The sequence below is a fragment of the Amblyraja radiata genome, chromosome 24, assembly GCF_010909765.2.
Source record: "Amblyraja radiata isolate CabotCenter1 chromosome 24, sAmbRad1.1.pri, whole genome shotgun sequence".
NCBI lineage: Eukaryota > Metazoa > Chordata > Chondrichthyes > Rajiformes > Rajidae > Amblyraja > Amblyraja radiata.
The window spans coordinates 26,965,641-27,084,619 of NC_045979.1; the positions used below are offsets into that span (position 1 = coordinate 26,965,641).

At 44.8% G+C, this 118,979-nt stretch overlaps 6 protein-coding genes across 13 annotated transcripts; 5 read left to right on the forward strand and 1 right to left on the reverse strand.

Moving 5' to 3' along the window:
- Positions 1–6,853: 6,853 nt before the first annotated feature.
- On the reverse strand, positions 6,854–43,844 carry LOC116986919 (transcription factor ETV7-like). 7 transcript variants are annotated; one of them, XM_033042724.1, is made up of 9 exons: positions 43,741–43,844; positions 28,155–28,278; positions 23,836–24,000; positions 21,851–21,988; positions 14,753–14,917; positions 12,951–13,178; positions 8,105–8,247; positions 7,394–7,494; positions 6,854–7,254 (listed from the first exon to the last, which is right to left on the reverse strand). In XM_033042724.1, exons 2-9 carry the CDS (start codon positions 28,261–28,263, stop codon positions 7,140–7,142), a joined length of 1,164 nt encoding a protein of 387 aa, XP_032898615.1. In that variant the 5' UTR covers positions 28,264–28,278; positions 43,741–43,844; the 3' UTR covers positions 6,854–7,139. The 7 variants fall into 7 exon arrangements, with proteins under 7 accessions (XP_032898615.1, XP_032898616.1, XP_032898617.1 ...); XM_033042725.1 differs by lacking the exon at positions 43,741–43,844 and adding an exon at positions 42,614–42,999; XM_033042726.1 differs by lacking the exon at positions 43,741–43,844 and adding an exon at positions 42,614–42,999 and having other exon boundaries at positions 28,155–28,281.
- On the forward strand, positions 43,647–50,012 carry LOC116986921 (arsenite methyltransferase-like). Its single transcript, XM_033042729.1, has 2 exons — positions 43,647–44,237; positions 47,773–50,012. The coding sequence occupies exons 1-2, from the start codon at positions 43,805–43,807 to the stop codon at positions 47,970–47,972; spliced, it is 633 nt and encodes a 210-aa protein (XP_032898620.1). The 5' UTR covers positions 43,647–43,804; the 3' UTR covers positions 47,973–50,012.
- A 342-nt stretch (positions 50,013–50,354) lies between these two features.
- On the forward strand, positions 50,355–53,472 carry LOC116986920 (arsenite methyltransferase-like). The gene is made up of 2 exons (XM_033042728.1): positions 50,355–50,848; positions 53,207–53,472. The coding sequence occupies exons 1-2, from the start codon at positions 50,413–50,415 to the stop codon at positions 53,404–53,406; spliced, it is 636 nt and encodes a 211-aa protein (XP_032898619.1). The 5' UTR covers positions 50,355–50,412; the 3' UTR covers positions 53,407–53,472.
- A 17,343-nt stretch (positions 53,473–70,815) lies between these two features.
- On the forward strand, positions 70,816–85,276 carry LOC116986607 (methyltransferase-like protein 27). The gene is made up of 6 exons (XM_033042191.1): positions 70,816–70,921; positions 75,873–75,993; positions 77,572–77,683; positions 80,354–80,491; positions 83,678–83,770; positions 85,015–85,276. Exons 4-6 carry the CDS (start codon positions 80,404–80,406, stop codon positions 85,230–85,232), a joined length of 399 nt encoding a protein of 132 aa, XP_032898082.1. The 5' UTR covers positions 70,816–70,921; positions 75,873–75,993; positions 77,572–77,683; positions 80,354–80,403; the 3' UTR covers positions 85,233–85,276.
- A 5,265-nt stretch (positions 85,277–90,541) lies between these two features.
- Positions 90,542–99,506, forward strand: mrpl16 (mitochondrial ribosomal protein L16). Its single transcript, XM_033042730.1, has 4 exons — positions 90,542–90,680; positions 93,856–93,927; positions 96,212–96,360; positions 98,982–99,506. Exons 1-4 carry the CDS (start codon positions 90,617–90,619, stop codon positions 99,465–99,467), a joined length of 771 nt encoding a protein of 256 aa, XP_032898621.1. The 5' UTR covers positions 90,542–90,616; the 3' UTR covers positions 99,468–99,506.
- Positions 99,507–100,801: 1,295 nt separating this feature from the next.
- On the forward strand, positions 100,802–117,705 carry adipor1 (adiponectin receptor 1). 2 transcript variants are annotated; one of them, XR_004415596.1, is made up of 9 exons: positions 100,802–100,979; positions 105,717–105,883; positions 107,715–107,840; positions 109,033–109,204; positions 110,242–110,428; positions 111,650–111,837; positions 113,423–113,616; positions 115,749–117,139; positions 117,292–117,705. XR_004415596.1 is itself a non-coding variant. In XM_033042731.1 (8 exons), exons 1-8 carry the CDS (start codon positions 100,955–100,957, stop codon positions 115,875–115,877), a joined length of 1,188 nt encoding a protein of 395 aa, XP_032898622.1. In that variant the 5' UTR covers positions 100,802–100,954; the 3' UTR covers positions 115,878–117,705. The 2 variants fall into 2 exon arrangements, 1 of the variants encoding a protein (XP_032898622.1); XM_033042731.1 differs by having other exon boundaries at positions 115,749–117,705.
- Positions 117,706–118,979: the final 1,274 nt, after the last annotated feature.

Genomic DNA, 118,979 nt, shown 5'->3' on the forward strand with positions numbered 1-118,979 from the left:
ACCATTCTCTAGTTGGTGATTGGGTGGTTCAATTGCTTGCAGTCACAGAGTCACTGAGTGATACAGTGTGGAAACAGGCTCTTTGGCCCAACTTGCCCACACCAGCCAACAATATCCCAGCTACACTAGTCCCACATGCCTGTGCTTGGTCCACATCTCTCCAAACCTGTCCTATCCATGTACCTGTCTAACTGTTTCTTAAACAATGTGATAGTCCCAGCCTCAACTACCTCCTCTGGCAGCTTGTTCCATACAACCACCACCCTTTGTGTGAAAAAGTTACCCCTCGGATTCCTATTAAATCTTTTCCCCTTCACCTTGAACCTATGTCCTCTGGACCTCGATTCCCTTACTCTGGGCAGGAGACTCTTTGCATCTACCCGATCTATTCCTCTAATGATTTTGTACAGCTCTATAAGATCACCCCTCATCCTCCTGCACTCCAAGGAATAGAGACCCAGCCTACTCAAACTCTCCCTATAGCTCACACCCTCTAGTCCTGGTAACATCCTCGTAAATCTTTTCTGGACCCTTTCAAGCTTGACAATATCTTTCCTATAACAATGTGCCCAGTTACAATATTCTAAATGCGGTCTTACCAACATCTTATACAACTGCAACATGACCTCCCAACTTCTATACTCAATACTCTGACTGATGAAGGCCATTGTGTCCATCTGGCCAATCGATCCCCATCCTGCTGCAATCTTTCACAACCATCTTCATTATCTGCAAAACGACTCACTTTTGTATCACCAGCAAACTTGCTAATCTATGTTCTCATCCAAATCATTGATGTAGATGACAAACAGCAACGGGCCCAGTACCAAACCCTGAGCCACACCAATAGTCACAGGCCTCCAGTCCGAGAAGCAACATTCCACCATCACCCTCTGCTTTCTTCCATGGAGCCAATTTGTTATCCACCTGACCATGACAATCCATGATAAAAGCTGGGAAGAAACTGTGCCTGAATCTGGAGGTGTGCGTTTTCACACTTCTGTACCTCTTGCCTGATAGGAGAGGGGAGAAGAGGGATTGTCCGGGGTGCGACTCATCCTCCAGCCTCCTATGCTCCAGGGAGAACAGTCCCGGTCTAGTCAAAAAGATGGACACAAAAGGCTGGAGTAACTCAGCGGGACAGGCAGCATCTCTGGAGAGAAGGAATGGGTGATGTTTCAGGTGGAGACCCTTCTTCTTCAGTCACCCATTCCTTCTCTCCAGAGATGCTGCCTACCCCGCTGAGTTACTCCAGCATTTTGAGTGTATCTTCAGTATAAACCAGCATCTGTCGTTCCCTCCTACACACCCAATCTATTCAATCTCTCCTTATGCACAAGCCCTCCAGTCTCAGTTACATGTTGGTGACTCTTTTCAGCCCCTTGCCAGCTTAATGACATCCTTCTCATAGCAGCTTGACCAGAACTGCCAGGAATACTCCAAATGTGACCTATCTAGCAGCCCGTACATTTCTGTGACTTTATACCGCATGTTACAGAGAGTGTTCTGCTAAATGAATAGACTCCTCCAGTAACCTGTGCCAAGAACCATGTGTGTGTGTAATTTTATCTACCTGGGAAAGCAAGTTATTAGGTGAATGTTTGCTACTACTTAAGCATAGCATTACTAGTGGCTGAAAATGTTTAAACCACGTGGAGGGTACTGCCGAATTTGCCTGCAAACCTAACCAGTCTGTGAGGTTTAACCTTTACGCTATCAGAAGGTTCTAGGCAATGACTGTTTCCAGGGCTACAGCTCTTTAATTTTTTACTGTCAGAGTGAAGCTACAAGCAAACTGGAGGAACAGCGCATCCTATTTTGCTTGTCAGCTTACAACCCAGCCATATGAACGTTGAGCTTTCTAATTTCCAAATAACCCCTGCATTCCTTCTCCCACCCCCCTCTCACTCCCAAGCTGTCTGACTAGTTCCACTGTTTGCATCCTTGTGTCCCTTCACCTCTACCCCAGCCAACAATGGGCCATTGTGGGCTCCACCCTTCCTTGGTCATCTGTTGCCAGCTCTGATTTGTTCTGACCTCCAGTTCCCCCCCCCCCCCCCCCCTCTCAGCCCCCCCACTACTTTCAGTCTGAAACATCACCTGTTCCTTCTCTCCAGAGATGCAGCCTGGCCCACTGAGTGTCTACTGGCCCACTAGTTACCTACAACATGTGCAGGAAGAAATGAGCAGCTGTAGTTCCTTCCAGCACATACCTGTCCATAATTTTTCAGTTTAATGTTGTGACTTTAGATAAATTCTAACATTGCAGTCATAAAGGTGGTTGATAAATAACTGTAACATGTACCGAACTGTAAATACAAGTTTAAAATACAAGTTTTTGGGGATGATCAGCCATGATCACATTGAATGGTGGTGCTGGCTCGAAGGGCCGAACGGCCTACTGCTGCACCTATTGTCTATTGTCTAAAAAACAAGTATCAGAACTGTTTTCCCTGGGTGTGAATGACATAGAGGACATAGCCTTAAAGTGGGAGGGGCAATGATTAAGAGAGATGAGTGGGACAAGTTTATTTGGTTGGTGCCTGGAACACGTTGCCAGGGGTGGCGGTGGAGACACATTTGATGCAGATACTGTGGGCCAAAGGCACTGTTTATGTGCTGTTCTGTTCCATGTAATTGTCTATTACTGCCTGCTCTTATTTTTACGCGTAACTGCAGATTTCCAACTTTCTGTTGACATTCTTGATCTAGTTAACAAGAAAACAGTAATTGCTGACAATCTGAAGTTGGCCTAAATCGAGGCATTGTTTTGTCCTTCACATGGTAGATGGCCAATGATAAAGGCCAGCATGAGCAGCGTCTTTTAAACCTTGGGTGGTCATTGCTCGTTGAGATAGCTTTCACACAATCATGGAATTGTTAGGGCAAAGGAACGGGCCACTCTGTCCATTAACTTCGTACTAGGTGTTAGTAGAGCAATTCTATCACTCACATGCCCCTACGATCTTCGCCCATTTTATTATTGCAAATTATTACCCAATGTTAACCATTCAAATCCAGAATTTAAAATGTCACAGAAATAAACATATCATCTGCCGATCAAATGTGTAAATGTATAAAATCATGAGAGGAATGTGTGTATTCCACTGCACATCAATGCTTCTAGGGGTCCTGCCGTTTACTGTACACTTTCCCCTTTCATTTTACCTCCCAAAATACACTATCTCAGGCTTGGTCAGTGAAACACCACCTGCCATTTTAGTTTAGTTTAGAGATATAACGTGCAGTCAGGCCCTTTGGCCCACCAAGTCCACGACGACCCCTGCACTAGTTCTAAGATTCACACTAGGTACAATTTACTGAGTATTTAATAATAATAATAATAAATTTTATTTATGGGCGCCTTTCAAGAGTCTCAAGGACACCTTACAAATATTTAGCAGGTAGAGGAAAAACATGTAAGGGGAATGAAATAAATAGTAGAGACATGACTAGTACACAAAGTAAAGACAGAATTCAATACAAAACACAATATGAGGCAATTAATGCACAGATGAAAAGGGAGGGGGACGTGGGGCTAAGGATAGGCAGAGGTGAAGAGATGGGTCTTGAGGCGGGACTGGAAGATGGTGAGGGACACGGAATTGCGGACCAGTGATTTTAGGAAGGAGCTACAGATAGACACAAAATGCTGGAATAACTCAGCAGGTCAGACTGCATCTCTGGAGCAGGAATAGGTGACACTTCGGGATGAGACCCTTCTTCCTGTTTTTGAACCCTTTTTGGAAGAACGACCTGAAACGTCACCTAATCCTTTTCTCCAAAGATGCTGCCTGACCCGCTGAGTTACTCCAGGATTTAGTGTCTATCACCAACTTACGGAGGCCAATTAACCTACAAACCTGCACATCTATGGAATGTGGGAGGAAACCGGAGAATCCGGAGAAAACTCATGCGGTCACAGGGAGAACGTGCAAACTCCGTACAGACAGCAATTATCTCTGTGCTCCGGCCATTTCTCAGCCCGATCTTCAATCTGATCAATATCCTGCTCAATCCTTTGCCAACCATCCCCTTTATCCATAACTCCACCAATCTTTGAGTAGTCTGCAAATGTATTCCTGAAATACTACCTTGATTTAAAAAATATTTGAATCAGTTTCAACCATTCTTTCAGACAATGCATTAATAATTCATTGTCATAGAGTCACAGGGTCATTGAGTCATACAGTATGGAAACAAGTCCTTCTTGCCCACAACTTACCCACACCGACTACCTACACTAGACTCAGCTACCTGCATCTGGCCCGTACTCTGGCAGTTGGGACTAGTGTTTTAAAAAATATTCTCCTCTCTCTGGTTTAGTTTAGTTTAGAGATACAGTGAGGAAACAGGCCCTTCGGCCCACCGGGACCGCACCGACCAGCAATCCCCGCACATTAACACTATCCTACATCCACTAGGAAGATTTATTTTGCATTTACCAAGCCAATTAACCTACAAACCTGTACGCCTTTGGAGTGTGGGAGGACACCGAAAACCCACGCAGGTCACGCAGGGGAGAACGTACAAACTCCGTACAGACAGCACCCCATAGTCGGGATCAAACCCGGGTCTCTGGCGCTGCATTCGCTGCCCCTGTCCCACTTAGGAAACCTGAACGGAAACCTCTGGAGACTTTGTGCCCCACCCAAGGTTTCCGTGCGGTTCCCGGAGGTTTTTGTCAGTCTCCCTACCTGCTTCCACTACCTGCAACCTCCGGCAACCACCTGCAACCTCCGGGAACCGCACAGAAACCGTGTGTGGTGCGCAAAGTCTCCAGAGGTTTCCGTTCAGGTTTCCCAAGTGGGACAGGGGTCAGGCAGCAACTCTACCGCTGCGCCACTGTGACCGCCATTCCTAGTTCTTGTGCTGCTCAGCTTAAGTCTACATTCTCTAGTAAATGACCCCGCTGCCTCTCACCACACAACTGAAAGATTGACTAAAACGCTGCTTCCCTTCCAGCTCCTCTTTCCTGTCACTGCCAGTTGCAAAATCACTGTCAATTGTGGAAGCAGAATTTGCTCCCAATGACTTCTGCAAACCTATTACTGGAAGTGACAAAGGCTTGGTGTTCTTTGTGACATTAACCCAGTGGTGGACCCACCCTCTCAAAAGCCAGCTGCAGCATGGAAGGCAGAAGCCACAATCACTTAGGCCTGTGTTTAGTTTAGTTTAGTTTAGAGATTCCGCACCGACCAGCGATCTCCGCGCACTAACACTATCCTACACGCACAAGGGACAATTTACAATTATACCAAGCCATTTAGCCAACAAACCTGTAGATCTTTGGAGTGTGGGAGGAAACCGGAGCTCCCAGAGAAAACTCACGCAGGTCATGGGGAGAACGTACAAGCTACGTACAGACAAGGACCCATAGTCAGGATCAAACCTGGGTCTCTGGTGCTGTAAGGGAACAACTCTACCGCTGCGACACCATGCCGCCCTGTGGCTGCTCCTCAGAGTGAGGGGTGTATGGGTGGAACCAGGTGTTGGTGACTGGGAACACGGTGAAATGTGGTGCAGTGGACCACACGTTGTCGTGGTGGTAGAGTTGTTGCCTTATAGCGGCAGAGATCCTGGTTCAATCCTGACTGCGGGTGCAGTCTGTACGGAGTTTGCACGTTCTTCACGTGACCGCGTGGGTTTTCCCCGGGTGCTCTGGTTTTTTCCCAGAATCCAAAGACGTTCAGGTCTGTAGGCTAATTTGGCTTTGGTGAAATTGTAAAATTGTCCCCATTATGTAGGTTAGTGAATGGGGTGATCGCTGGTCGGTGCGGACTTGGTGGGCTGAAGAGCCTGTTTCCACACTGTATCTCTAAAAGTCTATAAAAGTCAAACTGTGCAGCCAAAGCGAGTAATTGTGAGTGCAGTTCAGTACACGTCTAGAACTAGACACATACATGGTTAGATGTGTGATGGAAGCAGGAATTTGAGGCAGAACCTGGGGCTGGTGACTGGAGTTTACATGTAACATAGAACAGTAGAGTATAAGAACAAGGCCCTTCGGTCTACAATGTCTGTGCCAAACATGATGCCAAGACCATCACATATCTACTTGCACATAACCAATATCCCTCCTTTCCCTGCATATCCATATGCCTATCCAAAAGCCTTTTAAATGTCACTAACATATCTGCTTCAACCACCACCCCAGGCAGCACATTCCAGGCTCTGGTGAATCGTGTGACTGCTGGTGCCTGTAGCTGCAACATTGATCAACCAACCACCTGCGTGTCTTCCTTTACGTTTCTGTATCTGGTTGCGTTTCCTATCGGACTCACTCTTCCTGTTGCCCTTCCTCCCACCAGTGGGCGGGTAACCAGCGACATGCCCGATCAACATGCGAGTCTCACCGCTGACATTCTCACTGAAAGAGGAAGCTTCGCCTTCAAGATCCCCTTTTGAGGAGGGAAGTCCACCACCAAGATCCGCTATTGAAAAGGGAAGTCTCATCTTTGAAATACCCGTTAAACAGGGAGTCAGATAAGGACTCATGGAGTCATAAGTGTGGGAACAGACCCTTCAGCCCAACTTGCCCACACCGACCAACATGTCCCATCTGCCTGCGTTTTTGGCCCGTATCCCTCTAAACCTATCCTCGTCACCCAGTGTCAAGGGTTATGGGGAGAAGGCAGGAAAATGGGATTAGGAGGCAGAGATCAGCCATGATTGAATGGCGGAGTGGACTCGATGGGCCGAATGGCCTAATTCTACTCCTGTAACATGTGAACTATCCAAGTACCTGTCTAAATGTAAACCAGCATCCTTCCTACATTTTCTCTTTGAGAGCCCTCAGTTCCAATGATTATGGCTGTTGCTATAAACACTGGGTTGTCTGGCAGAATCAAGATAGATACAAAGTATTAACATTTTATTCGCCATTTCCCTTCAGAAATGTTACAGCAAATTTCTCAATTTAATTTATATTATGCCAGTGCGTAGACCGATGTAGTGCTAATATTTACAAACAAAAATCACAATCCCTCAATGCAGGGAAAACTTCACATTAGTACCATTGGAGAGAAAAAAAGAGTTTGTTTTGAGCTGGTGTAGCCATGATTAAGAGATTTCAATCAGCGGGGGCGGGAACTGGTCTTGTGTCCCGGGTTCTGCAAAGAGTCGCCCACGTTTCATTGTCATGGTGACAGTTCAAATGTGTCCTCTTTGAAGTCTATTCCATCCTGCTCCTGCATCTCCAGTTGCTCCAACCTGTCGGGTTTATGGATGATTTCCTCTGGAGACTTCAGGAACCTGTTTAAAGATACAACAGCCAGATCTGGTTAGGACCATCGGTGGGGCGTTTCAAAAAGTGGCCACAGCTACTATAGGAATAAAAAGGTGCAAGCCCTCGATCGAGATGGCCTGAGATGGAGCACAGAAGCCCACCCACCTGAACAGCAGCTTCTGGCCAGGTTCCTTCTTGATGATGTTGAGTTTGTAGTAGTGGCGCAAAGCTCTTGACATCTTCTCGTAGGTCATGTTTGCTCGATTCTGCGTGGAACGGAAAATAAAATCTTTAAAAAGAGAGACTGTAACTCCCTGATCATAATCACTGTCTCACCGTCATATTTTTCACGGTTTTGAGTACTGAGGATGATGTCAAGAGCCATTTAGCCGAGTATAAAGAAAAGGCACAGTGGTGCAGATGGTAGAGTTACTGCCTCACAGCTCCGGAGACCCAGGTTCGATCCTGACCACCGGCGCTGTATGTGCGGAGTTTGCACATTCTCCCTGAGGTGCAGATCAGCAATGATCAGCGTCTTACTGCCATACACCATGGACACAGGCCCTTCAGCCCTACTTGCCCATGCCTCGCTCATGATATAGACGATCAGGTCCCAGGATATACATGAAATGGCATAGTCATGTTCCCAGGTCACATAGGCTGACTGTGCCATACTGCTATTGACACATTTCTATTAGACATCTTTAACTAATTAAATGCCTGAAACAAATGGCTCATCGGGGAAGGTTGGAGAGGTATGGTTTAATATTTAAAAGTTGTCATTTTACATTAAAACCCGGTCATAATCCGCTTTAATAAGGAAGCCACAATCCTCTTGGAGATGGGATTGTTCACCAGAAAGTTCAATCTGCTCACCTTGTGATTCCCCCAGAGACTTGCCAGTCCATTGGGATCCACCACCCGAAAAATCCTGGATTCCTTATCTTCCCACCTGATGTACTTTTGGTATCGATCGTCGGAGAGTAGCTGATAAACATAATCCCAGAGTAGCCTGCAGTCTGCACAAGAATCAGTATCATTAGGAACTGGCACCAGCTCCAGACAATCTTCCCAAAGTTTCCCCTGCTACCCAAAGTTATTTCAGCTCATTATGATGGAGGATCTGAAAACAGGAACTTCCTACTTTCATCAGTTTCGAAAATTCAAGGGCTACTTTATCAAGTAAAAAATCAAGCCTCCTTTATTCTTACACTTACTTACACACACACACACTGAGTTAACATTAAGTCAAATCTGCCTCCCTATCACACAGGTACACACACAAACTTACGCACACACATGCACAGCGTGAACTCAGATGATAATGTCTTCCACACTCTTCATGTAATGCCATGAGTCATTCACATCAACACAAACCCAAGCAGGATTCACATCATATACATCGCACATGCGGTGGGGCATAGCAAATTTTCCAAGATCTGTTAAGGACTGGTTGGCCTGAGCTTGTGCTGCATTTCCCAGGGGATAGGTGGGTGGTGATGACCACACATCTGCACCTGTGGGATTGTCTGGATGTTATGAGGGGTTTTACCTGTTCATCGATGTTCTGAAACATAATAGTTTGAGTAGTATTTGCATTTATATAGCACCTGTGAGGCAGAAAAATATCCCGAGACATTCCAGAGGATTGTTATGAAACAAGATTTGACACCGAGCCACAGGAGGAGATATGAGGGCAGTTGGGTAAAGTTTGGTCAACGAGTTATGTTTGTCCAGATGCTTCCAAGATGACGCTCAACCCTGGCGACCATTTGCGTGCTCACCACAGAAGCAGATCTATAATCACATCGTACAATTGCTCCACACTTTTAAATCTCTGCACTCAATTATAATCGTTCCGCTGACTGGTTAGCACCCATCAAAAGCTTTTCGCTCTGTACCTCGGTACATATGACAATAAACTAAACTGGACTGATGAATGTAGTTGCACAGGTTACAGAGTCAGAAGATCATCTCGGGGTAATCCCTTCCATCGAGGGGATTTATCGCAGTCGCTGCCTCAAAAAGGCTGGCAGTATCATCAAAGACCCACACCATCCTGGCCACACACTCATCTCCCTGCTACCTTCAGGAAGAAGGTACAGGAGCCTGAAGACTGCAACAACCAGGTTCAGGAATAGCTACTTCCCCACAGCCATCAGGCTATTAAACCTGGCTCGGACAAAACTCTGATTATTAATAACCCATTTTCTGTTATTTGCACTTTATCAGTTTATTTATTCATGTGTGTATATATTTATATCATGGTATATGGACACACTTATCTGTTTTGTAGTAAATGCCTACTATGTTCTGTGTGCTGAAGCAAAGCAAGAATTTAATTGTCCTATACAGGGACACATGGCAATAAACTCACTTGAACTTGAACTTTAAGAAAGCAGCAAGAGTGTGAACAATTTACTTCAGCCTCAAGCAGTTGCCAAGGAGAGGCTTACAGTTAGAGGTAGGAGCGCACAATGATGGCATTTGTCTTTGCCATTTCGCTGTCGTCACAGCTGAGTGCACCAGTACATATCAGCGTTCCCTGGGATAGAAGATGTGTGTGTGTGTGTTCTCATTGTGCGAGACTGAAAACATAAATTTGGATGTAAAAGACAGGGAGGGAATGAGAGAAGGAAGATGAGGAAATGAAAATGAGTTTCAGTAACATAAAGAAAACAAGAATTTCGTCTGCTACAACTCCTGGTTTTGATGCTCCTATAAGAACAACCTTGCGTTATACGTTGAGTAAAGGACACAGTGCTGGAGGAACTCAGCGGGTCAGGCAGTATCTCTCGACGGAATGAACAGGCAACGTTTCAGGTCGTGACCTTTCATCAGACTTAAGCCTGGGTCTTCAGACTCAAGAAGGGTCCTGACCTGAAGCATCGCCTGTCATGGTCCTCTGTTGATGCTGCCTGACCCGCTGAGTTACTCTAGCACTTTGTCATTTGCTTAAGGTTCGTCGTGTCTTGCATTAAATGTTGCTGTTTGTGACTTCGGGATGTCCCAAGGTTTGTCTCATCAATGAAAGATACCAAAGTGATTTCTGAAATGTGAGAAATATGCCAATCAATTTAGACCCAACACATTGTCACAGGCAGTAATGTTTGTGTCGAACATGATGCCAAGTTCAACTGATCTTCTCTGCCTGCACATGATCCATATCCCTCTATTCATTGCACGTGCATGCGCATATCCAAAAGGCTCTTAAACGCCACTACTGCATCTGCCTCCACCACCCCTGGCAGTGCATACCAGGCCCCTACCCCTCTGTAAAAATACTTGCCCTGCACAGTTCCATTAAACTCTCACCTTATATCTATGCCCTCTACTGTTGGACATTTCCACCTTGGGAGAAAGGTTCTGTGTCTACCCTATCTATGCCACTTATAATTTTTGTATACTTCTATTAAGTCTCCCCTCAACCTCTGACGTTCCACATAATTCTTGGACTTCATTCACTGAGGTGAGATGTGAGATTGGCTGATCATCCAAAATCAGTACCCCCTTTCAGCATTTTCCCCATATTCCTTGATTCCTTTAGCCCTAAGAGCTAAATCTAACTTTCTCTTGATAACATCCAGTGAATAGGCCTCCACTGCCTTCTGTGGCAGAGAATTCCACAGATTCACAACTCATTGCTGACTAATGACCCCCCAGTTATTGTACGAGCAAGAGGTTGAACAAACACACCTCATCACTTGAGTAGATTTCTGCCAGGGCTGCGGTTTCCTTGGATAACCAATGATAAAACGGAATCCAATTGCCAGCTTCATACTGTCACGCTGACTAAGCAGGGGAGAAATCAAACCTGGGACTTTCCTGCAATTAATGGGCTGGTTTTCAGGTTATTTTCTGAAACTGGAAAGCACAACCTCACACTTTTGTAAATGAGATAAAAAATATGGGCAGAAGCATAGATACAAAGTGTTTAGTTTAAGTTTGGTTTAAAGATACAGCATGGAGACAGGCACTTAGGCCCATCAAATCCGTGCCGACCATCGATCTCCGTACACTTGCGCTTTCCTACAAACATAGAAACATAGACATAGAAAATAAGTGCCATTTGGCTCTTCAAGCCAGCACCGCCATTCAATATGATCATGGCTGATCATCCAAAATCAGTACCCCCTTCCAGCTTTTTCCCCATATCCCTTGATTCCTTTAGCCCTAAGAGCTAAATCTAACTCTCTCTTGAAAACATCAAGTCAATAGACCTCCACTGCCTTCTGTGGCAGAAAATTCCACAGATTCACAACTCTCTGGGTGAAAAAGTTTTTCCTCATCTCAGTCCTAAATGGCCTACCTCTTATTCTTAAACTGTGACCCCTGTTTCTAGACTCCCCTAACATCGGGAACATTTTTCCTGCATCTACCCTGTCCAATCCTCTAAGAATTTTACATGTTTCTATAAGATACCCTCTCATCCTTCTAAATTTCAGCGAATACAAGCCCAGTCGACCCATTCTTTCATCATATGTCAGTCCCGCCATCCCGGGAATTAACCTGGTGAACCTACGCTGCACTCCCTCAATAGCAATAATGTCCTTCCTCAAATTTGTAGACCAAAATTGAACACAATACTCCAGGTGCATTGTCATCAGAGCCCTGTACAATTGCAGTAGGACCTCCTTGCTCCTAAACTCAAATCCTCTCGCAATGAAGGCCAACATGCCATTGGCTTTATTCACTGCCTGCTGTACCTGCATATTTACTTTCAGTGACTGATGTACAAGCACACCCAGGTCTCGTTGCACCTCCCCTTCTCCTAATCTGACACAATTCAGATAATAACCTGCCTTCCTATTCATGCCACCAAAGTGGATAACCTCACATTTATCCACACTATAATGCATCTGTCATGCTTCTGTCCACTCACCCAAACTATCCAAGTCACCCTGCAGCCTCATAGCAGCCTCATAGCATCCTCCTCGCAGATTACACTGCCACCCAGCTTTGTGTCATCCGCAAACTTAGAGATGTTACATTTAATTCCCTTGTCTAAATCGTTAATATATTGTAAACAACTGGGGTGCCAGCACCAAACCTTGATGCACCACACTAGTCACTGCCTACCATTCTGAAAGGGGCCCGTTAATTCCTACTCTTTGCTTCCTGTCTGCCAACCAGTTCTCTATCCATGTCAACACCCTACCCCCAATACGACTATGTGCTCTAATTTTGCACACTAATCCCTTGTGTGGGACCTTGTCAAAGGCTTTTTGAAAGTCCAGATACACCACATCCACTGGCTCTTCCTTATCCATTCTACGTGTTACATCCTCAAAAAATTCCACAAGATTAGTCAAGCAAGCTAGGGCCAATTTACAATCTTTACCAAACCCAATTCATCTGCAAACCTGTACGTCCTTGGAGTGTAGCAGGAAACTGGAGCACCCGGGGTGAACCCAAGCGTCATGGGAAGAACATGGCGCTGCAAGGCAGCAACTCTACCACTGCGCCACCGCACTGGAGTAACTCAGCGGGTCGGGCAGCATCTCTGGAGAAAATTGATAGTTGTCGTTTCGGGTCGGGAACCTGCTTTAGACTTCATTTTCTCCAGAGATGCTACCTGACCCGCTGAGTTACTCCAGCATTTTGTGTCTACCTTTGGTATAAACCAGCATCTGCAGTTCCTTTACTATTACATTAATAGAAGCATGTTAGCCACCAATTTTGCCGCCTCTACGTTGCCCCTCCTTGTGGTTCAAGCCCTCACCTGCGATCCTCCCATTGGCGGGGGCTTGCAGCGCGGGAGGTAACGAACGAGCCGCGGAGTTCCTCGTGACCTCTGACCTGCTTGAGAGGTTTAGTGGTTCTTCCCAGTGGTTGCTTCTGCCCGGGTCGCTGATGCTCAGCTTGCTGGCGGAGACCTGCATCGGTGCGTACGTGGTACCCAGGGGGCTTCTACTCCCCACAGCGCTCACTATTCGAGGCACTCTCCAGTCTAGTAGGAGAAGGAGGAGGAGAATTAATGTAAGTTCCTTAAAGAGGTGGGGACTGTACTTGTCCCACAATCCTTTTGCTCCATACTTCAGGCAGGAGATGCTTCTTTTCACTTCAGGTCAAATGAGTTCAATGTTGTCCCTTATGGATGGGTAGTGCACTGGCTAGATAATCCAGACCATATCACCCCATCAGGACACAAGTACACATCTCCTGTCCACTCCCAGCAAGTGTTACCACCAGAGATAGACACAAAAAGCTGGAGTAACTCAGCGGGACAGGCGGTGTTACCACCAATTAAATCAGTGAGGCAGTGGTGGTAAAGTTTAGTTTAGTTTATTAATGTCACATATAAAGTAAAAAGTCAATGAGTTCTAGGAGCAGAATTAGGCCATCAAGTCTACTCCGCCATTCAATCATGGCTGATCTATCTTTCTCTCGCAATCCCATTCTCCTGCCATAAACTCTGACTCCTTTACTAATCAAATATCTGTCAATTTGCACCTTAAAAATATCCATTGACTTAGCCAAAGCTTTTTTGTTGCATGCTATCCAGTCAGTTAAAAGACTATACATGATTACAATCAAGCCCTTCACAGTGTACGGATACAGGATGTAGGGAATGATTTACTGCGAGATTAAATCCAGTAAGGACCGATTAAAAATAGTCCGAAGGCCTCCAATGAGGCAGATGGCAGGTCAGGACTGCTCCCTAGTTGGCGATAACATGGTCTGGTTGCCTGATAACAGTTGTGAATAAATTGTCCCTGAATGTGGAGGCACTTTTGTACCTCTTGCCTGATGGGAGAGGGGAAAAGAGGGTGTGACCGGGGTGAGAATCTTCCTTGATTAAGCTGGTGGCCTTGCTGAGGCAGGGAGATTGGTTTGCGTAATGGACTCACCAACAGCCTTTTAAACTAATATATCATAGAAATATATTTAATAAAAACTAGAGCAAGTGCAGACCTGCGGTGGGGGGGAGGGGAGGCTGCGGCTTCACACACACACTAACCACCTGCATATGGAATTAGCAGATTTTGTATTTATAAATATAGAAAAATATAGAAATGTATGCAAATGCATAATGGAATCCCTTTTTCTACAAAATCAGATTTATTATATAAAGTCTTGTACCTGTATTTGGTTCTATGACCCGAGGAATAAGACTAACTCAAAGATCCTAACATAAGTGAGGTTAAAACAGCCACACGTAAATATTTGGACAGTTCCTGAAGTAGCTATATATTAATTAGTAATAATGGATTTGACATTTGGATAATATTTTGAAATTTGTATTTAGCTTAATTTCATTACATTTAATCCAGGGTAAAACAATACCAATTACTACAACAAAAATATAAATAAACAGCAGCCCACTAATTCCAGTATTTTGTTTTTGAAGTGGCAATTTGAGGAGAGGTTTTAGCAGTTGACATTCTGCCTTGGGACAGCCCACCTGGGACTACTCTGGGATTACACCAGCATTTTTGTATCTATGTACAGTAACTATAAGTTTTTTACAGCATGAATCACAGTTGTCTCAGTATTTAAGCGACTGTCTCCTTTAAAACGTACCTGTGTGGAACTGGAACCTCTGACTTGGCACAGTGTTATTCTTTTCTCTTTCGTCCCAACAGATCCCAACTGGAGAATGAACGGATGAGGAGGGACAGTGGAATACAGTGGGGCTGCTGGATACATATCTGGATGATGGGATCATTGGCGTAAGTTCTTGGATACCTAAAATAACAAGCACAGAGAATGGGAGATCTTTGCAAATCACAACAGAAAGGAAGTTGTGCTTATTTATGAGATTTGACTCTGCTAACATTCGTCTTCCCATTGAAGGGTTAAAATTAACTCCAAGAACAATCAGTCATTTCATGCTCGAACCAAAACAACGTTTAAAGCATGCACTAAGGATCACCGAACTAAACTGAGGGGGCCAATTAAATTAGCAAAGCAAACAGGGTGGCACAGTGGCGCAGCGGTAGAGTTGCTGCCTTACGGTGCCAGAGACTCAGGTTCGATCCTGACTACGGGTGCTGTCTGTACGGGGTTTGTATACTTTCCCTGTATAAACCCCCATGGGTTTTGTCTGGGTGCTCTGGTTTCCTCCCACCCTACAAAGACCTACAGGTTTGTAGGTTAGTTGGCTTTGGTGAAAATTGTAAAATTGTCCCTAGTGTGTAGGATAGTGTTAGTGTACTGGGATTGCTGGTCGGCACGGACTCAGTGGGCCGAAGGGCCTATTTCCGTGCTGTATCTCTAAACTCTATAGAAAAGTAGGATCAGACATAAACAGGCCCATTCTAAATCTACCAGGTGGAGTTCTAACTGCTCCAAAACACTTCCTGCCACCTTTTCAAGGCACAAAGGGATACAGGATGCATACATTAATCATGTCAAAGCCATTCACATTATAAGAGAACACAATTTATAAGCACATTCTTAATAAATAAATTTATGGGTTATTAGATATTTAGGACCATGACAGTCATCCAAAACTCATCACTTTTAGTTTAGTTTAGGTCATTATTGTCACGTGTACCGAGGTACAGTGAAAAGCTGTAGTTTGCATGCTATCCAGACAAAGAAAGACTATACATGAATACAAGCAAACTGTCCACAGTGCACAGATATAGGATAAAGGTACAACATTTAGTTGAAGATATAACATTGAAGTCCAATAAAGTCCAATTAAACATAAGGTATCTAATGAGGTAGATGGGAGGTCAGAACTGCAGATCATTGTTAGCTGGGAGATAACAAAGCAGTCACCTTCTCCCAGCTAACAATCATCTATTCTACATGTTCCTTGATCTCCATCCCCTTTGTTCTGTTTTCACACCTTACACTTCCTTATCTATGTATCTCCCTCTCCCCTGACATCAGTCTGAAGAAGGGTCTCGACCCGAAACGTCTCGAGAGAGATGCTGCTTTTCCCGCTGAGTTACTCCAGCATTTTGTGTCTATCTTCAGTTTAAAGCAGCATCTGCAGTTCCTTCCTACTCATTAGGGTAATTATTCCTTTTCTAAATTCTATTTACTCAGACTGAGCAATGGTATTCCAGGAGTGTGAGCAGCCTGAGTGCGGAGCTCTCTAGACTGTAATATGGAATGGCTGTTCCTTCAATATCTGACTCTACCATATGCCCAGTACCCAGTGTGTCGACTCCACAAATTTGCCCATTTGCGTCTGAGCCGTTTGGGAAATAACATTTCTATTGTCTATTACTTTCTTCAGAGATTTACACCCCCAGTTTATATGGCCCACTCTCTGACAATTACAATGCAGGGCCATCTTTAACCTGCACCCTGCGCTTGATACAACACCCAGAGCAATCCTCTTGCATTAAGCACTGGTCCAGACCCACTGGTATCATGCCAAGCCCACGTAGATGGATGCAGCCAAGCCACAGGCAAGAGCCCGTCCCATCCCATCATTGCTATCTCCGCTTGCAGCTCAGATCCCTGACATTTTTAAGCATCACCTTCACACTGGTGGCCTCAGAATCAGAGGACTTACGTTTGAACAGAGATGAAGAGGAATTTCTTTAGCCAGTGTGCATGTCTATAGGCAAGACTCCAGAATTCTTTAGTTTAGTATAGTTTAGAGATACAGCACGGAAGCAGGCCCTTTGGCCCACCTGGTCCGTGCCGACCAGCGATGCCCACACATTAACACTATCCTACACCCACGAGGGACAATGTTTACATTTAGCCAGCCAATTAACCTACAAACCCTTTGGAATGTGGGAGGAAACCAAAGTTCTCGGAGAAAACCCACACAGGTCACGGGGAGAACGTACAAACTCCGTACAGACAGCACCTGTAATCGGGATCGAAACCGGGTCTCCGGTGCTGCATCGCTGTCAGGCAACAACTCTCCCGCTGCGCCAACGTGACTTCCCTCAAGAATGGTGGAGATCAGATCATTAGATATAGTTAAATGGAAATAGATAAATATATCCTCTGAAGAAGGGTGTCGACCCGAAACGCTGCCTTCTCATGTTCCCCTGTAATGCTGCCTGATCTGCTGGGTTACTCCAGCATTTTGTGTCAATCCTTGGTAAACCAGTATCTGCACTTCCTTGTTTCTAGATAACTATTCGAAAGATTGTGGGATCGAGGATTATGGTGGAACTGGCAGAGGAGATGAGTTGAGGCCTGCCATGAACATATTGAATGGCGGAACAGGGTCAAGGGGCCGAGTGGCCTGCTCCTGCCCCTAGTTTCTTGTAAATAAGGAGGTAAAACGTGCACTTTGGCCTCCCTCTGAGATCTGTCAGTCAACGACCGTGCAAGCTTAGAACAGTTCTGCAAAAGGATAGGTCAAAATCTCATTCTCTTCCCGTACCTTTGTTTACTGAATGAGTCACCTTGACAACAATCTCAACTTCCTGGTAAGGGTGGAACTGACAAATGTAGGGATGGGCAGAACTGGTTGGGTCAGGGGTGGGGATTTTGAATGGGGTGAGAGAAGTTTCCAGCAGAGAAATCCACCAGCACTTAGAGAGAAGCAACATGATGTTTAGCTTATAGTTTAGTTCAGAGATACAGCACGGAAACAGGCCCTTCGGCCCACCGAGTCCGCGCCGACCAGCGATCCACGTACACTAACACAATCCTACACACTAAGGACAATTTACAATTTTACTGAAGCCAATTAACCTACAAACCTGAATGTCTTTGGAGTGCGGGAGGAAACCGGAGCAGCCGGAGAAAACCCACACGGGTCACGGGGAGAACGTACAAACTCCGCACAGACAGCACCTGTAGTCATGATCAAACCTGGGTCTCTGGCGCTGCAAGGCAGCAACTCTACCGCTGCTCCACCACGATGTCTGGTGGCTCATTTACTTTCAGCAGCAAGCACTGGTTAAAGGGTCTGACAACTACACAGGACCGGTTCAGAAGCCATTGTCAAATTGCAGCATTTGCTTCTCAAAAGTCCCTGCAAATTTTTCTGATGGATTACTGAGCTTGTGGTTTTTTGCCAAACATGATAAGCAGGTCTGTATTTCGTCCAGGCCTGACTGTTCACAATCCAATGTGCCAGAATGTAGATAGACGCCTTTGCCAGCCAGTATGGGGTGTGTTCTCTCAACCACCCTAGGTGTTTGCCAGGGTTAGAGTCCGTTTAGTCTAATGACACAGGAATCTTTCTAAAACTCCCTGATATCAAACAGCACCAGCCACACATCAGAACTGCATTCCAAGTGCTACGCACTGCACATTTCCACACTTGCTCTGCTGAAGGTGGAAGGTGGAAGGTGGAAGGTGAAGCTGCTCCTGGAAGCCCTGGCACAATGCCTCCAGATACACACGTGGGGAGGAACTGCAGATGCCGGATTACACTGAAGATAGACACGAAGTGCAGGAGTAACTCAATGGGTCAGGCAGCATCTCTGGAGAAAACGGTTAGTTGATGTTTCGGGTCGAAACCCATCTTCAGTCTGAAGAAGGGTTTCGACCCAAAAAATCACCTATTCCTTTCCTCCAGAGATGTTGCCTGACCCTCTGGGTTACTCCAGCATTTTGTGTCTAACCTCTAGATTCATGCTGTCTATTACACATAGACAAGTAACTTACCCCAGGAACATAACTCAGCTTTATATGAAAAGCATTTTGGAATTTGCATCATAGAGTCATGCAGCACAGAAACAGGCCCTTCGGCCCTACTTCCCCATGCAGACCAAGGTGCCCCATCTACTCGAGTCCACGTTTGGCCCCATATCTGTCTAACCCGTTCCTATCCATGTACCTGTCCAAATGTTGTTATAGTTTCTGCCTCATCTATCTTCTCCGGCAGCCCATTCCACACACCCTCTGTGTGAAAATGTTGCCCCTCAGATTCCTATTAAATCTTTCCCCTCTATAGTCATAGAATCAAACTGTAAGGAACCAGGTTGAAGAAGGGTCCCGGCTTGAAACATCTCCAGAGATGCTGCCTATGTCTATCTGTTTGCGTTTGTGTCTATCTTTGGAATAAACCAGCATCTGCAGTTCCTTCTTATGACAAAGAACCATGCCATTTGGCCCACTGCATGTGATGTGCACGTGACAAATAAAATTTACGTTGACTTTGACCATGTCTATGCCAACCAGTTGGCATCCATCCGTATTAACCCCATCTTCCAGCACTTGCCCCCTCACCTTCTAAGCCAGATGGTTTAAGTGCAGATCTAGATACTTCTTAAATGCTCCAGCTGGTAACACATGGTAGCAGGACCTTTCTTAAATTCTTTGGTAGGCAAATAAGCTTGGTTGGAATTTCCAACCATTTATGCATTTTAAATATACAGAACGGTGGCGCAGCGGTAGAGTTGCTGCCTTACAGTGCCAGAGACCTGGGTTTGATTCTGACTACTGCCGCTTGTCTGAATGGAGTTTTGTATCTTCTCCCCGTGACCACTTGGGTTTTCTCTGAGATCTTCGGTTTGCAGGTTAATTGGCTTTCGTAAAAGTGTAAATTGTACCTAGTGTGTGTGTGGGATAGTGTTAGCTGGTCTACGCAGACTCAGAGGGCTGAAGGGCCTGTTTCCGCACTGTATCTCTAAACTAAACTAAAATGCAAACATTTTTTTGTTGAGCAATTAGATGATCTTCCAGAACAGCATCATATTTCACATACCCTTATCATATAGGAGGCCATTTGGCCCGTCAAGATTATGGATAGGATATTTCCAGTGACGGGAGAGTCTAGAACCAGAGAGCACAGCCTCAGAATACAAGAACGTACCTTTAGAATGGAGAAGGAATTTTGTTAGCCAGAGGCTGGTGAATCTGTGAAATTCATTGCCACAGACGGCTGTGGAGGTCAAGTCATTGGGTATTTTTAAAGCAGAGATTGATGGGTTCTTGATTAGTACGAGCGTCAAAGGTTACGAGCAGAAGGCAGGAGACTGGGGTTGAGAGAGATAGATCGGTTGTGATCGAATGGCAGAGTAGGCTCAATGGACCAAATGGTCTAATTCTGCTCCTGTGTTTCATGGTCAACTTGGATTATGTACTGAAGATAGACACAAAATGCTGAAGTAACTCAGCGGGACAGGCAGCATTTCTGGAGAGAAGGAGTGGGTGATGTTTCGGGTCGAGATCCTTCTTCAGTATTACTCTTGGGAGTGGAGCCTTAATGAGTTTCTGATTCAGAAGTGAGAGGCTGAAGACAATAGACAATAGATGCAGGAGTGGGCCATTCGGCCCTTCGAGCCAGCACCACCATTCAATGTGATAATCGCTGATCATCCCCAATCAGTACCCCCCCCCCCCCCCCTTCCTGCCTTCTCCCCATATCCCCTGACTCTGCTATCTTTAAAAGCCCTATATAGCTCTCTCTTGAAAGTATCCAGAGAACCGGCCTCCACCGCCCTCTGAGGCAGAGAATTCCACAGACTCACAACTCTCTGTGAGAAAAAGTGTTTCCTCGTCTCCATTCTAAATGGCTTACCCCTTATTCTTAAACTGTGGCCCCTGGTTCTGGACTCCCCTAACATCGGGAACAAGACATTGATAAGAATGTGTAGGAAGGAACTGCAGATGCTAGTTTACACCGAAGATAGACTAAATGCCGGAGTAACTCAGCGGGTCAGGCAGCATCTCTGGAGAAAAGGAATATGTGACGCTTTAGGTCGAGAAGAAGGGTCTTGATAAGAATAATACATATGGGGTCAATTTCTCATCTTCCTGTGAGCAGCAACAAAACATCCTTTTAAAGAGAAAGCCACACTCCTTCAGTTCCCTGTGTGGGTGGGGACACAAAGTTATCCACATGAGATTATCTGGGTTGGGACTTTGACATCAAAAGTGAAAGTCTCATCTTTGTTTATGTTTTCAAAAGCCCCCAATTAAGTAATTTAATTAACATCAACGGTGAGGAAATGCATGAAGGAAATGCTATCGGAGAACTTGGAAATCATAATAGCACTGGACTCTAGTCAACTTGGACTCTAGTTCAATTTAGAGACTCAGCATGGAAACAGGTCCTTTGGCCCACCGAGTCCACGTCAACCAGCGATCCCCGCACACTAACACGATCCTACCTATCCTGGGAACAATTTTTTAAACATTATACCATGCCAAGCCAATTAGCCTATAAACCTGTACTTCTTTGGAGTGTGGAAGGAAACCGGATCTTCCCGGAGAAAACCCACGCAGGTCACGTGTACTAACTTTGTACAGACGACACCCGTAGCAACCATGCCGTCCTAGACTTATGTGAAGGAAATCTTGTTTGAAAAACCTGTTGAATGCTTTGATGTAGCAACCTGCACAATAGATAAGAAGGAAAGAGTTGGTGTGGTGTATTTAGTGTGTAGGTGAGCCGAAGGGGCCTTTTCAACGCTGTATCTCTAAACTAAAAACTAACGTAATAAACCATTACCATAATGAATAGATGCCTGTTTTCCCAGCAGCAATAGGATGGGTGAACCATGGCTAATACAGATATAAAAGATAGACAGCAAATGCTGAAGAAGGATCTCGACCCGAAACATCACCATTCTTAATCTCCAGAGATGCTGCCTGTCCCGTTGATTTACTCCAGCAATTTGTTTCTATCTTTGGTGTAAATCAGCATCTGCTGTTCCTTCCCACACAAATGTAAAAGATGCTGTGCATCTACGTTTTTTCCCACTGCGGTGATATTTGCTGCTCTGGCAGTGATCTTACCTTCAAAGATGCTGTGTAGAGATGCAGATGCACGAGGGGTACGCATCGCCTGTCCTGCAGGTGGGGTCATGAAGGGATTCCTCTGTGCAAAGCTCCTGCTGTGATTAAACCGCTGCAGTATTTCATATAGCACATCTCCTGAAAGAGGATGGAAGCCAAACCATTTGAAACAGCAATTTATGGATTATTCTAATTTTGTCAACCGTAAATTACATTCGTTTTTGGCAGATCTTTGGAGAAAATAATTTTAGAAAACTATTTAACTATTTAAACTGTCCATTCGTGTGAACCTACAAATTAAAAGTTGGGCCGGAAGTAGAGGGTGCACATTGGGGATTTATCACAGTGGCGCAGCAGTAGAGTAGCTGCTCACAGCGCCAGAGACCCGGGTTTGGTCCTGGCTACAAGCGCTGTCGGTACCAAGTTTGTACGTTATCCCTGTGACCACGTGGGTTTTCTCCGGGTTCTCTGTTTTCCTCCCACATTCCAAAGACGTGCAGCTTTGTAGGTTATTTGGCTTCTGTAAATTGTCCCTCGTGTGTAGGATAGAATTAGTGTATGTGTGATCGCTGGTCGCCGTGGATTTGGTGAGCCGAAGGGCCTGTTCCCACACTGTATCTCTAATGCTAAAACTAAAAACAATATATCACCTTCACTTGCTTTCTGACCTGGCACTGCCTATTGGCACATAAGTCTCAAAAGACATTTACCCGATCTATTCCTCTCAAGGTTTTATACACCTCTATAAGATCACCTGCTCGCATCCTCCTGCCCTCCAAGGAATACAATCCCAGCCTACTCAACCTCTCCCTACAGCTTAGGCCCTCGAGTCCTGGCTAACATCCTGGTATATCTTCTCTGCACTCTTTCCAGCTTGACAACATCCCAGGGAAATCCATGGGGTCACTGGAAGAACATGTGAACTCCACACAGGCAGCACCCAAGGTAAGGATTGGTTTTATTTCAGCTTGTCCGTGTCCACAGAGATTGCTTGTGCACCACAGAGCGGTTATTCCCACATTCCCGAGAAATCGAAGACTAGCAATGCACAGCTGCTTACTCACTTCCAGGTTTTATCCAAGGCCTATTTACATAGAAACATAGAAAATAGGTGCAGGAGTAGGCCATTCGGCCCTTCGAACCTGCACCGCCATTCAATATGATCATGGCTGATCATCCAACTCAGTATCCCGTACCTGCCTTCTCTCCAAACCCCCTGATCCCCTTAGCCACAAGGGCCACATCTAACACCCTCTTAAATATAGCCAATGAACTGGCCTCAACTACCTTCTGTGGCAGAGAATTCCAGAGATTCACCACTCTCTGTGTGAAAAATGTTTTTCTCATCTCGGTCCTAAAAGATTTCCCCCTTATCCTTAAACTGTGACCCCTCGTTCTGGACTTCCCCAACATCGGGAACAATCTTCCTGTATCTAGCCTGTCCAACCCCTTAAGAATCTTGTAAGTTTCCTTAAGATACCCCCCTCAATCTTCTAAATTCTAGCGAGTACAGCGAGTATTTAGAGTTTAGTTTAAAGATACAGCGTGGAAACAAGCCCTTCGGCACAGCAAGTCCACGTCGACCAGTGACCACCCCACCCACTAGTTCTATCATACACACTGGTGACAAATTACAGAAGCCATTTAACATACAAACCTGCACGATGGGAGGAAAACGGACCAACCAGAGAAAGCCCACGTGGTCATAGGGAGATGTCCGAACTCTGTACAGACAGCACCCGTAGTCAGGATTGAACCAGGTTCACTGGCGCTGTGAGGCAGCAGTTCTATTGTTGCGCCACTGGGCCGCCCTTTTGTTAAGATCCTTTAAAATCAGGGGAGCCGAATCAATTCCAGCCTACAACTCGTTGACCAGGAAAAGATTTCTGGAGTAACTCAGCGGGTCAGGCAGCATGTGCCGGCCTGTAGCTGCCATCCATTTGTGTTGTAGCTACCGTTCCAGTGAAATGCTGTGTTATTCATACCTGCACCGGGAGAACGGTATCGGAAGTCATCCTTGGTGAGTAGACAAAGTGCCTTTCCGTTCATTTCGAACTTGTTTTCTTCAATGAAATGCAGTGAATACTCTCTCTCTGCCCACTTCAGCCACTGTGCCACGTCGGTCTTGCTCCAGAGTGAAGGCTGGGACTCTGTCACGGACCAACAGCACAATCAACGTTAAACAATCCAGTGACTGGCTCAAATCCATTTGCAAACACCCGTGTAAATGTAGGACCCAGGTCACAAAAGGAACCATGGAGTCATGCAGCATGGAAACAGGCCATTCAGCCCAACTCATCCATGCCGACCAAGATGCCCCATCTAAGCCAGTCCCATTTGCCTGCATTTGGCCCATATCCCTCTCAACCACCTCCTAACCAGGTACCTTCCCCTGCAACCGCTGGAGATACAACACCCGTCGCTATACCTCCTCCATTGACTCTGTCCAGGAACCCCGACAGTCCTTTCAGATTAGGCAGAGGTTCACATCACCTCCTCCAACCTCATCCACTGTATCCGTTGTTCAAGGGTGTGGACTCTTATACATCGGTGAGACCAAACGTAGACTGGACGATCATTTCGTTCAGATCCTTCGCTCAGTCCGCGTGGACCTACCTGATCTCCTGGTTGCCAAACCCTTTAATTCCCCATCCCATTCCCACATTGACCTCTAAGTCCTAGGCCTCCTCCATTGTCAGAGTGAGGCCAAAAGCGAATTGGAGGAACAGCACATCATATTTCACTTGGGCAACTTACAACCCAGTGGCATGAATATTTGCATATCTTTCATTGATTTGTTCTATATCTCTTTACACCACCGTCTATAGTCCTCGTTTCCCTTCTCCCTGACTCTCAGTCTGATTAAGGGTCTCGACCCGAATCGTCACCTGTTCCTTTTCTCCAGAGATGCTGTCTGACCCGCTGAGTTACTCCAGCCTTTTGTGTCTATCTTCGGTTTAAAACAGCATCTGTAGTTCCTTCCTACATATAGATAAGAGATGGTCTTGGCATCTTGTTTGGCACGGACATTGTGGGCTGTATGGCCTGTACTTGTGCTGTATTGTTCTATTTTCTATGTAAACTAAACTAAACTAGACTAGTGCTGAATCCATTTCACTTGCCCTTCCACCTGCTAGCATTTCACATTTAAGCCACTCATGGTGTCCTGGTCTTGGCTCTGATTGCACTCCCTCCAAGGAACCACCCCTTATCCCACATGTGAAGTTGGATACCGAGCCGAGATGTGGCCGCCCCCTGCCTGATCCTTCCAATTCATCTAGTGATCATCGCCCCTTCTTTGCCTCTGATCCTTTAAGCTGTAGTGTATCCTCTTTTAGTTTTAGTTTTGGAGTTGCAGCGTGGAGACAGGCCCTTCGGCCCATTGCGGTCTAACCCTACAGATTAGAGACAACGTACAGAGGCCAATTTTCCACAAACCTGCATGTCTTTCGAGTGTGGGGGGAAACCGGAGCACCCGGAGAAAACCCAGGTGGTCACAGGGAGAATGTACAAGCTTCATATAGACAGCACCTGTAGTGAGGATCGAACCCGGGTCTCTGGTGCTGTAAGGCAGCAACTCTACTACTGGACCACTGTGCCGCTCTGCTGCCCCACTCCTCTCGAAATGTGTCCCCCACGTAATTCCCCAACCTCACGCAGATGATACCCAAGCTCCAAAACATGAACCCCTCCAGCTGATGATATTTTCCTCATGTTCGTTGCGCAGCACATGAGGAGTAACCACGTTCGGATAATCAAACTTTAACATGCCCTATGGCAAAACATTTGCATACAATAACATGCACACAAAGTACAGGTTTGATTATGCAGTGGGAAGTGCACTCTAGTTTACACAGCATGACACACAGCAACTAGAACCTGCTCGACTACCTTCAACATGGTAAAGTGCCCTAAAGCACTTCCAAGGAGCTTTGTCAAACAAAATTCCACTCAGAGCCAGATAAGGAAATAGGGGACTGGTGTCCAGAACATTATGTAGGTGTTTAAGAAGGAACTGCAGATGCTGGAAAATCGAAGGTAGACAAAAATGCTGGAGAAGCTCAGCGGGTGAGGCAGCATCTATGGAGCGAAGGAAATAGGCAACATTTCGGGCCGAAACCCTCCTTCAGACTGAAGTAGGTAATTATGTAGCTATTGGCTTTAAGATGCTTTCTTAAAGGAAACAGAGATAGGCAGTGAGAGAGGCACAGACGTTTAGGTAGGAATTTGTTTTTGTGGTTTCTCTCTCTCTCTCTCTCTCTCTCTCTCTTTCTCTCTCTCTCTGTGCCCTATCTTCTACCTGCTTCTTTTGCCTCGTCCACCCATAGTAGTTTCCGTTTCTGTTCCACTCATTCCTCCCCCAAATGGAGGAATTTAACTTATCTTCTCTCTTAAGACAGACACAAAAAGCTGGAGTAACTCAGCAGGGCAAACAGCATCTCTGGAGAAAAGGAATAGGTGACGTTTCAGGTCGAGACCCTTCTTCAGACCAAAAGGTCACCCATTCCTTCCCTCCAGAGAAGCTGCCTGTCCCACTGAGTTACTTCTGCTTTTTATGTCTATCTTTGCTTTAAACCAGCAACTGCAGTTCCTTCCTACACTTATTTTCTCTCTCCCCCAGTTGTGCAGTAGGGTCTTCAACCTAGAATGTTGATTCTCTAGATGCTGATTCTCACAGACGCTGCCTGCCCTGCTGACAATTTTCGGCATTTTTAATCTTTTTTTCCAGATTTCCAGCATCTGAAGATTTTTTTTATTTTCACTTCCAGAGACCAACGTTTTCATCTGCTACCAGTGGTGGAGGAGTTAGATGTGGGGCTGAGCAACAGGCCAGAGCTGGGGAGCAGCATACTCATCATGTGAACACAGCAGACACGAGGAACTGCAGATGCTGGTTTACAAAAAAGTAACAACGCAAAGTGCTGGAGTAACTCAGCGGGTCGAGCAGGGTGTGGGGAAGGCTGTGTCTCACCCCCACCTTCACTTCCAGCTTCCTGCACCACAAGGAAAGGCAGCAACTGCATAGCAATTGCAACTCGGCAACAGTAGGCTCCACTCTGGGATACACATCGCACCGACCTCCTACGTCCTTGCTGAGTCTAAATCTCAGAACTCTCCAACCAAAAGCAATAGACAATAGACAATAGGTGCAGGAGTAGGCCATTTGGCCCTTTGAGCCAGCACCGCCATTCAATGTGATCATGGCTGATCATCCCCAATCAGTACCCCGTTCTTGCCTTCTCCCCATATCCCCTGACTCCGCTATTTTTAAGAGCCTTATCTAGCTCTCTCTTGAAAGCATCTGGAGAACCTGCCTCCAAAGCATCCAAAAGCACCATGCAAGTATCTCCACACATGGACTGCAGCAGTTCAAGAAGGCAACTCACCTCTACCTACTTCAGGTCTATTAGCAATGGGCAATAAACTTTTGGTGTGGCTAGTGGCACTCGCATCCTATATGTGAATATAAAATGTACTATACATATAATAAGAGACAGAGGATACTTGATCTTTATTTCTGAATTTGCCATAATGTTTTTGGCATTTTTTAGACTGGAGCAATTGTTACAGGTATTAGTACAGTACTGACAGAGATATATGGTTTCATCAGTCTGACAAAAGGTCCCAACCCGAAACATCACCTATCCATGTTCTCCAGAGTTGCTGCCTGACCTGCTGTGTTACTCCAGCACTTTGCATTCTATATGGTTTCAGGAATGGTTGCACTAAGGACTTTAAGCTTTTTGCACTGGTATTGGGGTTCTTAAGTTGTTGAATTTCCATTATCTATGTTTATTCCGTTATCTATGAGCACTGTGTTGATAGGCCCATTAAGACCAGTAAGGTCCTTACTTACTTCTGCAAGCAAGAATTTAATTGTTGTGTTGTCAGTAGATTCTTAAGTTATAAGAGCAGAATCAGGCCATTCAATGATGACTGATCTATCATTCCCTCAACCCCATTCTCCCCATAACCTCTGACCTTCAGCCCATTGAGTCTAACCTCTGACACCCATATATAATCAAGAATCTGTCAATCTGCACCTTAAAAATATCCATTGACTCGGCCTCCACAGCCTTCCGTGGCAATGAATTCCACAGAAACACCACCCTCTGATTCAAGAAATTCCTCCTCATCTGCTTTCTAAAGGTGTGCCTTTTATTCTGAGGCTATGGCCTCTGATCCTAGCCTCTCCCACTAGTGGAAACATCCTCTCCATCCATGCCTTTCACCATTTGATAATAGATATAACAATTAAACACTCTTGATTCTTCTACCGCAAACCCTACACGATGGTACTCACTCAGTTTCCGGGGCAAATGGCTGAGGAAGTCCCGAGGACTGCTGTACACAGCAGTGGCGGGTCTGGTCTGAAATGGAGGGGATAGTTCGGTTGAGCTGCGGGGAGACATGGTACAACCTGGCTCCTGCTGGCAAAAACAAAAATCCAAATCTGAAGAAAACATCTGCAGCTCAATAAAACAAATCAAATGCAATTTTAAGGAACCTGTCATTACGACACTAGTATCACACAATGGTACAGCTAGTAGAGCAGCTGCCTCTCAACACCGGATCAATCCTGACCTCGGGTGCTGTCTGTGTGGAGTTTGCATGCTTTCTCTGTAACCTTTTTTGTTTCCTCCGAGTGCAACATTTTCCTCCCACATCCCAAAGACGTGCTGGTTGGTAAGTTAGTTAGCCATGCACATTGCCCTGATATGTAGATGAGTGGTAGATACTGGGGCGAGTTTATGAGAAAGTGGGAGACCGAAGGAAATGGGATTAAAGTAAATTGCTGACATCAGGATACTTGAAAACTCTGAATTCCTGCAATGCAAACTTCAATGTGATAACATTCTACAAACATATTTCATGATACGTGTATGATACAAACAGAGCAATGTAAATGTGGCTTTGTAGAGGTCCTATCATATTCCCTACACTGCCCTAACCCGTACAGTGCCAACAAACCTATTTCAAAGTGTTATCCCTGAATTAACATGAGTACAGAGAAAGATTGCCTTTTGTGGGAATTTATTGTATGTAAATTGTCCGTCGTGCTTTCCACATGGAACGGAGGGCTGAGGTGAAGAGCTTTATCCTGTGAGGTGATTAAACAGTTAAGACACAAAATGCTGGAGTAACTCAGCGGGTCAGGCAGCATCTCTGGAGAAAAGTGATAAGTGACAGATTGAAACCCTTCCTCAGACTCCAAGAGTCTTCTGAAGAAAGGTCTCAACATTAAAGGTCACCTGTTCCTTTTCTCCAGAGATGCTGCCTGTCCCGCTGAGTTACTCCAGTATTTTGTGTCTATCTTCGGTGTAAACCAGCATCTGCAGTTCCTTCCTACACAGTTAATTAAACAGGTTGGTCTCGTACTTGCTGAGTTTACAAAGATGAGGTGAGATCTTGCTTAGATAGAAATTCTCCTTATGGGACTTGAACTGCAGATGCTGGTTTACAAAGAAAGACACAAAGTGTTGGAGTAACTCAGTGGGTCAGGCAGCATCTCTGGAAAACATGGATAGGTGACATTTCAGGTTGGCACCTTTTTTCAGTCTAAAGAAGTCCCAAAATTACCTATCCATGATCTCCAGAGATGCTGCCTGACCCGCTGAGTTAAGCCAACATTTTAGGGGTTTTTTTAATGATTTTCTCTTAGTTGCTATGTTCTGAATTGGGAATCACAGTCTTAAAATAAATTGCTCATTACTCTGGACAGAGATAACAAAATATTTCTTCACTTGGAATGTAGTAAATCTTCAGTACTCTCAACACAAGATCTGTGAAGGCTTCGTCACTGAGTATATTCCATTTTATGGCATATTTTATTTTCCCCTCTTGACATTAGGAGGCCATTCGGCCCATCAAATTTAAGGCAGCTCTTAGAGTGCTCCCAGCAACTTCCACATTTCCCTGTAGGCAATTTTCTCTCACCTGCCCATTTAACTCAATGTCACAGCTGGTAGATCTGCTGCCTCACAGTGCATGAGAACCGGGTTGAACATTAACCTTGGATGCTGTCTGTGTGGAGTTTGCACATTCTCCCTCTGACAGGAGGGAGTGGATGAGAAAATAGGATAACATAGAGCTAGTCCGAATGGGTGATCGAGGGGGGCCAAAGAGCCTGTTTACATGCTGTATCTCCAAACTAAATTCCAACGTGGTTCTTTTACCATCCACTCAAAGCCAATAAAACAAGGAACCAGCACATCTATAGGATGCAGGAGGAATCCAGTGCACCTGGAGAAAACCCACACAGGTCACGAGGAGAATATACAAACTCCACAGAGACAGCACCCGTAATCAGGATCAAATTTGGGCCTCTGGCGCTGTGAAGCTGCAGTTCTAGTAGCTGTGCCACTGTGCCACCCCTGTGCATTCTCATTGTGCAGGAGGCAGCACCAATACAGCAGACAAAGAGTAGGTGAGGGTGCCAGAGAAAATTTGGAACAAGGACTGTTCCAAACAGCCAAAGTCAAGTACTCCACAGTTAAGGCCCATACAAGTGTCCATAACTACATCGTTGATATGTACAAAGTGGGAGGAATAGAAAGAGAAATTGTTGAGCAAAGGTCTAGGAGAGTTTACAGGGCAGGTCCACTGATAGATCTCGTTCAGTTTGCTCTCACCTCCTGCAAAATCGGAGAACCTCCAAAGTGACTCCAATGCACAGAATGGGCCAAAATGTTTGGAGCGAATATGATGCCTGGTTAAACTAATTTCATCTGCCTGTACATGATCCATATCCCTCTATCTCCAGCATTCCCTTGAGCCCATCTTAAATACGCAAACATCACTTTCATATCTGCCTCCATCACCACCCCAACACAGTGTAAAAAAACTTACCTTGCACATCTCTGTTAAACCTTCCACCTCTCACCTTATACCTACGCCCTCTAGTGTTGGACATTTCCACCCTGGGGAAAAGGTTCTGTCCAAAGGTCTTCGAGAGGAGATCTTTGGTTCTGTCTACCCTATCCATGCCTTTCACAATTTTATATACCTCTATCAAGTCTCACCTCAACCTCTGACATTCCAGAGAAAACAAACCAAGTCTATCCAACCTTTCCCTGTAGCTGAAACCCTCTGGTCAAAGAAGTATTCTGCTAAACCCCCCAAATTCAGGGACAGTTTTTTCCCAGCTGTTATTATCCTATCAAATATTAGAGAGCGGTCCTGAGCCATTATCTACTTAATTGGAGATCAAGTGGACTTTACTGGCCTTTATCTTAGACTAAATGTTATTCCCTTTATTGTGTATGTGTATGCTGTGAATGGTTCGATTGTAATCACCTATAGTCTTTCCGCTGACTGGTTAGCACATGACAAAAAGCTTTTTGCTGTACCTTGGTACACATGACAATAAACTAAACAGCACCTTCTCCAAAGCCTCCACATCATTCCTGTAATGGGGCGACCAGAACTAGGCGCAATATTCCAAAGGCAACTTAACAAAAGTTCTATGGAGTTGCGTCATGACTTCCTGACTCTGCTATTCAATGCCTCTGTCAATGAAGGCAATCATAACATATACCATAGGTACACAAAATTGCTGGGGAAACTCAGCGGGTGCAGCAGCATCTATGGAGCGAAGGAAATAGGCAACGTTTCGGGCCGAAACCCTGATAACATATACCATGTTGTGGTTATATAGTATTTCCAGCATCCCCTGGTAGGTGGGTGAATGGAAGATCAGGTTTCAGGCAGACCAAGTCGCCTGACACTCCGAGATGAGGGAGTTTGGGGTGGGGAGAAGGGGGGTGGGGGGGGGTGGTGGCGTGGAAGTGGGGTTGGGGGATGTTGGGTGGGGGTTGAGGAAGTTAGAGGTGGTTGGGCGGGGAGAGGGGGGTTGAGAGGAGGTTGCCAGTTGTTGGAAGGGGGAGTTGGGAGGGAGGTGGAGAGGTCAAGGGACTTGGGGTGGTTGGGTGGGGAGTGGGGGCATTGGAAGGGGTGGAGGGATGGTGAGGTTAAGGGTGTTGGGAGGGGAGGTTGAGGGAGTTAGGGTGGTTAGGAGCGGTTGGGGTTGGGGGTGTTGGAAGGGGGATGGAGATTGAAGGGGATTGGGACGGGAGGTTGTGGGGGTTTTGGAAGGAAGGGGGGGTTGAAGATTGGGGGGTGAAGGAGGTTTGGGGATGGGTGGGGAGGGTTTGAGGGTGATGGTGGTGGCAAGATAGTGTGGAGGGAGATTGTGCGGGGATATTTGTGGGTGGGATTGGGAGACTGGGTGGGGGTCATGAGGGTTAGCTTCCCCACAGGAAATCCTCGCCAAGGGACATATAGAAGTTGGGAGGTCATGTTGCAGTTGTATATGACGTTGGCGAGACCGCATCTAGAATATTGTGTTCAGTTCTGGGCAGTTAGAGGAAAGAAGGTACACACAAATGCTGGAGAAACTCAGCGGGTGCAGCAGCATCTATGGAGCGAAGGAAATAGGCAACGTTTCAGGCCGAAACCCTCTGAAGGTCTGAAGAAGGGTTTTGGCCCGAAACGTTGCCTATTTCCTTCGCTCCATAGATGCTGCTGCACCCACTGAGTTTCTCCAGCATTTGTGTGTACCTTCGATTTTCCAGCATCTGCAGTTCCTTCTTAAACACAGTTATAGGAAAGATATTGTCAAGCTTGAAAGGGTTCAGAAATGATTTACGAGGATGTTGCCAGAACTAGAGGATGTGAGCTATCGGGAGAGGTTGAGTAGGCTGGGTCTCTATTCCATGGAGAGCAGGAGGATGAGGGTGATCTTATAGTGTACAAAATCATGAGAGGAATAGATCAGGTAGATGCACAGAGTCTCTTGCCCAGAGTAGGGGTATCGAGGACCAGAGGACATACATTCAAGGTGAAGGGAAAAAGATTTAATAGGAATCCGAGGGGTAACTTTTTCACACAAAGGGTGATGGGTGTATGGAACAAGCTGCCAGACGAGGTAGTTGAGGGTGGGGCTATCCCAACGTTTAAGAAACAGTTTGACATGTACATGGATAGGACAGGTTTAGAGGGATTTGGACCAAACGCAGGCAAGTGGGACTAGTGTAGCTGGGACATTGTTGGCCGGTGTGGGCAAGTTGGGCCGAAGGGTCTGTTTCCACACTGTATCACTCTCTGACTCTGACAGAGGGAGCATTGAGGAGGGAGGGGCCAAATGGCCTCCTCCTGTACCTATCTTCTAATATCTTAAATCAGACAGTGTGGTCCCAGTGGATCAGAGGGGGGGAGAATGAAATCAGTCGGGGGTGTCCCCAATGGGAAGGGGGGAGGATCAAATGGCGGTGGGGGGAGGGGAGTAGGAAGCAGACGAGGGTGTCCCCCAAGAGGTGGGGTAATAATATGGGGGCATCTGAAAATGTGGTTCTAAGGAAGGAGGTAGGACGATATCAGACGAGGGCGAGTCCGAGGAAGGGAGTAAGATGGGGGGTGAGGGGTAGGGCAAGTGGTCCGTGGAGGGGGGGTAATGACCAAACAAGGGGGCACAGGGCAAGTGGTTAGCAGGCTTTGTGGGGGGGGGGGGGTCAGATAAGCGGTCCGTGGGGGGGGGGGGGGATGTCTCAGCAAAGAGAATTTAAGGAAGGGGTGGAATTCGATAATGTTGTCGGGTGGGGGTCAGACTGGGGGGGGGTCAGACTGGGCGACGGGACAGAATAGGGTTAGAGGGGGGGGGGTGATCAGATTGGGGGACGGGACGGAATGGGGCTTAGACTGGGGGGGGGGGGGGGTTGTGGGCTGCCCGGGGGAGTGGGTAGAAATCCCGGGTGAAAGGGTTAGAGGACCCTGGGGCGCGGGGTGAGTGGGGGCTGCAGGTCCCGGGCGGATCGAGGCGGGGTTGGTGCCGCGGGGGGGGGGTTACCTCTTACCTTGAGCCGGGGAACTGACTCACAGTCTGTCATGGTCCTTCCACAACTTCCAGCAGCGAGCAAAAATAAATGAAGTTATCGGGGGCTCCCCGATCGGCTCCGTAGCCCCCCCTCTCGAATAACCCGGGGCAGCGACCAGGGCAGAGTGGGCAGTTAGGAGGGAGAAGGTGCGAAGCCCCGGCTCTGGATAGTCACATCGCCCGCAGCCCAATTCTTCCGGGAAACAAAATCGAAAGCACCGGATCTGGAGAAGAGGCGTGTGAGAGAGCGACACTTCCTTGGGGAACGACACTGAACCATTCAACAGGTAGAGCAGGTCACCCAGAGCTGAACAAGGCGAGCGCCAATCCCCAGCCTCGGCGAGCTAAGTTTGCAACTTGTTACCTAAGCCTGGACTGAGAAAAATACTGCCTCTTCGAACAGGTAACGCGGCGTAAGTAGTGCATTTTATACACACACATATTATAGATACATACATGCACACATGGGTACACATACACATCGACACACACACACACACATATTAAACCCATATACACACATATATATAAATATCAAATGTGTGTGTCTAAAATATATATGTGTCTATACATTTATATTTGTGTGTGTACATATGTGTGTGTTTGTCTTTAAAATGAATTACTTTTAGTTCAAGCGGCCAGCTCGTTACCCGTTCTCTCTATTTATCTATAAATAATACACATATATATATACTAAATATATATTATTGACACACACGCTTATGTATAATGTAGATATAATATATATTAGATTAGATAGATAGATAGATAGATAGATAGATAGATAGATAGATAGATAGATAGATAGATAGATAGATAAATAGACAGACAGATAAATAGATAGAATGATCTTAGTGTTTAACTAACACTACGTGGGTATTTTCACCATGTGTGATGTTTTCAGAAATAGAAGTTTAACTGTAAGAACATTACTGGTGGGGAACTGGGACGGGATATGGAAGTAACAAAGCTCCACTCATTTTTGAAGTGAAACCAGAAGTTGCTGACAAAGGAGAGTTGAGTGTGTGATTTTTTTCACAGATGCGAGAGACCCGCAGCCTCTCAATTCCAGGGACCCGGGTTCGATCCCGGCCTTGCTCCTTGCCTCCATCTCTTCCCCCCCCCCCCCCCCTTCCCCTTCCCCCCCCCCCCCCCCCCCCCCCCCGGCGTGAATTTCACCTTAATTGGTACATGTGACAATAAACTGACCTTGAAACCTTGAAGGCGCGTGTTTCTGCGCTGTATGAACTGGAGAATGTTAGTGATAAAAAGACACAAAGTGTTGGAGTAACTCAGCGGGCCAGACAGTGTCAATGGAGAAAATGAATAGGTGACGTTTCGGGTCGAGAGCCTCCTTCAGACCCGAAAGGCCGAAACGTCGCATATTCCTTTTCTCCAGAGATGCTGCCTGACCCGCTGAGTTACTCCAGCATTTTGTATCCGTCTTCGGTTTAAACCAGCATCTGAAGTTCTTCCCTACACAAAAAGGAAGTGGAGATGGCTGGGGATACCTACCGATAGTAAATAATAAAAGGCATGTCGGGGAGATGTGCAGATAAAAGCAAGGGAATTAAATTCATCCCTTTGATGGTTACCAGCAGCAAGCAAAATGGCCCCTTTGTGGATTACAGGAGACATTATTAAATATCAAGAGATCTTTGGACAAGTACATGTAAAGGAAAGGTTGAGATGGATATGGGCCAAATGCAGACAAGTGGGACTAGCTCAGTAGGCAGCTGGGTTGGCCTGGACCAGGTGAACTGAAGAACCTGCCTCTGTTTGAGGCTGTTTGACTAAAGTAGCCAGGAACAAAAACTTCCTGATAGTCATTCAGTGTGGAAACAGGCTCTTTGGCCCAACTTGCCCACACTGACCAACATGCCCCATTGCACTAGTCCCATCTGCTTGCGTTTCGCCCATATCCCTTTAAACCTGTCCTATCCATGTACCTATCTAATTGCTTCTTAAATGTTGCGATAGTACCTGCCTCATCTCCTCCTCTGGCAGCTCGTTCCATACACCCACTGCCCTTTGTGTGAAGAAGTTACCCCTTAGATTCCTATTAAATCTTTCCCCTTTCACATTAAACCTATGTCCTCTGGTACTCGATTCCCCTACTCTGGGCAAGAGACACTGTGTGTATATCCGATCTATTCCTCTCATGATTTTATACACCTGTATAAGATCACCCCTCATCCTCCTGCGCACCAAGGAATAGAGCCCTAGTCTGCGCAACCTCTCCCTGTAGCTCAGACCCTTCAGTCCGGACAACATCCTCGTAAATCCTCTCTGTACCCTTTCCAATTTAACAAAATCTTTCCTGTATCATGGTGCCCCAGAACTGAACACAATACTCTAAATGCGACCTCACCAACATCTTACAGCATGTACTTCCAACCTCTTTATGATGATGAGATGTGTTTCAGAATACTTTGAAGGACAACCAAAAAATTGATGAATAAAGGCAAATAGGAATAGAGCCCACCACAATGTTTTGAGAATACGGCACTGTCTAACTTTGATTGTGCCAGACTAATAGATTTTCTGAGCGACTGGACGCTGCTCCTGCTAATACCCAAACACACTATTATTTTACTTTTTTATGTTACACAATGGTTGAATGAATGTTCTCGTATCTCTGCTGAGTTTAAAGGGAGCTGCAAGTAATAATAATAATAATGGATGGGATTTATATAGCGCCTTTCTAATACTCAAGGCGCTTTACATCGCATTATTCATTCACTCCTCAGTCACACTCGGTGGTGGTAAGCTACTTCTGTAGCCACAGCTGCCCTGGGGCAGACTGACGGAAGCGTGGCTGCCATTCTGCGCCTACGGCCCCTCCGACCACCACCAATCACTCACACACATTCACACACAGGCAAAGGTGGGTGAAGTGTCTTGCCCAAGGACACAACGACAGTATGCACTCCAAGCGGGATTCGAACCGGCTACCTTCCGGTTGCCAGCCGAACACTTAGCCCATTGTGCCACCTGTCGTCCCTAAGTAAACAAAGCTCTCTGGACCCTGGCTCTGACCATTAACCTACATGTGTTCCTGGAGACACTAGAAACTGCAGATGCTGGTTTGTCAAAAAAAACCCCCACTTGTGCTGGAGTAACTCCAGCGGGTCAGACAGTATCTCTGGAGGACATCTCTCCCCCGACTAGTGTCAGTCTGAACATCTGCCAATTAACCCTCCCTCACCTGTATACGGCTATCACTTGCCTGGCTTTGTCCCAACCCCAAAAGGTCACAAAGTATTGGAGTAACTCAGCAGGCCAGGCAGCAACCTTGGAGAACATGGATAGGCAACGTTTTAGGTCGAAACCATCCCACCCCCATCATTTTTCCAGCTTTCTCTCCTCTACCACAAACAGTCTGAAGAAGGATCTCGACCCGACCCGAAACGTCGCCTATCCAGGTCCTCCAGAGATGCTGCCTGATCTGCTGAGTTGGTCCAATATTTTGTTTTGTTCTTAAGCTGTGTTCCTGATCCCTGGCCTGTCTTTAACTCTGGATTTGGCTGCCCATCCAATCCACGTTTCAGATCCTTGCCACGGCCACAGTCTTGAACTTCCGACCCTCATTCTAGACTAATGCGTAAGCCAAATGCCAAACCATTGGATTTTACCACCAGTCAGGTGGTGGATTGCTGGAGTTCTACTGTAATGATAAACAGAAAAACAAATCACAGAGCTTCTGAAAGTGAAAATGAAAGGACTAGTGACGGGGAATGTGGGTCTCTTACAGTTATAGACAGAAGAATGTTCAAAGGTTCGTAGGTTCAAAGGTATTTTATTGTCCCGTGTACCAATTAAGGTACAGTGAAACTCGATTTATCATACAGTCATACTGGTGAATAAGGAATTAAACAACTATTTTGAGTCCGTTTTCATTAAAATATATGAAATATGAAAAATATGAATTCTGAGCAAATAAAATAAATTAATAGCAGTAAAGGAATACTACTGAAGCCTGAGACTAATAAACCCCAAGGATCTGGCCATCTACACCCTAGACTGTGGGAGGAGATGGAGATGGAGGCAGTGAATGGTCTGGTTATCATGTTCCAACATTCTACGGATTCTGGAGTGGTTCTTGAGACTGAAGGGAAGCAAATGTGATCCCACAATTTAAGAAAGAAAGTAGAAGGAAACAGGGAGCTACTGATATGTTGGTCTGACATCAGAGGGGCGGGGAGTCAGTGTCAGAGGATTTAAAGGATATGATGTCATGACACATCAAAACAATTATATGATGGATTTATGAAAGGAAAATCAAGTTTGATTAAGAATCAGGAGTCTCTTGAGTAGAACTTCTGGATATGGTGTATTTAGAGTTTCAGAAGATTTTCAGTAACGTCCCACACATGACATAAGGAAGCTGGAGAAGAGAACTTCGAACAGTATAACATAGCACAGGAACAGGACCTTTACCCACAATGTCTGTGCCAAAAGAGACACCAAGTTAAATTAACCTATCCATGTTCTCCAGGGATGCTGTCTGACCCATTGAATTGCTCCAGCATTTTATGTGTCTTTCCTTGGTAAACCAGCAAACCTAAACTAATCTCCTCTGCCCACATGTGATCCATATCTCTCCTTTCCCTTCATTGCTAAGTGCCTATTTACAGTAAAAGTATTTTAAAAGCTGCTCTGCTATCTGCTTCCACTACCACTCTTGGCAGTGTGTTCCAGGCTTCCACCACCCTCGTTGTAAAAAAACAACTTCCCCCTCCACATTACCCTTAAACCTTTCACTCCTCTGACCTTAAAGCTATGTCCTCTAGCCTTTGATATTTCCACACTGAGAAAAAGATCCTGGTGCATGATTTGCAAGTGCAGCATGTTGCAACATAACACCCCCACTTCTAAATTCAACAGGTAGACACAAAATGCTGGAGTAACTCAGCGGGACAGGCAGCATCTCTGGAGAGAAGGAATGGGTGACGTTTTGGGTCCCGCTGAGTTACTCCAGCATTTTGTGTCTACCTTCAATTTAAACCAACATCTGCAGTTCTTTCCTACACATTCTAAATTCAATACCTTGACTGATGAAGGCCAATGTGCCGAAAACCTTCTTGACCAACCTACCACTTTGGTTGAAGGCTGGCACTTGTTTACAACCAATGGTTCCAATTACGGTAACTCCAATTGAAGCCTGGGTTAAATTGGGACTATGGAACCACTCATACAGGGTAGCACAAAAATAGACCATTCAGCCCAATGGGACCATGTCAACATTCAAGCACCTATCTTTTTGCACCATTCCTACCCTAACTCATTTTATTCACCCCACATTTCCATCAACTTCCTCCAGATTCTACCACTTATCTACAAGCTAGGACCAATTTACATTGGCTAACTAACCCAGCAACCTGCACACATTGAAGATGTGGGAGGAAACCGGAGCATCCATTGAAAACTCAAATAGTCACAGGGAGCGCACAAAAACTCCACGCAGTAAGCACCCGAGGTCATTATTGAAGCTGTCTCACTGGAGTTGTGAGGCTGTGGCTCTTCCACAGTGCCACCCATGTTCCAGTAAAATTATAGTGACATGTAGCATGTCTACGGAAAATGGGTGGACAGGGAACTGGTACCAAGTTTAATAACTATTGAATAAGAAAAGAAAATATAAACACAGTATAATGGAAAACATAATAGCCTTGTTAAATTAGCAAATGGCAAAAAATGGTGGAGTTACCGACAGTAAAGAAGGCTGTGAAAGGCTGTTTATTCACAATGGGCTATTTAATTGATCAGCATAGAGAAATCTATGTATAGATCACGTATAGTATTTCTGCTACTGGTTAGCATGCAACAAAAGCTTTTCACTGTACATCGGTACACGTGACAATAAACTAAACTAAACCTAATCTGTGGACTGGGGTGAGCTGTGCAGACGAAGAGAGTGGGTGCCAGCAACATTCAGACACAGTTTCAGACACAGCAGTGTGTGGTGGTGTGGAAGGCTGTAATTTGTACCAAGATTCTGATTCAGCAGCGGTGTGAACCAGGGTTCCAGAATGCAGGGGGCAGCACGGTGGCATAGAGGTAGATTTGCTGCCTTTGCAGTGCTAGAGATCCGGGTTCGATCCTGACCATGGGTGCAGTCTGTATGCAGTTTGCGTGTTCTCCCTGTGCCAACGTGAGTTTTCCCCGGGTGCTCCGGTTTCTTCCCACACTCCAAAGACATACAGGTTTGTAGGTTAATTGGCTTCAGTAAAGATAGTGCGAGTTGTATGGAGATCGCTGGTGGGCGCAGACTCAGTGGACCAAAGAGTCTCTTTCCACGCTGCATCTCTAAACTAAATTAAACTAGATGAGGAACCTTTGCAAAGATGAAGCAGTGCCATGTTTTTGTTTTGACTTACTAAGGTGGAGCTGGGGTGGGGTGGGGTGGGTGGGGGTGTTAGTTGAACACAACCTTGTCCTCATCAACAGGGATGCTGTAATGATGATCAACTGCTTCAGGTTTCTTGGCATCCATATCACCAGCAACCTAACCTGATCACTTCATACTAATGCAGTGATCCCCATTGCCGGAATGAGGCCACACGCTAACTGGAGGAACCGCACCTCATATTTCGCTTGGGTAGCTTACAACCCAACAGTGTGACATTGAATTTACAATTTTATCTAACTACATAATCCTCCCCCTCTCCCTTCTTCCCCCATATACCCCTCCATCATTTATCCTCCTGCTCTTATTTTGTCTGCTGCCCCCCCCCCTTCCCTGTGCTCCAACTGAACATGCACCTATTTCTCCTCTCCTCCTCTCCTTCCACCTATAATCCTTCCTCTAGCTTCACAATTTGCAACTCTTCAATCCTTTTGTCTCACACCTTCTGTCTTTCCATGTCTAGCCTTTGTCCAATCATCTGCCTTTCAAATAACCCACCTCACCTGTGTTGGCCTAATTTGGATTTCATTCAGGCCATTCAGCTCTGTCCAAACAGGGACATAAACATTTATTCTCTAGCTCCCCACAATGTTCTCGGATATATCTAATCAGACCTGGAGGATTTATCTATCTTCATACACCTTAGGACGTCCAGTACCTCCTCAACTGTCTTCAAGGCATCTCCATGAATTGTCCCAAAGTTCCCAGTCTTCATACCTTTGTCAACGGTAAATATTAATTGAGGACCTTGCCCATTACTTGTGGCTCCACACATAGGTGACCACTTTGGTTTCTGAGGGGCCCTATTCTCTCTCTAGTTACCCTCTTTCCCTTAATGTACATAAAATCTCTTAATATTAATTGCCAGAGTTGTCTCCGGGTCACTTTTTGCCCGCCTTATGGATTTACATGTCTGGTTATATTCAATTTGTGTAAGAAAGGAACTGCTGATGCTGGTTTAAACTAAAGATAGACAGAAAAAGTGGAGTAACTCAGCGGGACAGGCAGAATCTCTGGAGAGAAGGAATGGGTGACTTTTCGGGTCGAGACCCTTCTACAGACTACTGAACTCAGTCTAGCTGAGTTACTCCAGCTTTTTGTGTCTATATTCAATTTGTGACTGACAAAAGCCTAGTTTTACTTTCAAAGCCAGGTGACTGAATTTTCGTTCATCTTTTAGCTGCAATAGTTTTCTTTGTTCAATTTCTACCCACGGCCATAGGAGAACGGTTCCCTGATTTGATTGTTGTAGATGACAGCAATCTGTAAACAACAGCAGCACCCAGAGGATTTCCAGGGAAGTGGGAGTAAAACACAGCCAGAAAATCACAGCAGTGAACAATCAAGTGAACAAGTCACCTCAGCGGCTTCAACACAATGCTTGATCAGAATGCAGCAAAGTGCATCTTTTTCATGTTAAGTTTTGCCCATTTAATATTTGATGAGCTTGTTTTGTTAACTAACCCTGTAGTCTATCCTTAACTTTAGTTAGAACCTTTCAGGCTTGTTCAGCAACATTTTGTGCTGAGATTTTCCTTTGCTCTGCACAAGAAAAGCAACAAGGTGGGCTGCTGTTCAGCACCTGAGCCAGAATAGACTATGTCAATGGACCAGGGAGAGGAAAGGTTTGTAGCTAGGACTTTGCAAGCTCAGTACAGCCAGGGAGCCTGTGGTCAGCAGTATAAAATAGCAGCAGAATGGAACCAGTGGGTGCCTGATAGTGTCAGAGACATAAAATGCAGGAACAGGCTCTTCAGCCCACTGAGTCCATGCTAACCATCATCCACCCATTAGCATTGATTAGTCATTGAGTCTGTCATAGAGCCATGCAGCACGGAAACAGGCCCTTCGGCCCAATTTGCCCATGCTGATCAAGATGCCCCATCTATTCTAGTTCCACCTTCCCGCGTTTGGCCCATATTCCTCTAAACCTTTTCTATCAAAGTACATATCCAAATGTCTAGTTGAGGCTGGGACTATCCCATAATTTAAGAAACCGTTAGACAGGTACATGGACAGGACTGGTTAGGAGAGATATGGACCAAGTGCAGGCAAGTGGGACTAGTGATGCGGAGACATTGTTGGCCGGTGCAGGCAAGTTGGGCCGAAGGGCCTGTTTCCACACTTTATAACCATGACTCTAAATGTTATTACAGTATGTGCATAAACGACCTCCCCAGCAGCTCATTCCATGTACCCATCACCCTGTGTGAAAAAGCTGCCCCTCATTAAATCTTTCCTCTCTCCCACATTAATCTCAACCCCAACACATTTTTAAAATTCTGCCCATATTCTTAACAACTCTACCATTCATCTACATATTCAGGACCTGCTGACTTGCACAACTTTGGAGGAGAAAACAGGAGGACCTTGATGGGCTGATGGGCCTGTTCCCGTGCTATATGATTCTATGTCGCCTGGAATATCAGCCTGCAGTTGCAACAAATAAGTGTGAGCAATGGTGTTGGTATCTGATACAAACCTGTAGCAAGAATTATTCCCTCTTCTTCTGCTTCTGCCCTTGTTTTGTCTCCATTCCACAAGCCTTGTGGTCCCTCCCTTCCTGTCCTCTCTGCTCTCCTCCCTCCACTGCCTTCCTTGCCATGCAGTTTTTCTCTCCTCCCCTGTCCTTTTGCACACAATCTTCCCCTTCACCCATTTCCCCTCTCGCTTCACCATCTCCACCCATTTCCCTCTCCCCATTGCCATTTCTTGCTCTTCTCAATCCCCTTTCCTCACACTAGATCCTCTTTCCTCTTGCCCTACACCTTTGCTCATTTGCCTCCATCTTGCTCCATTTCACGGAGTCTCCCATCTCTTCCTCTACCATACTTCTCTACATTTTCACTACCTCATCCCCATCTCTCTCTCTCTCATCCATCTTTCTACTCCTCTCTCTCTCTCCCTTTTCTCCTTCTCTCATCTCCCTCTCACTCCTTCTCCTCTCACCTCTCCCTCATTTTCCATCTCTCTCTCATCTCCCGCCATCCTTCTCACTCCTCCTTTCTCTCTAATTTCGAATTTTCTCTCTCCCTATCTCATCTCTCACCTTTCTCTCTATCTTTTACCTCTCGCCCCCTCCTCCCTCTCTCTCAATACCACACTTCTTTCTCCCATTTCTCCCTCTCCCACCTCAGCTCAGCTCGCTCACTCCCACCTCTTTCTATCTTTCTATCTTTCTCTCTCTCTCTCTCTCTCTCATATCTCTCTCCCCCTTGCTCTCTCTCCCTCTCTCACACATTATCTCTCCCTCGTACTCTCTCTCCCACACTCACTTTCTCCCCCTCTCTCACACACATCTCTCTCCCCGCCTCTCCTCTCTCCCTCATTTCTCTCCCTCATTTCTCTCCCTCTCACGTCTCCTCGCTTTCTTTCTTTCTCTCATACTCTTTTACACTCTCTCTCTCTCACGCACACATATCATCCTCTCTCTTCCACTCTTATTCTCATTCTCCCTCTCTTTCACACACAAGTCTAAAGCATCTAGAAACATTCACTTCCAGAGCACTCTCCCTTTCACCTCAGTGACAAGTCCCTCAACCAATCGGTCGTGCAAGTTGTGCTGGGACGATATCTGGCTTTGGTGTTGTCGACGAGGCTGCCACTCACCCGGCAAGGACTGTTGTGCTGTGCAGCGGCAACAGGAACAGTGTGGTGTAGCTCTGTGGTTTAAATGTTGGTCGAACGGCTCACACGGCAGCTGGGGAAACCCACTCGCAACCTGTGGGGTTGGTTGGTCAAAAGATTTCTTGAGAGAAACAGATTCTTAGAGGCGAGTGCCGTGAAACTGTGCGACATACAGCCCGAGAATGTGGTTCTGGAGCTGGGCTTCGGTCCGGGCCTGGGGTTGCAGGAAGCTGCCCGGCGTCTAACACAGCCCGGGGGGAAACTGTACGGGCTGGATATCTCGGAGTACATGTATAATACCGCCAGCGAGCGGCTGCGGGCGGACATCCAGTCGGGGAAGGTGACTCTGTTTCTGGGCAGCGTGGAGCAGATCCCTTTGGCGGACAATGCGGTGGACAAGGTTTATCACTGCAACTGTTACTACTTCTGGCCTGACCTGCGAGCTGGGAGCAGAGAGATCCACAGGGTGATGAAACCAGGTACAATGTTTACCGAGTCAGCCGAAAGCCGAGAGATTCCCAGAAGGGTTGAAGGAAAGCTGGAGAGCGACAGGGGAGATATTGTGCACAAACTGTGTTTCCAGAACACTGATGCATCTAGCTGAATGTCGATTAAACATTTATTACAAACCACAGTGGCGCAAATGGCAGAGCTACTGCCTGGTAGCACCGAGATCGGGTTCTATCCAGATCTTGAGTGCTGTCTGTGTGGAGTTTGCATATGCTTCCCGTCACAGAGTGGGTCAGAAGAAGGGTCTCGACCCGAAACATCACCTCTCCATGTTCTCCGGAGATGCTGCCTGAACAGGGCCGGATTTAGATGAAGAGAGGCCCTAAACTGTTCCACTTGTGAGGCCCCTCCCAATCCCCCACCCCCACGACTAGAGGAAAGATGGTCCACCAGATTGACACCAATTTGTAGCCGAGCGTGGCCGATGAGATAAGGGGCTGGAAAGCTGCGCTATTTATTTATTTATGCATCTATTTATTTATTTATTTATTCATTTTTTATTGCCAGTGCTAGTGTCGAGTTATTGGCTTATTATTGGCTATTATTCTGAAATGGTGGGCAAGGAAAATTACTGAAGGGTTGTTTAGAGACTACAGTGCGTTGTGACAGCATATGTAAGAAAGGCCTATGGCAGAGTAAAAAATATTATACACCTTACACGGCTCTATTAATTTTTTTTCTCTGTTGTCAGCCGGGCAACCTCAGCAGCTTTTTAAGTTGCCAAATGGCAGTTTAGGTGGTCATTTAAGACGGCTTGCATGACGCGTGCGATAATGTGCTCGGACGAAGTGCGTAGTTACCAGTCAGAATTATGCTCAATGAAGCATTCACATATTATTTCTGCTTCAAATAAAGTCACAAACTAAACATATTCACCAAACAAGACATGATATATACCACAATGACATGCAGCAAAATTATAATACAGTGTCTCAACTCTTTCTACACGTTGCAATGAATGCAATTTCTATTATTTCTTTCCACTTCCAAACAAAAATGTGGTTGGATTATTCAGCGTATGATCAACCTCGGTGAGACCAAGCGCAGGCTTGGCGATCGCTTTGCACAACACCTCCACTCAGTTCGCAATAACCAACCTGATCTCCCGGTGGCTCAAAACTTCAACTCCCTCTCCCATTCTGAATCTGACCTTTCTGTCCTGGGCCTCCTCCATGGCCAGAGTGAGGCCCACCGCATATTGGAGGAGCAACACCTCATATTTGCTTGGGTAGTTTACACCCCAGAGGTATGAACATTGGCTTCTCTAATTTCAGGTAGTCCTTGCTTTCTCCTTCTTCTCCTCCCCCCCCCCCCCCCCACCTCTACCCCCTCTCTCCACCCTCTGTCCTCCCCCCCCCCTCTCCCCTCTCCCTGTCGCCCCTCCCTCCCTCCCCTCTCCACCCACTTCTCACACCCTCTCCCCCCTCTCACCCTCCCTCCCCCCCTGTGTGCTTGGGGGGTGGTTAGTATGTGTGTGACGCCGCAGCCCCCCCCCCCCCCCCCCCTCGCAACCGCAACCGCGTGTTGAGGGGATGGTTTAAGACTGAGGGCATTTAAACCATCGGTGCTCAGGCAGGTTTAAGTTCTGCCGCATTCCATCCAGGGCTCGTTTTTTAAAAATTCGATAAAAGCTGCCTCAACTGGGGAATAAAGTAGGAAAAACTAGCTTTGCATGCAAGCTAGTGTGTTTTTGTTTTCTGACTTACTAACGCTATGAGACACATGTTGGAAGAGGCTTTGAGTGAATGCAGTTTATTTTGTAGATGGCAAACACTGCAGCCGTGGTGCATCTATGTCGGAAGGGCTGAATGGTGCATTTGGTGGATGGGGTGCCATTGGTATGGTCTCATTCATACTGGATAGTGTTGAGCTTTTAAACCACTGATGGTGTATGGTGTTGTTTTTCCCGCCCTCCTGACTTCAGGAGGGCGGGAAAACAACACCATACACCTCTGCACATCGATGGAGCTGATGTGGAAAGGGTCAGCAGCGTGAAGTTCCTAGGACTCCACCTGTCAGATGACCTGATGTCCACAACCAACACCACAGCACTGGTCAAGAGAGCCCAGCAGCGACTACGCCCTCTCCGAAGACTACGTAAAGCAGGTCTCCCCACTACACATCTACGAACTTTTTATAGGGGGACAATCGAGAGCACATTAACCAACGGCATCACTTCCTGGTTCGGGAGCTGCAAGGCGTACGAACGGCACCAACTTGACAGGATTGTGAAGACCGCCAGCAGGATTATTGGTGCTCCACTCCCTTTCTTGCTGGACATATACAGGAAGAGATGTATCAACAGAGCCATCTCCATCATCAAAGACCCCTACCACCCATCGCATCACATATTCTCCATCCTGCCATCTGGAAAGAGGTACAGGAGCATTAGCTGCAAAACCAGCAGGATGCTCCTCAGCTTCTTCCCGCAGGCTATAAGACTGTTAAACGGACTTTGCCCCCTGCCAAAGTATCGCGCTCCAACCACCAACCTGGACAGAGCCACTGTTGTGCCGCTGCCGATCGGAACGCCTGTTGATGTTTAGTTGAGAGTAGTGTTAAACTTGTTCATGATATATGTATTTCTTTTTCTATTTATTTTCTACTGCACACTGAATGGACACTGGTTTGAGTAACGTTTTTTTGTTTCCTCTGGGTATGTGAGTACTCAGGAAAATAACAATAAAGATATACAATACAATACAATACAAACTATGTACTCATCCAGGCATTCCTGGCATGCTCCTGACGTGCCCTTATTGAAGGTTATCTGGTGGTGAATCATTTACTGCAGAATACCCAGTCTCTGATCTGCTCTTCCCACAATGTTTATGCAGCTGGTGTAGTTAGCTAGTCAGTTCTTGATTTTGGTTTATTCTTGCCACAAGAAGTAAGACACAGTGAAAAAACATTTTTTGAATGCTTTCCAGGCAAATCATACCATACACAAGTACGATTAAACCATGCATGAATAAATCAGAAAGTGCAAAAGGCAAAGAAACTGTTCAGCTCCCACATTTCCACCAATATGCACACTTGATTTAAGTTTTACCAGAGCAGCTCCATGCCATATGTGGTCAATGTCAAGGACAATGCACCTCGTCTTTTGAAATTTAGCTTTTGTCTCTCTTTAGCTTTTGTACCCATTTGTCTTTTAGACCAAGGCTTTGATAGACTCTGTAACCAAGTTACTGGCAAAATCCAATCCGACTAATAGTGAGTAGGTGGAGCAAAAAACCCCTGCAGAAAGCAGAAAGCAGAAATACGAGAGAAAAATACGAAAATGGTGGAAACGTTGAGCTGATAAACCAGTATCTGTTGGTGTACCCTAGGCCACTACAAATGGGACTAGCTTAGTTGGGGTATCCTTGATGGGTCCATCGTGTTCCAGATTCTGCAATATATTTCTCCCTATAGTGTTACTTCCGTGTTAATAGCTCTTATCATTGAAATCTCTTCAACACTTCCAATAAAACCGAATATTTATTTATTTGCATTGGCCAGGAGCTTTGATGGTGACTGCCTTGCATCTGGAATACCTGCAGAAGTTGATTGCTGCCGGACTGTTGAAGGGGACAAAATGGCACCCTGAGCCATATATGGAGGCGCTCCGTGAGGTGGGATTTGTCGACGTACGCATGGAGGAGCAGAGATTCAGAGGAGAATCTTTTCAGGCAATCTTCGCTGCAGCAAAGAAGGCCTGAGTGTGATGTTCCCCCGAACCATTATATTTCAGTAACCTGATGATTCATTAGTAATGTGAATGCATTGTGGAAGACAATCACTTCCACCAATAATATTTACATCACCATTGACTTAAATTTAATATGTGCAGAGGAATTTTACAGTACTCCTTAGTGCCTCTTTTGTGAAGCTATTCAATAATTGACTGTACAATTCTCTACTGCAAACAAATAGCAGCAAATAGGTATGTGTCCTAACTGCAATGTGTAGGGATGGCTGCAATAAATCTATCTGTCAGATGTTGAGGATGACTAGCGGAGTAGACCCGATGGACCGAATGGTCTACTTCTGTTCCTATGGATTATGAACTAACGCTAACAATCTTTTCACCAATATCTTGGTGAAACCCCTCAATAATATAGAACCTTCAATAGGATAAGAAGAGTTTAGCCAGGCAACTCATGGGCAGTATAAGACAGCAGATGCTGGTTTACACCGAAGAGAGACACAAAATGCTGGAGTAACTCAGCGGGTCAGGCAGCATCTCTGGAGAAAAGGAATCGGTGACGTTTTGGGTCAAGGCCTCTTGCTCCGTGGACTGTTCTATCAGTGCGTAAAACTTAGAGCTGCATGTTAAATCTTGATTTACTGTTTTTAATAATAAACCAAATGTTAACAAATCCAGCCCGCGTTTATCTCAGGCTGGTTGTTAATTACCAATTTGCTGTCATTTATTTCCATCATCTAGAGTTTGGACTGTTCCAATGTTCTTAATATTAGATGATCTTTTTTAACCCAAGAAGAGAATATCCTTGGTCTATTTGGTGAACCTCATTCAATGTCAGGCCATTTAAAAAAATACGAAAAGACAGACAGCCCGCTTTGTATGTAATGACTACAAACGCGAATTGAGCATGAATAATATGCTGACTTCTCTCGGATGGGATACCCTAGAGCTCCGCAGAATCAGGCCATCAATCTCCCGTCATCAGAATCACTTATTGCAATTTACAAGGAGATTTACAAAATCACGCCATCAAGTCTCCCATCATCCGAGAGCACCAACTACCATGAAACAGGACAAAATAACGGTCCCTACATCATCAACTCACTAAATTTCAATAAACTTTGCTACCAATATTCCCTTTACCCAAGGACGATAAGGGAATGGAATAGGTTGCCACCCAACACACGCTCTGCTCCCGATGTTAAGTCATTTAAAAAGGGGATTGAGCAACTAGATCTCCTCGACATGGTCAAAAAGGCCCACTTCAAAATTTAATCACCACTCTACTCACTCTGACCTGCACGAGATAACCACTGATGAGGTGTTTGCGCAGTAATCAACCAGACAGTTGGCGCGACTGCCATCGTGCGGCGCCCCTGGTGATAAATGCTGCCTGATCCGCTGAGTTACTCCAGCACTTTGTATCTAACTTTGGTATAAACCAGCATCTGCAGTTTTTGTGTCTCTACGTTTTCCTGTGCTGTATGGTTCCAGTGTTTACCTACTGCCCAGATCCAGTACAAATGGATGTTATTGCCCATTGATGATACTATCCTGGTATCTTTTATTTTTAGGACAATTCCTTGATTTCTATTTCCAGATACGAAAATATGATACCCTTTGAAGGAATCTGATATTACAACAAAAGAACACAACACAGTTATGCAGGAAAGAAGGCTGATCACTCTATCCATCAGTCTGAAGAAGGGTTTCGGCCCGAAACGTTACCTATCTCCTTCGCTCCATAGATGCTGCTGCACCCGCTGAGTTTCTCCAGCATTTTTGTGTACCTTCGATTTTCCAGCATCTGCAGTTCCTTCTTGAACACTCTATTTAGTCTCCTCCCACACTCTGATGTTCCCAGATAGAATAGCTCGGTAATGATCATTCAGTTTATTTAAAAAATGAAGATCGTTCATTTGCCATTGTCTGTTGTGCTGCTGCAAGTAAAATAATTTCACTATCTGGGACATATGCCAATATGACCGCTGTACTCTTACTACAAGTTAGAATTTCACTATCTTGGACACATGACAATAAAACACTCTTGACTCTTGGCGTGTTGTTGTCGGTCGCCACTCGCCTCACTCGTCTCCACTCGTCTCGCATTAACTTCAGTGACAAGACCCCAACCAACTCCTTTCCGCGTGTAAATCGAATTTGGACACATCCCTGCCTTCGGCGTGCAGGGGTGGGCGTGGGTCGTGCGGCATGGGTGGGCGTGGGTCGTGCGGCATGGGTGGGCGTGGGTCGTGCGGCATGGGTGGGCGTGGGTCGTGCGGCATGGGTGGGCGTGGGTCGTGCGGCAAGGGGTGGGCGACTGGGCGCAAAGATCTTATAGCGTACAATACGTTTGCGTGAGAGTAACCCATCTTGCTTCGCTATAAGATCTTTGACTGGGCGTGTGTTGTGCAATTGCAGCGGGAGCAACGTTGGTGGCTGAAGTTGGAGAAATGTTCGCTGAGTGGTTCTCGCAACAACTGGCGAAACCTACCCACAGCTTGTTGGGATGGGTGGCGAAAAAGTTATTTGAGAGGAATAACAGATTCCTGGAGGAGAGTGCCGTGAAACTGTGCGACATACAGCCCGATAATGTGGTTCTGGAGCTGGGCTTCGGTCCGGGCCTGGGGTTGCAGGAAGCTGCCCGGCGTCTAACACAGCCCGGGGGGAAACTGTACGGGCTGGATATCTCGGAGTACATGTATAATACCGCCAGGGAGCGGCTGCAGGCGGACATCCAGTCGGGGAAGGTGACTCTGTATCTGGGCAGCGTGGAGCAGATCTCTTTGGCGGACAATGCGGTGGACAAGGTTTATCACTGCAACTGTTACTACTTCTGGCCTGACCTGCGAGCTGGGAGCAGAGAGATCCACAGGGTGATGAAACCAGGTACAATACTAGATCCGCGTGATCACTGTGTTCATCGACCCGCCACTACCCATCTACGCACCCTGTTTACTGGGACATGGACTGGGTGATTCAAATGCTCGTTCAATACCACTACCACTACCACGGACTGAGAGTAGACACCTCATATGTCAGAGGGTAGTGTATGTGGAATTCATTGCCACGGAAGGCTGTGGAGACCAAGCCAATTAATATTTTAAAGCAGAGATTGGTCGATTATTGATTAGCACGGGTGTCAGGGGTTATGAGGAGAGGGCAGGAGAACGAGGTTGAGAGGGAAAGATAGATAGATCCGCCATGATTGAATGACGGCGTAGACTTGATGGGCCGAATGGTCTGCCCCGCTGAGTTACTCCAGCATTTTTTGTCTATTTTCCCTATAGGGGAGTTGCACGTAAGGTCACTGGGTCAGAGGGCTCGACGCACGGAGCCACTAAATCCAACTGGAAGACATCCGTCACTTCCGGTATATGTTATTAATGCTAGAAACGCGTACTTTCTAATGTTTTTTACATCTGTATTTTATGTTTTCTTTCAGGAAAATAAAAATAGAAAATGCTGGAAATAATCAGCACGTGTGAATGGTGTAACAGAGAATGTTTTTGATAAATTGTACTGTTAAAAACCGCCAAAATGTTGAATTTTTGCGCTGAAAAAAATTGTGGGAGTCGGGGTAAGTGTGAGAGACATGTACCCAACTTCAGAATTCCAAAACGTGAAGCGAAATGAAGGTATAGAGAAGCGAGAACTGAAGGGACTATAGCAGCTAAAGTGCTTGGTAAACATTGAAATTATTGGGAATTATCGTGTTTGTTCACTGTATTTCATCAAGTAAGGCATTATTTGTGTTTTTTCTTGATTCCTTTGGTATCTAAAAATTCTCAGAAGTGATAAATCTGGCTGTAAATATTTCTTCAGATGCGTTTTCATTTTGTATGTAAAAACCCACTTGGGAACCATGGGCAATTAAAAAAAATTACAGCCAGATTTATCACTTCTGGAACTTTTTAGATGCCAAAGTAATCAAGAAAAAGCACAAATAATGCCTTGATTGATGAAATGCAGTGAGCAAACGGCCAATGTTCGCCAAGCACTTTGGCTGTGTTGTCCCTTGAGCTCTCGCTCTCTATTTACCGTAATTTCTCCTCATTTTTGGAATTGTGAAGTTGGCTAAATGTCTCTCACGCTTATCCCGATTTCCATAATTATTTACAGCGCAAAAATTGACAATTTCGGCGGGTTTTAACGGGCCCACTACGCTGGAAACAATGGTAGGTGCCTACCTGCAGTTCATCGCGTGTAATCCATTTGGAGTAGCCTAGCACCAGTACGAGTCATGGGTCGTGACCCGACTGCCGTGAAACCTCCCTATAACATGAACTTATGTCAACTGGGAAACAATATAAGCAAGAGAGGTTTTCCGTGCACAGTGAACTTATTTGAGGGAGCAGGGCTGTAGATAGAACATTTAGCCATTGTCCAGGCCCAGTCCCATCACCACCTCTTCCCATCCCTCTAAGGACCAGTGCTTTGCACACCCACAGTTTGAGTCATTGAGTCGTACAGCGCAGAAACAGTCCATGCCGATCAAGATGCACTTCAGTCCCACCACTGGAATCTACTCCAGTCCCACCGACCCACATATTTACCCATATCCCTCTAAACCTTTCTTATCCATGTAACTGTCCAATTGTCTTTTTAAATGCTGTTATAGTATTTTAAGGATCTACTTCATAGGGTTCATTTTGTGTCTATCTTCGGTTTAAACCAGCATCCACTGTTCCTTCCTACACATATTGTTGGCCCCTCGCTGTGATTTCTCCTGCTCTCCAGCTCTACAACCACGTTTTAACTCAGACTCGCTCATTCATTTGTTCTTTGTACCTTTTCATATCTCTAGTTTCCCTCCCCCCCTCCCCACTCTCAGTCTGAAGAAGGGTCTCGACCTGAAATATCAGTTATTCATTTTCTCCAGAGATGCTACCTGACCCACTGAGTTATTCCAACATTTTGTATCTCAAATTCTACCATGGAAGTTTGTGTAGGAAGGAACTGCAGATGCTGGTTTAAACCAAAGATAGACACAAAATGCTATCTCAAAAAACTCAGCGGGACAGGTAGCATCCCTGGAGAGAAGGAATGGGTGACATTTCGGGTCGAGACAATTCTTCAGACTCTAAATCTGAAGAAGAGTCTCGACCCGAAACATCACCCATTTCTTCTCTCCAGAGATGCTGCCTGCCCCGCTGAGTTACTCCTGCATTTTGTGTCTTTCTTGACATTGAAGTTGCTTCATATACCTTCCAAAGAAACCATGTGTTTCTCCCTTTTATTCCACAGGAGCTCTCATGGTCACCACCTTGCACCTGGAGGCCCTGCAAAGGGTGGTTGCTTCTGGAGTGTTGAAGGATACAAACTGGCAGCCTGAATTGTACATGGAGGCTCTCAGTGAGACGGGATTTGTTGACGTGCGCATGGAAGAGCAGCAAGACAATGAAAGATCCTTCAAAGCCATCTTTGCCACAGCAAACAAGGCCTGAGATTGCTATTATCAAAGCCATTATTATCATTAATAGCTTAATACTAAATGGAGCATTGATCCTTTAGCTATGGATAAGTATTGTGGAGCACAATGACCTACAATTGTCCCAGATTATTTCAATTCACGCTGTTTTGTTAAACTCTGCTTTGTTTTGAACATTGCTGCCCTTTTAGCCTCAGGTCCGCCTGGATGCATGGTCTTTGGAGCAGATGTAAGATCGGCCTTCCCGAGAGTGAATCTGCTGAAAGCTGTTGGACTGGATGGAGTGCCCAGCCATGTTCTCGGGACCAGGGAGGTCAAGCAGGCAGAGTTATTCACAGACGTCTTTAACCTTTCACTACTTAGTTCTGAGGTCCTAACCTGCCGCAACAAGGCTGCTATCATCTCGGTGCCAAAGAAAAGAGGGGTAACATGCCTTAATGACTACCATCCAGTGTCTCTGGCCTCCGCCATCATGAAGTGCTTCGAGAGTCTGGTGTTGATGCACATTAACCCCAGTCTCACTGACAGCCTTCATCCACTACAGTTTAACTACTTTTGCCACAGGTTTAAGGCTGACGCCATCTCCCTGGCCCTACACTCATCTCAGGAACAGCTAGATAACAAGGATACCCACGCCAGACTTGTTTATTGACAATAGCCCTGCCTGCAACACCTTAATCCCATCCAAACTCATCGGCAAACCCCTGGATCTAGCACCCCTTCTGCCAGTAGATGCTAAACTTTCCGATGCATAGACCGCAGTCAGTGAGGATAGGTGACTATGCATCCTCCATAATAATACTCAACAATGGTGCCTCAAAAGGATGCACAATCAGACTCCCACTATACTCCCTATAACCCACAAGTGTGTGGCCTGATTTAGCTGCAAATCCATCCATATTTGCAGATGATACCACTGGATGGGCCAGTTCTCGAACAATGATGAGTACATGAAGGAGATAGAGAGTTTAGTGACAAAGTATCAGGACAGTAAATTCTCCCTCAATGTCAGCAAGATGAAGGGTTAGTTTTCAACTTCAGGAAGTGCGGTGAAGTACATGTCCCTATCAGCATCAACGGTGCCGAAGTGGAAATGGTTGAGAGCTTCAAGTTCCTAGGTGTAAATATTACCAACAATCTGCCTTGGACCAACCACATTGAAGCTACAGCCAAAAAGCACACTAATAACCATATAACCATATAACAATTACAGCACGGAAAACAGGCCATCTCGGCCCTTCAAGTCCGTGCCGAACACTTATTTTCCCCAAGTCCCATCTATCTGCACTCAGACCATAACCCTCCATTCCTTTCCCGTCCATATACCTATCCAATTTATTTTTAAATTATAAAATAGAACCTGCCTCCACCACTTCCACTGGAAGTTCATTCCACACAGCTACCACTCTCTGAGTAAAGAAGATCCCACTCATGTTACCCCTAAGTTTCTGTCCTTTAATTCTCAAGTCATGTCCTCTTGTTTGAATCGTCCCTTCTCTCAATGGGAAAAGCTTATCCACGTCAACTCTGTCTATCGCTCTCATCATTTTAAAGACCTCTATCAAGTCCCCCCTTAACCTTCTGCGCTCCAAAGAATAAAGACCTAACTTGTTCAACCTTTCTCTGTAACTTAGTTGCTAAAATCCAGGCAACATTCTAGTAAATCTAATGCCTCATTTGCCTCGGAAATGTGGCGTGTCTCCAATGGGTCTTACCAACTTGTACATGAGCACAGTCGAAAGCATACTGTCAAGCTACATCACAGCTTGGGTTGGCTTGTAACCCAGTCCATCACACAGACCAGACCTTGCTCCATTGACTCTATCTACACTTCACACTGCCTCGGGAAAGTCGCTAACAATATCAAGGAACTTTGGTCATTCCTTCTTCTCACCGAAGCTGTCGGGAAGAAGATAGAAAGGCAAGAAAACACAAACCACCAGAAATAGTATTTTTCCTTCTGTTATCAGATGTCTGAATGGTCCTTCCATAAGCCAGCTACAATTTTCCAGCCTACCTTATCGCGGACATTGGAATTCTTCCCTCGAACTGTTATGCTACAATGCTGAGAAACTATATTTATACTGCACTCTGTTATTTTTCTCATCAACTGTTGTATGTGTATGGTTTGATTGTATTATCTGATTTGATTCAATGGCATGCAAACAAAAGCTTTTCACTGTATCATTGAACACGTGACAATAATAAACCAATACCAATACACATTTGTGTAATGGGACAACCAGAACTGCACACAATACTCCTAATGTGACCTAACCAAAGTTTTATGAAACTGCAACATATCTTCCTTATTCCTATACTCAACTCTCCGGCCAATTAAGGGAAGAATACCAAACACCGTCTTTACCAATCGATCTACTTTAGTTTAGTTTAATTTAGAGATGCAGCGTAGAAACAGGACCTTCAGTCCACTGAGTTCACGCTGACCACCCGTTCACACTAGTTCTATGTACAAACAAGGAACTGCAAATGCTGGTTTACCAAAGAAAGACACAAATTACTGGAGTATTGCAGCGGGTCAAGCAGCATCCCTGGAGAACGTGGATAGGTGACATTTCAGATCGGGGCCCATCTTCAGTCTGAAGGGTCCCGACGCAAAACGTCACCTATCCAGGGTCCCGACCCGAAATGCCACCTATCCATGCTGAATGAATGAATGAATAAGTTTATTGGCCAAGTTTTCACATACAAGGAATTTGCCTTGGTGCTCCGCCCGCAAGTGACAACATGACATACAGTGACAGGAATGACAAAAAAACATTAAAACATTAGGAATTAGACATAAAGCATTCTCAGGGATGCTGTCTGACCCGCTGAGTTACTCCAGCATTTTGTGCCTTCTCACACTAGTTCCATGTCATCCCACTTATGCATCTACTCCCTATGAACTTGGGGGCAATTTACAGAGGCCAATAGTACATTCAGAAAGTATTCAGATCCCTTCACTTTTTCCACATTTTGTTACGTTACAGCCTTATTTTAAAATTGATTAAAAAAAAATTTCATCATCAATCTACACACAATACCCCAGAATGAAGAAGTGAAAACAGGTGTTTAGAAATTTTTGCAAAGTAATGAAAAAGAAATAACTGAAATGTCACATTTACATAAGTATTCAGACCCTTTGCTATGACACTCAAAATTGAGCTTAGGTGCATCCTGTTTCCATTGATTATCCTTGAGATGTTTCTACAACTTGATTGGAGTCCACCAGTGGTAAATTAAATTAATTGTACATGATTTGGAAAGGCACACACCTGTCTATATAAGGCCCCACAGTTGACAGTGCTTGTCAGAGCCAAAACCAAGCCATGAAAATGATGGAGTTGTCTGTAGACCGCCAAGGCAGGATTGTGTCGAAGGGTATAAAACAATTTCTGCAGCATCGCAGGTCCCGAAGAGCACAGTGGCTTCCGTCATTCTTAAATGGAAACACATTGGAACCACCAGGACTCTTTGTAGAGCTGGCCGCCCGGCCAAACTGAGCAATCGGGGGAGAAGGGCCTTGATCAGGGAGGTGACCAAGAACCCAATGGTCATTCTGACAGAGCTGCAGAGTTCCTTTGTGGAGATGGGAGATGGGAGAACCTTTATGGTAGAGCGGCCAGACGGAAGCCACTTCTCAGTAAAAGGCACATGACAGCCCGCTTGGAGTTAGCCAAAAGGCACCTAAAGGACTCTCAGACCATGAGAGACAAGATATTCTGGTCTGATGAAATCAAGATTGAACTTTTTGGCCTGAATGTCAAGCGTCACGTCTGGAGGAAACCAGGCACCGCTCATGACCTGGCCAATACCATACCTACGGTGAAGCATGGTGGTGGTGGTGGTGGCAGCATCATGCTGTGGGGATAGAAAACATAGAAAACATAGAAATTAGGTGCAGGAGTAGGCCATTCGGCCCTTCGAGCCTGCACCGCCATTCAATATGATCATGGCTGATCATCCAACTCAGTATCCCGTACCTGCCTTCTCTCCATACCCTCTGATCCCCTTAGACACAAGGGCCACATTCAATGGCAGGAACTGAGAGATTAGTCAGGATCGAGGGAAAGATGAACAGAGCAGAGTACAGAGAGATCCTTGATGAAAATCTGCTCCAGAGCGTTCTGGACCTCAGACTGGGACAGAGGTTCATCTTCCAACAGGACAAAAACCCTAAGCACACAGCCAAGACAACACAGGAGTGGCTTCGTGACTAGTCTGTGAATGTCCTTGATTGGCCCAGCCAGAGCCTGGACTTGAACCCGATTGAACATCTCTGGAGGGACCTCAAAAATAGCTGTGCATCGATGCTCCCCATCCAACCTGACAGAGCTTGAGAGGATCTGCAGAGAAGAATGGGAGAAATTACCCAAATACAGGTGTGCCATGCTTGTAGCGTCATACCCAAGTAGACTTGGGGCTGTAATCGCTTCCAAAGGTGCCTCAACAAAGTACTGAGTAAAAAATCTGAATACTTATGTAAATGTTATATTTCAGTTATTTCTTTTTAATTACTTTGCAAAAATGTCTAAACACCTGTTTTCGCTTTTTTATTATGGGGTATTGCGTAGATTGATGATAAAAAAAGAAAGAATTTAATCTATTTTAGAATAAGGCTGTAACGTAACAAAATGTGATGGGGTCTGAATACCTTCTGAATGCACTGTACAATCCTACATGTATTTAAGATGTGAGAAGAAACAGGAGCACCCGGAGGAAACCCATACGCTCAGGGAGAACGTGGAAACCACACGGACAGTCCCCGAGGTCAGGATTGAACTGGGTTCTTTGTCGATTTGAGGCAGTAACACTTACAGCTACGTCACAGTGCTGTCCTCGTGTTGCTACTTTTGGGAACCTATGGACTCGGATCCCAAGATCCCTCTGTACACAATGTAATAAACTTCTAGGTTTTCCCTCAGCCTCTAGAACTCCAGACAAAAACAATCCAAAATTGTTCAATCTCTCCTTCTAGCTAATACTTTCAGGCAGCATCCTCTTAACCTCTTCTGCACCTTCTTTAAAGCCCCCACAACCTTCCTGTAATGAAACTGCAAATTTGACCTAACATAAGTTTTATACAGCTGAAATATGATTTCCCGTTTCTTTACGTCTATCTACTTGTGTTGCCACTTTCGGGGAGTTAAGGACTTGGGCCTCAAGATCCTTAAGGTTTCTTCCATTAACTATATACTTTCCCTTTAAGAGTAACCGCCAAATGTGCAACACCTCACACTTGCTCAGATTAAACCATTTACTATTTTTCTCCCCTATTTGTAACTGATCTATATCTCGCTGCAACCTTTGACAGCCTTCCTCACTGTATACAAACCTGCTAACCAACCCATCTACATATATACATATGGCATGGTCTGCTGTGACAAAGCCATGCTGACTGTGCCTAATTATCCCATTCTCTTCCAAATGCAAATCAATCCTATCTCTAAGAATCCTACTCAATTAGCTTCCCTACCACTGATGTGAGGCTCACTTTCCTATAATTCATTGGATTATCTCTACTTCCCTTCTTAAGCAAAGGAACAATATTCACTACTCTCCAATTGTCCAGGACCTCTCCTGTGGCTAGATAGGATACAAAGATTCTCATCGAGGCTCTGTACTCTTCTTTCTTGCCTCTCTCCATATATATATATATATATTTATTCCTTTTTTTTCAAATTTCTGCTGGCACCATTGCATAATCATTTTAACACTTCAACCAGTTCTGTAATTATCAGGTGTCGTAGTAGGACACCCTTATCTCTTTGTTCGGTGCTCAATGTCATTGGACCCGGCAGTGGTCGAGGACAGGCCCGCGGTGGGTGCCAGAGGATAGACGAGGATGTACCATCAAGAACAAAGAGGAACCCGGTGTGAGGGAGGCGCCGAGAACAAATAGGGGACTAAATGGAATACTTTGTTATTTTTACAGCACCCTATATGTGGCAACTCTTTGCATACTGTGAGAAGGCACATGTGATTATAAAGCATAATTCATTCATTCATTCATCACACCCTTCATTTTAAGTTGGATATCTTTGCCAGAGATTGAGAATTTGATGCACCCATTCCATGTCAGTTTTCACCTACGTGAAGGCGAGATTAAACATATAATCTTGGGGAAGGTGATACATCAGGAGGAAGGAAAAGAAGACTTGCTTTTATGCAACACTGTACACTACTACATTGTAGAAATTTAGATAACCAATTTGTGCAATGTTACCAGCATTTCCTTCTTTGTGGGTTCTATTGGAGTTCTAGGCTACTGCAGTGTGATCCCAAGAATTTTGAATGGCAAGGATAGTAATCAAGTCAATCAAAGAAAAGTGAGTAACTGATAATTCTGCTGCACACACCGGTGGGATGTCAGTATGATTGATCAATGATGTCAGAGTACCATTGGTTTCAGATCAATATTGTGACTGGGTCACTTTAGACAGTGCAAGAAATAGGGTTGTAATTTGAAGAAACAAAGGGAATAACAAAGGGAGAGTTTAGTATCAACAAAAAAATAATTTGAAACCTATTGTTTTATTCTCTAATAACTGGATACCAGCAACAATCTAAGGATCATTGGAAGACCAGTAATGCAGGTGAGGGTGGTGTCTTGTGAAGAATTAAATCTTCTTTCACTACTTGTGTTCACATTGAATTCACTACATTTTTTTCCAATAACACTAAAATAAATTTACTGGGAACTTTTTTGCTTAAAATTATATTAACCTGCTGCATCACTATGCAAGAGAAGTTACTTTGTCTCATTCAAAATAATTTATTATTCTGGTTTTCGTTTCCTTGTTTTTTACTAATTCACCAGCCAGCACCTTATGAAGCAGCTTGTTTGTTAACCTCCCTCAGTCTCTGATTCATCCCTAGTTTTTATCATTTAGGTTTGTCCTAACTCACAATTATGTTACAAATATTCACTTGGACTATTTATAAAGCACCACTCGGTCAAGGCATAAATCTTCTGTTCAAAGATGTGAAACATCTGCTGAAGAAAGGAAGCATAGCCTGATATTATTTTTTTGATGTGATGTTTGCACCTGCCGCACTCCTGCACTTCATTTTCATGCAGTTGCATGGATATCTACAATCATCTTTCCACGACATTCTCAATTGAAATAATATTTCTTTAATTGGAGATTGTTACTGGCGTGTCTTTATAACCTTAGGTACAATGACAATGTGAAGTGTATGTCCTTTGCTCACCTCCTAATATGTTATTTAATGTATCAATATAACCTAAATTACTCTGTACCATGTTGACAAATTTAGTTGCTTCTATGTGATGTAGCAGGAGAAATAATGAACTAGAATTTTGCTCCAATTTAAAAGTTTTAGTATTTTAATAATGCATTGAAAACATTCCATGCATTAGGAATTTTAACAAACTACAGTATAACAAATTAAATATTTTCTTGAATTTCCAAGATGACTCGGCCTCTAAAATCTAATTCAAGAACAGTAAACATAATAAACTGCTGAGGTTTTATGCCATGGACAAGATTCCTTCAGCTTGATGGCGATTAGGTCCCTTCACATGGTGGATTACTATCCTTCACAGTTTAAAAAAGCATTTTTGTAAAGCAGACAGCAAATTGGAAAGTAAGATATGATTGAAAAAGACAGCATGGAAACAAGCCATTTGGCCCAACAAGTCCACACCATTAAGTTTGAACTCTGTTTGGATGAAGTAAGATTCCTTCTCCGGGGAACATTGGTGTGAGGTAAAGCTAAAATGTACCTGCTAATTCTCAAAATATCATCTGAAGCATTCATTGGAAAGGGAGATTGCAACCTTCACGTGGTCCACCTTGTTTCGACTAATGCAATCAACTTGACGTGCACAAACAAGATCAAATAGAACAAGTTGACCTACAACTTTAGGTTGTGCACGCCATAAGCAAGAATAAGAAAGCATTAATTGAAATGTATTTCCCAATAATTTTGGTCCCTCTATAATCCCTCTTATTATAGTTCCATTTCTGTTCATTCCCATAACCTAAGCCAACCTTATGCTCATTCATTATGAGTTTACTATTAAGGTTCAACCATTTCGTTTTGTAATTTGAGAATATCATAAACTTCATAAATTGTCATAAACTTCATTTAACACAAACTTTTTGTAAGTTAATGTAACCAGACAAGGGGGTTGGTTTAACCCGCCCCCCAAACAATTAGTCTCTAAATGTAAGGGAGCTCTGCAACTTTGGAGCTGCGGTTTAGACAGAGTGCCTTGCCACACAGTATATAATCAGGCAGGAAAGCAGCAGTGATAAATCAGTCAGAACACAACAGCAATTGCAGAAGAATCCCAAATGAATCTAGCTAATTTCTAACTGTAATTTCTTATTCACAGAGCACAATTATTCTTACAAAATGTATTGGAAAATGGAGTCTGATGTTATTCATCCATTAATTTTTTTGTTAAACGGTACTTGCAGTATCCCTGCTGCTCTCATGGCAGATACATTATGCAGTAAAATGATAATCTAATCTGCCCCGTCTGAACTTCATACAATGGAAACTCCTGTAAATCCACCTCAACAAAGGAAATACTGACAGGCAAGCTTGGTGTCACGAACTGCAACATTACACATCAGTATAAATAATAAGACCAATTATGGCACAACAAAAAGTGCAGGAAGTGTAATGAATATATGATAACTACTACTACTGCCCATAAATGTCACTTGCAACCTGAAATGATTTGCTCCCAAATGCGAGTTTCCTTTTTCAGGTAAAGGCATGGTGAAGTTAGTGATACTAGAGAGTAGTAACTGTCCTACGTATAAAGCAACTCTTCCAGAAGCACAATCCCCACTCTGATCACCATCCTCCAAATTGACGGGTGTCTCCGTGGTCGTATTCCAATGACTGGGACTCCAGTCACTGCAAGCAGATCTCTGATCATATTGGCAATAAGTATGGCGTTTTCTGGCTGAATCTACCACAATATAAAGATACATGGAAAGTTAGTACGTTAAATTGACCAATTCTATTACAGTGTATGATTACAAATTTACTAAATAAATGCAAGCTTCAATGTGTTTAGATTCTGTAGAAATATTGTGCTGTGAAAGCCAACACAATGCAATCTAATTACTGGGCATGAGCATTAGCAAATCCTACACTGGAGGAAATTGTAATCTATCCTAATTGTATAAAATTCAGTAACCCTTCCCGACCAGTGGTAAACAAAACCCTAACAGGTTAATGACCAATGTTGACCAGGAACAAAGTTAACAATACCTGAAGAGTTCCTGCCTCAACAGATGAATGCTAATGTTAACAAAAACGGTAGAAAATATTACAGGAATCAGCATTTGTCAAGAAAGATCCTAATCAACGAAGAGTCTCACCCTGAACACTCCCTCTTCTCCCCTCTCCAATCAGGCAAGATGTACAGAAGTGTAAAAATGCACGCCTCCAGATTCAGGGACAGCTTCGTCCCAACTGTTATCAGGCAACTGAACCATCCTATCACCAACTAGAGACCGGAGCTGAGCTACTATCTACTTCATTGAAGACTCTCAGACTAAATTTAATCAGACTTTACTAAACTTTAACTTGCACTAAATGTTATTCCCTTTATCCTGTATCTTTACACTGTGGACGACGATTGTAATAATGTATAGTCTTTTCACTGACCGGATAGCATGCAACAAAAAAGCTTTTCACTGTACCTCTGTACATGTGTCAATAAACTAAACTAAGATCCACCTCTACCTATATCTTTGAAAACATAATTATTTAACATTAAAAAATAAAATGATAGAATAAAATGAAGCTGTCAGGCAGCCCATGTGGAAAGAGAAACAGTTAACCAATTGGGTCTGGGATCCTTCATTAGAATTCTGGCTATCAGAACTGCCAGCACCTTGGCATTTACTGGCATGGATTTAGGATTGATTAAAAGACAGTGGACAAAGAGCAGGAATTAACTGGTCACTTTCAACTTGGGAGCCAGTGATCAGTGGGGTCTCACAGGATCAGTGCAAAGACCCTAGCTGTTCACATCCTGTAGCAATGATTTGGATGAGTTTATCTTCCACATGTTTCTGTCTCTGTGGTGTGGGGTATTCTTCCATTGGTTTATCACCAGACTGGTTGGACTAATACATCTCAAACACAATAGAAACATCTGTGCAAACACTAACAGATCCTTAGCATAGCTTTAAAGTCTTAAACTTACAAATTCATTGATGGCAAGAAGAGTACGCTGGATGAAATGCAGGTTATTGTCAAAATTGTTGTTTAGCTGGTCGCCGATCAGTTGAAGTCTCCTGGCCACAATGGCGTTATCATCACCTGAGGAAATGTGAATGCATAAGACCTCATTGAAATGAATGGCTTTTACCCACACATTTCCACTCTTTGTTCAGTTCCCCAGATCTTGTCAGGAATGAATTTGGCTGACAGAAATACATAAACATGTGTGCAGCATAAGTGGTAACAAGTTTTTTAATTTTTGTATCTTACCCATCTAGCATGCCGTTTAAGGTGAACTATCATTTTTGGGCACAAATGTATAGCACCGCTGTCCACATAAGTACATTTTGAGTTGCACAGTAAGATTAAGAGAGTGGCCAGAGACGTAGGTTCTATTCTAACTGCGTGTACACGGTGCAATCTAATTACTAGGCATGAGAATTAGCAAACCCTACATTAGAGGAAATAGCCAGATCCATCCTAATTGTATAAAATTCAGTAACCCTTCCCGACCAGTGGAAAACAAAATCCTAGCAGGTTAACGACCAAAGTTGACCAGAAACATAGTTAACAATACCTGTTATCAAAGCCTCTACTTCCTGTGAAGATGAAGGAGATTCGGAATGTCAATTCCTCGTATGTTGCAAAACGTACTTGGCTAATAAAGTATTATTGTATCATTGTATTGTACGTTTAGACGGTTGGCGTCGTGCGCGCACACGTTTAGACGGTTGGCGTCGTGCGCGCACACGTTTAGACGGTTGGCGTCGTGCGCGCACACGTTTAGACGGTTGGCGTCGTGCGCGCACACGTTTAGACGGTTGGCGTCGTGCGCGCACACGTTTAGACGGTTGGCGTCGTGCGCGCGGGCGCCGTCGGGCCCAGCTGCGGGCGGCGCGCGCGGTTTGTGATGGGCACCATGTCGAGCGGAGAGGACGGAGCGCGTGTCAATGGACGACGCTTTAGGCGAGGGAAACAGATTCAGAGCGGTACGATAGTCCGGACCTCGAACAACGTCGTTGTATAGACACGATTACAGACCCAAATGCTGGAGTAACTCAGCGGGTCAGGCAGCATCTCTCGAGAGAAGGAATGGGTGACGTTTCGGGTCGAGACCCTTCTTCAGATTCGCTGTCTGACCCGCTGAGTTTACTCCAGCATTTTGTGTCTATCTTCTGTGTCAACCAGAATCTGCGGTTCCTTCCTACACATTACGTCGGTAATAGACAATATGCTGCGCCGAAAAGAGAGTGTTTTGTGATATTGGGGGGGGGAAATCAATTGAAGTATCCTGGCTACAATTGCGTTCTCATCACCTGAGGAAATGTGAATGTATTAGACCTCATAGAAATGAATGGCTCATTTCCACTCTTTGGTCATTCCCCCAGTTCTTGTCAGGAAGGAATTAGGCTGATAAAAAATATCTAAACACATGTGCAGCATAGGTGGTGACAAGTTATTAATGTTTTGTATCTCACCCACCTACCATACCATTTATGGTGAACTATAATTTTTAGGCACAAATATATAGCACTGCTGTCCACATCAGTAGGTTTTGAGTAAGATCTATCTATGGTGGTACAGTGGAGCCTTACAGGGCCAGAGACCTTGAAAAAAGAAAACTGCAGGTGTTGGCAATCTGAAATAAAACCATCAAATGCTGGAAACTCTCAGCAGGTTAGGCAGCATCTGGACAAACAGAAACATCAAGTTATTTCTCGTTTCCTGATTCAATTTCCACAGATGTTGACCTGCAAGGTGTTTATCCTGCATTCTGGGATTGGCCTCAGTATGGAACACTTGCACCAGGACGAGTTTATCATTGAAATTGTAGGCGATGCACAAATAATAGCAATACATTGCATTTTATTGCTTGCAGATCTTAGGTGCACAAGCACTGTGTGACTATTAGTAGAAACAAAAGACCCTTGAGTCCCTGAGCCTGCTCCACTGGACAACAGGATTGTCGCTAATGGGACATTCACATTCACTTTTTTGTCCTTTCACCATAAAACCTAATTTCATTTCACATTGAAAATCTATCTCAGCCTTAAATAATTGTGACATAATTGTGCCCTTACAGCATCATGTCAAGGAGTTCTAAAATCAAATTCTCAGAGAAAACAAATTCTTTACCAATTCAGAGAGTGCTCTCTAGTGCTTGACTGTCCCATGAGAGGAAACATGCTCGCAGTAGGATCTGGTTCCCCCAAGACTCTTACTTCAATAAAATTGCCTCTCTTCTTACCTGTTCCGCCTTTCCTTGTAGAATTATCCCTTCACAAACTTGATCATCCAAAGAAACTGTCTCAAAACTGCCACCAATTAAATAATATAATTCCTTAAAAAAGTGGAATCAAACCTGTTTGCAGTGCTTTCGATGTGGTCTCCCTAGTACCTTACAGCAGTTGGACTTTGCCAGTGAACTAATTGTGGCATTTGTGGAGTATAAAATTCATACGAGGTTGTGTTCAGAGAGATGAAATTAAATTGGGGCTTCAGTTTAAAATCCCAATACTACGAAATGTAAATTTCACCCTACTAAGCTTCAAAACAAGTAATTTGTCCTGTTTATCCGGAGTTAGTGAGTTCATGAATCAATTCAAGAACAAAACACAGGGATCACCATAAATATATTCAATATTGAAATATAGTGCATGGATAACAGCCATTGTGTGCATTGTCACATAGGGATCAGTGTTCCCTTCTATTACAATAGATTTTAGGGCTTTCACTTCCACCTGAACTTTTGGAACAGTTGGAAATAGAATTATTGATGAAAGGCAGCAAATCCCTCAGTATAAGATAAAATTCAACATATTAATATTGGACAATAACCTGCATCCTCTTTTATTATCATTTTTATCTACCCCACTATAAGTGTCCAGATTTGTTGATCTCTTCATCTCCAAGATGTGGAATCAAGCAGATACTCTCATGTGATATTTTGCTATGTTTTATGAGTGATTGCTATATTGACACATGAAAATAAATTCCCCAGAGTGCTGAACCATGCAAGAGGATTTCTCTAATATTTTTGTTACTTACCAAGCACAATTTCTGAAGACATTATTTTCAGGTTTCTGTCTTGTTTTACATCTTAGTGATGACAGGATCACAGAACTGAACACTTATATTGTGGTAGATGTGAAGAAGCATCTACTCTTGAATATTATTGATAATTATTATAATCGATTAGTTATTTTGAGGTGTTTCTTCCGTGTTAAATACAATTCAGTATAAATGTTTTTCTTGATGACCAATGGTCACCATTACCCCTATGACTTTTTTCATTATGTAAATCAAAATGTATGAAGTGGTTTTCACTATTAAATAACTATTGGTTTAGGATGATTCAAATAACACATTTTGTTGCTCACCTGATGCCATGGTCTTGTACTTGGCAAATCTTGTTATTTTCAGACTCTTAAAGCGGAAATCTGAAGAATCTCATGTAGTGTTTGATAACTTTTACATCGTGGGAACCTATCCTATAATTTTCATTCAGTTTTGTTTCTAATGACTTATGGAAACAAAAGCCAAAATAGACAGATTTATGGCAAGTTTTTGACAAGCTAGAACATGCCCGGACAATGATGTTTTGGGTTTTCCTCATCCACCTGCCTGGGAAGTGGTATTTAATTGCCAGCAATCGATTGGATACAAAACTTGTTACAATCACAGTGAATGCTCACCATAAGCAGTTTCCATTTCTGACATTGTTTCTCCTCCAGTTTCAGGACTGATGAGTAAAAGATTTTCAGTGTCAGCTTATAAAGGTGCCTCTCTCTCTTGTGGGATTTCAAATCGATACATGACACGTTGAAACTTGCGTGTAGGGAAGTCAACGAGTTTGTCTAATCAAAGCATCAACTGATAAGTTTTTACTCTTAAATAGGGCCGTATGTTTTCAATCATCGATGCTGTTTATTCTTCTTTATTTAGTGCATTTATTTGATCTCCATCCTTTCCAGTGCAGAACTAAATAGAGATGCCTCACACTTGTGTCTAACAATGTTAACTGGTCACTGAGGCACACTAACATATTTTGTCTTGATTTCAATCTACTTTGTGTTGCATCTGAACAATACTTCCCCTCTTCAGCAGTAAGTTGTATGTTTCATAGTTTTATGTTCTATACATTCATATTAGAAATATTTAAAGTGGAGAAAATCTAAAATAATGGAAATCCTTTCTTAAAGTTGATGTTTCTTTAGTATGTGTTTGGGCATAAAGGTACTGTGACTGAACCTGCAGCCAGAAATTTGGACCATTAAACCAGAGGCATAGATCTGAATTTTGACACAGCAGACAACTCGTTAAATCTGCAATTAAAAAAGATGTCTGGATTCAAATTTTTAGTTTAGTTTAGTTTTGGGATACAGTGTGGAAAGAGGCCCTTCGGCCCACCGGGTGCGCGCCAACCAGCGATCCCCACATATTAATACTATCCTACACCCACTAGGGACATTTTTTACATTTACCAAGCCAATTTACCTACAAACCTGTACGCCTTTGGAGTGTGAGAGGAAACCGAAGTTCTCGGAGAAAACCCACGCAGGTCACGGGGAGAACGTACCAACTCCCTACAGACAGCACCTGTAGTTGGGATCGAACCTGGTTCTCCGTCGCTGTATTCGCTGTAAGGCAGCAACTCTACCGCTGCGCCACCGTGACCACAAATTGTGTTAACTATGAAACTAGCAGATTGTCATTCAAAGCTCATCTTTTTATTTAATTTAATTCATGGAATGAAACTCAACGTTCTTTCCTGATCTGGGCCAAATATGATTCCAGACCCACCAAAGTGGGTATATGACCCACCAAAGTGGGTATATGACTGTTCGGTTCAGAAGCACTTAGGAATAGGCAGTAAATATCAGTGAACTCCCTTCCATTGACTACATGCTGTCTCGGCAAGGTCCCCAGCATAATCAAGGATCAATCAATCTTATCAAAAAAACTCGGAAAAGATATCTTCAACTTGCAACCAGATAAAAGATCAGTAAATGACAACTGGGTGTGGCTGAGAAACTCCTTAAATAATATTGTTACAAATCATGTTCCTCAAAAACTCATTAAGGGCCATATGCGTCCTCCTTGGTCTTCGGCATAACTGAAACGTCTCTGCAGTAAGAAAGAGAAGTTTTATATCCGTGCCAAAAAAAAGTTACTTTAAATTTAGTTGCATCTCGTTACTATAGTTCTATAGTATATAGTATATACTACAAGCCGGTGACACTGCCGTAGTGACGGCTTCGGCTAAACGGCAGGCATGCATAGCCTCGTTGAAAGACAGGTCGGGCTTGAGCAAAAGTTCAGTCCTTAGCTTTTCATCGCAGAGACTGTAAACCAGAAGGTCCCTGGTCAGCTCCTCGGAGGTCAGCGTCTCAAGGCGGCACCGTCTGGCCAGGTGTCGCAGCGCAGCAACATAGTTCTCAGCAGATTCACCAGGGCGCTGACGCCGCCCGAACAGTTTGAAACGTTCTAAAATGCAATTAGTTGGAATGTCGCAAATCGCGGTAAACTTAGCCAATAAACATACCGGGTCCCGAACAGATTCACCCACATCGTAGACGAAGAAGTCTGACCGAGCCAGGGCATCGGGACCAGCCAGGTTAAAGAGTAGAGAAGCTTGGATGGCTGGAATAGCGGCAGGATGAGTGATTGTGACATAGTGGTCGAAGTCACGTTTAAAGACATCCCATCGATGGGCAATGTCTGCATCGAAAACGAGCACATCGGGTTTGCGGCAAGAATTGGCCATAACGAGGAAACAAGTAGGGGGTAACAGAAAACTGGGGCAAAATTAAATAAAAACCGATAAACATGAGGCGCAAAGGGTAAGAGTTTTGACACCATGTAAAGAAATGTTATCGACACACTGACTTTACTTCTTTATTACCTTCATACTGTGACATTACAGAGAGCACTATCTGTACGTGGTCTGTCACGGAAACTAGAGAGCGATATGTGGGTGGGGAGGTTGTAATTATACTTGTGATATGGGGAGTGGTTAGTAGTGATGAGGTAACTATATTAAGGGTCACATGCATATGTCATCTACAGGGCACGAACAGGCAGAGACAATGGGTCTACCAGGACAGTCAGGTTTGTGGACTTTGGGGAGAAGGTAAAATCGAGCCGTACGGGGCTGGGGAACGATGAGGTTGGAGGCTCGGGGGGGGGGGGGGGGCAAAGAGCCTGAGTTGATGAAGTCAGTGATGAAGTCAGTCTCCATCACTGACTTCATCAACTCCGAAGTACTGCAACTCTAAAAGTGTTGCAATACTGTATTAGAGCCTGAAATGTTGAATTTGCATTGAAGCTGCTTGATGACATTCCATCAGGAAATGATCAGCACGTATCATCCAGCAGACCCTGCAGGGATAAGGACTTGACTGCGGCATGGTTCCCTGAGCAGATTGCCCAGCTTGTCTGGTGAAATGCTTTATCGCCAGAACTCACCAACAAGCACCAAGACCTGTCTTGGCTGACGGAGAGGGGCCCTCCCAGTCAGATCCTTCCTGCACTGTTGGAATCTTACTCGCAATGCACGATGCCCGCGGGATGGCTGCTACAGAGAGGAGACGGTTGCCCACGTTTTTGCAGAATGTGGATTCGCAAAGAGAGTCTGGAGAATGATGTGACGTCCGTGTCACAGTACATCCCGAATAGCTCCGTAACAGAGGACTCTCTGATTTACGGACTGTTCCCAAGGACACAATCGGAGATGGGCATCAAGTGCTGCTGGAAGGTCATCAACTCAGTGAAAGACGCTCTTTGGTCTGCTTAAAACTCGTTGATCTCCCAGCAGAGTGAGATTCCCTTAGCCCTGAGAGCTAAATCTAACTCTCTCTTGAAAACATCCAGTGAATCGGCCTCCGCTGCCTTCTGTGGCAGAGAATTCCACAGATTCACAATTCTCTGGGTAAAAATGTTTTTCCTCATCTCAGTCCTAAATGACCTACCCCTTATTCTTAAACTGTGACCCCTGGTTCTCGACTCCCCCAACATTGGGAACGAGTGAAAACGTATGAAAACGAGAGATTAAAATGGACAAGGATCAAGGAAAATGTAGAATCGATCATTGTTAGCCACTGTTCTTGTTTGGTATATATTTTTTGGAAAAAAAATCATTGACGTAACCAAGTCAACATTTAGGGCTTTCTGCGCATCTGTTTGCAAATATAGAAGTACTATAGTTGCTGTGCCAGTTTAACATGGAGAACAGACTTGCAGAACATTGAGGCAGCTATCAAGACCATAGCTTTCCCGTAAACCGAGGCACTTGCATAAGAGGGACTAAGGTAAACAGTATTTAATTTAGACTTTTGTTTGAAGAGATTTAAATGACTTTTTTATGTTTTTTAAGTTTTCGTTTCTTAATCAACAATTTTAGTAGCATTAGTTTTGAGTCGTTGAGATGGTATGACCGCGGGAACTGGGGCAGGGATCGGCTCCCTGTCAAAGTGTTCTCAGGCTTCCTCACAACCGTGTCATTTAAGAACAGAAAATTAGTTCTGGACGATACGGAACTTCATAAGTAAAGGTGCCGGCGGAACATTCATTCACGAGTCAAGTGTGTTTTATTGTCATTTGTCCCGAAACGGAACAATGACATTATTATATGGCTAAGATAATGTTGGAGTAACTCAGCGGACAGGCAACATCCCTGGAAAAAAGGAATGGGTGACGTTTTGGGGCGAAACCCTTCTTCAGACTGAGAGTCAGGGGAGAGGGAGACAGAGATATCGAAGGGTAACCCAGTACTTTTCTGATTTACTTGTTTGTCAGTTTCACACAGTTATTGAGTGAAGATAAACATTATAATTATTTTTATAAAATATTCAAAAAATTCTAAAAGCTATGACACAGTGGCACAGCAGTACAGTTGCTGCCTTACAGCCGGGTTTGATCCTGACTGCGGGTGCCACGTGTACGGAGTTTGTATGTTCCCCCGTGACCGCGTGGGTTTTTCCCGAGTGCTCCGGTTTCCTCCACATTCAAAAGGTGTGCTGGTTTGTAGGTTAATTGGCTTTGTAAATATTGCAAATTGTCCCTAGTGTGTGGGATGGTGCTAGTGTAGGTGACCTGATCAGTGCGGACTCAGTGGGCCAAAGGGCCTGTTTCTGTGCAGGATCTCTAAACTAAACTAAACACACTATGGTGTGCCTCCACCACCACTACTGGCAGCTACCAGACGCCTACAATCCTCTCTGGCTTCAAGGGATATGGGCCAAATGCAGGCAGATGGGATTAGTGTAGATGGGACAATGTTGGCTGGTGTGGGCAAGTTGGGCCGAAGGGCCTGTTTCCATGCTGTATGACTCTTTGAGTGGCTCAGCCTGATGAGAGGGTTCACATCAACATTGTGATGACGGGCTGTTGGAAGTGCACAAGTTTCAAAGCAACCCTTTCTCATGCCTCCTCCTGCCATCTTAATGAGTGGATTGTCGATGAACAACACTCACGCCTGCTGGACAATCTTTCTGACAGCACAGTCATGGATTCTCTGGTGACTGCATTATTGCAGTCCCACAATTACCTTGTGCCCAGAACCAACCTCTCCCCTACCCATCAACTATATGCTGAATTGAAGGAGTAAGAGGATGAAAGTATTCCAACCCCTCCGAGATCTGACAATGGAAACTCAAGGGTTAAATGATTAACTTTCTACAGAAGCACAATTGAGTCGGTCATGACCAGCTGCATCTCTACGTGGTGCGGCAGCTGTACAGCTGCGGACTGGAAGTGCCTTCAGAGAGTGGTGAGGACAGCGGAAAAAATCATTGGGACTTCTCTTCCTTCCATCATGGACATGGGGTACAAGCGCTGTCTGACAAGAGCTAAGGGCATTACCAGAGCCCCCACACACCCACAATTTGGACTGTTTATACTGCTTAACTCTGGGAGGAGGTACCGCAGCATGAAGAGCGGGACAACCAGGTTCTGCAACAGCTTCATCCCCCAGGCCATAAGATTACTGAACAATCAACAAAACCGAGGCTAGAACTTTTTAAATATCGACACTTTTTTAAAACTTTTTATATATATTTATTTTACAGAACCATGCTCATGAGGCATTTTTATGGACGCACCTAGCACTTTTACTTTTACTATTTACCTGATTTGGAGAGTCAAATGCAACGAAATTTCGTTCAAGGTGCACTGTGTCTAGGTGTATATCTGAATGACAATAAAGTTTTCATTCATTCATTCATTCATTCATTTTCATTCATTCATTCATTAGATTGGAGAAGCGTGTTTCAAATCAAGATTTCCCAGCTCTAGCACATTGTAGCACCCAACCATTTCAGAGGAAGTTTGAATCAGCAATGCCCTGAAGGACTTAGATGAGGATCAAGGAAGGAGAATATGTTTGCAAAGAAAGGCTGCTGCAGCTCTCGACAAAAAGGCTTTATGCTTTACCTGCCTGCCTTAAGGCGAACAAGAGATAATCAGGGTCATGATAGACCCAAATGATCAAACAGACAATAGATACCTAATGTGGATGAGATAACCTGTTTTTCACAGAAGAAGACGATGGTGCTGCCTGATGAAATAATTAACCCTTGTTTTCAGTTTGCAGAAGAACAGCTTGTTTTAAAAACATAGTCAATTGTTGTTGGTAGATTAGGAATGAAACGCGGGTTTACTGTTTAGATGAGTGCATATTTCAAACAAGCTCACCAGGAAGAGACTTCACCTTGGAATAGGATCCAGAACAGGGCCAGGACCTTTGAATTCTCGAGATCAGTCATCACAATCAGGATAGACATAAAAAGCTGGAGTAACTCAGCGGGACAGGCAGCATCTGTGGAGAGAAGGAATGGGTGACATTTCGGATTGAGACTCTTCTTCAGACTGGTTAGGGATAAGGGAAATGAGAGATATGGACGATGATGTGAAGAGATAAAGAACAATGATTAAAAGATATGCAAAAAAGTAACGATGATGAAGGAAACAGGCCATTGTTTACTATTTGTAGGGCGAAAACGAGAAGCTAGTGCGACTTGGGTGGGGAGGGATAAAGAGAGGGAATGCCGGGGCTACCTGAAGTAAGAGAATTCAAAATTCATACCACTGCTGCCCAAGCTAAATATGAGATGTTGTTCCTCCAATTTGCATTTAACCTCACTCTGACAATAGAGTAATTCTAGGAAAGAAAGATCTGTGTAGGAATGGGAAGGAGAATTAAAGTGTCCAGCAACCGGGAGATCAGATAGGTTCAGGCAGCTGTGCGAAGGCGTTCCGCGAAACGATCACCCAGTCTATGTTTGGTCTCGCCGATGTGTAAGAGTCCACATCTTGAACAACAAATATAGTAGATGAGGTTGGAGGAGGTGCAAGTGAACCTCTGCCTAACCTGAAAAGACTGTCGGGATCCCTGGACAGAGTTGAGGGAGGAGGTATAGCGACAGGTGTTAAATCATCTGTGGTTGCAGGGGAAGGTACCTGGGGAGGGGGTGGTTTGGGTGGGAAGGGATGAGTTAACTAGGGAGTTGCGGAGGGAACGGTCTCTGCGGAAGGCTGAAAGGGGGTGAAGATGCGAAAATGTGGCTGGGATCCCATTGGAGGTGCCATGAAACTTCGGAGGATTGTGTGTTGCTTGCGACAGCTGTTGGGATGGAAGGTAAGGACTAGGATGGGGGACTCTGTCGCAGTTGCGACTAGGGGGAGGGGGAGCAAGGGCGGAGCTGAGGGATACCGAGGAGACACAAGTGAGGGCCTCACCTATGATAGGAGAGGGGAACCCTCGTTCGCTAAAAAACGAAGACATCTCGGATGTCCTGGTTTGTAACACCTCATCCTGCGGCTAGACGGATGAATTGGGAGTAGGGGATAGAGTCTTTGCAGGAAGCGGAGTGGGAAGAAGTATAGTTGAGATACTTGTGGGAGTCAGTGGGTTTGTAATAGACGTCAGTCAATAGTCTATTTCCTGTGATGGGGACTGAGATCAAGAAAGGGAAGGGAGATGATCCAAATAAATTTGAGTGCAGGATGAAAATTGGTGGTGAAGTTGATGAAGTCCATGAGTTCAGCATGAGTGCAGGAGGTAGCACTGATGCAGACATCAATGTAATGGAGTTAGTGTTCGGGGATAGGGCCAGTGTACGCCTGGAACAGGGATTGTTCAATGTGCTCTACAAAGAACTATGCATTGCTGGGGACCATGCGGGTGCCCATAGCTATGCCTTGGACTTGGAGGAAGTGGGCGGAGTCAAAGGAGAAGTTGTTGAGGGGGAGGAGTGTGTTAGCAGAGGGAAATTAGTTGGTTCTGCGGTCGAGAAAGAAACGGAGGGCTTTAAGACCTTCCTGATGGGGATGGAGGTATAGAGTGACTACGTCCATAGTAAAGATGAGGGAGTGGGGGCTCGGAAAATGGAAGTCATTAAAGAGACGAAGGGCATGTGAGAAATCTTGGACATAGGTCGGGAGAGACTGGACAGGGGGGGGATAGTATGGAGTCAAGGTACATGGAAATAATTTCCGTGGGACAGGAGCAGGCAGAAACAATGGGTCTGTCAGGACAGTTGTGTTTATGGATTTTGGGGAGAAGGTAAAACCGGGTTTTGCGGGGCTGGGAAACGACGCGGTTGGAGGTTGTGGAAGGCAGACAGCCAGATGTGATGAAATCAGAAATGGATCGCAATCAGGAGTTCCTGAACGACACAAGGCCCTGAGGTTGAAGGGACAGGCCAAAGCATGGCAGGCAATACTGCAACCACTATTTAGTGGTCTATAAGTAATTTCTACCAAACATTTTTTTTTGTCCTTTGACCAAATTATTTTCTTCATGTTTTTTCATGCTAACAGCTTATGCTTTTCATGCTAAGAGCTTATAGCACTACACGCTACGAATCCCAGCTGTGGAGACATTGGTATCGTTGTCTCGTTGTAGGACATTGATCATTCTTTTAATCTGGATGTTTAATTCATGTATTGTGTTTTTTTTGTAATATATAATTTATGATGCTTTTATAAGTGATATACTAAGATTTTATATGTATTTTATGATATTTTTTAATATGCAATGCATTTTTATGTAATGTTGCCCCTTGTCTGGACCTCAAGTCCGTAATAAAGTTTATTATTATTATTATTATTATTATTATTATGTCGCCACTTCATGCCTGTACAAAAATATTTGCAAGAGATTCCAGGTTGAGATTTATGATATAAATTTAAGTTGTTACTTTTATTAACTTTTTGCTACTTTACAAATATGTCATTTATTGATGATTTTTCTTCCTGCAGAATGGCAGAATCTGGTAAAGGTGAAGACGATTCCATCCAGACCAATCTCAATTCATATAGTATCCATACTTCTGAGGACCATATGAATATGTATAACTCCTCGGCTGAGAATTACGATGAGGTGATATATTCCTCTCTTCACTGGTCTGTTCAATCAGTTTGCAATGTTTACTGATAATATTTTGTTAAACAGTTATTAATGGCAGTACATTCTTTTAAAGCACAGTGTACAAATTGATAATACTATTTTCAAATTGCTGTCAATATTTGTTTGTTATAATATTCTTTACATTCGCTTTCGATTAAACAATAACCTTATGATAATATAAGGAACTGCAGATGCTGGAATCTGTACCAAAACACAAAATTGCTGGAGGAACTTAGATGGTGTTTCAGTTGAATCTTTCTTCAGACTAACAGGAAGAAGGGTGAAATGCACACCTCCAGATTCAGGGTCAGTTACTTCCCAGTTGATATCAGGCAACGGAATCATCCTACCACAACTAGAGAGCAGTGCTGAACTACTATCTACCTTTTGGATGACCGGATCATTGATTGGACTTTGCTGGCTTTACCTTGCACTAAACGTTATTCCTTTATCATGTATCTTGCACTGCAAATGGCTCAATTGTAATCATGTATTGTCTTTTTGCTGACTGAATAGCACGTAACAAACGCTTTTCACAGTACCTCGATGCACGTGACTATATACTCAACTGAACTGAATTTGTGCTCACAATGAGGCCATTGTTAGCTGTTTGTAGGGTGAAAATGAGAAGCTAGTGCGACTTGGGTGGGGGAGGGACAGAGAGAGAGGGAATGCCCGGGCTACTTGAAGTGAGAGAAATCAATATTCATACCACTGGGCTGCAAGAATTGAAGGTTTCCTCCATTGTCAGAGTGAGGTTAAATGCAAATTGGAGGAACAGCATCTCATATTTTGCTTGGTTAGTTCACAGCCCAGTGGTATGAATATTGATTTCTCTCACTTCAGGTAGCTTCGGCATTCCCTCTTCTCTATCCCACCTCCACCAAAATCGGACTATCTTCTAATTTTCACCCTACAAGCAGCTAACAATAGATATTAGACACAAAAAGCTGGAGTAACTCAGCGGGACAGGCAGCATCTCTGGAGAAAAGGAGAGCTAACAATGACCTATTTGCTTTATCATCGTTACTTTTTTCCATATCTTTCATTCATTGTTCTTTATCTCTCCACATCACCGTCTATATCTCTTGTTTCCCTTATCCCTAACCAGTCTGAAGAAGGGTCTCGACCCGAAACATCGCCCTTTCCTTCTCTCCAGAGATGCTTGCTGTCCCGCTGAGTTACTCCAGCTTTTTGTGTCTAAACCTGTGCTCCATTTCTATGTTATCCCACTTTCACATCCTACCCACTAGGAGCAATTTACAGAAGCTAATTAACCTACAAATCTGCACGTCTTTGGGGTGTGGGAATAAACTGGAGCACCCGGAGAAAACCCATACGGTCACATGGAGAACGTGCGAACTCCGCACATACGGCACCCGTGGTCAGGATCAAAGATCTGCTCTAAGATCTTTGGTCAGGATCAAACCCAGTTGTCTAGGCTGTGAGGTAGCAGCTCTACAGTTGTGCCACCGTGCAGCCATGGTGTATATTTCATTATTAGATTTCTCTAAAAAGGAAACCAACAACATTTATATTTTTGTCCCTCAGGATATTGTATTGATAAATTATCGGGCACACATTTATTCCCGTGTTTCCCAAAGAGCGAGATAATGCGTTGGTTCTTGATGTCGCCTGTGGAACGGGGTTGACTGCTGCACAGGTATCAGATGTCTGAACGTCAGCTAAACCACAGCTATTTGGTGATTTCCTGCAATTAGGACAATTGTTCATTTAAAAGTGAGCTATCATTGGCATTGTTCACTCTGGTTGGATGTATTCTCACAGGTACCATCACATACTGTAGAGTCATAGGACGCAACAGTACTTTTGCCTTGTATGTTACTGACCTGCCTCAACAATGGCTGCCTCATCAACAGTCTGTCAGTCCCTTCCTTCTTTGTTGTTTGTTTGTATGTATTAAATGTATGTTGTTTTATGTGGTGTGGTGGGAGGGGGGATGGGGGGGTGGAGCTTTGGGAAACTTTTTCTAATCTCTTACCTTGACGAAGATGTGATTTCTTTTCCATATCGTATCTCTGTCCGCACTGCAACCTAACATCGAAGAGTTGCCGATCTTGCTGGAGACAGACTTCGATAGCTCCACCGCGGGAGCCTGCGGACGTTAACATCGCGGAGCTCACGGTCTCTGTCTGGTTAGAGACCGACTTCAGGAACTCCAAGCCATAGGAGCATCGACCGCCCCGACGCGGGACCTTAGATCACCCCGACAAGGGGGCTTTTTTGTAGTATGGCTGTATGGTAATTTGAATTTCACTGTACCGTAATTGGCACATGTGACAATGAACTGACCTTGAAACCATATAACAATTACAGCACGGAAACAGGCCATCTCGGCCCTTCTAGTCCGTGCCGAACACGTATTCTCCCCTGACACAGGAGAGACATTTCTCTTAATCAGTTACATAGCACAGAAACTGGCCCTTCAGCCCAACTTGTCCATGCTGACAAAGGTGCCTTCCTGACCTAATCACATTTGCCGGCACTTGGCCTATATCCATCGAAATCACCTGTCCAAATATATTTTAAACGTTTTAACTGTTCTTGATTCTACCACTTCCTCTAACAACTCGTTCCATGTACCCACTGCCCACTGTGTGAAAAACTTGTCTTTCATGTCCCCATTAAATCTTTCCCCTGACACCTTAAACTTATGCCCTCTGGTTGTAGATTCCCCTTCCCAGGGATAAAGACTGTGACATTACACCATATATAAGCCCCTCATGATTTCGTAAACCTCTATAGCATCATAAGGTTCCATCCAGAAACGTCAGCTATTCCTATTCTCCAGAGATGCTGCTTGACCCGCTGAGTTACCCCAGCATTTTGCATATCAGCATATCTCATGTTTCAACAGAGGACAGAACTGGCATTTACTGTCATGTTCCCAGATGGGGAAGATAGGGAATGGAAAAATAGAGGTGGACTGTGTTGATAATAATAATAATAATAAATTTTATTTAATGGGCGCCTTTCATACATCTCAAGGACACCTTACATAGTAATCGGAATAAAAACATATAATCGGAGTAAAACAAGTAATTAAAGACATCACAGTGACACAAATTAAAAACAGAATTCAATCCAAAAACAGAAAATCAAAAACACAGTGTGAAGAGAGAGCAGCGGCAACCAAATCGTGCCAGCGTCCACTCTCTCTTCACGGCAGCCATCTTGGACACAGACCTACAGGACTACAATTAGACAAAAAAAATCATCCCCCCACAGTGGATAGCACTGTGGGGGAAGGCACAATGTCCAGTCCCCACCCCATGTTCACCCCAAAGTCAGGCCTATTGATGAAAGAAGACCTTATAGGAGTAGAGGAAGGAAGTCTTTGAGAGATCATCTACAGAATCCATGGCTTTGAGTTGGAAGCAAACAGGAGGCTGACACTCCACTGGTATATTCTACCTGCAATCATATAATGAGAAGGACTTCTCCGTGAATTGTCACCTTGTCGTGGTGGAGAAGCTTGTGTGGTCCTGAGATCATGAGAGCGCTGCTGTCTGGAGCTCTGCTCCTAGTAGGGCCACCCATGGCTGTAAGGTCGTGGGGTAGGTCCCTGACAAAGAGCAATCCAACCAAGACCTCAACAGTGGAACAGGTGGAGGATGATGGCTGACCTTAGTGGAGCGTCACAATGACTGGGAAGGCGGATGAAGGCTGCACCAGAAAAGGGTCCCCAGTCGTCTTGGACTCCATGCCCTGGATCCTGACCCAGATTTGTCAAGGACCGTGTGGTGGCTATCTGTGCACCAGTCTCCCCACATTAAATAAAGTCACGCACAGGCATCCTCCATATAGGACAGTCATACTCGTTTCAAATGACCGCCAATGATGAATGAGTTGGAGGAGGAAACATATGATCAGAAACATGGATAGAGCTCTAGGGGCTAGTGGAATCAAGGGAAATGGGGAGAAGGCAGGCACGGGTTATTGATTGGGGATGATCGCAATGAATGGCGGTGCAGGCTCGAAGGGCTGAATGGCCTCCTCCTGCACCTATTTTCTATGTTTCCATATAAGAATTGTAAAGTGATGATATCTGGAATTTTTATCACTTCAATATTGCTTCAAAGAATGTTTGAGTTAAAAGCAAAAATGTGGAGACATTTCTGTGCAGGGATATATCCTTGATCAGTATATTTGCAGTCCAGCAAGGAAGGAAGTATATTGTTGGTTCAAGGGAATGTGGCGATATGGACCAATTGGTTGCAATAGTCGCATGGGGAGCTGTGACAATTAAAACCTAAACAATAATAATGTGACAATAATAAACCTAAACCTAACACTTTAAATCTGCTTTCAGTTCCAAACTTAGGTTTTAAAAACGTCCATGGAATAGATGGCAGTGACAGAATGCTGAAGATAGCAGAATCCAAAGGTCTCTATCAGAGTCTGAGAAAGTGCATGATCGTCCCTGATGAACAGCTCCCTACACCCTCAGGTAGGAAATGAGTTGAATATAATTGGCTGCAGAACACCATGACATGTCTCGCATTTTGTGGCTCTTTTACTCAGTGAGTTCCTTGCCTAGAATTCCTTTGCCAATTCCTTTACCATCAAAGTAAAATTAAAAATACAGTTTTTTATTTTTGCTCTATATTTGAAATGAAACCACAAACTCTGCATTGTGAATCTGCATCTAGTCTGCAGAAGGGCCTTGATCCGAAACGACATGCACTCCTTCTCTCCAGAGATGTTGCCTGTCCCGCTGTGTTACTCCAGCGTTTTGTATCATTCTGCATTGTGAAGCATATTTAGAGCATAGAACAGTGACAGTACAGGAACAGACCCTTCGGCCCACAATATACATGCCGAACATGATGCCTAGTTAAATTAATCTCCACTGCCTGCACGTGATCCCTTGATCCATATCCCTCCATTCCCTGCATAGTGATGTGCTTATCTAAAAGCCTCTAAAATACCACTATTGTATCTGCCTCTACCACCACCCCAGGCAGCGCATTCCAGGCACACACCACCCTCTGTGTAAAACACTTGCCCTGCACATTTCATTTAAATTTTGTCCCACTCAGCCAAGGACTACAGCCTGTCGCACTGACCTCTGTAATCACAAAGACCCTTGAAAGACTTGTGCTGGCCCACCTGAAAAATATCACAAACCCCCTGCTGAACCCCCTGCAGTTTGAATACCGCGACAATAGATCAGTGGATGACGCAGTCAACCTAGGCCTGCACTTCATCCTCCAGCACCTCGACCGCCAGGGGACCTATGCAGGGATTTTGTTTGTGTAGTAGCTCTTTAACACCATTGTGCTAGAGCTACTACACTTCAAACTCTCCCAGTTGACTGCAAAGATCCTATAGCAAGCAAGATAGACCACTCCTTCTAAATGCAATGGGCTGATGTGTAGTACGCAACGGAGCGGAACGTGGGCCTTTTTTCATCCATTTCAGTAACCTGACCCGACCCGACTCGCAGTGTAATCAGCGTTGCGGGGGAACAGTTTGCGTTTTTCCCAAATAACTTTTATTCTTACGAGGATGTTTCCGTAACTGGCTTCCGTCTCCGCACTAGTATCCTATGGGATCTTTGGTGCGGAGACGGAAGCCGGTTACGGAAATGGGGCCGAAAATTACCCATGAATCTGTCCATGACCGTACTACATCTTTTTCGTCGAGTGATCTATCTTGCTTGCTATAGGATCTTTGGTTGTCTGTACCTGAACCCCTCTTTCAGTGGATCACCAACTTCCTGACAGCCAGGAAGCAGCATGTGAGGCTGGGAAAGCACATCTTGGACCCGCTGACCCTCAGCATTGGAACACCGCAAGGCTGCGTACTCTTCCCCTTTCCTTTACTCACTCTACACCAACGACTGCACCTCCACAAACTTCTTTGTCAAGCTTCTCAAGTTTGCGGATGACACAACCCTGATTGGACTGATCCAGGATGGGGAGGAATCTGCCCACAGACAGGAAATTAAATAGTTGGCGTCTTGGTGCCATCGCAACAACCTGGAGCTCAATTGTAGACTTTAGGAGAGCTCCCTCTCCTCTCCCCCCACTCACCATCAACAACACCACAGTCACAACTGTCGAGTAATTTAAGTTCCTTGGAACCACCATCTGTCAAAGCTGCCACAGCCAGACATAAAAACAGCTTTTTTTTGCTCGAGCAGTATCTCTACTCAACAACTAAAGGTCTCCTTTTGCCCTGGTATTTTATTTCATTCTTCACATGTTTAAATTATAATGTTTTATTCTTAATTGTTTACTGTATATCGTGTGGTTACTTGCGAGCAAAGCACCAAGGCAAATACTCGGCTAATAAAACTTATTCAATTCAATTCAATTCAATTCTTAAATCTATGCCTTCTAGACATTTCAACCCTGGGAAAAAGGTTCTGACTGTCTACCCTTAAAAAATGTTCACAATAGATGATGCACTGGATCTCTCCTAGGACCAAGCGGGAACATATGAAGAAGGGTTTCCACCCAAAGGTCACCTATTCTTTATCTCCAGAAATGCTGCCTGATCCTCTGAGTTACACCAACTTTTTGTTTCTATCAACAAATGAAAAGGAAGCAGGTTTAAGCCATTGCATCCCTCACACTGCAATTCAATAAGATCACAGCCGAGCTTTTGTGCCAGTGCCATCTTCCCTGCACGAACCTCATAACCCTCGATTCCCTTAACAACTAACAATCTTGAATATACTCAGCAATTGAGCCCCCACAGTCCTCATGGTTAGAGGGTTCCAAAGATTTACTTTCCTCCTGGTGAAATGATTTATACTCAAATCTAAATTAATGGCTGCGCCCCTGTTTAGGTGGGTTGCATATCAACACTGACTCAGATCACACAAGCACACAAGTGCCACAGAAACCCCAGAACAGTAATCCAATCCCAGCATCCAGTTGGCTGTCCCTCAAGAAAAGCACAATCTTCTCTCTTTATGATACGAAGAGTTCTGATTGATTCAGGCAGTGGTTCCACAGACGCACAAAGACACTGCAATTCCTCTGCCCGTGCTTCCACTGAAACCCTGACCAAGCTCCGATCAATTAATTAATTATCACAAAGAATGTCCCCCATATTTTACTGGAGATTATGAGATGTTACTGAGTGTTTGAAACAAACAAAGAAAAACATTTCAATGTGTTTGGTGGGGATATGGAACATGCTGCCAGAAGAGATAGTTGAGGCAGGGACTACAACAGCATTAAAGAGACACTTGGACAGGTACATGGATAGGAAAAAGACTCAAAGTGCTGGAGTAACTCAGCAGGTTAGGCAGCATCTCTCAAGAACATAGATTCTGAAGAAGGGTCGTGACCCATAACGCCATTTATCCATGTAATCCAGAGAAGCTGCAAGACTGCTGAGTTACTCCAGCATTTTGTGCCCTTATGTGTGTTAACCACCATTTGCAGTTCTTTATTTTTACATGCATAGGAAAGGGTTAGAGGGATATGAGCCAAAGAAGGGCAAGTGGGACTAGCGTAGATGAGCCTTCTTGCTCGGGTCACAGGACTTGTAGGGCCAGAGGACCTGCTTCCAGGGTGTATGACTCCATGAAGGTGTGAACTCAGATAATGTAGAGACTGCATAGCACAAGTGCAACCAATGCTGATTAAATATAGTTTTTCTGTTCTAAAATTTACAGATACCTACGACTTAATAATAGTTGTTGGAGCTCTGTCCATTGGACATTTGTCACCCGATGTACTTCCAGAACTGCTGATGATCACCAAGCCAGGTCAGAATAAAGACTCACATGTCAAATTTGCACTCTAATGGCACAAGAATACACATTTTCATTGTGTATTGGCACAAGAATACAAATTTTCGCTGTATATTGGCACATTTGACAATAATAATAAACTGAACCAACCCAAAGTGGGTGAGGCAGCGTAAAATTACACAGCTTAGAAAAGTGTCAGCTATGTTCAGCGTCGAACAGGCAATATTGAAAATGTGCGGCAAGTCTAAGGTTTGGAAAAAGGATCCTCCTATTGCAGGTTGGGGGATCTGAAGGATCTGACACTAACTTTTGGAAGAAAAAGGATAATGCATAGAATAACATATGTAGTGGACTTGATATCTATGGTTGGCTGAGGATGTAGGGGCTATGTAATGCGTATTTAAAGACAGCTTCAGGATTATTGTGGAAAGGCAATATAAAAGATTTGAGTATAGAGAAACAGTATGCATACTATCAGCAGTTCATGTGCACCTCCTGCTCATCTACTGTATTCAATGCCCCTGATGTGGCCTTTACATCGGTGGGACCAAGCGAAGATTAGGCTACTATTTCGCTGAACACTTGCGCTAGGTCGACCAAGGATCCTTGCTGGATCTCTCGGTTGCTAACCATTTTAACTCCCTTTACATTCCCATACTGAGCTTTCTGTCCTGGGCCTCTGGGCAAACTGGAGGAATAACACGTCATGTTCAAGTAGGTACTGCAGATGCTGGAAAATTGAAGGTAGACAAAAATGCTGGAGAAACTCAGCGGGTGAGGCAGCATCTATGGAGTGAAGGAAATAGGCAAAGTTTCGGGTCTTCAGACTCTTCACGTCATATTTAGCTTGGGTAACTTACAATGCAAAGGTATGAGCATTGAATTCTCCAATTTTAGGTAACGAAGCTACAAACATCCAACGTCCTCCCCCCCCCCCCCCCCCCCCCCCCCCCCCCATTCCCTTTACTTCCCCACTCGTCCCTGTGCTCCATCTAGATGCACACCCTTTTCTCCCTTTCCATCCCTTGTCATGGGGAAAATGTACAAACTCCATACAGACAGCACCCCTAGTCAGGATCGAACCCTGGTCTCTGGCACTGTAAGACAGCAACTCTATTGCCCAGCAGTAGAATTACTCCAGCACTTTGTGTGTTTTTATGGAGGAACAGTATAGTGGGGTGATGAAATACCCACAATGTGTTCTGATATCAGAATGTTCTAAAGAATGAGCTATTTAACCTGTATCTTCCCATTTTCAGGAGCATATGTCTGCTTGGCAGTGAAAGATGAAGGGGACGGCAGTTACAAGCAGCATCTGCTAAGGGTTACAGAAGAATTGGAGAATAAGGGGCTGTGGACTAAGGTTGTGACCCGAAGGTTTGATCAATGGCAGAAGATTGTGCTGAAAACTGAAATAAGTTCAGAGTACAACCAAGGGGGTTTGGCCATTTACAGAAAATGTGGTACATTAATTTGATACTAATCAGTGAACTGTACTTTTACCTATTCCTCTTACCAATCATGTTAATCTTTTAGAGTCTTTAGAGATACATCATGGAAACAGGCCCTTCAGCCTACCAAGTCAGAGCAAATCAGCGATCCATACACTACACTATCCAACACACAAGAGACAATTTACAATTTTTATACCAAAGCCGATTAATCTAGAAACCTTTACGTCTTTGGAGTGTGGGAGGAAACCGAAGCACACAAAGAAAACCCACATAGTCACAGGGAGAACATACAAACACCGTACAGACAGCACCTGTAGTCAGGATCTAACCCGGGTCTCTTGCGCTGTAAGGCAGAAACTTTACCGCTGCGCTACTGTGTCGCCAATCAAACAGAAAAATTAAACTACATTTAAACCAACCGACCGAAATTGTGCTGGTTTCCCATTTTTCATTTATTTTAGATTTTCTGAAGTTTTATTTGACCATGCTGACAAATGAAATCATCCCCCTGAGCATTGGTTACAAATAGCAAAGTGCTGTTCGAATGGACAGATGATGATGTGGGTCGGGGACCATCTTCAGAGATCTATCTTTAAGAAAGTCATAGAGTCATACTGTGCGGAAACAGGCCCTTCAGCTCAACTTGCCCACACTGGCCAACATGTCCTATCTACCGGTACACAAAAATGCTAGAGAAACTCAGCGGGTGCTGCAGCATCTATGGAGCGATGGAAATAGGCAACGTTTCGGGCCAAAACCCTTCTCACCTGCCTTCCTCCGGCCCCAACCCCCATCCCTGCCATGTGTTCACCATCCCCCCCAGCCTCCCCCTCTCCGACACCGAATGGTCAGTCCTCAGCAGAGGTCTTACCTTTGTCCCCCTCCGTTCCCACCTCAATGAGTTCCGCGCCCACCACGACTTGGCGCTCTTCTACCGTCGCCTCCGCCTCACAGCTTTGTCATGTCATATCTACACTAATCCCACTTGCCTTCGTTTGATCCATATCCCTCTAAACCTGTCCGATCCATGTACCAGTCTAATTGCAGATCCCGACTCGGACTGTTGCCTTTCCATTCTCTCCACAGATGCTGACTAAAATAGGTTATGAAGCTATAAATCACCAGCCTGTTGCAAATACCTCAGAAGGAATCCCAAATTACTTGGTGGTTGTACAAGAAATAGTGTGCCCGAATTAAAACCACGGCACTCAAATAAAAATTCCCAAGTGAATAGTGTTCACAAAATGTAGATGTGTTAAAGGGGATGGTAAAGTATGACGTCCAAAGCCTTGCCTTAAAACCGCGGGGGCAGCAAAGTTGGGAAATTAGTAATTATGGTCACTTTTATATTAACTCGTGCTGCTTAAAAATCAATAAGGCATCAGAATAAATAATTAACAATAAATAATTAGCTTTGCAAATTCATTCTTATTTGAGGATTGCGATGTCGATTTTTCTCCACAGCCATCATCAAACAATTTGTAAGCTCTGAACAATACCTTTCTTTATTTTTGATAATTTCATTCCTCTACACCTTGGCCTTGCGGCCTCCATCTGCAACTGGCTTCTGGACTTCCTGACCAGCAGAATTGGTCATGTTTCATCCTCCATGATCTTCAACGCTGGTGCTCCTCAGCATTAAATGCTCAGTCCCCCGCTCTACACCCAGGACTATGTGGTCTAATACAATATCAACTTCTCGAAGATACAACTGTTGTTGGTCAGGATTGAGTGGGATCACAGAGGATCATCCTGCATATGGATGGAAATTTGTTTCAGTGTAAGGTTTTGAATGAACAGAAAGAGCGCAGGAGGATGAGGGGGTGATCTTAAACAGGTGTGTAAGATCATAAATGCACAACGTATTTTACCCAGAGTAGGGGAATCAAGAACCAGAAGACATGGGTTTAAGGTGAGGGGGAAAAGATTTAATCAGAACCTAAGGGTAAACTTTTTTACACTAAGGATCATTGGTATATTGAACTAGCTGCCAAAGGAGGTAATTGAGGCAGGTACTATCGCAACATACAAAAAACATTTGGACAGGTACATGGATAGGTTTAGAGGGAGATGAGCCAAATGCAGGCAGGTGGGACGAGTGTAGGGTAGGGCATGTTGTTCAGCATGGGCAGATTGGGCCAAAAGGCCTGTTTCCATACTATATGACTCGATGAGAAAGGAGCATCTCAGGTGTGCGCTGTTGAAACATTAGCCGAGTGTGGTAAACAATAATAACATTCAGAATAGTGATAGTGGCCTTGGAAATAATTCAGCAATTAAGTTGTGAACTATCCAGTCCATTGCAGTGATGTTACAGAAGATGGTGGGTGGGTGTGGTTCATTGTGTAGTCCCAAAGAACTGCAGATGCTGGTTAATACACAAATGGACTCAAAGTGCTGCAGTAACTCAGCAGGTGAGGCAGCATCTCTGGAGAATAGGTGACGTTTTGGGTCGGGTCTGAAAAGTCACCTGTCCATGTTCTCCAGAGATGCTGCCTGACCTGCTAAGTTACTCCAGCACTTTGTGTCCTTTTGAGCACAATTAAGCTGCACTCAGCTGTCCAGGCCGTTTGGTTGGTTGATTCAAAGATACAGCATGGAATCAGACTCCTTTGGACAGTTGCTTTAGGCCCATATCGACCATCACCTGTTCACACTCGTTAATAATATAATATATCTTTTATTGTCATTGCACGTCAGTGCAACGAGATTTAGTGTGCAGCTCCACTGATGTACAAGAAAGGTAAATAAATACAATACATAAATAAACAAGCTGAATTGATTGACGTGACCATCTGAGGGAGACTGTCCAAAGGGGGTGGGTGGGGGGGGCACTCATTAGGGCCGGTTCAGAGCCGCTATAGCTCTTGGGATAAAACTGTTCCTGAGTCTGGAGGTTCGGGCGTAGAAGGCCTTGTAACGTCTGCCGGTGGGAAGTAGTTGAAACAGACCGTGGCAGGGGTGTGATGAGTCCTTATGGATGCTGAGGGCCTTCCTGAGGCACCGCGTGTGGTAGATGCCCTCCAAGGCTGGTAGCTCTGTCCCGATGATCCGCTGCGCTCTGTTGACGACGCGCTGAAGAGCTCTCCTCTCCGCCTCCGTGCAGCTGAGATACCACACAGAGATGCCATACATTAGTATGCTCTCTGTGGTGCAGCGGTAGAACGTTGTCAGCAGCTGTTGGGGCAGACCAGTCTTTTTTAATGTCCTCAGGAAGAACAGTCGTTGCTGTGCCTTCTTATAACCATATAACCATATAACAATTACAGCACGGAAACAGGCCATCTCGGCCCTACAAGTCCGCGCCGAACAATTTTTTTCCCTTAGTCCCACCTGCCTGCACTCATACCATAACCCTCCATTCCCTTCTCATCCATATGCCTATCCAATTTATTCTTAAATGATACCAACGAACCTGCCGCCACCACTTCCACTGGAAGCTCATTCCACACCGCTACCACTCTCTGAGTAAAGAAGTTCCCCCTCATGTTACCCCTAAACTTCTGTCCCTTAATTCTGAAGTCATGTCCTCTTGTTTGAATCTTCCCTATTCTCAAAGGGAAAAGCTTGATCACATCAACTCTGTCTATCCCTCTCATCATTTTAAAGACTTCTATCAAGTCCCCCCTTAACCTTCTGCGCTCCAGAGAATAAAGACCTAACTTATTCAACCTATCTCTGTAACTTAGTTGTTGAAACCCAGGCAACATTCTAGTAAATCTCCTCTGTACTCTCTCTATTTTGTTGACCAGCGCGGCGGTGTTTGTGGACCATGTGAGGTCTTCTGAAATGTGAGTGCCCAGAAACTTAAAGCTGGACACTCTCTCCACACTTTCCCCATAAATGGAGATTGTGGAGATATATTATCCCACTTTCACACCCACTCCCTAAACACAAGGAGATAATTTACAGAGGCCATTTAACCTACAAACCTGTCCATGGGACATTGTCCGAGTTGTGAAGATAAAAAGCCTTAATGTGTAATTGGCGTCGGTATCAGCTACTGACCCTCTGCGAGTTGGTGGCCCGTGTTGGTTGTTTCTGCTGGAACTCAGAAACAGGACGTTGTCCAACACATCTACCAGTGTGTCGGAAGGAACTGCAGACGCTGGGTTAAACCGAAGATAAACACAAAAAGCTGGAGTAACACTACCAGTGTGGTTGTGCACCATGGTGCACGTCAAAAGGCCACAAAACTGTGAACAACAAGTAGACATTGCTAGAAATGTTGGGGGGAACGTTTTCTCTTGTGTTGTTGCTCGTACATTGATGAAATCAGAAAAATCACGCCAAAGAGAGAGCATAGAGGGAAGATTCAGTAGATAAAGTAGGAGTAGCATTTATTGTACCAGAATTTCACATCAAAATAGGGAAGAGGATCAATAATGAGGTCTCAGTATACACAGGTGAAATGATTGCAATATTGTTAGCAGTACAGTGGGTCGAGGATACCAGGCCTTTAAGGACAGTTATTTGTTCAGATTCAAGTTTAGCAATAAAGAGTTTACAGCACAGCCATTCAGACAGTAGACCAGACATTTTGATTGAAATACAACAAACACTATTCAGAATTCAAATGATGGGGCTTACAGACATATTTTTATGGGTACCAGCACACATTGGCATTAGAGGAAACGAAATGGCAGATAAGGTAGCAAAAGAGGTAACAAAAAGAAGTAAGATTGATTTAAGTATTAACATAGATAAAACTGAAATTAAAGACATTATTAAGCAAAGACTGAAGGAAAGATGGCAAAAGCATCAAAATGGGAGGAAGAGCGGAAAGGACGGTGGTTCTACAGAGTCCAGAGGAAAGTGGGAGAAATGAGATGTGCAGGAAAAAACAGAAAAGAGGAGACAGTAATTTCAAGAATCAGATTTGGACACACTGGTCTGAACAGTACACTTTTTATAATAGGCAAGCATAATACAGGCAGATGTGAATACTGTGGGGAAGTAGAGACAATAGAGCATGTCATTATACATTGTGAGAGGTATGAGGAAGAAAGAAGACAAATGAGTGAACGATTCAGAAAAGAAAAAGTACAATTTGATTTAATAGATATTTTACAAAATAATTCATATGTGCTATCAAATCCTATTGCTTTTTCTCAGAGTAACCAATTTGTTCGGAAAGATATAGGTTATTAGTATATAAGTTATAATGTTATTTGATCCACACTCCATACCAGTTGGTGGCGGCAATGCACTAAAAAGGTTGTTTGCCAACCGCCAAAAAAAACTACATAGAAGAAGTAGCAGGAGCATAGAGGGAGAGGCGGCTCAGGGCAATGGATGAGGGTGGGGAGACTAAAGAACGGGAAGTGTAGGCCTCTGGCAGCCGGGCGGAACCTTTGTGCTGGTACAGCGGGTGCGCGGGGAGGGTGTTGAGTGTGAAGCCCGGGCCATGGCGCTTGTACTGCGCCGGCTGGGCTGCTGCCTGTGGACAGGCGGCGGTCCCGGGAGACCAGGTGAGGCCCGAACCCGACAGTGCTGGGTCCCGGGAACGCAGTTAGTGGAGGTCACCCCTGTCTGGGTCCGGAGTGTGGGGGATGAGGGGAGTCGTGGAAGGGGCGTGTAGACCGGCGGGATGGGAGGGAGAGGAGAGATGGGCGAGGGTGAAACACTGGGCAAGTGTGTGTGAACCAGGCATGGTCCTGCAGTCCAGCCACTTGGCCTCGGGACCATGTCCAGCTCATTTCCAGGCAGCCCCCCTTTGGGAAGGAACAGGTTGCAACTGTGGGCTCGACCTTGGTCTGGGGGTGAACTGGATACAGTTTGGGAACAATGACCTTAATAACTGTAGTTGTGCTGTGGTCCAGGTGAGCAGTGTAAGTAGAGACACAGGAATTGCAGATGCTGGAATCTCGAGGAAAGCACAAAGCGCTGGAGTTACTTAGCAAGTTAGGCAGCATCTGTGGATGGAATGGATAGGTAACGTTTTGGGTCGGGACACTTCTTCAGACCACCTTCTGAGTCTGAAGAAAGATCCTGGCACGATGGGTTGTCTGTCCATTCCCTCCACCGATGTTAGAAACATAGAAATTAGGTGCAGGAGTAGGCCATTCGGCCCTTCGAGCCTGCACCGCCATTCAATGGCTGATCATCCAACTCAGTATCCCGTACCTGCCTTCTCTCCATACCCTCTGATCCCCTTAGCCACCAGGGCCATATCTAACTCCCTCTTAAATATAGCCAATGAACTGGCCTCGACAGCCCTCTGTGGCAGGGAGTTCCAGAGATTCACCACTCTGTGTGAAAAAAGTTCTTCTCATCTCGGTTTTAAAGGATTTCCCCCTTATCCTTAAGCTGTGACCCCTTGTCCTGGACTTCCCCAACATCGGGAGCAATCTTCCTGCATCTAGCCTGTCCAACCCCTTAAGAATTTTGTAAGTTTCTATAAGATCCCCTCTCAATCTCCTAAATTCTAGAGAGTATAAACCAAGTCTATCCAGTCTTTCTTCATAAGACAGTCCTGACATCCCAGGAATCAGTCTGGTGAACCTTCTCTGCACTCCCTCTATGGCAATAATGTCCTTCCTCAGATTTGGAGACCAAAACTGTACGCAATACTCCAGGTGTGGTCTCACCAAGACCCTGTACAACTGCAGTAGAACCTCCCTGCTCCTATACTCAAATCCTTTTGCTATGAAAGCTAACATACCATTCGCTTTCTTCACTGCCTGCTGCACCTGCATGCCCACTTTCAATGACTGGTGTACCATGACACCCAGGTCTCGCTGTATCTCCCCTTTTCCTAGTCGGCCACCATTTAGATAATAGTCTGCTTTCCTGTTTTTGCCACCAAAATGGATAACATCACTTTTATCCACATTATACTGCATCTGCCAAACATTTGCCCACTCACCCAGCCTATCCAAGTCACCTTGCAGTCTCCTAGCATCCTCCTCACAGCTAACACTGCCCCCCAGCTTAGTGTCATCCGCAAACTTGGAGATATTGCCTTCAATTCCCTCATCCAGATCATTAATATATATTGTAAATAGCTGGGGTCCCAGCACTGAGCCTTGCGGTACCCCACTAGTCACTGCCTGCCATTGTGAAAAGGACCCGTTTACTCCTACTCTTTGCTTCCTGTTTGCCAGCCAGTTCTCTATCCACATCAATACTGAACCCTCAATGCCGTGTGCTTTAAGTTTGTAAACTAATCTCTTATGTGGGACCTTGTCGAAAGCCTTCTGGAAGTCCAGATACACCACATCCACTGGTTCTCCCCTATCCACGCTACTAGTTACATCCTCGAAAAATTCTATAAGATTCGTCAGACATGATTTACCTTTTGTAAATCCATGCTGACTTTGTCCAATGATTTCACCACTTTCCAAATGTGCTGCTATCCCATCTTTAATAACTGACTCTAGAAGTTTCCCCACTACCGATGTTAGACTAACTGGTCTGTAATTCCCCGTTTTCTCTCTCCCTCCCTTCTTAAAAAGTGGGGTTACGTTTGCTACCCGCCAATCCTCAGGAACTACTCCAGAATCTAAAGAGTTTTGAAAGATTATTACTAATGCATCCACTATTTCTGGAGCTACTTCCTTAAGTACTCTGGGATGCAGCCTATCTGGCCCTGGGGATTTATCGGCCTTTAATCCATTCAATTTACCCAACACCACTTCCCGGCTAACCTGGATTTCACTCAATTCCTCCAACTCCTTTGACCCGCGGTCCCCTGCTATTTCCGGCAGATTATTTATGTCTTCCTTAGTGAAGACGGAACCAAAGTAGTTATTCAATTGGTCCGCCATATCCTTGTTCCCCATGATCAACTCACCCGTTGTTGTCTGAATTACTCTAGCACTTTGTCTTGCTGAGCAATGCAAGTCCCTGGCCAGTCGTTCACTCAGAGAGTTGGATGCGGCTTGCATTTTGAATTTCAGTCTGAAGAAGGGTCTCGACCTGAAATGTCACCCATTCCTACTCTCCAGAGATGCTGCCTGAGTTAATCCAACATTTTGTCTCTATCTTCGATTTAAAGCAGCATCTGCAGTTCTTTCCTTTATATTTTGAATTAGTAAGGTGCATCCTCTGTCGGACTCGGTCAGTTGGTTGAGTCTAGTATGTTCAAAAAGCTTTTAACTGCCTTGTATCTTCTCTGCACCAAAACCAAAGCTCTGGAAGAATTCAGCAGATCAGGCAGAATCGGTGGAAGGAAATGGGCAGATGATACTTCGGGTCGGAAACCTTCTTCGCGAAGTTGGACACAAAATGCTGGAGTAACTCAGCGGGACAGGAGAGAAAGAATGGGTGATGTGAAGGGTCTCGACCCAAAATGTCACCCATTCCTTCTCTCCAGAGATGCTGCCTGTCACGTTGGGTTGCTCCAGCTTTTTGTGTTATTTTCGGTTCAAACCAGCACCTGCAATTCCTTCTTACACTTACCTTCTTCAGACTGATGAAAAGTCCCGACCCAAAATGTCGTATGTTCAATATCCGTTCACAGATGTTGTCACGTGCACTTTGTTCCTCCACCACTTTATATTTTTGCTCAAGATTCCAGCATCTGCAGTCTCTTGTCTCCATCTTCTCTGCGCAGTCCATTGTCCACATATCATGTAGCTTGTTAATGAAGGATAATGTTTCCTTTCATGATTTTTCTGCATGGAATCACATCTGTCTTTTCAGGTCTATATCAGAACTTTTCAATAGTTTTTGCAGCTGGGCTTAAGACATACGAGTGTCCTCCCAGTTATAATGGTGAGTTTGAATACATTTTACACTCTATCTTGATGATTTTTGTCTGCCACAATTACATTTTGGAAAGCAAAAAACAAACTTGTTTACTAAAGGTGTAGATATAATGTATCTTTCTCTTCTGATAGTTCATTGATAAGTGTAATTCAGAATGTCTCTATTATCAATAATGACCATGAGTTGTGAGATCTGACTGCCATGTTGCATTTAATCAGGTTGTGTTTTAAGGATCCCAATTGATAGGGTTTTAAGATATAGATCCTGAGATCTCTTTCAAGTGGCCAGCTATGGCATTGTAGTATCACTCTTGAACTTGTACCAGTAGTTTGCGTGAGGTAGGGTTTGTATGTAAGAACTATATTCTGCACTCTATTTTCCTGTTTGCTTTATCTATTGTACTTGAGTTTGACTTGATTGTATGTATAATAATATCTAATTTAGTTGGATAGCATGCAGAACCATGCTATTCACTCCACCTGGGCACACTTGACAATAATAAACCCAAACTAAGTTTAAACCCAAGGACAAAACTTCATCTCTCGGATGGAGACATTTTATCCAATAGTCGTGTTTTGAAACAGAAATTGGAAGTTAATTCTTGTGATTCAAACTGTAAAGTGAATGTCTAATGTTGTTTGAAGGATCAGTCAAAATACATTCTGTGAATTGTTTACATATTATCACACTGCTGTTTCTCAGATCTGTATCCACAAAAATAACACAATTTAGAATCATAGAGTGTACAGCATAAAAACAGGCCCTTCGGCCCAAACTGCCCATGCTGACCAAGGTGCCCCATCTATTCCCACCTGCCCGTGATTACCCCATATCCCTAAACCTTTCCTATCCATGCACAATGCAAATGTCTTTTAAACGTTATTTTCTACAATAAAACCATGAATCCATTTCAAGTGTTTTATTCTCTGCCAAGATCATGGAAGGTGCTATATAAATGAAGTTCTTAATTGAGAAATGGAGAATGAGAGGATACCAGTATAATTTGACAGATTTATGGAAGGGCACAAAAGAAGACTTCCACGAGAATTGTGACGCGTAGAATGTCAACAGAAGCAGTAAATGAAGCAAAGAATGCTAATTTGTATAAAGAGGTAGGGTTGATGTGGACAGATGTAAAGAGTGAGGTCTGGCAGTTCAGATTTTGTCTCTGCCTAAGCAGAAGTGTCATCTTAGAAGTGTATTTGTTTAACCTTGTGTTGGAATCAGTGGATGGGATGTGGTGATGAATGGCTAAGTGTCACGTCAAGGTTGGATTAGGACGTCAGGCAAGTGATCAGGTGGCGGATATTTTAAACTTTTTAATTGGATCACGCGGCTTTGAAATTGGATTGCAATGTTCTCAAAAAAAAAACCATGGGCAGATCTAAGTCAAATAAATCTGGATTAAATGACTCCAGTTTTGAATTGGAACCCTGGCCCACTCACCAAAAGCAGGACAAGGGTGGCACAGTGGCACAACTGGTGACGTTGCTGCCTTATAGCACCAGAAACCCAGATTTGATCCTGACCTTGAGTGCTCTCTAGGCGCAATTTACACATTCTCCCTGTAACCGCTTGGGTTTTCTTCAGGTGCTGCGATTTCCACTCTCATCTCAAAGACGTGCAGGTTTGTTTGTAGGTTAATTGGCCTCTGTAAGCTACCCCGAGTGTGTAGGGAGTGGAGGAGGAAATGGGATACGATAGAACTAGTGCGAACGGATGATTGGTGTAGACTGGGTGGGCGAAGGACCTGTTTCCATGCTGTATCTCTAAACTAAACTAAAACCCATGGACAACCCTCCCCGTTGAAGAGGCAGATATGTTAGTTCAGATAAAATGGCACTCAGTGAATAATGGGTTTGTATTGCCAAATTCAGACACTCACTCTGATCAGTTTGATGCCCTGTATGACAGATTCCAGGTATTTGAATTCATAAGTTATAGGAGCAGAATTAGGCCATTTAGCCCATCAAGTCTACTCCGACATTTAATCATGGCTGATCTCTTTCCCTCTCAACCTCATTCTCCTGCCTTCTCCCCATCACCATCAAGAGTTTTGGAACATTGTCAATGATGCTATATAAATGCAATTTTTTCCCTTCAAAACAGAAATGGGCTGCATTTAATTATATTCAAATTTGACAAGAAGGTAGATGTTCTCTGGTTTATAATTTATTTCTTTATAAAGCTAGAAATAATAGTTCCAAAGTTGTTGACGGATAGGCTGCTGTCTATAGATCGTTGCTGGGAGGAGGAAGTCTGTGTAATGTTGGCGGGTTTGTTCCCTCAGATGTGATTATTCCGGAGAAGCCAAAGCTGAAATTCATGAATAAAGTCCCAAACTACAAGAAGGCTAGGAGATGGATGAAAAGGTTGGGCGATATCCGAGGGCCAGCAACACAGGCCAATAACATCGCCTGGGGACAGTATGCCATCGTGGTAGGTGCTCCCGTTCCCTTGGTGAGGGACATTCAACTCTGGGTGCTCCTTGGAGCTGAACATACAAACAAAAGTTAATATTATTCTCATGGAGACTTCCTTGCCCGGATACCCCAGTGACACAAGTGGTGGGTGTGCAAGAGATGTCATAACTTTAGATGTCCGAGGCAGCGATCTGTAATTTCAAGAGAAAATTCTTCCAACATATGTTAACTCTTGGTAGTCTTCAGTTATCTTTCCTTGCTTTTGCTGCCTCCAATCTGAATGGACACTTAGACATGCTACCAGAGTGGTTTGAGGGGGTACAAAGTCATTGCCAAGGAACGGAGTTCCATCTGATGCACGAAGGACCTGCATTGACAAGTAGAAATCCAGAGTGAATGGGAAAAAATACGGCCTTTGGGAATTGAAAATAAAGCTGCAGATATGTAGTGCAGTGCAAACATGATATAAAATAGATGTTGGGGGAACAACCTTGGGGGTGGCACAGCAGTAGAGCTGTTGCCTTACAGCACCAGAGACCTATGTACGTTCTCTCTGTGACCGCATGGGTTTTCTATGGGTGCTCTGGTTTCCACCCACATTTGAAAGATGTGCAAGTTTGTAGGTTAATTGACCAGCGAAAAATGTCCCTAGTGTGTGTAGGATAGTGTTAGTGTACAGGGTGATCACTGGTTGGTGTGGACTCAGTGGGCCAAAGGGCCTGTTTCCATTCTGTGTCTCTTGTTGACGGATAGGCTGGGCGGCGCGACTCTCGTCAGCAGCGGCCTCTGCAGTCCGTCTGCGTTTTTTATTATTTTATGTCTATGTTTTTATGTAGTTTTTGTTATTTTTGTTGGGATGTGTGTGGGGGGGTGGGGGTGGTGTGGGGGGGTTGGGGGTAACTTTTAAATCTCTCCCTGCACGGGAGACCCGATCTTTTCTTTGTCGGGTCTCCGTTGTCGTTGGGGCTGCAACGAGGAGCGGCCTCCAACAGGAAGACCGGGGGCTCTGGTGCCGACTACTCACCTCACCGTCGCGGAGCTGGCCGAGTCCAGAGCGGGTGGAGCTGTGGTGGACGCTGCTGCGGCCCGACCTCTGGAGATTCGGTGGCTGCAACTGCGGGTTTGGCGGACGGCGACACCGGGAGCCCGCGGGTCCCTGGAGGGAGACCGCTTTTCAGGGCTCCCGCAACCGCGACTTCTCCCGCTCGAGTTGCGGGGTTGAAGAGCTCCTGGAGCGGGGCCTTACATCACCGCCCTGCGCGGCTTGGAATGGCCGCGGGAGTTTGCGAGCGCACGCCGGGGGCTCTAACACCAAGACCCGGTGTGCGACCTTGCATCACCCGGCGTGGCTTTAATGGCCACGGGACAATTCGCCATCGCCCGCCGGGGGCTTTGACTTTGACTTTGACTCTGACATCGGGGGGGAGAGTGCAGTGGAGAGATAAGTTTTTTTGGCCTTCCATCACAGCGATGTGATGGATGTTTATGTAAATTATGTTGTGTCTTGGGTCTATTTGTTTGTAATGTATGGCTGCAGAAACGGCATTTCGTTTGGACCTCAAGGGGTCCAAATGACAATAAATTGAATTGTATTGTATTGTATTAAGTCTAAAAACTTTAACATACATATAAAGTACTGGAGTAACCCAGCGGGGCAGGCAGCCTCTCTGGAGAATATAGATGGCTGACTTTTCAAATCGGGCCCCTTTTTCAGACTGAAAAGGGTCTTGATGTGAAATGTCATCCTCTTAAGTTACTTCAGAATGATATGTTTTACTTAAAATTACAGCACCTACAGTTCCTTGTGTCTCAACCTAAACACACGTTGTAGGTGAAACTAATGATGACTTGATTTTTGTCTTTGTGATATTATTTCAGAAAATGCAAAAAAAACGATGTCAAAATTGCTCTGTATTTAGGACTGTTTCGGCAAATATCTAAGTTGAGAAATATTGAGTTGATTTATATATTAGGACTAAAAAGCACACTACCTATGTTTACTGTCAAGACTTAACAGTTGAGAAACTCTGATCTTCTGTATAAAATGTTATCTTCCACTATTGGATGTAGTACAGTACAACCTTGGTCATGGATCCAAAGGGATAACTTTGGTAGTTAACTGAAGGTAGTGATAGACTGTTGTTGTAGCAGGAAAATTAAAGTATCGCGGGCACTTCACAAATTACCTTTTAAACAGAAATCAGCTATTGCTCAGAGTGATGACAGTCAGTTATATTTGAGCAGAATAAGCTCCAATCCATTGCAATGTGGAGACAATACAAGTATGTGAAATATGCTATTTTTCTCCATAATTAGTTATAGAAACATAGAATGGTGCCAACATTCGTTTCAATCGCACCACATCTACTGATGTAAAAGGACACAAAGTGCTGGAGTAACTCAGCAGGTCAGGCAACATATCACGAGAATGTGAATAGGTGCCATTTCAGTTTGGGATCTTATCCGATCTTACCTATCCGTGTTCTCCAGAGATGCTGCCTGACCTGCTGAGATATTCCAGCGTTTTGTCTTTTTTTTGGCAAACAAGCATCTACGGTTCCTTGTTTCTACTTGCACTGATGTCTTGTCTCCTCACCCCCACACACCATTCCCTTCTTCCACCTTCTCCCTCTCCAGGCACTTGGCGGTGGCTACCTTCACTGGGGTCACTTTGAGATGATACGGCTCACCATTAACCGGCGCATGGACTCCACGACCATGTTTGCACGCTGGCGTGTGAATGCCCCATATAAGCCCGTCACGCGTAAGGGACTGGGCCAGAGGATGGGCGGTGGGAAAGGGGCCATCGACCACTACGTTACTCCTGTCAAGTACGGCCGGGTTGTCGTGGAGCTTGGAGGGAAGTGTGCTCTGGAGGAGGTGGAGCCTTTCCTATCGGAAGTTGCCAAGAAACTGCCCTTTCTCGCTAAGGTCTTCAGCAAGGAGTCGCTGGAGGAGATGGTGAAGGAGGAGGAGCAGAAAGCTGCAAACAACCAGAATCCCTGGACCTTTGAAAGGATCGCATCCATGAACATGTTGGGAATTCGCAAAGTGTTGAGCCCATTTGATTTAAAACATCATGGCAAATTTACTGGGAAGTTTCGTGTTCCTAATCGTGTGTGAAAAATAATAAATCTGACCAAGTGTTCTTTGTATTTACCTAAATGACTGGTTCCAATAGAATATGTCATCTGTAAAAGTTAGAAACAGAATATTTGTAGCATCTGAGCAGGAGGCCTGTTGCCCAAGTGACAAGGTTTTTATTGGAGCATTTCCTATTTTGCAGTGTTGCATGTACATTGTTATCCTTGTGCATATATTGGCCATTCAGCCCATTGGGTGTCTGTCAGCACTTGGGAAGCAATTTATGATGCTGCTGATGATGACACTTTATTGTTACTTGTACCTAGCTAGGTGCAGTGAAGTTCTTTGTTTTTTGCATACAAAGTACTCAAAACAATCGCCAGTAAAGCCCCAACAAAATTACAATAAGTATTCGTCCCTTCTTCGTCCCTCCCACCGGGTCCCCCTTAGTTCTCGGTGGCACGGCCCGTCCACCTTGGCCTGACTCAGACCTCGGTTAGGCCCGTCTCAACCTGGAGGCTCTGTCCTGTGTGGGGGGTATGGTGGGGGGAGGGGGGTAATGCCCCTGTCCCACTTAGGAAACCTGAACGGAAACCTCTGGAGACTTTGCGCCCCACCCAAGACCTTTTTTTCACCCAGTTTTATTCCACCAGGGAGGTCTTACCTTCCACTACCTACAACCTCCGGCAACCACCTTCAACTAGCATCACAGCCGGCTTCGACTAAAAAATCACCGCTTTTTAAAACGGCAACCTATTTTTAGTTGTGGCCGGTTTTGATTTTTTTAAAATAATTGGATCATAGAAGAAGCTGAAACCACTTTCGACCATTAGGGAGACTGACAAAAACCTCTGGGAACCGCACGGAAACCTTGGGTGGGGCGCAAAGTCTCCAGAGGTTTTCGTTCAGGTTTCCTAAGTGGGACAGGGGCAATATATTGGGGGGGGGGGGGGGGGGATAAGGGGACTGGAAGGAGGGGGGGGGGGGTATGGGGAGGGAGGTGGTAAGGGAGGAGAGAAGATAAGGGGAAGAGGTGGAGGGAAGGGAGGGGGAAAAGGTGGAATGGGAGGGGGAGAAGAGGTGAAGAGGGAGGATGGAGGGAGAGATGGAGAGCGAAGAGTTGGAGGGAGGGTTGGGGATGGAAGGTGGGGGATCAGGGAGGTGAGGGGTTGGGGAGGGATGGAAGGTGGGGGATTGGGGAAGGGAGGGGGTGGTGAGTTGGGGATGGAGGGAGCTGCTCATTCCTATGGCATGGAACGGCCTTCAGGGGGCTCTGCTCTTGGCGTTAGCCTGCGCAGCTTCGGGACGTGATACCCAACGTCATCACGCTGGGCCAGACGCCGGAAGAGATCGGCATGGGACCCGGAAGTGGCCGGTCTGGGCTGGCTGGGGGGAGGGGGGGTTGTTGCAGTGAAGCTGTGCGCCGGCCCTGAGCAGCGGGACGGGCCGCGACCGGACCGGACGGGACAGGACGGGACAGGACGGGGCAGGACGGCAAGACAAGGCCTCCTGGCGGCCAGCGACTCATGCAAGCACTCAGGCGACACTCGGGTAAGACGGCATCCCACCGGGAGGGCAATCCAAGAGGCAGAGGCTCCACAAAGAGAGGGTCAGATCCGATCGAAGAGTGAAAATCCCAAAACAACTGCAGATGCTGCAAATGTGAAGCGAAGGCTGCGGATGCTGAAAACACCCAGCAGGCCGGGCAGCAATTGTGGAGAGAGAAACATCGAACGTGTCAGCTCGAAAACCCTTCCCATGCATTGACTCTCGTTTCTCCTTTCACAGATGCTGCCTGATCTGCCGAGTGTTTCCTGGATAGATCAGAGAGGGGGGGAGGGGATCACACAGAGAGAGAGATCACTGAATAAAGGGCAACCTATGTATAGATTTCCAGAAGGCATTTGATGATGGTGATTTGCAGAAAGTCAATGTTCACTTGGTGTTGAAGGTATCGTTATTGGCACGGGTAGAAGAATGGGCGGGTAAAAGGAAGCAAAGAGTATGCATGAATGTGTCTTTTCAGGTTGGCAAAAAACGTTGTGTCAATGATTTGGATGTAAAATTAAATTTAAATTTCTTTATTTATATAGCACATTTTTAGTCAACTTGCATTGACCCCAAAGTGCTTCACATAATTACATTCACACACACAGGCAAAGGTGGGTGAAGTGTCTTGCCCAAGGACACACACAGGCAAAGGTGGGTGAAGTGTCTTGCCCAAGGACACAACGACAGTATGCACTCCAAGCGGGATTCGAACCAGCTACCTTCCGGTTGCCAGCCGAACACTTAGCCCATTGTGCCATCTGTCGTCCACAGATGTAGGCATCAAAGCCTCATTTCCCAACAGGCCATGGAGCTGAGAAGAAGGAAGTGCAAAATATTTTTAAAGCAGTCATTAAGATAAAAGATTGTCAGCTTCAGAGTAAAAGAGAGTCAGGTTTAAGAGGAGCGGCTGTCATGAGAGAGGCTATAGAAACATGTAAATGGTAGGGAATTGAAGAATGCAGGTGAACAGAGGGATCTGGGAATAACTGCACAGTTCCCTGAAAGTGGAATCTCATGTAGATAGGGTGGTAAAGAAAGCTTTTGGTGTGCTGGCCTTTATAAATCAGAGCATTGAGTATAGAAGTTGGGATGTAATGTTAAAATTGTACAAGGCATTGGTGAGGCCAATTCTGGAGTATGGGGTACAATTTTGGTCGCCTAATTATAGGAAGGATGTCAATAAAATAGAGAGAGTACAGAGGAGATTTACTAGAATGTTGCCTGGGTTTCAGCAACTAAGTTACAGAGAAAGGTTGAACAAGTTAGGGCTTTATTCTTTGGAGCGCAGAAGGTTAAGGGGGGACTTGATAGAGGTCTTTAAAATGATGAGAGGGATAGACAGGGTTGACGTGGATAAGCTTTTCCCACTGAGAGTAGGGAAGATTCAAACAAGGGGACATGACTTGAGAATTAAGGGACAGAAGTTTAGGGGTAACATGAGGGGGAACTTCTTTACTCAGAGAGTGGTGGCTGTGTGGAATGAGCTTCCAGGGAAGGTGGTGGAGGCAGGTTCGTTTTTATCATTTAAAAATAAATTGGATAGTTATATGGACGGGAAAGGAATGGAGGGTTATGGTCTGAGCGCAGGTATATGGGGCTAGGGGAGAATACGTGTTCGGCACAGACTAGAAGGGTCGAGATGGCCTGTTTCCGTGCTGTAATTGTTATATGGTTATAAACATAGAAAATAGGTGCAGGAGTAGGCAATTCGGCCCTTCGAGCCTGCACCGCCATTCAATATGATCATGGCTGATTATCCAACTCAGTATCCTGTACCTGCCTTCTCTCCATACCCCTGATCCCTTTAGCCACAAGGGCCACATCTAACTCCCTCTTAAATATAGCCAATATTTTGTAATTTTCTATAAGATCCCCCCTCAATCTTCTAAATTCTAGCAAGTACAAGCCGAGTCTATCCAGTCTTTCTTCATATGAAAGTCCTGACATCCCAGGAATCAGTCTGGTGAACCTTCTCTGTACTCCCTCTATGGCAAGAATGTCTTTCCTCAGATTTGGAGACCAAAACTGTACACAATACTCCAGGTGTGGTCTCAGGCAACTGTACAACTGTATGTTTGAGTTCTGATTGTGGAGTTTGAGTAGTAAGTGCTGAGGTATTGACATGTGAGGCCTCAGCAAGGAGATTGAGCAGAGGTATAGGTAAGAACAGACAAAGTATTTTAACTGTACTCGTCAGACTTTGTGTTGTTGGACAGAGGTATACATCCAGTGTCCTTGGTGACAGCACCTGTGGGGAATGTGCACAGCTGCTGCTCCTGACTGACTGCGTCAGGGAACTGGACAGATGCACTCAGGATCATCTGGGCTGCTGAGATCATCGTTAATAGCCCTGGGGGGCTGTAGAACAGAGGCACCAAGGAGTGCATAGATCCCTGAAAATACCTTTAGAGGTAGACAGGGTAGTGAAAAAGGTGTTTGACATGCTGGCCTTCATCAAACAGGACAATGAGTATAGAAGTTGGGATGTTATGTTGTAATTCTACCTGACATTAGTGATGCCACGCACGAAGTGTTGGGCCAAAGCGTTTGATTTTCTGCTGCGTGACCTTTGACTTCCTGGTGACGTCATGTTGTGAAGAAGACAAGGAGATATTGTGGGCGGACAAAGATTTGACAAATGGAATATTATGAGAGAATATTGCACCATTTTTTCATTTTGGGGGGCAAAATCGAAAATGAAAAGTTTTTTAAAATCTAAATAGTGACTGGTTGTAGCAATCTGAGCTTTTTTCCCAGAATGGAAAAATCAAATACTAGAGGGCATCGTTTTAAGGTGAGAGAGGCAAAGTTTAAGGGTGGTGTGCGGGGCAATTTTGTTTTCACACAGAGTTGTGGTGAGTGCCTGGAACGTGCTGCCATGGTGGGTGGTGATTGCGGCAAATACGATAGTGACTTGAGATAGTCCTCCTTGACATACGAAGAGACTTTTGGAAAGGTGTATGGATATGGAGGGAAATAGACAATAGGTGCAGAACGAGGCTATTCGGCCCTTTGAGCCAGCACCGCCATTCCAGAACACTGACGCAATCATAAAGAAAGCACATCAGCGCCTCTACTTCCTGAGAAGATTACGGAGAGTCGGTATGTCAAGGAGGACTCTCTCGAACTTCTACAGGTGCACAGTAGAGAGCATGCTGACCGGTTGCATCGTGGCTTGGTTCGGCTGCAAAAAGTTGTAAACACTGCCCAGTCCATCATCGGTTCTGACCTCCCTACCATCGAGGTGATCTATCGCAGTCGCTGCCTCAAAAAGGCGGCCAGCATCATCAAGGACCCACCCCATCCTGGCCACACACTCATCTCTCCGCTGCCATCAGGTAGAGGGTACAGGAGCCTAAAATCTGCAACATCCGGGTTCAGGAACAGCTGCTTCCCCACAGCCATCAGACTATTAAATACAACTTCAAACAAACTCTGAACTATAACAGCCTATTGCACTTTATATATATATATATATATGTGTGTGTGTGTGTGTGTGTGTATATATATGTATTCCATAGTATATGGACACACTGATCTGATCTGTATTTATGCTTACAATATTCTGTTGTGCTGCATCAAGCAAGAATTTCATTGTCCTATCTGGGACACATGACAATAAACTCACTTGACTTGATCATGGCTGATTGTAGATTGGCTATTGCATGCTAGGTAATTAGAGTGTTTGTTATTAGTAGTCCCGCCCATGCAATGCAATCACCAATCTACACTAATCATCCACAATCAGTACCCCTTTCCTGCTTTCCCCCCTATATCCTTGACTCCGCTACCTTTCAGAGCTCTATCTAACTCTCACTTGAATGCATCCAGAGAATCGGCCTCCACTGCTTTCTGAGGCAGAGAATTCCACAGCTTACAACTCTCTGGGTGAATACGTTTTTCCTCATCTCCGTTCTAAATAGTCTACCCCTTATTCTTAAACTGTAGCCCCTGGTCCTGGACTGAAATGGATTATGTACAAGTAGGTAAGAGTTGTTCGTGGTATCATGTTTGGCACAGGCATTGTGGGTCGAAGGGCCTATTCTTCAGCTGTATTGTTTGATGTTCTATGAGGTAGAAAGGGATCTATATCGTATCCGATTATATGATTTGTTAGTCCTGGACTCGTGCAGCACAGAAACAGGTCTTTCAGCCCGATTCATTATTTAAGGAAGGGCACTAATGCATTGGTAACAGTTCTGAGAAGCTTTACTAGACTAATACCAAAATGGATAGGTTGACTAATGTGAAAATGCAGAGACATGCTTATGTATGCCAATGTTTGCAAAAGTGAGAGGGGACTTGATTTATACGTAGGGGCCTTAACGGAGTGGATATGCAGATATGTTTCTCTTGTGTGCGAATATGGAACTAGAACAATAGACCATTGTGGGCTCCACCATTCCTTGATCATTGTTGCTTTTTGCATATCTTTCATTCATTTGTTCTATGTACCGTCTATATCTCTCGCTTCCCTTTCTCCTCACTCTCAGTATGACGAAGGGCCTCGACCCGAAACATTATCTATTCATTCTCTCCAGAGATGCTGCCTGACCCGCTGAGTTACTCCAGTTTTATGTGTCTACACTTAGTATGTGCATCTCAATAGAGGGTTGGGATGCCATGGTTTGATTGAGGTGAAGGCTAGTTTTTAAATGACCTGTGAATGCATTGATTGTGAGAATGTGCGGGAGTGACCTGTGTGTCGGGGCCTTGTCCTCATTTCCCTCGTTCTAGCCTTCGCCAGGCAGAAGGCTGGCAGTGCAGCATCCATGTCTGCCCAGAGATCACCCAGTGAAGGGTGCGGCGCGTCTAACAACAGCGGCGACCAGAGGAGCAATGTCGAACTAACTGAACTGCTGGACGAGAAACCCAAGCCGCAGGCTGGTGGGAACTCTGGGGACGTAAGTGCTTGTGGCCGAAGGGTGGGGTGTTGTTGGGGCAGCCAGTGGGGAGGAGGGTGCAGGCAAGACAGATATTTCAAGCACATAGTCTTAATCTTTGGACGTTTCTATTCTGCAAGCTTGAAATTAGATAAACTTATAATTATCATTGCAAGGTTAATATTAGACTCCATCTTAGAACTCCTTGCTGGTATAATTGGAAGTTGTAATTATAATAGATCTTCTTTGAGGTTGGTATGTTCAATGGTTCTTTATTATCACGTGTACCAAAGTACAGTGAAATTATTTTTTCGCATTCAGATCAGTGTGACTATTGCCATACATAGGTACAATCCCCGATTAAGTACAGAATACATAGAAACAGCCCACTGAATCCATATGCAAGAGTCGTCAGGTTTTGACACAATTTTCAAAGCCCCAGCCGCAGATTGCTATAAAGGCCCATTTCAGCCATCGTTTCCATCTGATTCATCCCGTGAACTGATATCCCTTTCCTCGCGTGGCCACCATAGTCTTTGTGCCCCAGGGGCCCTTCCACAGCCGACCTTGGGGGCACTGAAGGCAAGGCACCGGGATCTCCTTACCGGCCCTTGTTCCATTGTCCGCCACTGTCGCTATCTCCCTCCACCATCTCTCCAGTTCCCGGTCTTCGGGGATGAGTAGGAGATGAGCCTGGGACGAGGCTCCCTCTCCAGGTGGGTTCCTGGTTCTGCGGAGGGCGAGCAAAGCCTGTCGCCGGGATACGGCCCCCGGCCTGTCAGGAGTTAATGTGTCGGGGAGGAGGAACTTCCATCATTGGCAGCAGCTGTGATGTGTTGGTGAAATAATAGACTCGTCATTTCCGTATTTATTCCACCCTGTGAGACGGTGATCAAAAACAAATTCCCTTCCAATTATTAGGTCCCCAAACGTAAATTTACCTCCCCATTACAGAAGTATTAGATGAGCAGGAAAGGATCATGTGTATTGTTTAAGACAGGTTGACTTCAGAACCAGGAATTGTTATTCAATCAGGATAGCTTATCTGCTGCAAGTGGTTTTGTGCTGTTGCAGTTAGGTGAGCAAATTTGATCTTGCAACGTTGTTCAGTTCTACTGGGATCAGCTGGGATCACTGTCCATGAGATCAGTTTTAGCTTCAGAGAACTTCACAGTGTGCACTGAGTCATGAAACCAGATACAACGCATTTGTTCAGTCCTACTAGTTTAGCCACCTTGGGGTTTCCAGAGTTCTGCCATTGCCCACCATTAGCCCAGACTTGAGACTTGGGCACAACAGAGATCTGAAACTCCGGTGCAATGCTGCTTCGATGAGATGTTAAGGGAAGGCCTGCTGTGCTCTGATGTGGAGTAACAAATATCTCATGATGCAGGGCGGCATAGTGGCACAGCAGATAAAGCTGCTGTCTCACAGCAACAGAGGCCTGGGTTCAATCCTGACCTCAGGTGGTGTCTGTGGGGAGTGTGCACGTTCTCCCTGTGACTGCACGGATTTCCTCTGGGTGCTCCACTTTCTGCCCACCTCCCAAAGATGCGCGGGTTTGTAGGTAAACTGGCTTCTGTAAATTGCCCCTCGGGTGTAGGGAATTGGAAACAGCAGCTCTACTTCTGCATCACTGTGCCGCCCAGTTTTTTGCATAAAGGATAATCCCTCGGGGATCTCTTTGGGGGGTGTGACATTCAAATCTGTGAATCCCCGAGGGCCAGAGGTAAAAGCAGAGGGAAGAGGCCAGATGGGGAGCTGGGTTTGACTGGGAACGCTCGGGTAGATTCACTTGCTAAATATTACTGTGCAGCTGAACCCACTGTCTAACACTGCTGTTACTTTGTAGGGAATGGAACTGAAGACGGACTCTGGCACACAAAATGAGGAAGAAGAGGAAGAGGATGTGCGAGTACTGACCCTCCCACTCCAGGCTCATCATGCAATGGAGAAGATGGAAGAGTTTGTGTACAAGGTACTGCCCGTAACACAGCCGCCATGTATGTAAGAAATAGAAAGCAGGCCGTGGGTTATTCAGCCTGTGGCTGACTCTCTGAAGTCCACTCTCTTATCTCATCTCCACTTCCCATAATTTTATTGGGTTCAGCTTGGATTTCTTCTGATCTGCATCTGAAAATATATTGATTGACTGAGTCCCTGGTCCTCTGGGGAAGAGAGTTCCTAAGATTTGCAATGGTCTATTCAAAGCTGTTTCTCCTAATCTTAGCCTTTAATTGTTTAGTTTATTGTCATGTGTACCCAGGTTCAGTGAAAAGCTTTTTGTTTTGTGCTCTTCAGTCGGTGGAAATACTATACATGATTATAATCGTCCACAGTGTACAGATACAGGATACAAGGAATAATATTTAGGGCAAGATAAAGTCCAATTAAAGATAGTCCAAAGGTCTCTAGGTCAGTACTGCTCTTTAGTTGTGAATAGGATTGTTTAGTTGCCTGATAACAGCTGGGAAGAAACTGTCCCTGAATCTGGAGCTATGAGTTTTCACACTTCTGTACCTCTTGCCTGATGGGAGAGGGGAGAAGAGGGAGTGACTGAGGTGAGACTCGTCATTGATCATGCTGGTGACCTTGTCGAGGCAGCGTGGTGTAGATGGAGTCAATGGAAGGAAGGTTGATTGGTTTGGGCTGCGTCCACAATCCTCTGCAATTGCTTGTAGTCTTGGATGGAGCCGTTCCTACAGCGTCCACTCTATCAATCCCTCCAAGAATCATGGATGTTTTGCTGAGATTGCATCATGCTTCTAGACTCACACAGGCCTTGGTCAATCCTATTCATCATTTCCTGTGCGGAAATACTCTTCAAAAAAGAATTGGGCGTTGATCCATTGAAACTGTGCAGAACCTCTCCTGATCTGGGTTCGCACGCCAAATTATACGCAACATTCTGTGCTCAAGATTCCGCAGTACTTCTTTAGTCTTGATTGGAGTCATAACTCGCACAAGGGAAATTTGGTGTGGTTGCTGAAGTTCAGTCATTCAAGCTCCAAGTCCATCATCTTCCACGACATCATTAATGTCCTTTCTTCCATCAAAAGATCAGAAGTGGGATTATTTAGTGATGGTTACACTCTTCAATTCCATTGGCACAATTGTTTCTATCAAAGATGACATTGTGAGATTAAGATGAATGTTATTGTGTGATTCAGGTTTGGGAGGGCCGTTGGCGAGTGATCCCCTACGATGTGCTCCCAGACTGGCTGAAGGACAATGACTATCTCCTTTATGGACACAGGCCACCCATGCCCTCTTTTCGAGCTTGCTTCAAGAGCATCTTCAGAATCCACACGGAGACCGGTAATATCTGGACACATCTGGTGGGTAAGAGAAAGAATGAATTCACAAGTCTGATTCACAGCTTCTTAGCCTCTCGTTATATCGTTAAAAAACTTATGGTCCTGTTGTAATATACAGAGACGCCTCTTCTGTTTCCACTAGCTGTGAGCCACAGCTAGTTCCCTTTGGTTATGAGATTGTCGCAATGAATCCAATTTTTAAAAGGAGTATCTTCACTCTTGTAGGATTAACTGAGTCATAAAGTGCACCATGCACTGACCGGAAGCTGAGAAAGCCCAATGGAGGGAGAATGAGGGAGGGTGACATGGAGGATGAGCGAGGAGGGAGAGGCAGGTGGGCAGCCTGTGGAGGGTGAAGAATGATGAGGCGAAGGATGATCTGTCATAGAACATAGATCAATACAGCACAGGAACAGGCCTTTTGGCCCACGGTGCTTGCGCCGAACATGATGCCAAGATTAATTAATCTCATCTGCCTGCACCTGATCCATATCCCTCCATTCCCTGCATATCCTTGTGCCAATCTATAAACCTCTTAAATGCTACCTATCTACCTCCACCACCATCTCTGGCAGTGTGTTCCAGAAACCTTGCCCCACACATCTTCTTTAAACCTTGTCCCCCCCCCCCCCCCCCCCCCCAACTTTCATCCAGATACCTGGAAAATATTAAATCTGGGGTGAATTACGGTTAGTATGGTCAACAACTTGGTTTAGTTTATTATTGTCACGTGTACCGAAGTGCAGTGAAAATCTTTTGTTTGCGTGCTAAGCAGTCAAGAAAAGACTATACATGAATAAAATCGAGCCGTCCACAGTGGGAGGATTAAGGGTGCATCATTTAGTGCCAGATAAAGTGCGATAATAGATAGTTCAGAGGGCTCCAAAGACATAGATGGGAGATCAGGACCACACTCCAGCTGATTGGTCGTCTTGCTTTATATTCACATTTTTGCCCAGAGCAATGTAACACTTTATGAATAATTTAGTTTTAGCCTGATACAGTTCTCTGCCTCTGGTGCGCATGTTGGTGAATACTTCACTAACTGAAGCTCTTTCACAGGTTTTGTCTTTTTCCTGGGCCTGGGAATCCTGACTCTTCTGAGGCCCAACATATACTTCATGGCCCCTCTGCAGGAGAAGGTGGTCTTTGGGATGTTCTTCCTGGGCGCGGTGCTCTGCCTCAGTTTCTCCTGGCTCTTCCACACGGTGTACTGCCACTCCGAGAAAGTCTCCAGGACCTTTTCCAAGTAAGTACAGAGGACGCAGATCTGACATATCAGAGCGAGTGAATAAGTAACACTGACTCTCTCAGTCAAATGTGGGAGGCGTTGGTGTGTTTGGGAGAAGAACATGTGGTTTTGTTGAGGATTGAGGGCATAGTTGCTGGAATATAAAGTTGCAATTACTTGCTAGTGCTCATAAATTATACACCATAGAAACAGGCCCTTCAGCCCACCAAGTCCACACCAATGTGATGCTTAGTTAAACTGATCTCATCTGCCTGCACCTGATCCATGCTCTGCCATTCCCTGCAAATCTATGTGCCCAACTATACATCTCTTAAATCCCACTATCTACCTCCACCACCACTCCTGGCAGTGTGTTCTAGGCACCTGCCACACACTGTTAGAAAAGGAAACTTGCCCCACACATCTCCTTTACCACTAATCCCACTTTATTTGCTCCATTTCCCATCAATTCTCCCAGAGCTGTACCCCTCACCTACACATAGGTGCCATCTAACATATAAATTCACATGTCTTTGGGAGGAAATGGGAGCATCCAGGAGAAATCCATGGGGTTACAGGGCCATCACAGACCCCACAGGGACAGAGCTCAGGATTGAACCTGTGTCACTGGAGCTGCTCTACCAGCTGCAGCAGTGTGGGATCAGAGATGTGAGAGTTGGATTTGCATTCCTCTTGCCTTAGCGATACATTGTGCAGTGCCATCAGCTGTGATTCATCACTGGTGGGGAACTACAGGCTGATATGTTCTGTCATTTTGTTGTATGTGTTTACTGATCTGGATTGGAACCCAATTCAGGAACAGCTCAGTTTTAAACATTTCCTCCTTGCTTTCCAAACCTTCTTTCCATTGCTGCAAAATTGTTCTCTCGCTCACTCTGTCTCATTTCCTTTTCTTTTTTTTCTCTCCTTTAATTATCCTTAAAACCCCCATTTTTGACCAAGCCCCCTGATAAACACATATCATACATTCCTGTCACGAGTCTTGCATATCATACATTGAAGGCGCTATATAAATGAGACTTGCTATAATGTAATAACAAGGAACTGCAGATGCTGGAGTAACTCAGCGGGTCAGGAGAAAATGGATAGGTGAGCCTTTTGTGATAAGGGCCTGACCCGAAATGTCTCTTATCCATACTTGTTATAGTGTGTACTTCTCATACACACATGTATGATCTATCGTGTTGCTCTTCCTCATGTGTTTCTCTTTGTTCCCAGGTTGGACTATTCAGGAATTGCTTTGCTCATTATGGGCAGCTTTGTGCCCTGGTTGTATTACTCTTTCTACTGCTCCCCCCAGCCCCGACTCATCTACCTCGGGATTGTCTGCGCTCTAGGGATATCAGCCATTATCGTCGCTCAGTGGGACCGATTTGCGACACCTAAACACCGGCTAACCAGAGCAGGTGAGGGCATGAATCCATCAATATGACCCTCTTTACTGGGTCAGAGTTTGTATGCCATGGGCACGGTAGGAAGGTAATGACAGAAACGAACAACCTCGCCCACTCAGTCTGACTTTCTTCAGTTTCTATCCTTCTGCCGGGCTACAAATATGATACAGGTCCATCACCGATTTTCTGGCACACTCGATTATCCGTTTTGCCGGACAAACATTGGTTGCGACCTCTGGGAGGAGTTCAACTAGGCTGTCGAGGGGCAGAGATACGGCCCGCAAAGTTTGGCCTCTGACGTCGACTATGGGAACAGATCTGATGACTCCGGCCGGACTGGAATTCCAGATCCCTAGCCACACGGGGCAAATTTGACCCGCCGATCAGCCGCGGAAGCCCCGATGAGGTCGAGATAGGCTGCCTCCTCCGGCCTAGGGGCCACATTTCCAGGAAAACGTCTGGTGGGGGGGTCAGTAGATGGGCGGGTGGGGGTGGATTTCCTGTGCGCTCTCGTAAATGTGTCCGGATTAAAGGTGGTGCTGGACCACCTGTTGCTGGAAAATCGGTGGTGGGCCTATTCCTTTACTTGGCAAGATTTCACATAGTTTTTGTGCTATCAAAAAATGTGTATACAAGGCACTGTACATGGTAATTTTGTACATTGTTGTGTGTAGAATGTTAGTCCACTAATGTAATGCACATTATAGTCTACACACAACATACTTATACCATTGTGTATATTAGCAGGGAAATTAGTGATTATTCCCCATATTTCTAACCTTGTCCTCCAATCTCCTGGGGGGGGGAGGGGGACATTATTGAAACCGTTTACCTATCAAAATACAGTTTAAAAACTCTGATATTGTGGCATACATGAGAGACTTTGGTGGTGACAGACGAATGTTTTACACAATGGTGGAATAACTCAGCGGATAGAGAAAAGGAATAGGTGACATTTTGGGTCAGAACCCTTCTCCAGATCCCTTTGCAAACAGTAAAGTACAGATTTTTTTTTTGGTTGAGAACAGGACAGTAACACAGGATGAGGAGCTAATCTCTGGTGTTAGAATGGACTACAATCTAAATAATGGACAAATCAGGAACTGCAGATGCTGGTTTATAAAAAAAGAGATAAAGTGCTGCAGGAACTCGGTGGGTCAGGCAGCATCTCTGGAGAACATGAATAAGTTGCGTTGTGGCTCGTGACCCTTTTTCAGACTCATTATATTAGGGGGCAAAAGCTGGAAAAGGGGTGTGGGGGCAAGGACAAAGCTAGTGACAGGTGGATAGAGGTGAGAGGGGTTTGCTTGGCAAATGGGTATACAGTGTGGAGTTTGCTGTGAAATATGTATGCGTTTTTTTTGTGTGTCATAGTCTCATACAGCGAGAAAACGGGCCCTTCGGCATAGCCTGCTCACACCGACCAACATGCCCCATCTGCACTAGTCCCACTTGCCTGCATTTGGCCCATATCCATCTATACCTATCCTATAATGGTGTGTTTATGGCATACATGATTTTGTAGTGTGTACCATCTATATTTGCACTGTATATGGCTATGTGCTCATCCATATGTATGCCCTATGTACTTCCACAGGTGTATTTCTGGGTCTTGGCCTGAGTGGTATAGTACCCACTCTACATTTTACCATCGCTGAAGGTTTTGTAAAAGCAACGACTGTTGGACAGATGGGCTGGTTTTACTTGATGGCTGCAATGTACATCACGGGCGCTGGGTTGTATGCGGCTCGCATTCCAGAGCGTTTCTTCCCTGGAAAATGTGATATTTGGGTAATGTACAGCTCAACTCTTTAACAAGTTATCATTATCTGTAACTGGACCTAACCTGTAGCAGATAAATTGCATTAGTCATAGTCTTACACGTGGAAACAGGGCCTTCAGCCCAACTTGCCCACACCGACCAACATGTTCCATCTACACTAGTCCGACCTGCCTGCATTTGGCCTATATCCCTCTAAACCTGTCCTATCCATGTACCTGTCTAAATGTTTCTTAAAAGATGCGATAGTACCTGCCTCAACTACCTCCTCCGGCAGCTTGTTCCATACACCTACCATCCTTTACATGAAAAAGTCACCCCTCGGGTTCCTATTAAATCTTTCCCCCTCACATTAAACCTGTGACCTCAGGTTCTCAATTCCCCTACTGTGGGTAAGAGACTATGTGCGTCTACTCAATCTATTCCTCTTATGATTTTGTACACCTCTATAAGATACCATCCCATCCTCCTGCACTCGTAGGAATAGAGTCCTGACAATAGACAATAGGTGCAGGAGTAGGCCATTCGGCCCTTCGAGCCAGCATTGCCATTCAATGTGATCATGGCTGATCATCCCCAATCAGTACCCCGTTCCTGCCATCTCCCCATATCCCCTGACTCCGCTATTTTTTAAGAGCCCTATCTAGCTCTCTCTTTGAGAGCTTGATGTCCTGGCCTGATGTCCGGGAGGAGTTTCTTGCCGTCATGGTTAAATCTTGAAATCACATTCACCCTGGGTCACCACTTTCTTTTCTGTTACTCACAGTGGTGCATTATGAGAATAAAAACTGCAGCACAGTGGTGCAGAGAGTAGAGCTGGTGCCTCAGCTGCAGAGACCCAGGTCCAATCCTGAAGGCTTGTTCATCGAAAACTTGCATTGGTGTTCTCTAGAACAGTGTAGGAGGCAAAGGAAAGAAGTCAGAGTGGCAGTGGGATGGAGAATTGGAACCACCAAGCAACTAGAAGCCTTGAGTTGCAAAATGAGTAGTGTTCTTCAAAGCGGTCACCCAATCCGTATATTTGGTTTCTCCAGTGCAGGGGAGACCACATCTTTAGCATTGAATACAGTAGACGAAATTGGAAGTGCATGTGAAACACTGCTCCACTTGGAAGGGCTGTTTTAGTTTAGCAACAAGAAGTGCAGGTGCTGGTTTACAAAACTCAGCGGGTCAGACAGCATCCCTGGAGAACATGGATAGGTGACATTTTGTGTTGGAACCTGTCTTCAGACTCAACACAAGGTGTTGGAGTAACCCAGCGGATCACACAGCATATCTGGAGAACATGGATAGGTGATGTTTCGGTTCAGGGCCATTCTTCAGAGTAAAGAAGGGTCTGAAGAAGGCTACCGAACCGAAACGTCACCTATTCATGTTTTCCAGAGATGCTGCCTGACCCGCTGAGTTACTCCAGCACTTTGTGTCCAGATCTGTTCGAGTTGTTGGATGGTGAGAAGGGAAATTGAACCATGCAGTTCAAGGCACTCTGAACTCTTCCGCATTGACACCCCAAACTTTAAACATCAATAACTAAGGTTGACAGTAATTTAGGTATACCATCTCTACACGGAACACGTCCTGTTGTGATGTTTTAACTTGTGAGATACTCCAACAAAACATTTGGAGAGTTCCACACGTTATCAATAAATTTGCTTTAGCTGTAGATCAGTTGCCTCAGAGCCAGAGCATTGTGAGTACATGACCTACTTGAACACAAAATGTAACATGTGAACCTAAGGCTTTTCAGGTGTTACGTAGTCATAGTGACGTTTTCAATGAGAGACAAACCATGGTAATTTCTGATCTTTCTGGTTGATTTCAATAGAATTACTTTAAAGGAGAATGGGGGAGCACTCCAAGGGTACTGACCAGTATTTATTATCCCTTAAATCTTAAGAAAGGAATGCCTTCTCTTAATCACGCTGCAGTTTTTAATGCTCATGTAATGTCCAAATTAGCCACCACTTTTCCTATATTAAGTGATTGCAAAAAATGTATTGGCTATGAGTGGCTTATGGACATCCTGAAAAGCACAATGTAAATGCAACTCATTTTTGAAAATGTTTTAAATAGTAAGTACATCTGCTGGTCTTTTCCTCTCTGGAGATTGTGCATCACTAACGAACACTTTTTCTTTGCTCAGTTCCAGTCACACCAGTTGTTTCATGTCCTGGTGGTGGTTGCAGCCTTTGTTCACTTCCACGGCGTTTCCAACCTGCAGGAGTTTCGATACGGGCTTGAAGGAGGGTGCACTGATGATTCTCTGCTCTGAAACCCAGGACTGCTGCACAGAATTCTTATCAATGAGACCTAAAGTGCATTGGACCGTCTCTTTCTTCAGTTTCTTTTACACAAAAAAAAATTTGTCTCTTGTCTATCCCTCCCTCGGAAACAGCATTTTTAAAAAGGACAGCTTCTCTTATCAGTGAAATGAGCGAGACAGGCAACAGCCGGTGAGAGAGGCTGGTTGGATGTTAGCAAGGATGTTATACCCTGTCAAACCCCCAGTCACAGTAACTTCATTCAGAGAGCCCCCCAAAATGGGGCGACACAAAGGGTAACAGGAACTCCTGTTGACCAGGTCTTCCACCTGGGGAATAATCTTGGCCGGTGGTCATTGATCAATCCATCGGTCTATCAGAACCCCTTACAGCTGGAGCGGAAGCAAACCTCAATAGTACTACAACAATTACATCTGGAGTTCATCCATCACCCATAAAGTTAAAAATAGAATCCTAAAAGTCTTTGCAGGAACACAATCAAACACAAATTGACATTGAGCAGTACAAGGTGACAAGCGACTGGAAGGTAGGTTTTAAGGAGCATTTAAATTGGATAGGGACCTACAGTGGAGAGACTTAAATCAGTGTGCTCAAGAGCCCAAAATTGGAAGGGCACGGATCTGAGCTAATTTGGGTTGGAGGGGTTTATAGTGGTGGGGTGGGAGAGGCATAGAGATTTAAAAAAGAATAGAAGGCAAGGATTTTGAAATCTGATTGTGCCCATCTGGAAGCCCAAACAGAAGCTTAGGGGTTAAGGTTGGTGGGAGTAAGAGTTTTGGTGGAAGAATTTGAATTACTGTGTGTGGATGCCAGGGTTTTAATAAAATAATCAAGTTTTGTCAATCATTGGGGTGGGAGTGGGGGAAGTTGCTCTCAGCAACAGAGCTGAGGCAAGGCAGGAGCCAGGTAGAGTTTCTGAAGTGGGAGAAGCAAATGCAGAGAAATGTCCCATTCTGAGTCAAAATGACACTAAAACTGCAACAGTCTGGTACAGTCTCAGACACTTGCAAGGAAGAGGAAGGAAACTGATGTCGTTTGGAAACTGCTGCTGTTTTTCAATTATGTCACTGTCGATGGACTTAGAATAGATCCTTATGAGGGGGAACTCCAGAGATACCATTGCAGTGGTAGGAAGATAAGTTGTTGCAAATAATGCTTTAGCTATGCCTAGGTGGATTTGAATGCAACAAACAGTTATACACAATGGAGCCTTTAGAGGAAGATAGTGTGGGAACCTAATTAGAGAAGAGAGGTGTTCAAGAAGGAACTGCAGATGCTGGAAAATCGAAGGTAGACAAAAATGCTGGAGAAACTCAGCGGGTGTGGCAGCATCTGTGGAGCGAAGGAAATAGGTAAAATTTTGGACCGAACCCCTTCTTCAGACTCAGACCCTTCTTCAGAAAGGTTACATTTTTCACACTCACATAGGATATATCCTGGTAATGGCATGTGTCTGGAGAACTCTATCCTATTGAATACTTTCAGATCCTTTCCTTTCACGATCTACTGAGCTGCATTTCTTCTGCAGCTGAAATCTGGTGGCAAGCACTGTGACTGAGTGTGGGGCGAAAATGAAACTAGCAGAATGGTAGCGCTGACAAGGGCACTTTATAGTAAGTGATATAGGTAGCACACAGTATTTATTTAAAGGGGCTTTAAGATTGCTTATATAGATATGTATATTTCTTCACAGGTATTGTAAATTAATTTTCAGAGGGGAGAGTAACAATGTACGTAGTTAGTGCTGGACCTGACATTGATGAAGATAAGTAATCTGTACCCTGCAATAAAAAAAAGATTGGTCTAGGCCTGACTGAGTATTTCTGTTTTAAGTCAATGTTATTTCCAGATGCCGGGGTCGGAAAAACACTTTCATTTGCCTCTCTTTTGGGAATATTTGAGCTCAAGACAGACTTAGTCAGAGCACAATCCCAAGCCCAGCACTTGTCTCTCAATAGGAAAGTCTTAAGTGTTTTTGCATGTGGCTCACTCAATCACTGGTGCTCTCTGACTGTACATAAATAATTCTATAAAGTACAACGTAACAACTCGGCACGCCTGCCAGCTTAACCCTCACTGCTGACAACAAAGGCCGGAGGTTCATAGGGACAGTAAGTCAAGTCAAGAGAGTTTATTGTCATGTGTCCCAGATAGGACAATTAAATCCTTGCTTGCTGCAGCACAACAGAATATTGTAAACAAAAATACAGAACAGTTTAGTTCAATATACACATAAATAAGCAGATAAAGTGCAATAGGCTGTTAGTCTGTTGGCAAGTTTAATAGCCAGATGGCTGTGGGGAAGAAGCTGTTCCTGAACCTGGATGTAACAGATTTTAGGCTCCTGTACCTTCTGCCCGATGGTAGCGGAGAGATGAGTGCGTGGCCAGGATGGTGTGGGTCCTTGATGATGTTGGCTGCCTTTTCCGCTCCTGGACCCTCAGGTTGCCGAACCAAGCCACGATGCAACCAGTCAGCATGCTCTACTGTGCACCTGTAGAAGTTTGTGAGAGTCCTCTTTGACATGCCGACTCTCCGTACTTCTCAGGAAGTAGAGGCGCTGATGTGCTTTCTTTATGATTGCGTCAGTGTGCTGGGACCAGGAAAGATCTTCGGAAATATGCACGCCCAGGAATTTGAAGTTCTTGACCCTTTCCACCAGGATTTTGATGTAAACAGGATTGTGGGTCCCTATCCTACCCCTTCCAAAGTCCATAATCAGTTCCTTGGTTTTGCTGGTGTTGAGAGCCAGGTTATTGTGTTGGCACCATTTGGTCAATCGGTCGATCTCACTTCTATACTCTGACTCGTCCCCATCAGTGATTCGTCCCACAACAGTGGTGTCATCGGCAAACTTGATGATGGAGTTCGCACTATGTCCGGCCACGCAGTTATGAGTATAGAGTGAGTAAAGCAGAGGGCTGAGCACGCAGCCTTGAGGTGCTCTCGTGCTGATTCATATCGAGGATGACACATTTCCACCAATATGGACAGTCTGTGGATGAGGAAGTCGAGGATCCAATTGCAGAGGGATGCGCAGAGACCCAGATCTGAGAGCTTGGTAACCAGCTTGGAGGGGTGATTGTATTAAA

Bases quoted from the DNA above. Each gene is read 5' to 3' on its own strand.
- LOC116986920 (XM_033042728.1), top strand. From the start codon at position 50,413: ATGTTCGCTGAGTGGTTCTCGCAACAACTGGCGAAACCTACCCACAGC. The intron at 50,849-53,206 runs GTACAATACTAG...TTTATTCCACAG, and splicing joins CCACAGGGTGATGAAACCAG to GAGCTCTCATGGTCACCACC.
- LOC116986921 (XM_033042729.1), top strand. From the start codon at position 43,805: ATGTTGGTCGAACGGCTCACACGGCAGCTGGGGAAACCCACTCGCAAC. The intron at 44,238-47,772 runs GTACAATGTTTA...TGCATTGGCCAG, and splicing joins CCACAGGGTGATGAAACCAG to GAGCTTTGATGGTGACTGCC.
- LOC116986919 (XM_033042720.1), bottom strand. From the start codon at position 28,365: ATGACAGGTTCCTTAAAATTGCATTTGATTTGTTTTATTGAGCTGCAG. The intron at 24,001-28,154 runs GTGAGTACCATC...GGTCCGTGACAG, and splicing joins CCATTTGCCCCGGAAACTGA to AGTCCCAGCCTTCACTCTGG. The intron at 14,918-21,850 runs GTAAGATCACTG...TTGTTATTTTAG, and splicing joins TCTACACAGCATCTTTGAAG to GTATCCAAGAACTTACGCCA.
- adipor1 (XM_033042731.1), top strand. From the start codon at position 100,955: ATGCAAGCACTCAGGCGACACTCGG. The intron at 107,841-109,032 runs GTACTGCCCGTA...TGTGTGATTCAG, and splicing joins TGGAAGAGTTTGTGTACAAG to GTTTGGGAGGGCCGTTGGCG. The intron at 109,205-110,241 runs GTAAGAGAAAGA...GCTCTTTCACAG, and splicing joins TATCTGGACACATCTGGTGG to GTTTTGTCTTTTTCCTGGGC.
- mrpl16 (XM_033042730.1), top strand. From the start codon at position 90,617: ATGGCGCTTGTACTGCGCCGGCTGGGCTGCTGCCTGTGGACAGGCGGC. The intron at 90,681-93,855 runs GTGAGGCCCGAA...CTGTCTTTTCAG, and splicing joins CGGCGGTCCCGGGAGACCAG to GTCTATATCAGAACTTTTCA. The intron at 96,361-98,981 runs GTAGGTGCTCCC...CTCCCTCTCCAG, and splicing joins GGGGACAGTATGCCATCGTG to GCACTTGGCGGTGGCTACCT.
- LOC116986607 (XM_033042191.1), top strand. From the start codon at position 80,404: ATGCTGAAGATAGCAGAATCCAAAGGTCTCTATCAGAGTCTGAGAAAG. The intron at 80,492-83,677 runs GTAGGAAATGAG...TAAAATTTACAG, and splicing joins ACAGCTCCCTACACCCTCAG to ATACCTACGACTTAATAATA. The intron at 83,771-85,014 runs GTCAGAATAAAG...TCCCATTTTCAG, and splicing joins GCTGATGATCACCAAGCCAG to GAGCATATGTCTGCTTGGCA.